Genomic DNA, 144,179 nt, shown 5'->3' with positions numbered 1-144,179 from the left:
TGTTGCTGATGCAGTACGTTGTGCAATTATTGTTGAAATTAATCCCACATTGAGAGTCTAAAGCCTAGCCAATCAATATATAAATCATGGGGCCGCTTCACTCATCACCAGTTGGTTTTGAGTTGGATGCCCATCTTTAATTATTATGACTACAATTTGGTCGTGGGTAAACATTTGATCATAGTAACACTTCTATCTGCCCACACGCTACTTGTTGGGGGAGTTTATATTGAAAGAAATTGTATACTTTGATGATTGATCCTTCTGTGGGGATCTCTTGTAAATGTCATAATGTGATCATTTGTCTTTACAAACAAATGTTCAGAGTTCAGGTTTGATGATATACAAGCTATTTGTATATTGTTGTGAGAAAGTTTCGCATCAGTTTAACATTCTTTATTCTTCCTCTATAAATGGTCCTGCTTTTCTGGTGAATGGAAAAAAGGGTTGGGCACTTAAAAGAACACATATTGTTGGTCCTCACACATAATGCCATTAGGTTGCATGAATTTTCTTGTAGTTCGGTGTGGAGATTACTTAAAAGAATACATATTGAAATTATTTAGGGTTTTTCATCTGGGTTATTGATTTATATAGCGCTAAATTTGATCATTTTTTTAATTCCCAGGAATCACCCGAGGGAAATAGGATGCTGGACTTTAGGAAATCACTTCCTGCATACTCAGAGAAAGATAGGCTACTCTCAGCTATTGCTTGAAATCAGGTTTTACTTTCGTGCTGATGTCCTTCCTAGAAGATTTCAGTCGAGTATGATGAGTATTGTTTGGTTGATAATTCCAAGTTGTGTACATGGCGTAGTCATGTGCATAAACGATTTAGATTGTTTTTCTAGTGGTGCTGGAGCATATGCTCTTAAAATATTAAAGGCTAGAGTACTCCATATTATCAAGGAGTACAGGTAATTAGACACAAAAGCCCCTCTTGAGTTAGGGATTTTCCCTTTTGTTGTGTTTTTTCGTTTCGTTTTCTGGAGATTCTTCCTTCATTTTGTACTGTGCTTACGAAAATAAATTGGGAAAGAACGAAATACATCAACAATAAACAACCACCTCATACTTTGACTTTTTTTTTCTCCTTGTAATGACTCATTGCGACATTAATGGATTAAGAGTTTGACTGGGATTTGTCACTTGAGCTGTAGCTTTTAAGAAAGTTACTTTCTGGCTTGAGCTCATTTATGGTTCCTTCTGTATGGTTCCAACTTATGATAAACTTGGATCCAGTTTATGTATGTATATAAGACAGTCTTTTTCATAGTAAGCTTCAGTTTGGAAAGCTGTGCCTGTAATATTGTTAAATCTTGTAAATGCAAATAGGATCCTGGAGCTATTTATAAAACAACATTTTGGCTTGCAAATGTAAAAACTATTTTGTTATAAATTTTTATTGCTATTATCTTTTGTGTTAATGTATTTGTAACAAAACCTTTTTGGTAATTTGCAAAGGTAAAATTTTGTCCATCTCACATCCCCCACAACTCCGGGAACATGTCACAATTTTTTTCGTGTGTTGGTATTGCATTAATAATAAAAAAAAGGAGTAAAGCTCAGATTTAACCTTTAAGTATTCTGCAAATTGGATAAGCATCGGCAGATTCTCTCATCTGTCTACTATTTGTCTTTTCACATATGCTCATGGAAGTGGAAGCTATTGATATTTCCAAATTCGGTTAGGTAAAAATTTGGACATATTTCCAACAGGCTGTTTTTGCACGCGTTATATCCGGTTTGTGAATTTTCTATTGGTGTTACCAATTGTTACTTTTTTTTATATGACAGGTCATTGTGATCTCTGGAGAAACTGGATGTGGCAAAACCACTCAGCTTCCTCAGTATGTATTAGAGTCTGAGATAGAATCTGGTCGTGGAGCGTTTTGTAGCATCATCTGTACACAGCCTCGACGAATATCTGCTATGGCTGTTGCAGAAAGAGTTTCTACAGAAAGAGGAGAGCCTCTTGGTGATTCTGTAAGCTCTTTCTCTCTCTATAACTTTTCTGATTTTTATAGTACTGCTTTTACTGTAAAAATTTCATTTGAGAATCTCTTTCTTCTTGCTTCCATACATCATTAGCTTCTGTGTTAGGTTGGTTACAAAGTTCGATTAGAGGGAATAAAAGGAAAAAATACCCATCTGCTTTTTTGTACCAGCGGTATTTTGCTAAGAAGGTTGTTGAGTGACCGCAATCTGAATGGGGTAACCCATGTTTTTGCTGATGAAATTCATGAAAGAGGGATGAATGAAGGTCTGTTCCTTATGATTTGATTTCATTTGGAAGTATTTCATTCCAGATATTCACATATTTTTGCCAATACTTTGGTTAAACTTTGTTGTGCAAATTTTTTATTGATTGTGCTGAAGGATCTTCTTCCACGCCGTCGTGATTTGAGATTGATTTTAATGAGTGCCACTCTGAATGCGGAGTTGTTTTCTAACTATTTCGGAGGAGCACCAACAATTCACATTCCAGTAAGCCAAATGTAGCTGGACTGATGTGATTATTTTTGATGGAAAGTGATATGTATTAGTATAATGTTTGTTTTGCGAATTTGCGACTTAAAAGTTACATCGTTTATTGTGTATTGTCACTGTCTGAATTTAAGTTTGTATATTTATTATTATTAGTAGTAGTAGTAGTATAGCTGTTATAGTGTTATTGTTATTCTTATTATTGCACTTCCTTTTTTCAGGGATTTACGTACCCCGTAAGATCACACTTTCTGGAAGATGTTCTGGAAATGACGGGATACAAATTGACTTCATTTAATCAGATTGATGATTATGGCCAAGAGAAGTTGTGGAAAACACAAAAGCAGCTCATGCCACAAAAGGAAAAATCAGATCACCACACTCGTTGAGGTAATTGGCTAATGCACTTACATAAATCTCGATTTGATCAGTATGCTTGTATGTAAAATGATCTTTTCATCTTTTGAGGTCATCCACACAAGACACTAGATCTTACTAAACTATTTCAAGCTTAATGATCAACAGTTGTTTATCATTGCTATCTGAAAGCATGTCATGAACTACAGTATAGGTGTAAAACAAAGAAGAATACTTCATTTAGGTCTAATCATAGCATCCCTGGTCAATGCATGCAAGCTACCATAGATCAGACCATATGTTAGTAGCTCCACTAAATGGTAAATCCTAATCATTAAATAGTCCCCGAAGCCCAAGATCTCAAGAAACAGAGCTACTGCTTACACAAAGATCATCAAGTGTAATATTTGTTCTCTTCAAGCGTAATATTTGATATGCTACTTGCATTTACAGTAGTTCAAAGAACATAGATAAAGCCTTGTTCATCTTGTTAATCTGCATCAGGATGCTCTCAGTAAGTCAAACTTTGAGAACTACAGCTCCCGGGCATGTGATTCTTTGTCATGTTGGACACCTGACAGCATAGGATTCAATCTAATTGAGGCGGTTTTATGCTATATATGTCGAAAAGAGCGACAAGGTGCTGTACTGGTCTTCATGACAGGTTGGGATGACATCAGTAGTTTGAGGGATCAAATTAAGGCCCATCCCCTCTTAGGAGACCCCAACAGGGTTCTGCTACTTACCTGCCATGGTTCAATGGCCACATCTGAACAGGTAACACCAACTCCTTTAATCAATTTTCCTTTACTAGTTAAACTTTATCTTAATATTTGTTATCACAAAATTGTATCTTTGTTTTGTGTGTGTGTGTGTGTGTGTGTCGCGTGTGTGCGTGTGATAGATACATAATTAGTTTTTAGCGAGTTGGGAATCAGCTTGCTTTTCTTTTTTGTCATTGTTTTCTTTTCTCTGTTTATTGCCTCAAGCCTGCAATTCGTCTTTGTATCAAAGTTCACATCTACGATCAGTCACATTGGTGTCTCTGCAACATTCTGGAGCTGAACTGGATTTGTTTGGATGCCACACAGGAATATGGAAATCCATAGGTCCAATCATCTGGAAGCAGATTGAGGACCAGCTATTAGCCTAACATTGATTACGTTGAGAGCAGATTGTAGACCGCCTTAAATTACTTTTTTAGACTTGATTAATTATAAGTCACTTCCTAATTGCTACCCTTTTTATGCCACTGCACTCATATTTCAACACTCAATATAAAAAAGCTCTAATGCACTGGGCTAACTACCTATTTCATATCCTCTGTCATCTTCTTCGTCCCTTATAGAGCTGCTTTTCTTTAATTAATTTACTCTGTGTTTACATACTCGCTACTACACTGGGGTAAGTGGTTAAATATTGATTACCAGTCAGTTGTGATTTTCATTGCTGACTGTATGGCTATATGTTAATTTAGTTTGGAATTCACATTAAAATCCAGTGTTCTTACTTGGAAATGGTTATTTATGCAGAAACTCATATTTGAGAGGGCACCTCCAAATATCCGTAAAATAGTTCTTGCTACAAATATGGAAGAGGCTAGCATTACAATCAATGATGTTGTTTTTGTAGTTGATTGTGGAAAAGCAAAAGAGACCACATATGACGCTCTGAACAGCACACTATGTTTGCTACCTTCATGGATATCACAAGCTTCTGCTCGACAAGTGAGATAATTTCATATTTAGACTTTACTTCCAATTGACCAATTCTAGGCTAGTACTAGTCTAATGCATGTCTTTTCGATAGAGGCATTGTTGGAATCAGCTTCCTCTTCTTTATATAGGTCACTTAAATGAATTAGGTCAGACATGGTTCCTCCTCCTCTTTATATAGGCAAGATGCCTGCGCTTCCTCTTCTCCCGCGTCAGGTCAGGTTCAAGTCTTCAGGTCATTTGCGAGCCATGATGACGAGTTATGGAGGTTTAATGAAGTGCGTGACTGAAGTTGCGGTCATGAAGTCAGCAGTAATGACGTACGTTATGAGTCGTTGTGGAACTGGGTGGCGAGAGTGTTGGAGAGGTCGCTTCTGGATGAGGTCATCACCCGATCTGAGTCACTTTGAAGCGAGCTTGTGGAACAAGTACCTGAGGTCGGCTGGTGGTGGCGTCGCTTTGAAAGCGAGTCGCGTAGATCGCCTGCCTTAGTTGAGTTACTATGAAGGAGCTCATAGGGCGAGTACCTAAGGTCGGTTGGTAGTTCTGTTTGTGCTGGACGTGTGTGGTATTCATTGGATGTGAATACTACTCCCTCACAATAATAAATAACGAATCTTTTTGCAGGGCATAAGAGTAGCATGATAAGTGAGGGAATAATATTCACATCCAATGAATATCAAGCATGTGTCCAGCATAAACATCTTCACCAACCGACCTACAATCCTTGTCCTCATAGCTCGCTTCATAGTGACTCAACTATTGCTTAGAAGTTCTCCTGTACTTATTGTGTTATTATAGAAAAACCAACTTTAGAAAATAGATATTAAAACGTGGAAGAGAACTTGAGCTGGTTTTATGGGACTGAAGAGTGATTGTTGGACATAAACAGTGGTTAAACACTGTATAATGCTAGCCCTGAATCAAAACCCGAGATTGCATGATAATATTTATCAACTTTGCTCTCAACACTAAAAAAATTCAAAAGATTCAAAACTTTCCAATAATTAAACCACTTAACTGACTTTAATTGCAGCTATCCCAGCAAAAAAAAACACAATCTATCACACCTTTAGTTTGGTTATAGATTAAGTTGCAGTCATGTAAGCCTTACGGATATGCAACTCATTGACTATATGTGGATGAGTGGATCTTAAGCAAAAATCTGATGGTAATTGGATATTATATTATTGAGAGATAGATAGATGCAATCTTTCTAGAGTCTGGATTTAGAGAACTTGTGTGGGCGCACCCAACCTCGTTGGATTCTCTTTGGGATTGAGATGTAAAAAGTTTATATAGTATTAACGCCGTCTCTTTACACGTTACCTAAACACAGCCTGTTAGATTTTTTTTTTGTAACTAAACATTTGTTGATCGATTATCTTTTTAATGAAGAAAATCCCAAAAAAGATGTAAAGGTTGATGAGAATGAAATTCTAAGAGTAGTGAAAGAAGATGACGTGGATGTAGAAGACATCACAATTAAGTATGCCGAAGATGACGAGATGGAGAAAATTTAGATGATTGTTTCACGGTCTTATTAGATTTTCTTCTACTCAACAATTCAATAATTTAGTACATAATTCATTTGGACCTATTAACGTTTGTTTACAATGTGCGAAATATGAATTATTCGACTGTTCTACAAATATATTGATGCAATTGTGCTTAAGCTGGATTTCAGTGTGGTCCTTGTCTTGCTCGTGTTCATTTGCCAAATTCTCTACAGTAACCTCCCATTGCTCATCCAATTTCAGTGAGCATATTCTTTCTAGATTTTTAGGGTCACAAAACCATGGTCGGCACTCCACACATACTGTGCCATAAACTTTGCACTTGGGAAAATACAGAGAGGAACTCTTGGCTCTACTTGATATAAACTGCAAAGATTTTCAACCTTGAACTTGTGTAACCTGTATATTGCTAGGTAGGTTGTAGCAATGTAGTTGATTCACGTCTTCGACCTAGAGATCAAATCCCTAAAAAGCTTGGATTCCTATTTTGTTGCGAAGAGGAGAAGCAACAAAATGGTGGTAATAGCAAGGAAGAAGTTTGGCGGGAAGCGAAGATGCGTGATGGGGTCTTATTTTTTTTTTGTCAAAGAAGAAGAAGAGTAATTTTTGGGATTTGGACAACTATGTTTGGGAAACATGAAAAGAAGACGATCTTAATCCACACGGTATACATATCAATCCCAAAGATAATCCAATGAGATTAGGTGGTCTTAATCCACACGGTATACATATCAATCCCAAAGATAATCCAACGAGATTGGGTGCACCACACAAGTTGCCTTGTGCGGTATACATATCAATCCCAAAGATAATCCAACGAGATTGGGTGCACCCACACAAGTTTTTTGCAATGCTCTTATTGGAATCTGATATTTGTATGCACCTTAAATTGTTATTGCATTTGCTTTCTTTTGGATAATACTGGTTGTTTTATTGTTGTTTTGCTGCTATTGCTATCATTTCTTAAACTCCATAAATGAGATTGGACAATACTGTAATATTTTGTATGTCAAATAATTTGTGCTTTCCCCTGCTCCTTTCGATATAACACATATGCTTATAATATTTGTGGTCTCCACAACAAACTTCTATTTGTCGTAATTTTTTTCTTGCTTGGCTATTTAATGGTGAGTTTGGCAACCTAAAGTCTATTGACTTCTACTTCAAACAGAAGTGAAAAAGATAATAGTTAGTTTGGTGGCATGCCAACTTAAAAGTTAAAAATTTAGAAAGTTATTTTGGCAAACAATTAGGTTACTTGTTCAAGCCTTGGTCATAGTCAAATAATCTCAATGGAACAATAGCCACAGAGTGACTTGGACAAATAAGACACCGATTCCTTCTCTAAGATCACAAAGTACCCCCACCATTTAACCAATTAACCTCACCAACTTGATGTTCTAAGAATTGTTTACCTTGTTTTATTGGAAATGACATGGTAAAGAAGTGAAGATGAATCACCGTTCTCCATTATTCAAATGGAAAAAGAGAGATGGATTCCGCTTTCAACGAATTTCCAGTTGCAGAGAATGATTTCTTCTTGGAACAAGTGTGTGTGTTTGGGGGGGGGGGGGATTGTTTGTTTGTTTCAATAGATAAATTAGAAGAGAAGAATAGGAAGTCTTTTCCAAGTAGGAATCTGGGATGAAGATAAGAATAGAAAGATATCAAGATTTGTGTGAGGAGAGGTTACTAAACAAGAAACTCTTGGTTAGTGGGAGAGAAGAAAAGAACCTGTTTTTCATTTTATCCTTCTCAAAGTTGTTTTTTAGGAAGCAAATAGCAATTATTTTTCACTTCCATTTTTCTGCTTTTATGTAGCACAAAAGCAATGTTACCCATACATGCTTTTTTTAATATATGATTTCAATTAGGAAAAAAATTACCTTTTTCAGTGCTGCCAAACTCCCCTTAGTAATGCTTGATAGTGAACAAATTGGTATACCGTAAGATATTAACTTTTGACGATCTCTTTCTGGTTAATTTTTAACATTTGTACCGTTTCCAGTGTATTCTTGTTTATTGATTAGTTTCCATGCAATTATGTTGATCCTTATGTAGGGGGGTGGAGACACAGGAAGCGTCTCGTTGTTTTAATTGTGGATCCTACAGTCATTCATTAAAGGACTGTCGAAAGCCTCGTGATAATGCTGCTGTTGACAACGCTCGTAAAGAGCACCAATCCAAACGTAACCGGACTGTTGGTTCTCGTAGCACACCTCGGTATTATCAAAGTTCTCATGGTGGAAAGTATGATGAGATAAGGCCGGGTGTCCTCAGTTCTGAAACGAGGCAACTCTTGGGTCTTGGGGTAATTCTCTTATGCTCTCATTTAAGTTTATGGTGTTCTTTAAGACTACAACTATATACCTCAATCAGATTGTTTGATGCAGTTGCGGTGTTATCGTCTGCACATTGGCATGCAGGGCCACAGAGTCATTTCAAATAATATTAATTATATTATGATAATTTATCACAGTTCGGATTACTATTAGATGCCCTCTGATGTCATAATGTCTATCATGTCCTTGTTTCGCATCTGCCTGTCGTAAGATCCTTAATTGTGAAATGACTCATCATTTGAGAAGTTTTACTTGATTGCCTATATTTTGCTATATAGATCGGACATGCTGCCATGTCTGTTATCCTGTTATATAAAAATTGATGGTGATTGTAGCGGATAAGATTGTGTATTTTTTGTCTTTGTGCTATACAACTTCCATTTCCTTAAAACAAAACCAATATGTCAGATACTCAGCCTCCCAGTCTTAGACTCTTCCGCTGTTATTCTAGCTTTACCCTATGGCATTGATGTCTTCTAGACCTGAGCTCTTTAATTTGCAACTTCCCATTGTTCAGTACAATAAACTCAACTGTTTGCGGATCCAGCCACATAATAAGTTTTCCTTATTTTGTAATTCTTCAGGAGCTTGACCCACCTCCATGGCTGCGCAGAATGCGTGAAATTGGATATCCACCAGGCTATCTTGGTAAGTGCATCTATCTCTGTAATTAGCTACTGTTCTCTCTTACTATATGGTAATTCATTACAGCTTTCTGCTTTCTGGAAAGCACTCCTAATAACTCTAATTTGTATCTGTTAGATCCAGAATATGAGGACCAGCCTTCTGGGATCACAATTTATGCTGATTCATACGTTGGGCATCTTCACCAGGCACTTTCAGTTTCGATGCATCTAGAAACCGAATACATCTCTTTCCCAACTGTTCATCAGATACAGGGAACTACAGTGATCCTAGACGTTCTCGAGAGTATAGAGATGATGGCCCTCCAGGCTGCAACCTTGGATTTGATACACCAAGGTACGGTGGTTATAGTCCAACTTATGCAAGTGATTCATACAGTCCGAGAGGTTATCCAATACCAAGGAGCACAGACAGAGGGAGGTGGAACCCTCTGGTCCATGACGATTCCCCTAGTTTTAGTCCTAACAGCCCTGTAACTCATGCATCACCAAATACTTTGCAGTCTCCTCAGAGTTTCAGCTCAGCCAATTCTGAGAGTCGGTCCGACGGTAGTCATCATAACTCGAGCTCTGATTTCTCGTCTAGGAGGAATGACAGGCAAGATCACCACCGTCACCGTAGAAAGTAAACAGCGTAAATACTTCTCTTGACGTTAACAGTTGGGCTAGTTGTTCACGCGATGAGTTTGCCCCTTGACCCGTGTATTGCTACCTGTACCATGTACTGTCAAATCTTTGCATCAAATTTTACTGGGAACTAAGTTGTAGTGTAACACTGTAACCTTTTCTATAAACATTACATCTGTTAAGAATTTGATTGGTGCCATTAGTTTTTTATATTAAGGAACAATGTAAAATTCTTATCAGTTGCCAAATGTTATGATGCTAGGTGCCATATCTGACATAGTTTTATGCTGTTAGCTGATCGTTTGTGGTTTATTTGTAAACACCTCAGACGTAAAACGTTATTGTTATTGTTCAATAAGTAGTACTTTGGATGGTGAAAAAGGATGCAACCCACGTCACCAACTGACTGTTATCCCTACTCTTATTGGTTCTCAGAACTTCAGAACTGTTAATATGGCAACGTAATATTCATCCAAATCTAAGTCCAAAATAAAGCAGGTTACAATTTTCAGCGGAAGTTCCTGAAGATTTTCAATATAATGAAAAGATTTATGTGAATGGACTGCTTGTATGTTGACAACACACACATTTGTGCTGCTTAACAAAGAGGCGCAACTAGATTAATAGCAGGACTTGACTCCTCATGAGTCACATGACCAATGGTCCTGGTTTCTGAATCATGCTGTCAAAATTATTCGAAGTGTTGTAACTTGTAAGTTTCAGCTTCAGGCTTCAGGTCTAGGCAACTGATGCTAGGTTGCTAGTTGATCTCTGAAACAACAAATATTTTATTCTTTACTGGGTCGGCGGTTACAACGCAACTTAAAAATTCAAACTCGGTTGATTATAAGCACATACCTATCCAACCACTGAGCAAAGTTGTACACATTAGCTACAACTATCAAAACCAGTATCAGAGTTACAATGCTAATATACTAAAGAGGAAACAAACTAGTTGTTGTTTTTTTTCTTTCTTTCTTTTTTATTTTCTGTTGTGTGTATATTAAAGTATTGATGAGGAACATAAAGGTGAGGGTGTTGGTGGCCTTTCTGTCAATGGTAGGTGTGAAACTGTGTCCAATAAACAGGGGAGGCACTCGGTTAACAACCTCAAACATCTAAGGCCCCCACTGTTATACAGATTCAAGTGCTAAAAATTCTAAGGTGTCTCTTTCTAAGTATCTTACATCGATCTTGACTCCACTTCCTACTGGTCTGTGGTTTGTTTATTTATATATGCTTTTCCTAATATAGTTAGGTGCGGTTGCTCACCATCCTACGTATTCTCCTACAGTCCCTAGTACTACATGCCTAATAAAAAGGGATTAGTAGCAAAGCACTTAGGAGATAATCAATTAAACTGAAGTAAGGAGGATTTGATCTCTGTGCTGTTTATGCCCATACTGCATCTATTTGATTAGCCTTCTCAAATGATGAATATTATGGCTAGTAGTCCTCATGACAATTCCTTTTCTTTCTCAAAGAGATACTTCCAATTGAAAAAGAAGAATGAAGATGATGACAATGAGGAGACGGCCCTGTATTCATATTCCTCCTCACATGTATGTGAGGACACTGATGATGTTAACTTGGCAATACAGGTAGTCCCACCATTAAAGAAGAAACTATACCTATCAACGAAGGCAGTTTCAAGGTTTCGATCAGTGTTTGGAAAGAACCGGCCTAGTCTCTCATCAGGTCATGGTATGCGAGTGGTCTGTACTCTTTTCGGATATAGACATGGTCACGTAAACTTTGCATTCCAAGAAGATCCGAATTCATACACGGCCTTCTTCATTGAGCTCCCGACACCAACCAGCAATTTGATTCGAGAAATGGCGTCAGGCTTGGTACGAATTGCATTGGAGTGTGATAAGGTTCAAAAGAAAGGAGTAAAGTTGTTGGAGGAGTCTCTTTGGAGGACTTACTGTAATGGCAAAAAATGTGGGATCTCCATAAGACAAGAATTTGGACCTGAGGAGTTGAAAGTGCTGAAAGCAATTGGACCTATATCAATGGGTGCTGGTGTATTACCTGGAAATGGAACCAAGGCTGACGGTGAGCTTATGTACATGAGAGCTAAATTTGAGAGAGTTATTGGGTCTAGGGACTCTGAGGCCTTCTATATGCTGAATCCTGATCTTCTATATGCTGAATCCTGATGGCACTGGTGGTCCTGAACTCAGCATTTATTTGTTTAGAGTGTAAGATTGCAATGGAAGGTCGTTTGACACTACTTTTTGTAGTTTTTTTCCTCACAAGTAGTAGTGTGATAGTATTTCTCTTGTCAAGTTTGGTAAATAGTTATGTGGTTTGGACCATGAAATGAAATGTAACCTTTAATCTGTTTTCTTTTGTTTTTAATCTCTCTCCCATGGCGCAAAGAATAAAACTGTAGGGGCGCGGCATTTTAGTAAATTTAAAGAGAATTGATCAGTGAACAGTGGATCTTTCCGATTATACCCTTGTACAGATTCGATTATTACATTCATTGTTCAAAAGATAAATGTGTAATAATATATGTGAGAGAGGGGTAAAACCATCTATTTGTACAGTGAAATTCAGACATTTCTCTCCTGATTAATCACAATGCCCTCTATTTTACAAACAATTGCGAGATTGCAACTAACTGAGAGTTGGATTTTTGTGCTGCCTGGCCCAAACTAGCTGACCGCACACGTGGCGTAGACACGTGCCAATTAACTAGTTTTAGTAAATACCCTAGCCAGAAAGCTCTCTCTTAAAAAACGTTAAGTTGGCTATGCGACAAGGGTGGAAATTTGGCCCTAACGATCCTAACCCGGCCTTGACCGACCCGACCCTAAGCCCTATAAAGCCCTCACAGAGTTTAGGGCTGGGCCGGCCTGGCCATAATGACTTCCAGGGCAGGGCTAGGGCTAAGGTTCTAAAACATAGGCCCGGCCCTAATTCAGCCCTCATTAGCCCGGCCCTAACCAAGCCCTAGTTATAGTTTAACACTTTCACTATAAATACATACACATACCATAATTGTTCAACTCTTTGTTAAATATTTTCAATTAAAATAACATTGTCCTTTGTAATTTATCACTAACACCCAAGGGTACTTCCAATAACTTGTCTTATATAACAAAAACTTGTCAACTTAGCAGTCATGAAGAACAATGAGCACTAGCCTAATAAAAAATAAGACTTTATTTCTTTGATCATCAAATCAAAGTCTATAACTTATTATTCTCAATTTCTTTTCCCACTTACTTCTTATAAATTATATTTTTATTCACATCCAAGCCAAGTCTAGAACTAAAGGTTTCCTTCCACACCATTAAAGCGAAATACAGAGCAGACATTTGTAACACAGAAACCAAAAAACAACCTTCGTCAGAAAAATATATGGCATTTGTAATCTCAAATCTTTCTCCATCACTTGTTCAAAAGCCAATCTTTTCATTTCCATATACAAAGCTTGAATCACTTTTAAATTAGAAGAAAAGTAATATTATATTCGTTTGAATCTATTATGGAAACAGTTTATGATATTGGAAACAATTTAACAACTTTCGTGGCCCTTAACCAAAGTTATTCTGTTTCTTCTTTATATCTATTACTTCTTCTTTTAAAATGATAATATAATTATTTGTCTATGTACTTTTCAATGTTAAATATAATTTTAGTGAGGTTTGAGTACAAGGAAGAACAAATTCCGAACTCTCAATGTACTTCAGTTCTTTAGATTGTGGATGCGCATTTTAAATGTTGGACTTTGAGTTTGTAGATGATCTTTGTACATTTTTGTAATATAAATGAGTTTTAAAACTGATGTAGTAAAAAGAAGAAAATATATAGGCCCGACCCTAAAGCCTTTAAAGAGGGCTTATGGTAGGGTCAAGCATTAAGATTTAGACTTGTGACCCAGCCCAACCCGATCCTATGCTGACTTTAGGGTCGGGCCGACCCGGCCCATTGCCCACCCCTACCATGCGTTCATTCATAACATTTCAATTGGGGTAGGGGTGCCAACGGGTGGGTTTTGGGTTGGGATTTAACGGTTTCGGTTTGGGTTTTACTATTTGCGGTTCTATAGGTTTCGGTTCTCAACGGTTTTAGTATGAGAATTATAGAACCCAATCCAAAACCATAAAAACCCACGGTTTTTTATCGGTTTCGGTTCTAATTCGGGTCTTTATTATTTATTATGATTATTAAACAATTTCAATCATTTAAACACTAAAACTTGTTTTTATTTTTATTTTTTTCTTTTCCTACATGATAATATTTTATGTATAATTAGTGATGTATCAACAATCATATTTATATCAATCTATGAACATATATCAATCATACACATTAAAACATTTACCATTCATGTGATAATTTCAAGCTTTGATATAGAAATTAGAATAATCAAATATCTAACCCTATTTTTTTTTTTCCTATGTGCATACACATATATTTGTTAACTTGATATATTTTATGTGCATACACATATACTTACTTGTACACGTGTATTAACTCACATTTTAAATCTAACATGCGAGCATAGTACAAAATATCGGGATATAGCAAAATATCGACCTCTGATTTATGGATATGTATCGTGGATATATCCCCCTGTGTGGGGATTTATTACATTTGGGCATCTGTAAATATCGTTGATATATCAAGATATATAGATAAATATCGACAAATATCCACAGACTATGTGTGGGTATTTCTGACTACAAATATCGTGGATATATCTCGATATATCGACAAATATCGATAAATATCCACAAATATCAACAAATATCGATAAATATCTATATTTTCTTTGAATGTGGTCATTATAAAGGTTGAATTTGATCAGTCCTTACAAGTGTGAATAATGGAGAAGATTGTGATGGGTCGAAGTTTTGGTGAGCTCGCTTTGGAATGACGAAATTTACCTACATATCAAGATTTTGTGATGAACTTGAATCAAGTCGGACATTGTTCCCCCTTTCCTCATCCAAGTCCCTATCTTGATGAGAATAAATGAGCTTTTAGACGATGTATTTATAAAAGCGACGATGATGCTCACGACTTTAACTAACACAACTACGTTGAAGCGTTCTTGCCGTTCGTGCATGTGCGAGTTGTCACCTGGATTACGGGCGAGGTGTTATGTTAATAACGATCTATCATGAGTCCCGGAGGTTATCACCTCGTTCTAGACAAGGTGTTATGTTATAACGATCTTCCATGAGTTTTTCGATTAGGTGTTGGACACATGCATAATATATATAAATATATTATTCCCTCACAATATCATACTTTTAATATAAATTACTCTCTAATACTCAAAATACACCTCGGAATTCCTACATATTACATTGACTTTTCATTCTTTAGCAATGAATCTTGAATTTTTTTCTACATATTACAATACTTGTTGCACTTGCACCTTGGCGTTCAATCATATAAGCGATCTATTAGATCTTCTGTTGTGATTGAATCCATGATGAGAGCGTGAAGGCACAGTAACCCCGATGTCCATAGATGCCTGCGCCTATAGAGTCTATCCAACACTCTAACGTCTTCAGGAGACGACCAACACAACTCCAATCCACTTCATCAGTTGTCAATATGACGTGTTCAATTACATCACTTGCCAAAACTAGCCCTTCAATTACACTATAACAATGATTCCTTCCGCATTATGAATCTTGAAGACGAGATCTTTACACACAAGAACAACTAGCCCTAGCATTTCCAGAGAGATAAGAGATAAGAGAACGAAGATAACAATAAAACAGTCACTGAATACCAAAGACACGTGACATCTTTAATTATTACAAAACTCAGGACGTGATATAGACCAACTAAGCAAAACCTAAACTACACGAGAGGCGAGAAAAATCCTACAAAAATTTCGGCAGAGTTTCCTCTGTATTTTCGACATTTCATAAATTTAAATCCTGTCATAACCTTCAAATCCAATAAAACTACACCCAACTACTAAAAGAAATACTGATTCGCAGAACCGGCTACTTAACCATCTCGACTAGTGCCAGTTAAGTCAAGTAACCAATCCTCGAATCAAAAAAATCCTACAAAAATTTCGGCAGAATTTCCTCTGTATTTTCAACATTTCATAAACTTAAATCCTGTCATAACTTGGAAATCCAATAAAACTACACCCACATACTAAAAGATATACTGATTCGTAGAACCGGCTACTTAACCATCTCGACTAGTGCCAGTTAAGTCAAGTAACCAACCCTCAAATCAAAAGAAAACAATTTATATACAAACAAATCCCAAAACCCTAATATAGGTCTTATACAATACAAACTAACATACATACATCTCTACGTTATCATAACAACCTCAACAATATACATCACGTCCTCCACACTACTTATACATCAAAACCCATCTTCCAAAACAAAAGAGCTCAAATATGATACAACTTCATCATAAAACAAATAAAATTGATCAAATACAATACCTTCTAGCTGCGATTAGGTCTCCCACTGCTGTTCTACATCTGCGTTCCAACACAGAACGCACCCCCATGCAAAAAAACATATTACGAGGGGGTAAGCATAAAGCTGATGTAAGTGATTTAGGGATAAGGCAGGTAGTTCCTCCCTCATAGGCATCGTAGTTCCTTATTCCCCTTAACAAAATAATCAAAGTATCATATACGCGATTATACAAAATAACTATATTTAACTTTTCTTTTACCTTCACCCAAGTTAGTTTTCATAGGGTAGACATCACCACATACACAAAAGAGTTAGTAGGGTCTACCCTCTTGCAAATCACAATTCAATCAAGCGAATATAACTAGCACTTAAGACATTAAGTAAATTTAACTATATCATCATATTTTATTTATAACATTGCGGACAAATATCCTTAGCCACGACCACGATAGTCACTTCTACACACTACTTTGTCGTGATACATATATCCAGGAACGACAATCTTTGGTGGATCGGAACATCGCCCGGCATTCCTGTGTACTTCCTCCTCCGGTGTATCTAGGGCCCGTTCTCCGATTCCACTTCAATAGAAGGTAGGTCGTTTCTAGGTCCTCATATTTGTCGGTAGCGTTGTATGCATCCCCGTGCTTCCTTGGCAATGGCCTTGCATTTCTTGGCATACTTTCGCCACAGCAACCGGCTCCTCCTTGACTTGGCGTTTGCACCGCCCAATGTCATCCTCTCCAACGCCTCATCATTACTCTTCTTTCTCCGACGTTCCTCCGCCTCCCTCTTCTCCATCTCTGGACAGCCGGGAGATTTGCCAACTCGTCCTTCACCTTCTCCCATTTCGCCACTCTCCAACTCGGCGATCACAGTGCTATCCGCTTCAACTTTTGATATCCCATCAATAGCTGCATAATAACACATAACATCTAAGTTCAGATCGCTCACCAAAAATAAATCAACACCTCCACGAACATCAAAGCTTACCAAGCATTGAGCGGATCCATCGCTCTTAGATTCGCCTTAAAGCTCTTGGTGTCCATCTCCCTCCCCGTCCCCATCCAAGATCAAACGCGTCCAGACCAGCGGCTTCGCGATCGGGGCCACCTTGAAGCTGCATCCGTTTTCTTCCGCAGAGCACTTGTCCCCGGACCGCTCATCAACGTAGACCAGTGGCGATCCGGTTCGTCACCGAGACTATGGTGTTACGCTTCTTTCCACCTCCCTTGGTAAAAGCGGACCTTCCCCTTTCCAAAGCGATTGTCCATTCCAAAACCCGTGCCTGCATCCACTCCCTCCAAGGCGGGCATCCTCAAGTTCAGTCCAAATTTGCGTTTCTCCCGCTTTTTCCCCGGTTCGCTCGGTGAAGTTTGCAAAGACAAGATGCGTTGCGCGACCTTGGCCAGCCTCTCCTCGGGAGGCACCCGCCTTCCACTTCACTGAACTTCCAGAACAAACTCCACCTCCTCCACTCAAGCGGAGACCCTCCCTCCTATTCCCCCGAGGAGCGGGCCGAAGTACCAGCCCTCCTCCTCTCGGCGGTTAAAAGCAGAAATCATAATCCTCGACAACTCCGCGTCCCCTCCAGTCGCCGGCGACCTCACAAATTCCACTTCACTTGCGGGGACGCTTTCCTGAACTAGATGCCCCGCATCACTACGTTCTTTCACCATCCTTTTCCTCTCCTCCCCGGTCACCGGTTAAGCCACCATCCTTTACAAAATCCGATATACAATACTTTACGTTAACGGATAGGGAAAAGAAAAGAAAAACATGCACGAGAATATTAAGCGGCAAATTATGTGCATCCGCCAAAAGTAGAGAAACAAAGCTTCTTTCCATAATTAAGTAATACTTAATGCTCTCTCAGAGTCTGTATGTTCAAGACTCAAGAGTAGAAAGCACGCTACACCATTGGTGACTTGGTGTCATGGTGTGTAATATACACCACTTGGAAAAAGAAGTAGTTCAAATTTCTGAGAATCATCTCTCTTTTGGAAATGATAGAAAAAGAAGCACTTTGGATAATGAGACCAGACATTATAACTAGAAGTCTAAAACACCATTGCAATTTTGTTTTTTTTTCTCCCGCATTAATCGTCTTCTTTCATTTAATCTGGAACAGTTAGCGTAACTAAATAATGAACAAATATACCGACATATATATGACAAAAAATAGGCTTGTTTGTGTTAACATTTATTGGACCACAACTTATTTTGACAATATAAAATATCAACTACTCCCACTGAATTAATATGTTCTTTATGAGTGTGGCGGTATGTCGCCCTATAAGTTCTCAAATTGGAACAAATACCCCTATACCTATTCATTCGGCAGGATTCGAGGTTTATGCTTCTCCCGGGCCACAGACCACGCTTGATAGAGTAAAACCTCTCTCGCCTCTAACTAAAGCCCGGAAAACTACTTTGCTTTTAAAGCCTTAAGCTAGAAAGTCCTCGCCATCTATATTCAAGGGAGCACCCTTCTTTATAGTAACGGGGAGACATTGCTCATTCCGTGCTTAATCACACACGTGGGTTTCTCTCTTGTTTTATCGTGGTGCTATTGTTTTTTAGAACATCACGTAATCAAGTGGTTATTTAAAATTCGTTGCAATGTTCAAATTTCATATATAAAAGGTCTTGGGACCATACTCACGGTAAAGCATTTCTTTTCTCCTTGAAAGTCGGGGTTATTTCACTCTTCCATTTCATCTCCTTCTGCCAACACCAGGTTCGCCATCAACGGGATAATCCTAGTTGACAAAACCTCAGTTTGACCCCTTGCAAAAGAGTAACCCTTTGAGCTGACATAAGTGCGAGGATTTGGCAACTGGTAATTCCTCAGGTAATCCGTCTTCCCCTTAGTTATCACGCAAACATCAACATTGCCACCACTAAAAAAATCATTAAAAATGCCTGCACATATTGCCTTGCAAACAAGCTTAATACCTTCATCTCTATAAAGGCCTTTTTTGTAGTTTGACTCAAACATGGCCATTGCAGCCAAAGAACCCGAGCCCATTGTCACATAAGGAAGTGTATCAGTCGACCCATGAGGATATATAGTATGCAAATGAGGTCCAGTAATATCAACTCCACCAAGTACCAAAGCAGCACAGACATGTCCTTGGTAACCGAAAAGGTGAGTCTTTAATAGTGTAAAAGCTGTAACAACCCTCGACTCACGACTAGTTGCCTGGCGGTGTAACTGCAACTGCGAGCTGACCATGTATGTAACTGCCTCGGTATCAGCAGCAGTCCCAGCTCCACAACAATATATATTAGGTGCCATATAATGAATCTTCTCACAATTCTTATCAGCAACTATAGGTCCCTCAGTAGCTCTTGTATCTGCTCCAAGTATAATTCCATCCTGGAAAACTAGGCCGACGATAGTCATATTCATGTAGTTGGTTACAATGCTCTCTCTGAGATAACTTTTGAGCCATATATCAATCACAACCCTGAGTTCGAGGTTCCAATTGTTGTAGTTCGATCACTGAACCAGTATTCTGCTGTAAATGGTATGCCCATTTCTCTATTTACGTGTTAGTAGTACTTTTATTTTATTATTTCTTTGTACTCGTGGTTTCAAGTATGAAGTCAAGCGAAAGTTTGTTTGGACCGAATCACTAACTAAACATTTCACTGGAGCGAACATTTCTAGCTGAGACCAATTACCAAAATAAGATAACCTTGAAAACTTGAAAACTATTACTAGTGAAAAGAGTTATGTAGCCTCACTTGACCCTAGTTTGCAATATCATGCTAGACACGTTAAAGTTCACAGAGAAGAATCAGAAGTTAAGTTACTAATCTATTAATAAAACAAACTTTTAAATGAGTGCTAAAACAAATAACAGTATTTAGAGTTGGAAAGTTATACATGAAGCAAATAATCATGGATGGGAGGGGACAAGAAAGCTTACCTTATTGAGCTCTGCAATTGAATTTTCACAAGCACTGCAAGAGACCGAGAGTGGAGAACAATGAGCTTATAGCCATCAAAATTTCGCGTGGGAGATAGAGTAGCTCGCGTGGGAGAGGGTAGGAGTAGTGATATTAGCTCTTTCTACTACTTAGAGATTTGAACTCTCTAAGTTTGATGGAAAAGCACTCAAAGTACCTTACTCACGATCTTCGTTGAGTAGAGTTAGAATAAGGATTCGAACTACCTAAAGTATAGAACAACTACAAATTGGATGTTACAATAAGGGAACTAAGGAGTAAGGTTATAATACTAGGTTTCTTCCTAACAAACATTAAAGCAAAACATTTAAGTTTGAAATCATTCACTTAAACAAAATACAAATTACTAAAAAGAAAGGTGGAGAGTTAATCCTCCTCATGTGAAACTATCATTAGTTGTTTATTTGAAAAAGGTTTTGATTCTTCCTAGACTCATAGACAAGTCCCTAATGGAAAAATAGAATTGATCCCTAGCATGCATGGCTCACTTAAGAGCTCATACATGCTAGCAAGTGAAACCAAACAATGACTTATCTCTAAGCTCATTGTTTGATTCCTAACTAGACACTACACCAACTATCATTTTGGGATAGGATGTAGTGTTAGTTGTTCATCCTAAAAACCTACCAAACTCACAACCAATGTTTTTCCCTCACATGAGTTGGATTAACTCCCCAAAAGGGAAGTTAGCTCATGATCCTAGGGGCAATGGATTAAAACTAGGAAAACAAGAGAGAAAGAAGAAGAAGAGAAGATCCACAACCAAACTCACTTCTAATTCTTTTTTAGAAGAAACAAGTGTTCATCCATTAAAACTATTACAAGCTTTCTCCACCTAAAAACTAAAACTAAAAACTAACTTCATTTTTTCTCACTAAGGAACTAAAATAATACAAGGTAAGGAAAAGAAGTCAAGGGAGTAAATGGAGTGTCCCCACCTTTGTCTAATTTCTTCTCCATTTGAGAGAAATCTCCTTTCCTCCCACGTGAAACATCAAACCACATTAATTCATTTTTATCCACCACATTAAAACAAAGTGACACCTTGCCTTTTTTTCACTATTAACACCTAATCTAATTTATTACATGCAAGGTGTCAACTTTGAACCAATAATTTGTTACTTTTGTCTTGACATGCTCCATGATTGATGACTCATCCAATCTTATGGCCCCGCATGGTGGGTCCTCGTGCAGTCCAGTGGCAGTTCGGTTTCTGGGCAATTTTACAACTTCCCGCCTATGCGTAGAGTTCATCGCCCTGATTGTCTGAGCAGCTCTCTTGTCGCATTTGGAGTCCTGGTTCAAGAGGTAGGAGCTTCGGAAGTTTGATGCTTCTGTGCGGATTAGGAAGAATTCCTATATATCGTCGTTCCTCGTGCTTTATCGCAGGTTTAACCAATATTTCCATGTTTACTGCAAATACCTGCAAAAGTATGAAAACATATTTATTTCATGATTATTAAACACATAGTTAACCAATTTTATATGTCTCAATGGGGTTTCATAATACACTTTTGGGTGCTTATCACACTACCCCCAAACAGTACTTTGCTTGTCCTCAAGCAAAGAAGAGACATTAAAACAGATAAGTGGCCAAAAATGTGTAGTCCTAGCTAATTCTCGTTTCGCAGAGTGCGGTTGCATTGACCATATGCAACAAGGCCTTGAACCACTAGGAATTCCCTAGTGGACGAGTTATAGCCTCGTGAGAGTTTTCCAGAGAAGATACTCACAAACTTCATTTATACTACAACGACTCAGTGACAAAAACTCATTTCCTAACTTAATCTCAGATATCCATACATCTCCTTAGCAAGGAACGAGGATTGATTTCTTTAAAACTCAAGTTAATATATATTCAATAATTAAAACATCTACATATGATCATGCATGCAGTGAACTTTTCATTGAAATGTACTAGCAGGGTTGTTTCTGGATCCTTTGGAGAGCGTACCTAAATGGGTTCTCACAGGTATGTGTCGAAACACAATTCCACTCAAAATTTTACCACTCGTGGTTTTGTTTACTCCAAAGATCACGGTGGGCACACGTTTCCTCACATCTCAATGACAAATCGGAGCCGATGTCGATCAATCACGCCTACTACTTATTATCACACCACCCTACTCCTAATTGAGCTAGAGGTCTTTATTAGGTATTGTGGGGCTTAGGTGATAGTGTACAAAAAAATGGAAATGGATAATCAAATTTTACGAGTATGAGAGAATAGGGTCTTCATGTATTTACACTAGAGAAACCCTTGTTTCCTTTCCTTCTTCTAACATGAGTTTTTCTAACCTTGTTCTTAAGCCTCCGGATATTGATGGTTTATATATATATATATATATATATATATATATATATATATATATATATATATATATATATATATATATGTATATGGCTTAAGAACATGATTCTATTTTTCTTTCCTGAAACAAGTAACTGACTTTTATTTGGGACAAGTCTTTCTCTTTATTCTTCCACATTTCATCCTATTTCTCATACTCATCGCTTAAGTAAGTTCTTTTGTTTGGTTTAATAGATGGGTAAGGAATTTTTTTGTGGTGAAAGTGAAAGGTTTAATGAAAGGTTCAGTGGAGTGACTAGCGGTAAATTTTGTAATAGGTAAGAATTTTTTAGCTATGTCGATCCAAAGAATGCCTAAATTCTCGCCTAGGGTTCGGGTAGTGGTCAAGTAAGTAGATGCGTGATTTCCTCTAATCGGAAAAACTACTCCTCTGTGTCATCACACACAAATCACTCATGTCAAGGCTTTCGGTTAGATTCTCACAGGATTGATAGTTTAAGTAACTAACCGTTGGTTCCAGAAACTTACTGCCATGTACAATCGATGATGCTCAGTGCATGAATGTTCATGAAAAGATGTATAAACTATTGCATACGTATTATCTTAAGTTTCTTAAAACAAATCCTAATTCGGATACTAATGTAAGATTTCTAGACATTTTTCATCATTGAAAGGGAAATAAGACTTTGTCACTAAGTACCATTATTAACAAGAAAATAAAACTATATACATGGTACAATATGCCTAATTTTTGCTACAGGGTTAAATCACCCCCAAACAGAATGATGCTTAGTCCTCGAAGGATCAATAAATAAATAGAGAAAGTACCTGAGAACCGTGAGCAAAATTAGGGCTAGATTGCTGGAACAGAAAGGTTGGAGAGCATAATATATTATTCAGACAGAATAAGAAAATGTTCAATAGCACACTAAACATAGCACACGAAATAATGAAAAACAATAACATACGAAACATTAAAAACAATAGCACACCATACATGAAAAACAATAGCACACCAACATGATGTTTAGCTAGATATATGTACAATGGCAAACTCAAGTTTACCATCCAGCTGGATGTGAAGGTCTGGCGTCCTCGTGAAGGAAATACATTTCCTTAGCATCGCGCCAATAGATAATAGTCTGCCAAATTTCTGCCCATTCTTTATCTCCGGATTCCCTCAAATTGGTCTTCATCTTTTCGTCCTTTGGGTAACATCGAACATGTCTCGTATCGAAATGACGCTTCCATTACGTGAAACCTCAATGAGCGAATGATTCTGTTTGCTGGGCACATGGAATCCACCTTAACCCAGTCATGAAAAGTAGCTGCAAACTGTGGGAAATGTGTCTTCATGATCCTGCAAGCGGTGACTGGTAAAAGTATATATTGATCCTAAAAAGTGCGAGCTCGTTTCAGGTTGGAGATAACACAACCTAAAATGTTAAATAATGCATGACCCCGAGAAGCTAGTGCAATCAATCACGACGCATAGCGACCCTCATTGGCGTGAGAAATGCCAATCTCCCATAATGTTAAGGAGTACAAATAACATCGCTGTCCCCATGTTCATGGTCATGCTTGCTAATGGAATGGTGATGTCGCGCCATGGTACATGGCCATTTCCTTCTCGTGTAATCGCAAGACCATCACCGTAAGTGTCACGAAACGCTTGCCACTGAAAGGAACGGTAAGAATTATGATAGATGTAATGCCATGATGCTGCAGGTTCGTGATATGGGAGATCCAAAGATAGAGCAAGTTGTTGTTCAGAAAAGATATGAGGTGTGTCACCAACTCTGATTGTGAACCCGTCTAAGTAGAAACCATGCGCATGGTTAAATGCTGGTGTGTCTTCCATATTAGCATAAAAGTATGCAGCCAAACTCGGTGAATAAGTTTGATTAGGTTGAAGAATTAGGGAAGACCACCCAATGTTTGTGATGTAGTCACGGAAGAGATGGCCATAGGCATTGGAATCCATCATAGATTGAAAGGATTGCTCAGGAATGAGTTTGGGAGGTACCATGGATGATGAAGATGCAATGCTTGATGAAGATACCATGGTGGATGAAGTAAAGAAATGGATAACGATACAAGCCTACTGGATGGATAAATCAGTACGTAAGAAAATAGACCCTCCTGTAAGCACATGTTAAAATTATATTAGTCAAAATGGCAATGATGACAATCTTACTAAACATTTCCTACAAAAGAAAACAAAAATATAAGACAAAATACATGGTACGATGGTAAATGTAATAATATATATTATTGTATACTTATTGACTTGGTAATATCATGGATTCTTATGTTGATCTTGGAGACGCATATTTTGCACCAGAATGTTTAGGTCTTCTATTTGTTGGCCGAGCTGCATCTGAATGTCCCCTTGACTTGCAGAGAGTGCAGTTTGATTCTCCATAAGGATAGCATGATTCTGCAAGGATTGAGAATGATTTCCCAAGATTTCCTCTTGTTCAACATCATGCATTGCTTGACTTTCTTGGAAATCCTTAAGAGTTGTAATGATGATATTTTGACGAGCGTGTAGTTTCCTCAAGCCATGATGAAGAAGTTGAATGCCTTCCATGGGATTAGAAATGTTCAGCATGGCATTTTCATCAAAGACATGTTCAGAATTTAAGCTTGGGTCGTTCTGTTCATCTAGCAGAGTATCAGGAGTCCAAAACCCAACGGAGTAGTCTGTTTGGAGTACATTTATATGTGCTCTTTGAAGGGGTGTCTCTTGAGAAATTACTGGATAACCCCAACGCATCATGATTTGCGTGACTAAAGTGGGTAGAGGTGCTGACCTTCTTGTTTTCTTGGTGATTACGTTCCAGATGTGGTGGATGATACAAAAATCATCTCTTTGAGTCTGCAAAATCCAAAGTAGGTGAAGTTGAGGTTTTGTGACTTCTGATTGGTGTGATGTACCTACCATATTGTGTCCCAACCAGTGGAGCACAACACGTTGATTCTGTTTCAAAGAGCGTTGAAGAACAGTGTGATGTGGATTTCCGACTTGGTTATGAGATACGGTAGCTCGTAGTAAAGATTTGACGGACTCAAATGATGACTCTGGAAAAAGGGACTCCTGGGTATTCATTGGGATTTGAAGTATGTCGGAGATCATTTCCCTAGTCAATTCCGATCGTCGTCCATAGGCATTGAAGTAGAATTTTCCATTTTTAGATCCGCTAAATTTGTAGAACATCAAAACCAAGTCTCGCGAATAACTAGCTGCTGAATGATAAAGAAGAGGCGTCCATCCGCGACGTATGATTTCGGTGTCAAAATAAGGAGAAAACCGGCCATCTTCGAAAGTTTGCAGGTAGTCTTTCTCAGCCATTATTTTTCTTGGTTGATCCATTGGTTGTATTACGGAGTGAAGGATAGTGAAAATAGGTTGAATAAGAATGGCTGGAAAAGAAGAGATTTATAGCCAATCTATGAGTCTGTACCAATCTGGATTCCAAGTGTATTTAATGACCCATGTGATTATGAGCAGCATCAATGTGGATCCATAGTAAGGCTTGTCGTGTCAGATTTTCAAAGATAATTAATGAGATGGTCAATGTTAGAAAATACGGAGGAAAGTTTCACAGGGTAGTTAGACTTACACGTAATTTCAGAATTGATGATCATAACTCAGAAATAGAATATGGATAGAATAATTGAGCTGCATGTGTGACAAGTGTTATGCGTACCTTGTAGCGTGCGCGATCTTCTCCGAACACCATGTATCAAATAATAATTTTGGAGAGTTTTGGATGGCCTTTCTTGTTATGGTTTGTTTATTTTTATTTCTTATTTTTATTATTTGTTATTTATTATTATTATTATTATTATTATTATTATTTTTTATTGTTTTTATATATATATATTTTTTTATATTTTTATTTATTTATTTTTTTTTAAGAAGAGAGAAGAAAATAAAATACACAAATATTAAATACTAGACTTCTCCATTTAATACGTAACTCGTACAAATGTGTGAGAATTATTTAACACACCATACTAATATTCAAAACGACAGACGGAGAGAGAGATGGTTACATAGATCTAGATGTTCTGAATCGTGTTATGCATGAGTAACAGCAGAACAATGATAAACACTGTTATCATGAATACTGTGAGAGCCCATTCGCGTTGCTCCTTTTCCCATCGCTCTATTTTATTCATTATGGTCAAGAATTTGAGGAGTTGTGAAGAAAAATTTGTGAATACTAAGAGAATGGGTTGAGTGAGAGTGGAAAAGGAGAGTTGTATTTATAAGTAGATTTCTGACCGTTGGGCATCTGACCGTTTGGCATCTGACCGTTGGGTTATGACCATTTGGCATCTGACCGTTGGGTTGTGACCATTTGGCTTAGAGATTAGGCCCAATGAATTAAGGAACAAACTAATATGTTAGAAAGTACCATATTTGCATAACATAAATAATTTCTCATTCAAACCGTCTGGGGATACAAAATTATGAGAAATAAACCGATATATAATTTAAGCACTAGAAAAATAAAAATGCAATTCATAAGGGAAATAAATGACATAGTCATTTCTAAACCAAGGGAAATAAACAACTCATCGAATCCTCCTGGGTTAGCGTAAGATGAACCGTGTTTCGCCTTCGCCACGAACTTCCTCGGCCGAAATGGGTTGGTCCGAATGTGGCCTATGGACTGTAGCAATTGATCTTGGAATTGTTGCTGATTTGCCATCATCATTCTCTGGAAACGGCCTTGGCGATTTCTCATTTCTTGCTGGAAATCATTCTGTGACGTAAGCATCTCTTCCTGGCGAAGAAACATCATGCGCATACTAGTATTCATGTGCCTCAAGGCGTCCATGGGAGTATTGATTCGGCGCATGGTATCTTCATTAAAACAGTCTGGTGGTGAAGGTGGGGGAGGAGGTACATTATCATGCTCAATGTCATCTCTAGCTACTGGGTCCCAGTGGTCCAAAACACAAGTTTCAAAAATTCCAAAATTCTCAAAAGACCTAGTGTCAATGAAAGGAGTAGCGGACTGGAATCCTAAATTAAGCATAAGCTGAGTAACAAGTACCGCAAGAGGAGCTGACCTGTTTGACGCGGTCGTAATAATATGGCCCAGGAAATGGACCATACAGAAAGTGTGCTTCCTCTCCTGGAGGATCCATAGAAGGTGCAAGAAAGTCTTGTTCACGTCAGACGTCTTTGAAGTTCCAATGACGTTGTGCGCCAGCCATTGAGTGACGGCTAGCTGGTTACGTCTGAGTGAATGCTGGTACACGCAGTTCGAGCCAGTGTTGTACTCTCCCTCGAGAAGCATGTCAAACATCAAATCTCTCGTGGTCGGATATTCTGACACTAACAGGGTCGGACTATCAGAATTTATCGGTATCTGTGCGGTGTTCGAAATCAACTCCAGCGTGAGTTCACGTTCCAACCCATCCGCCGTAATCCAAAATTCGTCACCCCGGAAACCTCCATTGTTATAAAATTTCAACACCAAATCTTCGGAGTATTGAGCTGGAATTCGATGCAATAGATATTCCCACTCTCTACTTGCAATTTCTTCATCGAAATATGGGTGAAACATCCCGGAATTGTAGAGATTTCCGAAATTTCTCTCAACTGTGATTCGCCTTCGTGCTGCCATAGCGCGGTGGTTTTGAAATTTTAAGGGTGCAAATAGCAAGAGGAGGTGGAGGAGGTGCTGCTGGAGGAAGGGGGTGGAGTTTGGTGGAGGTTGACCGCGGCGTCTTGTAGTCGATTTCATGGGGGGTCGCTACAGGTGTATGGGGGATCAAGATCCGGTTTTTTTGGGAGAAGAAAATAGAGGGGGGAACGCGTGGGTGCCTCGCGTGTGGGCTTTGTATCCGGATTTTTGAATTTTTGGTCGGGTCCAAATTTTGCCCCAAGCCCAAATGAATTCCAAAAATTCCCCTTACGTCCCGAAATGAACCGAATTTCAAACGTGGAAATTCGATTCGTTTCAACTCCGATTTGAACGGATGAGATATCAAAACGATCGGCATTAAAATTGCCATCCACTAGGATATGAGGAAATCATATTCAATCCATTTTTTTTTTAAATTTATTTATTTATTTATTTATTTATTTTATTTATATACACTTTTATATACAAATGTACAAGTCGAGAAGAACGTGTCAACAACACCGGCAGTCCAAACAAAACCACATATCACAACAGCTTAACTCAGGCAACTTTCATGTCGGCTCTTGGGCGAACCCAATCCAGCCAGACTATGGCTTAACCTTTATGTTTTGGGGGCCTAGGGTTCAGGACGGTACCATCCCTGACCAATGTGCAATGGTCTAATAATAATATTACCCTTAGTACATATGGTATAGCCTCAAACCGCCCCGAAACAGTCACATAGAAAACTGATCGGGGTTGGCCTGGGTGGAATCCATTGCCTGTACGAACTACGAAATGTCCGATGTGGTATATCACGACTCTCTTTGGGCACCATGCTGGGTGCTAAGGAAAATACAAAAGAAAAACAAACGAGTATATACATGTTGAGTCTTTTTACGTCAGATCCTCAAGACGAATGTGAGTCTTTTAACGTCGATCCTCAAGACGAATGTGAGTCTTTTAACGTCAGATCCTCAAGACGAATCCCAACCTGTGGGAATAACGGGGAGACGACGAAGTTTATCCCTTTGCTCCGGTGTCAGACAATAATATACCTTATACCGGCTCATCTCGGATAATAGATCAAGACCTGGACAGAAGCGTTGTTGACAATTCATACACCATCCCATCCTTCGCGCACGTCGCTTTCGAGCAAAAGTACTACGACCATTACCAATTCGAGATGGGTGAGATTTACACCAAATGATGAGTTGGAGTTCGCGAGGAAGAGAATAGAAAAGGGAAGAGAAAGAAGGATTTGAAATTTTTGGTACCCATTGTTTTCTAGGAGGCACGTTTGCTCGTTTATCAGAAGACATTTATACTCAATTCTGAAGTAGAGTTTTTGTGGACTAAGGTTCCAGCGCTTGCAACCACACACTCTAGGGATTTGTAGAAAAGAAAATAGAAGAGGGCCCGGCTACCCAAATGGCGTACTTTTCCTTTGTAAGTCACATGGAAAGAAGTACACCTGCGAATCTATTAGTCTGTATAGACTGGATCATTGAGAAGGGTCTCTTCAACATCTGGAGAGCGCAACTCATGATAATGTTTAAGGCGTTGGCCATTTACTTGAAATTCGCTATTATCATTTATATTTTTCACAGAGATAGCCCCATAAGGGGTGACAGCAGAGACAGTGAAAGGACCAGACCATCGAGTTTTTAATTTTCCTGGAAAAATGTGTAACCTTGAGTTATACATCAAAACTTTTTAACCTACTTTGAATTCTTTTCTCAATATGTGCTTGTCATGCACTCTTTCAATGTTGGCTTTATAGGATTTCGAGAGATCATAGGCATCACTCCGAATTTCCTCAAGCTCATTTAACTGTAATTTTCTCTTTTCGCCTGCCACATTAGTGTTATAATTGAGACTTTTGATGGCCCATAGAGCACGGTGCTCAAGTTCAACCGGCAGATGACACGGCTTTCCAAAAACGAGGCGATACGGAGACATCCCTATAGGTGTCTTAAAAGCTGTTCTGTATGCCCACAAGGCATCAGATAATCGTAGTGGCCAGTCTTTTCTAGATGGATTGACAGTTTTTTCCAAAATGGATTTGATTTCTCTATTAGAGACTTCGACTTGACCACTGGTTTGAGGATGATACGGAGTTGCCACTTTGTGCGTGACTCCATATTTCTTTACTAATGATTCAAAATTTTATTGCGAAATGTTTTCCCCCATCACTAATTATAGCTTTTGGAACACCAAATCGAGAGAAAATATTTTCTTTTACGAACAAAACGACCGTTTTATGATCATTAGCACGACATGCCAATGCCTCAATCCATTTTGATACATAGTCAACTGCTACAAGTATGTATAGGAAGCCATGAGAATTTGGAAATGAACCCATGAAGTCGATGCCCCATACATCAAAGATTTCCACAATTAAAATGGGATTTAAGGGCATCATATTGCGTTGAGTAATGCGACCTAATTGCTGGCAGCGATTGCATGCTTTGCAATGCTCATGTGCATCTCTAAACAGTGTTGGCCAATAAAATCCATATTGTAGAACCTTGGCCGCAGTTTTTTTACCACTAAAATGACCACCACAAGATTGTTCATGGCAGAAGGATAACACATCAGTTTGTTCCCAATCGGGAATGCAACGGCGGATTAGTTGGTCTGAACAATACTTGAAGAGGTAGGGATCGTCCCAGAAATAGAATTTCACAGTGGATAAAAACTTTTTTCGGTCATTACGAGACCAAGATGAAGGAACTTCTTCGGTAACTAAGTAATTGACTATGTCAGCGTACCAGGGGGATGAAAAAATAGAGTACAAGTGTTCATCAGGAAAGGAATCACAGATAGGTTCCGTATCATTATCAGCACCACTAACGAGTCGTGATAAATGGTCTGCAACCACATTTTCGCAACCTTTTTTATTTCTAATTTCGAGAGTAAACTCTTGCAAAAGGAGAATCCAACGGATCAACCTTTGTTTTGTGTCTTTTTTCGCTAATAGATAACGAAGTGCTGCGTGGTCAGTGTAGACAATAGTTGGGGAACCCACTAGGTAAGGACGAAACTTATCCAAAGCATATACAACGGCGAGAAACTCTTTCTCAGTGGTGGTATAGTTACGTTGAGCTTCATTAAGGGTTTTACTTGCATAGTAAATGACAACTGGCTTATCTTCTCGACGTTGCCCTAGTACAGCTCCAATAGCATAGTCGCTCGCATCACACATTAATTCAAAAGGTTTAGACCAATCGGGTGGTTGAATTATGGGAGCGGTAGTTAAAGCGGTTTTTAAAATCTCAAAGGCTTGTTTGCAATTGAAACTGAAGTCAAAAACGGCATCTTTAAGTAGGAGATTCGTTAAAGGTCGAGCAACCTTTGAGAAATCTTGAATAAATCGCCTATAGAAACCTGCATGTCCTAAGAATGCGCGAATGTCTCGAACTGTTTTTGGTATAGGAAGTGAAGCAATTTTTTCTATCTTGGCTTTGTCGACTTCGATTCCGTCCTTTGAAACTATATGTCCTAAAACTATTCCTTTTGTAACCATGAAGTGGCATTTTTCCCAATTAAGAACAAGGTTTTTCTCTTCACAACGTGTAAAGACCTTTTCAAGATGTGATAGACAGCTATCGAAAGAATCTCCATAAATTGAGAAGTCATCCATGAATACTTCCATAAAACGTTCAACCATATCAATTTGAAAATGTGAAGCATGCAAATATTGAAAGTACTGTGCATTGCAAAGGCCGAAAAGCGCATTCGCCTATATGCAAATGTACCAAATGGACAAATGAACGTGGTCTTTTCTTGATCGCCAGGGGTCTATGACTATCCTAAAATAACCTGAATAACCATCAAGAAAACAATAATAGGCATGACCAAATAAACGCTCGAAAGCATCCGATCGATGAATGGAAGAGGAAAGTGATCCTTACGAGTGACGGCATTAAGTTTACGATAGTCGATGCATATTCGCCATTTTATCGATACTGAAATGAAATGCATTCATCTTTATCATTTCGCACAACCGTAATGCCGATTTCTTTGGAACCACGCAGGTACGGGACTCACCCAAACACTATCGAGAGATAGGGTAAAATAATACCCGCGATCGAAAGTAGTATTTAACACTTCCTCCTCGCATTCACATCTTTCATGGTAGGGTTTAGTCGACGCTATGTCACGCGACGCCTTAGCATTTTCATCAAGGTGTATGCGATGGGTGCACACAGTAGGTTCAATGCATTTAATGTCATCTAGGGACCATCCAATAGCAGAACGATGTTGTTAAATGACATTAATTAAACGAGATTCCCCGATCGTCAATCAATTGTGAAGAAATGATAACCGGGTGGTGGCGACCATCCGGATCAAAGCCGCACGCATTCTTTTTAATTCGAAGGAAGAGGTTTTAATTCAGGGGTGGGCGGAGTGGGTATTAAAGTTTCTTGAGGAAAGTCATCATCCATGTAGTAAACAGCTTGATGGTCCTCCAAGTTACTTGACATCACAGTTGTAGGGTCAAATAATGGTACTGACTCTAATAACTCATTTACTTCTTGTGTATAATCATCGTCCTCAAACTCGGATTCGCTAAAGGAAAGAAATTGGTATACTTCATCTTCTGGAAAAGAGTTTGTTAAATACTCTCGCGGAATGCTATCAACCCTGTTCACCTCACCATCAATGTCAGGCTCTGGAATTTGTTTCATCAACTTGAACACATTTACTTCGACCGAAAGATTCCCGAAGGACATGGTCATGGAACCATCCCTACAGTTAATAAGAGCATTAGCAGTTGCTAGGAATGGACGTCCTAAGATGATAGGAATGGAATCACATGCAACTTCTGTATCCAAGATAACAAAGTCTACAGGATAGAAGAAGTCTTGGACTTTTACAAGGACGTTTTCCACAATTCCTTTTGGATACTTTATGGAACGATCGGCTAACTGTAGAGTCATATTGGTAGGTTTGAGCTCATGAAGACCTAGTTGTTTAAATAAGTAATATGGAAGTAAGTTCACACTAGCTCATAGGTCTAGTAGCAAGAAAGAGTCGTGATATTTTATCACCTAAGGTGCATGGAACCGTTGGTCTACCAGGGTCCTTGTATTTGACTATACCATTGTGTTCGGTGATGGATGGAAATTGTTCGGTGAGGAACGCTTGTTGAGGAACATTAGTTCTCCTTTTTGTGGTGCACATATCTTTCAGAAATTTTGCATGTTTTGGTAATAGTTTTAAGGCATCGAGAAAAGGTAAGTTGATTGTCAAATTTTGAAAAGTTTCTCGAATTTCAGCAAAATTCTCATCAGGTTTATTCTTTGCCAAGCGTGCAGGAAACGGAGCCTTAGGTTGAAATTTGGCAAAGGGGTCTACTTGCTTGTTTCCTACGTTCAGAGTTGCGGACTTTGTTGGAGTTGTGGACTCCTGCGTAGGTTCATTATTAGAAATAGATTCATTGGAACCTTCGGATTTTTTTGTTTGATCATCTGGCATACGTATTTGATTGTCTACAGTTTTTCCAGATCGTAAAGTAGTGATTGCATGCACCTCACCCTGGTTGTTTGTGCTTGTACCAGGTGCATTGGTGAGTTCAAAGGCTGTGTTTGCTGGTTTAGGGTTTGGAACTGCTTGTGCAGGAAACACGCCTTTCTGACTCTTTTCTTGCGCCAATTGTTGAAGTGATTGTTGGATAGACGTTAAAATTTGAGACTGTTGATTCATGTAAGCTAAGAAAGTCTCGGTTGTCCTATCCGTAGCGGGTGGCGCTTGTTGTGCAACAGGTAGTAGTTCACGATTATTGCTTAGAAGTTGTTGATTATAGTTGGGATCTGGATTAGCTGGAACAAGACTGCGGTTGTTTTGATAATTAGCATTGGAATTATTTTGAAATTGACCTTGTTGGTATTGTTGATTATTTCCTTGGCGATATGGAATAAAGTTGTTGTTAGGACGAACAGGTGGATTAGCAAAACCTGGAGGAGCCCCCATCTGCTGGTTATTTTGGCGCCAAGCGAAATTTGGATTTTGTCTCCAAGGTGCATTAGGAATGTTGAATGCACATGCCTCCTCCGATTGTTGAGAAGGGGAGGCATATAACAAGGGACAATATGCATCAGGATGGTCAGGACTGAGACAAAGGACACAAGTGGATGTGTTAACGTTCATGACTGGTTTTGGTAGTTGATCGTTTACTTGAACTGCAAGGGCATCTACTTTTTTAGTTAGGGATTCTATCAAATTTTTTAATTCGGGGTCGGGTTTAACCTCAAAAATAGATGTAGCCTTTGTAACAGTGTCCTTTGATGACCTAGACGACTCAGTGTTTCCCCAGTGTGTACCTTTTTTAGCTTGTTTTTCAAGAAAAGTATAGGCTTCAGTAGCTCCTTTGTCCATGAAGCAACCTCCGTTCATTATATCAAGAGTTTCCTTTTGATGATCAGAAAGACCATTGAAGAAGGAACGAACAAGGACAGCTTTATCTAGTTGGTGATGAGGGCATTCTAACAGAAGATCAGTGAAACGACTCCATGCTTCCGTAAAGGATTCGTGAGGATTTTGACGAAAGAATTGAATTTTCTGAAGCATTTCAGTTGTTTTCTTCTGAGTGTAAAATTGAAGCATGAAATAAGCTTGAACTAGTTTATTCCATGTTTCTATGGACTGTGGCTGTTGTCCTGCTAGCCAAATTGATGCTTTTTCCGCTAAAGTGAATGGAAACAGTCGAAGTAAGAGTTGTTCCTTAGAGACAGCTGGGTGGTGAAATGTTGTGGCTACTTGTTGAAGCCTACGAAGATGATTGTAAGGTTTTTCGTGATCCAACCCATGGTATATAGGTAACAGACTAAAAACATTAGGGGGATACGAAAATCACCGACAATGTCCTCAAGTTTGATGCAGGAAGAAGGTCCTTGCTTCCTGTAATGCAGTATAGAAGTCCGATAGGGGCTTCTCCGCTGGTGGAGGATCGTCGGCCATAACGACAGAAGTTAATGGCGACGAAGGATCTTGATGAAGGTAATTAATAGAAGAACAATTTTTAGGTGATAACTTACGCAATTGCTTATCGTATTTTCTTCGACGATAGGTATGTTCCAATTCTTTAGTGGAACCAGACCTTAATCTCATGCAAGCATAAAGTTAGATCTAGAAGAAATTAATTATTACTTGATTTTTATTATTATTTTTAAGCATTAGAGTTAAACAACGTAGGCCTAAACTGCTGCTAACTTAGCAGGGAAGCTAGGAATACGTGTGCATAAACCAACAGCCAGGTCACAAGAGAGATATGAGGGAGGCTTTCCGTGCGAGCACGGTTCTAATTAAGTAACCTCAATCTTTCAAGTTTCCTAGACACCGTTGGAATATGATTAAGATTTATGGAATTAAAATTTATGCAAGGGCTTAATTAATTAATTAATTAATTATTATTATTATTATTATTATTATTTTTTTTTTTTTTTTATTTTTATTTTTATTTTTATTTTTTTTTAGAGATTTATGCAAGGGTGAAAATACAAACAATGCATATACTATCTACTCATACAATACTAGATGCAGTAGCATGTGAAGATACTCTACTCATACGTATAGCAATACGAATAGGCAAAGATGTATCGTCGATAAATATTTCTATATCGCATGGCAAATATACATCAAGAATAATGATATGTACGCTAATTTGTAAATATATATTACGTAGATGTATATCGACAGTAACAGGCACATGTGAATCACTCATACGTATTTAAATACATAAGCATGTGAATATATTATACGTACGCAGTTAAATACTATAATGCTTAAAACTAAACATGCAACGTATTATACTAAGATACGACTCTTGTATCGTATAATAATTCAATTTCGACAATACTCAATGAGATTGCAGATGTCATATAGAGAGCAGCTTCACCCCGTAGGGTTTAGAAACAACTTACCCAACTCAGATTTTAACCCTTGTTGGAATGCTCTCCTTTTTCTTGACAAAATCGACTTATTAGACAATACTGTTTACTTGTACGTAGATAAATACTAAACATATAACAAAAAACATTTATACGTAGAAAGACATATACCCATGCAAAACAGTACCATTAATATGTAAATATACATTAATATGCAATTCATTTCCGTGTAATCGTATATAAACATTTACCGGTGTACGAATATGATTTATGCATAATTCTAAGCTAAAACATAAATAATAATCCATAAATTTTTCCTAATACTACATACATGGCATACATGCAGAAAAAACGAAAAAATAATAATACTTAATTTTTGGAACCTGTAGCTTCCCGCTATTTCGCCAAAGATATGAAACAGACGTTTCGATCCGTCGACGCGATTAATCCCAAAGGATTATCGAATTTTTCCGGTACTGGACCAAATATTTAGGCCCGGAAATGGATCAAGGTGGATCGGAGATCTTTGGTGGCTGAAAATGAGCAACAACAGAAGAAATTCACCCGAGGACGCGGGTCCAACTAGCGCACGCGACTCCACCCAGGCGCACGCGGGTCTTTTTTTTCAGAATGACTTCAAATTTTCACAGAAGTCTTATAATTTGCTGCAATGATGTTTCCCAGTCCTAACTTTTAGAACCTGGCAGTGGAACGAAATTTTTTTTAGCGAACAGGTTGTTTACGAGGCAAAAAATACGAAAAAAAACAAAAAAACGTAAAAACAAATGAAACGTAAAGGAAGAAAGAGAATGGGGGTTCCCCCTTGATGCAACTTCCGATCTTTAGCACAAGTTCTATGGCTTTAGAACAGCAGCGGCGCCATTTTGATATTACTCTTTCTACTACTTAGAGATTTGAACTCTCTAAGTTTGATGGAAAAGCACTCAAAGTACCTTACTCACGATCTTCGTTGAGTAGAGTTAGAATAAGGATTCGAACTACCTAAAGTATAGAACAACTACAAATTGGATGTTACAATAAGGGAACTAAGGAGTAAGGTTATAATACTAGGTTTCTTCCTAACAAACATTAAAGCAAAACATTTAAGTTTGAAATCATGCACTTAAACAAAATACAAATTACTAAAAAGAAGGTGGAGAGTTAATCCTCCTCATGTGAAACTATCATTAGTTGTTTATTTGAAAAAGGTTTTGATTCTTCCTAGACTCATAGACAAGTCCCTAATGGAAAAATAGAATTGATCCCTAAAGATGCATGGCTCACTTAAGAGCTCATACATGCTTGCAAGTGAAACCAAACAATGACTTATCTCTAAGCTCATTGTTTGATTCCTAACTGACACTACACCAACTATCATTTTGGGATAGGATGTAGTGTTAGTTGTTCATCCTAAAACCTACCAAACTCACAACCAATGTTTTTCCCTCACATGAGTTGGATTAACTCCCCAAAAGGGAAGTTAGCTCATGATCCTAGGGGCAATGGATTAAAACTAGGAAAACAAGAGAGAAAGAAGAAGAAGAGAAGATCCACAACCAAACTCACTTCTAATTCTTTTTTAGAAGAAACAAGTGTTCCTCCATTAAAACTATTACAAGCTTTCTCCACCTAAAAACTAAAACTAAAAACTAACTTCATTTTTTCTCACTAAGGAACTAAAATAATACAAGGTAAGGAAAAGAAGTCAAGGGAGTAAATGGAGTGTCCCCACCTTTATCTAATTTCTTCCCATTTGAGAAAATCTCCTTTCCTCCCACGTGAAACATCAAACCACATTAATTCATTTTATCCACCACATTAAAACAAAGTGACACCTTGCATTTTTTCACTATTAACACCTAATCTAATTTATTACATGCAAGGTGTCAACTTTGAACCAAATAATTTGTTACTTTTGTCTTGACATGCTCCATGATTGATGACTCATCCAATCTTATGGCCCCCGCATGGTGGGTCCTCGTGGCAATCCAAAGCATTCGGTTTTACGGCAATTTTACAACTTCCCGCCTATCGTAGAGTTCATCGTCCCCCGATTATGCGAGCGGCTCTTTGTCGCGATTTGAGTCCCGGTTCAAGAGGTAGGAGCTTCGAAGTTTGATGCTTTCGTGCGGATTAGGAAGAATTCCTATATATCGCCGTCCTCGTGCTTTATCGCGAGTTTTAACCAATATTTCCATGCTTATCGCAAATACCGCAAAAGTATGAAAACATATTTATTTCATGATTATTAAACACATAGTTAACCAATTTTATATATCTCAATGGGTTTCATAATACACTTTTAGGTGCTTATCAAGTAGTTTTTTTTTTTTTCATTTGCAATCACCGACCCTTTTCTTCTTTCTTCATCATTGTAATCACCCAATCTCTCCAAAAATATCGTATAAATCACACATATAGTGGAAATATTGCGAAATATCAACAAAAATCGTCGATATTTGCACTGGTTTTTATCCAAATTGGTATCGCGATATTTATTTACCCTTCTCTGAAATCTCGATATATATCGCGATATTTTGTACTATGCATGCGAGTACATGCGTCTTACAATTACATCTCATCACTAATTTTTAACATGAACACTACATATTGGTTTATAATAAGTGTGTACCACAATATATCAATCATGTATATTATATTTAAATATACACGTGCATAAATTAATAAATATAAAATATATTAGTTAATTCATAATATACACGTTGACATTATTATTAACATCTATCTATGATACACTTGTTTAACGTATAGTTATAAAATATACATTTAACAACACACATTCACTATTATGATATATATATTTAATAGACTTTTACACGTAAAAAATATATTTTATATTATAATGTATGAGTTTGATTATCTTAAATATAATATAATACTAAATTGTATATATTGAAATCATAATAATCGGTTCTGGTTTCGGTTCGGGTACCCACGGGTTTTTAACTATTTTGTTCTACGGTTTTGGTTCTTTATCGGTTCGGTTCTTAATGACCCATTTTAAATGGGTCTAACTTTTTAAGACCCAAAACCGAAACATTTAGTTTCGGTTCCGGATAATCGGGTACCCATTGGCACCCCTAAATTGGGGTAAAAGAACAAATTTGACTTAGTGGGACCACCAAAGACCCAAAGTCAAGCTTATAAATTCCCGCTTCTAAGTTCTTATTTCTCCATTCAAAACAAAAACAAACCGTTGCCACATCACCCACGGCGGAACCACCCGACACCACTCCGTAAGTTTTTTTTTTTTTTTTTTCTTTTTAAATAAAAATTGTTAGTTAGAAACAAATTTCCAGTTTGTTTTAGTTAATTCGTTCCAAAACTTAGGTCCATATTGTCATTTAAGTGGATTTTGTAACTTGAATCTAGTTACATGAAATTCTTTCACATGAATTTCTAGTAATTCAGTAAAACATAAACTCAAAAGACGTTCACTTTCCTACTTACAATGATTACTATGTATGTATCGGTAAATACAAGCAATTTAACTGTTTGTCGAAATAGGCCTTTCATTTTCTCAACTTGTTATTGTTGTTTTCTCGTTTACAGGATTGCATTAGTGAAAAGATGAGAGGAGGAAGAGTAGGCGGTGGTTAAAAAAGGTTGAAACAAGAACCTATAAAACAAGAAACTCCTAATCAATATATCATTTCTAGTAATCGAGATTCTGTCATGATTGACTAAGTATTACTTTTGTTAGTAAGGGTAACCTAGTAATTGTAATAACCAAACCTATTAGGATTAGGATGTGAACACGTGTAGGGCAAAGAGGGAAGTAAATCTCTTAGGTCATGTGTAATAAGGAGAGAAAAGGAGTGAAGGTGGCTAAGTAGAAAATAGTTTAGAACTGAGGCTCTGCTGTATTCTTTTGAATCAGAGAGATTGTTTGCTTATTATTCATTTCAACCTACTGTTCCATTTCATTTAATAGTCAGAACTCAGTAGTTTATTACAATTGGTATCAAGAGCGTTCGATTTTGGTGATTATGACGTTGCTAGAGGTAGAGAAATTAGCCAAAGGAACCCAAAACCAGCTGACTGAGATGCAAGGTTTAGTGAATCAAGTGAATGACAGGTTGATCAGAGAGACCCAATCAAGAGAAGTGACCGAGAAGAAGATGGATGCTAGATTTGAACTTGCGGACAGAAAGTTTGAAGCCAGATTCGAACAACTGTTTAAGTGGTTGGATGAAAAAGGAATTAGAAATACAACAGCAGCGGAGCTACCATCTAGTTCCACTATTGAAGCAGAGAACTCCACCTATCATTCACGTCAGCATTTTCAAGTCAACCAGAGGGATCCCGGTAAACTTCTCAAGACCCCAAAACTAGATTTCCCTCGTTTTGATGGCTCCAACCCGAGAGTTTGGGCCAGGAAATGTAGTTATTTTTTCCAGTTACACACGATGGACGACATTCAAAAAATTCAAATAGCGTCTTTGTACTTTGAGGGTAAGGCAGATTCATGGTTCCTTACCTACCAAGAAGGAAAGACACTACTAGATTGAGAGTCGTTAGTAGAAGTCATTTGTGCTAGATTTGAAACTGTCGGGCAGGAAAATTATGTAGGAAGTTTCAACAAACTCGTTCAACTGGGTACTGTGGATGAGTATTTTGAACAATTTGAAGAACTCCAAGCCCTTATGGTGACCAAGAATAAACAGTTGACGGAGGAATACTTTGTGCTTAGTTTTTTGAGTGGGTTGAAAGAAGAACTAAAAGCTTCCGTCCAAATGTTTAAACCAACTCACCTTAGCGATGCTTTATACCTTGCCCGAATGCAGAGAGATGACTATAGATGCCCAAGGAAAGAAAACCTCCAAACAAATACAGAAACCATTCCAAAACATGACAACTTCCTACTTCCACACCCCACCATTTCCAAATAAACAGACAACTCCTACAAACCCCACTCCAACTGCTCCACCTATTGCTAAGTTCACCAACAACCCCACCAATAACAACCAAAACCAAGCACCTACCAACTTACCCCCCATCAAAAGACTCACACCAGCTCAAATGAAATTCAGACGAGAGAAGGGACTCTGTTATAATTGTGATGAAACATACAAACCAGGTCACAAGTGTAAGACTCAATACTTGTATATGCTCGTAGGAACAGAAGATGACAGTGACCTAGAGGAAGCTACTAGTGAAAAGGAACAACTTACACAGCAGGTGGACACAGACATGGAAATCTCTCTACATGCCTTGACTGGGAATGTGGGCCAGAACACAATACGCATTCAGGGTATGATAAAAAAGAGGCCTATTACTATACTAATATATATCGCAAAGCATAATACGGCTTCCTAGATTCCGGTGGCTAGGCAAGCGGGTGTAAGACAGATCCCACAGCTCACATGTTAGTCACAGTTGCTAATGGGGAGAAGACTATTAGTAAAACTATATGCAACCATTTAAAATGGGACATGCAAGGTCACTCTTTTGAGGAGGACATACGGATATTACCTTTGGGTGGTTGTGATATGGTATTAGGTGGTGAGTGGCTCAAACAACGAGGTGATGTGATAATCAATCTTCAGAAACTTCAGTTAACCTTTAAAAGAGATGGTAAAAAGATAGTGCTCAAAGGGGGACCTGAAACGACTTCTCTTAAAATGATCACTGCAAAGGCATTGTCCAAATTTTTGCGGAAAAATACCCATGCACTGGTGGGACAAATTTTCTCTATTACAGCCATCGAAGTGGAGTCAAACATGCCAGTGGCAGTAACATCCCTAATCGAGGAATTTGAAGATGTTTTTCAAGAACCAACTAGTCTTCCACCTTCCAGAAGTTTAGACCACCACATTCCACTCAAGGCCAATGCAGAATATAACAACCCTCGTTTTCATTCCTTTTTTTTTTATTAAATATATAAAATTAAATAATAATAAAAAGAAAAGATAAAGATAGAGATAAAGATAGAATCATAAAAACGTGGGAAGTGGGATTAGTAGTTGCTGAAAGTAAGGGATGGGGGTTTCGGGTGTTTTGGTTTTACAAAACACTCGTTCTTGTTTTTTGGGGGGAGTTTTTTTTAAGAAAAAGAAAATTAAAAAAAAAAAAGGAAGGAGAAAACTTGAGAGAGAATGAATGAACACAGAGAGTTGGGAAGAAAAAGGGGTGTTGGCCGGTTTTGGCTGACAAGAAGGTTGTGGTGGATGTGGCTGCATGGATGTGGATGTGGCTGCATGGATGTTCAATATTGTCACTTCTGTTGGAAATGCATTGAGGCGTTCGAGTAAAGGACAATTCTTGAAATTCGTCTAATTCAAACTCTCTCTCTCCTAACATAGCTGCTTGAGAATTCGTCCACAGTTGATGAGGATTGCGTTAAATATTATTGGAGAAATGGATGATATGGGATTATATCAATATTCAAAAATGGTCTAGATAGAGGAACATCAAGTGTTATAGCTTGAATATGTTGGGTCAAAGTGTTGCTGCTGAATTCATAACTTATAACTTATAAAGCTAGTGATGCTGTATGATGTAGAAGCTGAAGAGACAACTGTGCAGTTGGGTGGGCGACTAGCAACAAACAGTTTCCTCACAGAATGAGATCATGAAAGAGCTATTCAAGCCTTCCTTGACACTTGGCACTTGCATTGGCACTTAGAATCAGTTCATATAAAGACTTGCTATTTGTAGGATTAAGACTGAGTCGTCTGTCATAGGTCTTTCACTCTTTCATTGGATTAGTGGGTCTTTTACTCTTTCAATGACGTTCGGAGGCTCATGGACTTGCTAGCTAGCACAATTGGCTGAGCTTCTGAAATTTGTGCTTATTTGCCAACTTTTTCTTCGGTGGAATTATGTGGGATTTTATCAGGTCAGTATTCTCAGCTTACTATTTCAGTCTGCGTTTTCTATAAAAATTTCAGAGGTTCAGTCCGTAATTCCTTCTCTACTATATATATATATATGCTCTGCATTATATAACACACATTGTCAAGCTACTGATAAGATGAATCTAAGATAAAGGGATATGTCTTGAAGACTTGACGTTGACTCAATGAGTTGATATTTAAGAGTTTTCAATATCAAAAGGACAAACTAATAACTACATGTGTATGTGATTTCAGCTTCTATGTATCATCTTTAAAGCCAAACTTTGGTGCTTATTAAAATTACAGAAAATACTGTTATGTTCTGAAGTCTTATTTTTATTGGCTATGTGATTTAAATTCTTGACTGGGGAAGACAAACTAATTAGGATAAGGCTTCCATTAACATGTACAAGGTTTGATCACAAATTTCATAAAGCTAGAGGAAGATTTAGAGTTTTTATAGAACACGAAAAGGTGAGTTTTATAAGTCTGCTTTCCAACCCAATCAACCTCGTTGCATTCCGAGGTTTGTGGATATGGTTACGGTGTTCGGAAGTTGGCACGTCAGAATTTTTCTGATTTCAGAAATCCGGTCTGTGCCTGGTTTGGAATCGAGTTTTCACATAGTTAAGTTCAGATTCAAACTCTTGCCAAAACATGAAAAAATAAGTTTTATGTGTCTGCTTTCCAACCCAATTGGCCTCGTCGCATTCCGAGGTCTGTGGTAATAGATATAAGGTCTGGAAGTTTGGTTGACAGAAACTAGTGCGTCAGAAATCAGTTCTGCACACTGTGTTCAAGTCCAGTTTTAAAATAGTTAGGGTGAGAGTTAGAATTTTTATAAAACATAATAAAATAAGATTTAGAAGTCTGCTTTCTATTCCAATTGGCCTCATTGCATTCCGAGGCCTGTGGAATTTATTATGGTGTCTGGAAGTTTGACTGACAGAAAATGGTGCGTCAGAAATCAGTTTCTTCGCACTGTGTTCGAGCCTAGTTTTGGCACATTTAGAATGAGATTGGGTTTTTTTGTAAAACATGAGAAAGTAAGTTCTGTACGTCAGCTTTGCAACACAAAAAGCTTCGATGCGTTTGGATACCTGTGGAAAGAGTTGTTCCATTCGGAAGATAGTCCGTCAGAATTCTAGTTTGCTGAAAAATTAGGATTTTTACCGTTTTCAACCTAAGTTTTCTTTTAGATGGGCTAAGGTTGGGACTTCGAGTTCTACATGAAAAAGTATATCTACATACCTTAGTTTTTAAATAATTAAGTTACATGTCATTTGGATAAATGTAGGAAAAACTATAAAGATTGACTATGTGGTCGATAAGAACTACGGCGCTTGATTCCAATCTTGATAGATTTGGATAATGAAAAGCAAACTTTGAGCAAAAGTGCAGCCACTACACTATATCTATAATATATATATTAGTTTGTGTGATAACTATGTAATCAGGTTAGAAATTACCGTTGTTTTGAGACTACATAAATATATATGTGTGAGATAGTCAGTTGTATATGAATATAGACTTTAGTATATGTCGACCGCTTTGGATATTAGTGTGTGTGGATTTGAATTTGGGCTAATGAACTATTTGTTTACGATATTGTATATACGAGTGTGGTTATGTAAATTGTATTTGTTTGATTATAAGTCCGCTTTTACATTCAATGATATTTAAGTTGCTTGATTTGCCTTCGACGCCAAAATGGCTCTCTGCATGTGTGGTCTATTTTTGACATGAGTAATGCTAGTATAATTATAAGTGATAATAATATTTTAATGTGTCGCCTACATCTTTAGAACTCTCCACGCCGTGATTTGGTAATGAAAAGAAATGTTTATGACTTGTGATGTCACGCGATAGATGGGTATTCATTGAATGTGCCATGAATGACCGGGTATTCATTGAATGTGCCATGAATGACCCAATCGCTTGACCGCCCTAGAGAGAACTAAGGTATTAAGGCCTTGGGTTGGGTCGTATTCCTCAATGTACGGGGAACGTAGGTTTGAGTATTCCTTGAATGTATGGAATTACCGGGGGCATTCATCAATGTGCCATGAATGGCCCGTTAGTGTTATGATGGGTATTCCTTGAATGTGGCGGAATGACCCAAGGTATTCATTGATGTGCCATGAATGACTGGATGTTTTGTTATGCCCCAAAGGAGGCTTTGTGATTATGTGTATGGAAAGCCCAGATGGTCGCGACTCACAAGTTACGAAGTTTACAAGATGAAAGTATGTTTCCGGAGGCGATATCCCCTTGGGACATATGTCTTGTAGTGGTACTCGGTGTGAGTGAGGCACACGGATATGTGTGGATTTGGCAAATGTGTGTAGTGCAAATCGCGGAGTAGGAACTAAAGGTTGGGGTCGTGTCTTTGAATAAATGAGTCAACGAGATAATTAATAAGCAAAGTAAAATATTGATTTTACGTGTGATGGAGTTATTGCATATGATGTATATGATTTCTTATGATAAATGTTTACGTGGTTTGTATGAGTTGATACTCACAAGGGATGAATGTACTCCTTGGTTGTGACTTTTCCTTGTTCTCATAAGTAAACGAGTGATACTAAAGTAAAAGTATATGAATTGTGTGATGTTATGGATATGAAGTGTGACGGTGAATAATATTAGTAAATGATTGAAATTTCTATGTGACTGTGAAATGACTATAACTTGATATGTTATTACGAAAATATTAATGACTTGTGATAGTCTGAGATCTATGGTTATGCACGCAGAAACTTTATGACGTAATGATGTCATATGAATGACTATCCTTGATATAGGTATTATGATAAGTGGTATTTCCCAAAGATACGGGACGAACCAGGTTATATTAATTAGACTTAAATGTCTTAAATGAGGTTTGGTCATGAATGGAATTTTGACTGGCTGAGATAAATCAATTTATTGTGATGTCTAACTCTGCTTTTCGGGGAGAGGGTAGGATCTATTAATCTTTTCTCGCAGGGACGAAATATCCTACCCTAAGACGACGTGTTGGCTTAAAGGTAAGGTATACCAAACTCATATTTAATTAGGTTATCATACGTGCAGCTAATAAAATGAAATGTAAAGTGGTATCAGATTGTGAGTTATTTTGGAAAGAAAGGGAATGACGAAAGTACTATTATATGAGATTCTTGGAATTTGTATGTTGGGGTGAAATCTTACTTGGGAAGAAACTACACCCGCTTTTTGAAAAACGGAACTATATTGTCTTCCAAGTTGAAATTGTTTGTAATGTTATATTATTCATTTGAAAGATTATTATATATATTTTGTTGTTAGTCTACTCATACCAAAGAAAATTCAATTCTTCTTACGTTTGTTTGCTTTGTTTTGCAACGTGTGTTCTTAAACACATAGATGGTGGAGCTGCTGGATAAGGACACGGATTTGGAGTTGCTTTTGGAGTCTTCGGTTTAAAATTTTTCCTCGCGGTACGGATTTGTTTTGAGATAAATGTAATAGAGTTGGTCGGGTTTCTTTTGTAGTTTAATAATGTGATTTAAGGATTGTCCCTTTAGTTTTCTTTTGATTTCAGTTTTGTATATATATCGTGTTTGATAACAGGGTTTAGGGTTTTGTTTCACCCCGGGTTTCCAGATAATTGAATATAATTGTTTTAAATATTGTCTGGAAATTTGGGGTGTGACACAGAACCTACCAACCAGAGACCCTATAAGCAACCCTACATTCAAAAGGCGGTCCTTGAGTCCTTAATGGCAGAAATGCTTCAAGCTGGATTAATTCAGTCTAGTCACTTTGCTTGCTTCACCAGTGTTATTAGTTAAGAAGAAGGATGGTACATGGTGTTTTTGTGTAGATTATAGAAAGCTTAATGACATGACAGTGAAGGACAAGTTTCCGATGCCTATCATAGATGAATTACTCGATGAGTTGCATGGAGCTCGGTTCTTCTCCAAGATTGATCTCCGCTCAGGTTATCATCAAATTTTGGTACATCCAAAGAGATGTGTACAAGATGTTTTTTCGCGACTCATCAAGGACATTATGAGTTTAAGGTAATGCCCTTTGGTCTTACTAATGCGCCAGCTACCTTCCAAGCCTTGATGAATGAGATATTCACACCTTTCCTTCGCAAGCATGTCTTGGTCTTCTTTGATGACATCTTGGTATACAGTACCACCTTCGAGGAACATTTAGTTCACTTAAGACAAGTTCTGACCCTATTGCGAGCACATACACTTTATGCAAAACCTTCCAAGTGTACCTTTGCTAAGTTTCAACCGAATACTTGGGTCATCTCATCACTTCCAATGGAGTAGCAACCGATCCCACTAAAGGTGGAGGCAATGATTAACCGCCCAAACCTACTACCATCAAGGGCTTGAGAGGATTTCTAGGACTCACCGGATACCTATAGAAGATATGTCCAAGGCTATGGCACCATCACCGACCTCTCACGGACATGTTAAAACTTAATAGTTTTAAATGGTCACAAGTCACTGAACTTGCTTTTATGAACTGAAAAAGGCTATGACAACAACACCGCCTCGCACTTCCCGATTTCAAGCAACCTTTCATTGTCGAGAGATGATGATGCTTGTGCACGAGGAGTCAGGGCGTTTTAATGCGAATGGTCGCCCTATTGCTTTTTTTCAGCAAAGCCTTAGGCCCCAAGGCATTGGGATTTTCTACTTATGAAAAAGAACTACTAGCAATTGTGATGGCAGTTACAAGATGGAGATCCTATCTAACGGGACATCATTTCATAATCCACACAGATCAACAAAGTATCAAGTTTTTCATGGAGCAGAGGATTACCACTTTACTCCAACAAAGATGGCTGACCAAATTGCTAGGTTTTGATTACGAAATCAAGTACAAAAAAGGAAAAGACAATACTGCAGCTGATGCTCTTTCTAGGGTTGTGGAGGAACAAGGAGACTGTCATCTCATTACCACTGTACATCCACAATGGATGGTTGAAGCTTCATTGAGCTATGCTCAGGATGCCGCTCTCCAACATGTTATTTCACAACTCATGATCTCACCTAATAGTATACCTCCTTATTCTTATGATGCAGGTGTACTTCGATACAAGGGCAAACTCCTCATTGGCAGCAGCACCAACTTGAGATCCAAGCTACTAGCAACAATTCATTCATCCTCTGTTGGTGGTCATTCAGGCATACAAGGCACATATCTCAGAGCCAAAACTTACTTCTACTGGCCAGGCCTCAAAAAAGATGTGTTACACTTTGTCACTACATGTGATGTATGCCAAAGGTGCAAGGGAGAGCACAACCTTCCTGCAGGGCTTCTTCAGCCTTTACCTCTTCCTACACAAGCATGGCAACACATTAGTATGGACTTTATTGAAGGCCTACCAAAATCTGAAGGAAGGAAGTTATTCTCGTAGTCGTGGACAGATTTACTAAGTATAGTCACTTCGAGGCTCTTAGTCATCCTTATACCGCATCCACAGTGGCCAAAGTCTTCATGGATCACATCTACAAATTGCATGGCCTTCCTCAAACCATAGTCTCGCATCGTGACAAGGTATTCATTAGCTCTTTCTGGCAAAGTTTGTTTAAATCACTAGGGACAGAGCTGCATCTCAGTACAGCCTATCACCCTCAAACTGATGGGCAAACAGAACGCACAAATGCATGCTTGGAAAACTACCTTAGATGCATGACTGGAAACACCCCTCAACACTGGGGGAAATGGCTCTCTCTTGCAGAATGGTGGTTCAACACTAATTTCCACACAAGCCTCAAAATGTCCCCATTTACAGCTCTCTATGGATACACCCCACCCCACCTTGCCATTCCCACTACAGTCAACACCTCTATTGCAGTAGTCAAGGACTACCTTAAACAGAGACAAAGTATAGTCGCAGTGATCAAAGAGAGTTTAACTAAAGCTCAAGAGCGTATGAAGTATTTTGCAGATCAGAAACGCATGGATAGATAATTCCAAGTGGGGGATTGGGTTTATTTGAAGCTACAACCTTACAGACAGACAACAGTTTCCATTCGGAAGAACCGTAAACTTTCGGTGAAATTCTATGGTCCGTTTCAAGTCTCTGCCAAAGTGGGGGCAGTAGCCTATAAGCTTCACCTTCCCCCAGCATCAAAAATCCACCCTGTGTTTCATGTTTCACAGCTCAAGAAGAAACTAGGCACCACCACAGTACCTATGCCTCAACTTCCACTGGTAGATCATCCAGGTCAGCTCTTGATGGAACCTGTTGCTGTCCTCTCTCGCAGAATAGTCCCTAGACACAACAAAGCTGTTGCTCAAGTGCTCATACAATGGTCACACACTCCACCAGAAGATACTACTTGGGAGGATTGGGCAAACATCAGCATGCATTTTCCTCAGTTTAATTCTTGAGGACAAGGATTTTTTTTTAGGGATCGGTATTGTCATGATTGACTAAGTATTACTTTTGTTAGTAAGGGTAACCTAGTAATTGTAATAACCAAACCTATTAGGATTAGGATGTGAACACGTGTAGGGCAAGGAGGGAAGTAAATCTCTTAGGTCATGTGTAATAAGGAGAGAAAAGGAGTGAAGGTGGCTAAGTAGAAAATAGTTAAGAACTGAGGCTCAGCTGTATTTTTTTTAATCAGAGAGATTGTTTGCTTATTATTCATTTCAACCTACTGTTCCATTTCATTTAATAGTCAGAACTCAGTAGTTTATTACAGATTCCTATGCTAGTTACGCTACCAATCGTCCGTCATCTTCACTTGGCTGTATGTCTAACGTTCCAATTACTGACCGGTCTTACCAATCTTCTGCCATTTGTACTATAAGAAATTATCTTTCGTTATATTCCAAACCTTATTTTAACAAACCACCTCCTCCTTCTGCTAAAGACATTACCGACACTATTCGCTTCCTTATGGCCCAATTTTATTGGCCTAGTAATACTGGTAAACTTGAGGAGGATTTACCTTCTTTGTTGAAATTCATGATGTGTCCTATTAACCTTAACAAGTCTGCTATTAAAGCACCTGGTACTCCTCATGCATGGCCTTCTCTTCTTGGTGTTATATATTGGCTTGTTCAAATCGTGCAATACAGTGATCATAAGTGGTGATGACGATTCTGTTGTGAAGTTGGATGCCGAAATTTGTTGAGAAGTTGGAAGCGAAAAATGATGCTGAGGCTGAAGTGGTTAGTGAAATGGAGAAGGAGGTTTTTAATTTGGATGAGAAGCTTCAAGCAATGAGATCTGATCCATCGGATAAAGAGAAACTTGAGAAGGAGAAGGCCATGCTGGAAGAGGATATAAGGAAAATTCATGTTCTTATCGATGGATTTAAGTGTAATATTATGGAATTAGAGAAGGGGCTGGAGAGAATGGAGAAGGAATTGGAAATGAAGAATTCAGAGAATCAGAGGATCTGTGAGGAGAATATGGAGTTGAAGAAGTTTCTGGAATCCTAAATGTTTAATTCGAGGGATGTGGAGAGGATTAGAAGGGATATCCAGGCATTGGAGAGACAAATTTCAGGGGCTGAAGCGGCAAGAAATGAGTGGGAAGAGAAGTCTTGGGATGTCGATGCATTTCTAGGGAAAAAAGTACAAGGAGTTTGAGAACCTCTCTGTTGAATGCAACCAGGCTATTAGAAGGTTACGAGGAGATAATACATCTGAGGCAGAAACTGCTGTCACACTTGAGAGAAGAGAATAATAAGATAACTCTCCAGTTAGCCGTTCTTATTTCAAAAATTGCTCGCGTTGATTATCCAAGAGAATGGCCAGAGCTCTTTTCAGTCTTAGCACAACAGCTTCAGTCAGCCGATGTTCTTACATCTCACAGGATTTTTATGGTTCTCTACCGAACTCTGAAGGAGCTGTCTTCAAAGCGTCTTACTCTAGATCAGAGGAATTTCGCTGAGATATCCTCCCACTTATTCCAGTTTAGTTGGCAACTATGGCAGAATGATTGGCAGGCAATACTGAGTGCTTTCTCTGCACTTACCCAGAGCTTTGCATCAAATGCTCCTGTTGAACATCAAGATGATCTCTATCTAACATGTGAGAGGTGGCTGTTTTGTTTGAAGGTAGTAAGGCAACTAATTATTTCAGGATTTCAGAGTGATGCCAAATCTATGCAGGAGGCCCGTCCGGTCAAGGAAGTCTGTCCAGTGCTCTTGAATGCCATCCAATTATTTCTTCCATACTATTCATCTTTTCTGGAGAGGCATCATAAATTTTGTGACTTCACAAAGAGGTTATGTACCAAGTTGATGAGGTTTTAGTTTCAGTACAGGGCAGGCATCCCTATTCTTTTGGAGATGAATGTGTTCTTCGACCTGTTATGGACTTCTCTTTGGCCCGTATCACAAATCCTGAGCAAGAAATAGAATCTTTTGAACAGTTCCAGATTCAATGCATGATCATGGTGAAAACAATTTTGGAGTGTAAAGAATATAAACCAAGCCTCATTGGTTGTGTGATCAATGAAAATGGTGTTTCAAGGGAGCAGATGAAGAAAGTTGCTGTTTGTGATGTACTTGCTTCTCTCTTGCCTGGTGACCGTGTAGTATTTTTGTGTAACATCTTAATAAAAAGGTATTTTGTTTTCACTGCAAGTGATTTGGAAGTGTTCTATTATTCTTAGTTTAATTTTGGAAGAAGAGAAGAATAAGAGAGAGGGTTTGAAGAGATGGATTTTTTTTTTGGAGAGTTGGGAGTGTTTTGTAGAATTGAAAAAAGAGCATGGAAAGAGGGTTTTATCTATTTTGGGTCACGAACAATTGAAATTGGCAAAAAAAAGCGTAGAATTTCTTTTTTTATGAAAAATCTGATGTGTCAGTCTCAGAGAAAAAAGTGGAGCTGACGTGGGTCACTGGGAGCATTTTCCACTACTCAGTATTAATGGTCTTTGATGATTAGGCCTGCTTTCTTATATTTGCATTATAGTCTCGTTTTCTTAGGCACCATTTGGTCTTGTCCAATCAAGAGTCTATTATATTAGGAGTGTTTCTACACCAACACACACTTTGAACCGAATTTGTGAACACAATGACGTGGCAAGCAGAGAGACCTTGATTTGCAGTACTTCTTTGAGAAATACACACGCACCCCCTGCCTGATGAGTGCCACGTCATTGTGTTCACAAGTTTCTGTTCATTTTGTGTGTTGCTAAAGAATTTTTGATTATATTAGTTAGTCTCTATATGACTGATTATGTGATACACAGTTTTCATTGTTTCAGGGCAAAAAAAATAAATAAATAAAAACCTGAACAATGTATCTCTTTAACATAAAAAACACAAAATGACACATGCATATATATACCTCCAGAGAAATTGTCAAATTGTAGGACATGAACCATTGAGCCAATGGTTGTGCACTCTCCCCCACGTGCTTGAGGCTGTTCTCGAAACTCACTAGCGTGACTTGCAAGATAGGCACCTGTAATGTCCTTTTGTTAGTTCTAACCAAGGTTAAAAAGTGGTCATAAACTTGTAATGGATACATCCCTTGCATGACCTTGATGGTCCTTACAGAATGGCCTCTACACTTTTTTGATGGTTAATTGTCTCCAAATATTGTCGTCAACTGTTGTTTAGGGCTCTTTTTTACATCACTTTATATATGGGCAACAATTTTAAATGTTATATTTTCTTATTTCAGTATTTTATTTTATGTTTCTCTCTTCTACTTAATGGTACTCTTATCATCTTACGAACTTGACAATGGTAAGTTATGGACCCAGTCGTTTCACCTTCACAGCAGCTGTTTTAAGACCTTGGTTAAGAGATTTTGTTTTCTTTATGAGTAATATCATTCTGTTCATGTTCCATTGACTTATCACCAGATTGTTGTTTGTGCTAACCGTGATCCTTAACTTACCATTGTTTGTCCTCATGACTAATTTCTCTAATTTTTTTCAGGTTAAAAATTGGGGATGACTTGCAATGTAAGCTGAATAGCAAAGGATCAAAACCTGCTGATATATTGGGCGTTGACGACATATCTTTGCTTAAAAATACACTAATTGCTTTTGCAGATGACTTGAACAAAAGCTCGATGGCAAAGTTGGAGGAATTCATTTCCCTTCAGCAACAATCACAGGATAAGGATAGTAAACTCAAGGAGAAAAGAAGCCATCTCACAAAATTTTTATCTCGGATTGATGCGGGAAGTATAAAAGAGCTTTATAAAGCATGTCATTTGCTTATTGTTATAAGTATTGTGTCGATTATATATAACCGGTATGATGTTGAATAATGTTGAGGCATGTGGCTGTAGGGGTTTAAGAACAAAGTTCGCATTCACCAAAAAAGAAAAGCTTTTTTATCTTAAGCTGGTTAGGTTGCCGAATCTTGACCTGCCAAATTTGGCTAGGCATTCAAGAATTTGAATTTAAGTTCTAATCAAATTTCTAGTACCACTCCTCTATTTAGCTTTTTTTAAGCAGTCTCAACTAAGATATAAATGATAGGTATCATAGTAAATAAAACCCTTATACCAGTCTTCTGTCAATGGTTAATCACCATTTCAGGTTGAATCTCAACTAAGTGTAGTGGAAAAGGAAATACAGGAGTACGCATCCATGTGTTCTGCAGAAGCTAAAAGAATTACTGAAGATCTTGAACAGGAGATGCATAAATTGGATAAGAGGGAACGAGAAGAAGATGAGTTTCTGAAGGTATATTTCGTTTCACATCATTTCTGTTTCGATTATAATTTATTAATATATGGGAAATAGGATGTATTTACTGATATTCCCATAAATATTTGGGCAGACTTCTAGCCGGGTTACAGGATTTGATTAAGAAAAATGATGAAGAAATCCAGAAGTGTGCTCATGAATTGCTCATGCTAGTTGATTCAGTCTCAAAGTACAAAGAGAGTATGGAATCTACATTGTTAAATATTAGAAGGGATGTCTCTGAAACTGCTGAAGCTATCACAAATGTTTACAAGGGCTCCTTGGCAGCTGAGTTAGTCAATGTGTAAGGTACACTTTTAAATTTCATCATACCTTCACTCGACATATTTATAAGTGCATGGTCAGGTATGGGCACCCTGTATAGTTTCTTGCTCATGATTTCACTCTTTTTCTCCAATTGTCTGTCCCTTGAAACTAGAAAAAGGTGTGCACTGTGCACAGCTACATTTCCGTTATGGGCAGTTGTTTTTTTTAGTGTGATTGAAGAGAGGGTGTGTGTGTGTGTGTGTGTTATTTGTTAATACTTAACAGTGATCAATTCGCTTCTATCATAATTTCAAAGTTCATAAGGTTTTACCATGTTTATTGTGACACAACATTCCCATTTTGCCATGTTTTTTCTTTGGCTGGAGCATAGGTTTTGGAGACTCCACTTGAACTTAGATTACTGGTTGTCTTACCTGGTAAAACTCAAGGCTTGGTGATTTTTTTGCAATTACAGGTAGAAGGAGGTTGGAACAAGAGAGCCATGCGGAGGCCTAAATGAAGTGTTTGCTGTGTGTTTGTTTGTAGGTTCTTGTGTGATTAGCAAGTAATATATGCACCTTCTCATTATGTATTCTAAGTTTGCTGTGTGACTGTCTGTAATATTATGGATCTCCATGGAGGATTTATGTTTTTCTTTTGGGCAACAATTTACTCTTTTATTTTTTTTGGCAACAACGTACTTGTTCTCTGATTTATCCCTGGGGAGAAAATAATTTAAAATTAAATTGCACGCATTACTCAAGGGTGATCTTGGACATACCCATAAAAACACTCCCTTACCCCATAACTAACATAACACTCCCCTCCCGTCCCAATCATTGCTAAAAAAAAAGTTTATCGAAAAAAAAACATAACACTCCCTTACCCTCTTTTACCCCATAACTAACATAAGTTTTTGTCATACCCGCCTAAATCTAATAATATCTCCCAAATAATTTGGGGTATTTCCAATAAGGACAAGGACAAGGGGCAAAAGAATAAAAGAAAAACAAAAAATAAAATAACGACCCATCTATTTGGTTTACAACTGAGTGTGATACTTAGAAAATGAAAAGGATTGCAACACGAAAATGCCTACAGACACGCGCCCCAATTCAAGATACATGACTCTCTAGGTGACATGATTACATGGACAAGTTAGCGAGGGTCTCCTATTTTCATATTAAGTTGTGTTGGATCCTGACCTTCTGTCCTTGTTTTCCCTGTGGACTGTGGTGTAGGGATGCATTGGTGGGAGTAACGCCTATATATGATTGGCAATTTCCTAAAGATATGCCGATATGATGTTTCCCTGTTGTCTGTTGCGAATCGTTGTACTTTGTATCGTGTTGACCTTTGCATCATTGTCTCTGGAAGTAGAGTTTCATGGTTTCTTTGAGCATATACGGAGTTGAAGGCATTTTGGAAGAAATATTTAAGGCAAGATCACGGTTCCTGAGTCCAACTTGGCAGTGAATCTAATTGGTGATGCTATGAGTTCGCATGTAGTTCCCTTCACTAAAAAAATCTATTGGCTTTGCACATTTGCAGCATGTCAACGTTCAATTTGTTCATGTTTTTAATGCGATTTAATCGACATACTTGATGATTGACAATATGAAATGCGCTGATTGGTTTGCAGTGCCAAAGCATAGAGTAAAATTGCACATTTGCACTGTCACTCATATACCCAATAAACCCCCATCTTCTTTAGAGTCGCATCTTGAGACTAGCACGTTCAGGAGGTCTTAATCTTACAACGCAGAAACATTCAAAGAATTTTTTGTTAAAACATCAAATTAATCATTTTTTGTTCTTACGTTTGCTATCCTCTACCATCTATTGAGTTTTGCTACCATACTGTGTTTAGGGGGTGTTTGCATGTTTATTGATGAAATAAAAGAATAAGAGATTATTGGAGAAGAAGAAAAAAACAAGACGCGGTCTTTTTCTTTGGGTTTCTTCTACAACTGAATCACGTAGAGTAAATGACTTGTTTTAGTTAATAAATATTTGGGTATACCTAATAAAAAAGAAGGGTAATTTAGGAAACTAAATGTGTCTAAAATTATTTTATTTATTTATTTTAAAGTTGGGGTATGAGAGTGTTTTGTTGGGTATGTCCAAAATCACCCTTACTCAAACATAATCATCACCGTTCCCTCTTCCTTATACAAAAGCAACTCGTTTAGATTGAAATTTTTGTCGGCACCATAAAACTATCGTAAGAATTCGTGCCTCACAATTTAGAGCATTTGCAATGCAAGTCAAAATAATCCCCCCCTTATTCACCTCCACGAAGGCACTTATTCCCCCTCATTTCACCAAAACGGTGAAAAGCAAGGTGAAGCTGTGCAATGCAAATGTGAAAAAAAAATCTCTGACGGGATGTTGAATTCCATCTGGAGGCATTTTGATTGAGACGGAATGTAACATCTTGTCCGGTATTTTGTCTGAAGTTAAAAAAACCGAAAAAAAAATAAAAAAAACACTCGAAACATTCCGTCCGGAAAAAAAATCGAAAAAAACACACCAGACGGAATCTAACATCCCGTCCGAAGTTAACAAGTCAGCTACTATCTCGGTAGAAGGTTTCACTTTGTTTTGAACTGGGGAATAAAGTCACGGGTTTTTCACCCCTGCATTGCACAGCCTTTTTGGTCCCAACCCCGGTGACTATAGTCACAAACCCCCCAAAACCCCCTGCATTGCAAATGCTCTTACAAGCAGAAATATATTTGTCCCAGGTTTGCCTCCTTTAGTTTTCAAACATACTCTACAAAAAAAGTTATGCCAATGATATCTCCACACTATATGATAGCCGGGTTATGAGGACACTATATGAAAGCCGGGTTATGAGGAACCACACTTCACAACCAAATAGGCTATTTCTAATCTCTCATGTTTTATAATTTAGAAACACCTCTCTCAATTATTCTAATCAGCTCCCTCCGTTTTAAGTAATTTATAAAAAAAGCTCACTCACCAAGTTAGAATTAGCTTTCATATTATTTAAAATAATTTAGAAAACCTCAATTACGTCACTTAAATAATCAACCCCTCCTAATGTTTTTATACTGTTTTTTAAAGATGTTAAAGCGACCGGTTTAAAGATTTGAAAAAAACCAATGCGTGGGTTCGCCATTTCGACAAAAATTAGCGGGAAATATGATTCGAGCTCTTAAAAATCGGCCACGTATGTTGTGTATTCTGTGCAGACAGTGTTTGTTCGTTTAGCAGGCCAGCGTCAATATAGCATCCGGCTATTTCTATTTATTATTTTTATAATATATGATTAATATTATTAATAAGAATAAATAAAATAAAATAAAAAGGATAATTATTAGAAAGAGATAGGGTAAAGAGGATAAACCCAATTCCCTATTTTTCAGGGGTTTTGAAAAAAAAAAAAAAAAAAGGGAAAACACGTAGAGTAGTAACAAAAGAGGAGAGGTGGACAGAGAGAAAAAAAAGGGGCTTCTTACTGGAGATACGGAGAGCGTATAACGGTTTTCTATGATTTGTTGGGTTTAAGGGTGTTTACGCGAAGTGGCTAGATGGTGGGGAATGGGGATCGGCTTCATAAGCGTTACTGGTTCTTCGTGGCATATTTTCCACGTACAAGCGATATAGTGATACACTGTCATAGATGTTACGGATCTTCTATTAATTTTGGCTCTCAAGGTGCAAGGCAATTATCTAGTGAATTGTGACAAAGGAATTTAACGTTGTTTCGTGATGTTATACCCCGTTGGCAAAATATTCACCTAATTCGATTTTCGATTTTAGTGATTGGTTCTAACCCGGCTAATGCATTGACTCATGTTTACTGAGTTAGAGGGTTAAAGCTTCCCTTTGCAAGTTGTATATAAATCACGAATCACTGTAGAGATTCTTTGGGTTTTAACTTTACCTTGTGAGCATTCATCATCTTTGACGGTCCAGATACTTAAATGATTAGCTAATCAAAGTATAGGTGTATGTGTGCCATCCACATCTGATTAGTTGTTTTGAATTTTGCTGAAAACGTAAGAAGAAAACTGAGTTCCAAACAACCAACCTGCTATTGAGGTCAACATCACATGCCTTAGGAAGGTGAACAGATTCGGACCATGATTTTACTTCTAAGTTTCAAGTTAACGAATTGTCACCACTGCTCATATGTTATACTTTATGTTGATGGTCTCTGAGTTTGCAAGTCATTGTTTCATTGAAACATACATGGAGTTTGGTACTCAATGGATTTTCGTCTCACTTATGGGTTTCCTGCTAACCGTGTGATTTGGGTCGGGTACAAATTTTGATTCTTCGAGGTTTCGGTTTCTTATTGTTGATCAGCTTGATGTTAATGCCCAAGATGTTCAGGTACGTTTTAAATTTATTATATTTAGTTGATTACTTTTTCTAAGTGCAAGATAGTGATTATTGAAATTTGTTAAAAGTATATATTGCTGCTGAATGTTGCCTTCGCTTTAGGTTGACTATGCTATGTAGTTCGTATATCAATTTGCCATATGCTCAGTACAACGAAACGTATTGGTGACAATTCTATGCGTCAGAAATTCTATTCGTCAGAAAACAGTTTTCTGCATAGGGTTTGATCACAAATTTCATAAATCTAGGGGGAGAGTTAGAGTTTTTGTAAAACATGAAAAAATGAGTTTTATGAGTCTTCTTTCTAACTCAATTGGCCTTGTCCAATTCCGAGTACTGTGGAGACAGCTATGATGTCTGGAAGTTTGGTTGACAGAAAACAGTGTGGCAGAATTCAGTTTCTGTGCAGTGTGCTCGAGTCCAGTTTTCATATAGTTAGAGTGAGAGTTAGTGTTTTTGTAAAACATGAAAAATGAGTTTTCTGAGTCTTCTTTCCAACTCAATTGGACTCGATGCATTCCGAGGTCTGTAGAGACAGCTATGATGTCGGGAAGTTTGGTTGACAGAAAACAGTGCGTCAGAAATCAGTTTTTACGCACTGTGTTCAAGTACAGTTTTAAAATAGTTAGGGTGAGAGTTAGAATTTTTATAAAACATAAAAGAGTAAGATCTAGAAGTCTGATTTCAATTCCAATTGGCCTCATCGCATTCGAAGGCCTGTGGAATTAATTATGACGTTTGGAAGTTTGACTAGCAGAAAATAATACATCAGAAATCAGTTTCTTCGCACTGTTTTCGAGCCTAGTTTTGGCACATTTAGAATGAGATTCGGTATTTTTGTAAAACATGAGAAAGTAAGTTCTATGCGTCAGCTTTGCAACACAAAAAGCTTCGATGCGTTTGGATACCTGTGGAAAGAGTTGTTCCATTCGGAAGATATCACGTCAGAAATCCAATTTGCTGAAATTAGGATTTTTACCATTTTCGACCTAAGTTTTCTTCTAGATGGGTTGAGGTTGGGACTTCGAGTTCTACATGAAAAAGTATATCTACATACCTTAGTTTTTAAATAATTAAGTTACATGTCATTTGGATAAATGTAGGAAAAACTATAGCATTGACTATGTGGCTGATAAGAACTACGAAGGCTTGATTCCAATCTTGAAAGATTTGGATACGTAGGCAGCTTTGAGCAAAAGTGCAGCCACTATACTATATTAAATATTATATATTAGTTATTGTGGTAACTATATGTGAACGTGATTGTGATTATTTAAAATGTATTCACGAAACATTTAACTAATGTGTTATTTCTGATTGAACCTTTTGATATCTATGATTTATATAATTGATAATGAGGTGAGTTGATTAGTTATTGTGTTTGAAAGCTTTAGTAATGAATTATTGTTTGAGACGATGTTTGTTTTGTAATAAAAATATTATAATAAAATGAGAACTCATGAGTGTTAAAAATCCGGTAAAAGTGTCCTGTGAAAGTTTAATGTGTCGCCACATCTTTAGAACTCTCCACCCGAGATTTGAAATGAGATATTATGACTTGTGATGTCATGTGATAGATGGGTATTCATTGAATGTGCCATGAATGACCCAATAGTTTGACTACCCTAGAGAGGAACTAAGGTATTCGCCTTCATGGGTTGGTCATATTCCTTGAATGTACGCAACGAATGTAGGTTTGGGTATTCCTTGAATGTGGCGGGAATGACTCAGGGCATTCATTGAATGTGCCATGAATGGCCCATTAGTGTTATGATGGGTATTCCTTGAATGTGGCGGGAATGACCCAAGGTATTCATTGAATGTGCCATGAATGACCTGATATTTTATTATGCCCAAAGGAGGCTTTGTGATTATGTGTATGGAAAGGCCAGAGATGGCTGTAACTCACAAGTTACGAGTTTACAAGATGAAAGTATGTTTCCTGGAGGCGATATCCCGCTTGGGACATATGTCTTGTAGTGGTACTCGGTGTGAGTGAGGCACACGGATATGTGTGATTTGGCAAATGTGTGTAGTGCAAATCGTGAAGTAGGAACTAAAGGTTGGGCTATGTCTTTTAATAAATGAGTCAACAAGATAATTAATAAGCAAAGTAAAATATTGATTTTTCGTGTGATGGAGTTATTGCATATGAGGTATATGATTTTTTTATAAGAAATGTTTACGTGGTTTGTATGAGTTGATATTCACAAGGGATGAATGTACTCCTTGGGTGTGATATTTTCCCATTCTAATAAGTAGACGAGTGATTTTTAAGTAAAAGGATATGAATTGTGTGATGTTATGGATGTGAGGTTTGACTATGAATAATATTAGTAAATGATTATAATTTCTATGTGACTGCGAAATAACTATAACTTGATATGTTATTACGAAAATATTAATGACTTGTGATAGTCTGAGATCTAGGGTTATGCACGCAGAAACTTTATGACGTAATGATGTCATATGAATGACTACCCTTGATGAAGGTATTATGATAAGTGGTATTCCCCGAATATGCGAGACGAACCAGGTTATATCAATTAAACTTAAATGTCTTAAATGAGGTTTGGTTATGAATGGAATTTTGACTGGCTGAGATAAATCAATTTATTGTGATGTCTAACTCTGTTTTGCATGAGGGTAGGATCTATTAATCTTTTCTGCAGGGACGTAAATATCCTACCCTAAGACGACGTGTTGGCTTAAAGGTAAGGTATACCAAACTCATATTTAATTAGGTTATCATATGTGCGCTTAATAAATGAAATGTAAGTGGTATTGTATTGTGAGTTATTTTGGAAAGTGGAATGACGATTACTATTATATGAGATTCTTGGAATTTGTATGTTGGGGGTGAAATCTTACTTGGGAAGAACTACACCGCTTTTGGAAAAACGGAACTATATTGTCTTCCAAGTTGAAATTGTTTGTAATGTTATTTTATTCATTTGAAAGATTATTATATATATTTTGTTGTTAGTTCTACTCATACCAAAGAAATTCAATTTGTCAACCCATGTTTGCTTTGTTTTGCAACGTGGGTGTGTTCTTAAGGAACATAGATGGTGGAGTGCAGTGGATGAAGACCGCGGACTTGGATTTGCTCTTGGAGTTTTCTCGTTTAAGTTTTTCGAAAGTGTATGGTTTTGAATTGAAACAAAGGTAATAGAGTTGGTTAGTAAAAATTTTATTTGTAAATGAAGCGTTGTTCTTTCAGTTTTAATTTGATCTCAGATTAAAAATATTGTTGTTGATAATATGTTAGTGGGTTTTGTTTCACCCTGGGTTTCCAGATGATTGAATATCAGTTTTAATTTTTCTGGAAATTTGGGGTGTGACAGTCAAGCACAAAATAGACGTTGTATCATCATATACTGTAGGGGAGTGATATTCTCTATCCAACACGCGCTTAGCATGGTGGAAATAACACGTCGACCTATGGACACAGGTCGCATCCACGAACCAGTAGAACGCTATAAGACAGATCGCAACCTCATGCGAACTACGCTAGGCAGTGACACAGACCCCCTATCCATAAGCAATCATGACTAAAGGTGTACCTGTACATATCTTGACTGTCAGTCACTGATCACGGCCGCAAGCTACTTGCCCAGACTGCCACTCATCATCATCACAGCAGACCTATGCAGATATTTCTCACGTGCTCCCTCGATCCACACCCCACGTTGGTAACATCCTTTACACGTGGAGGGCCAGGATACACTCTCAACCTCTATAAATACCTCTCCTATGAACTACGCCAGACCTGATTCTACTCTGCCCGAACTAACCCAGAGTCAGATACGTAGGCAGTTCGCTCTCAAGTCGAACTCGGTCTCATCCAACCATTCATTCCAGTCCTCCAGTGACTATTTGTAAGGGAACACCATAACACACCTTTACATATACCATTAGAGCAGTCTCTCTGTAATATACTCTTGTAAAACTTTGAGAATCTCATGATGAATAACTGCCTTGGAAAATTGATTCCATCTCTGTATGTGTGGGTGTGTGTTTTGTGTTAATTATATATTTTTCAATAACTTGTAAGGCTGAAACAAAAAGATTTTCAACAACGATGTACAAATATTACAGATGATTGAATGATGTTGTTCACTGACTATTTGAGTCCGTCACAAGCTTGGTTAGTTCTTGAGGTATGCCTCCCTTAAGATTATTGGAAAGGTCAATGGTGGAATCAGAAATGCGATTTTGAGTAAAGAGCAAATGAAAGTTACAGGAAAAGACTGAGATTCATTCTTACGTGACCACAAATTGCATTAAAATCCACTGTAGCCAATATTTTTTGTAAGTAGATGTGTTTACTTTAGAGTTTAGATCCTCTACACTATATCATGGAAAAAAAAAAGATCCTCTACACTACATAGGCTATTAAGCTGAACGCCCGAGCTACTGTGTATATGATGGTTATCAGAAGAATTGAACACCTTATATCTTAATATAGGTTTATAAGATGCGGAAAAAATTAGTTCATGGATGTGTGAAAGCATTGTCAAGCTCAGTAATGTCTCAACAATTATACCATAAATATGCTAAAGATTACCATGCACAATCCTTTCTAGTAAAAACATTTACAAATCAAAACATTGTACATAAGAAACATCGTTTCACCACATCTTGCCACAACAGAAAGTGCTTTTTGGATGGTCTTGATCTTTGATAATCTTCCATCGCCTCAAATGCATATGGTAAATCTTCAGGTTGATAGTCAACAGCCACTTCAGAATAGATCAGACTGACAGTATTGGCTCTTGGATGAAGTCGGATTGCGCCTGCTTGGATGAAGTCCGGTAGCACACAGGATGAGGTCAAAGGAATTCTATGGGATGGGACTGAACATGATTACTCCCTGGTGTTGCAACTTTTTACCAGGTGAATTGCCACCTTGGACTTGATGTTTGACTCCATAATCCGATCAAGGTAGAGGAACACTTGCCAGAAGCCCTTGAACAGTGACATTTAATACAATACAAACTACATTAATAACAAAAGATCCTCGATTAGATGAGACTAGAGTTTTGGTTATAGAAAGGAAAGGGAGAAGACAAACTGACCTTAACTAACTTCATCTGAATATTGGCCTGCCAAAGTTACGTCACACATTCCTCTGTCTCAACTCGGCAGGCATGGAAAGCCTGAGGATGCAAAGAACCTGTGGCACAAACTGACCGTTCAGGGGATGCAAATGTCCTGCTCGATGAGTGAGTACCTTGGACTTAAATCTTCGGTTTCATCTGAATGAGGTACGGAGACACTAGCCAAAGGCTCTCAAGCAAAGAATTATGAACTGCAGTCTTCATCAAGATGCTCTTCCTTGAGATATCTGTAATTTCTACCTAGTTCAGAAGGGACAATTGATAGAACCCCAGTTGGTTAGGACTTCAAATGCTGGTTCAAAGAAGAAAACATATGAGATGAACTGACCTGAACAAACTCCATCTACATTTGGCCTGCTGGAGTTGGATCAATCAAAGGTGCAACTGGCGCTCAGTTCATCAATCGTCGGACTTTCCAAATTGAAAAATAGCTCTTTTAAAAGCAGACCCCACTTTAACCTTACGACTTTGGCATTTACATGTGGCACAAAATGGCTCAGTAAATTCCCTCACATTAAGGACACTAACAAACATTATAAATCACTATCAGAATCAGGAAAGTGAAAGAAAAAAAAATAACACTATTGAGAATAGGAATAAAAGATGCATTCAAGCGTAAGGTTGTAAAGCTACCAAGTGTATTGTAGAATCTAAAACATATTATGGTAGTTCATGATATACATAAAAAGTTCAAAACAATGCTTGCACTTTTGCAACAAAAGAAAAACATAAGAAAATACTAGCGAATTACAAATTCCACTTGATCACAGATTAGCTAACTGATGTTCTCAATTTCTTGACCAGAAAATTATTTTTATAGGCCTGGTGTTCCAGTTAGTGTTTGATGGTTTACTAACGGGCCGCAGCCAATGAGCTCAAATATGAGGAGCTTGGGTTTGGTAACAGATTAACACTAGATTTTGAACCCGGGCATACGCCCGACATCTTTTAGGTATTTTACGTATATAAATCTCACTATTCGAACATTGTTTATGTACTGATACACTATTAAGATCAAATGTGTTTCATGCTCCAATAAGTACTCTATCAATTTATCACATGTGTCCTATGCAGTCCACATAAGACATCCATTTCCGGTTGTGGTTTTGGTCTAGCACTTTTTGATGGAAAATATTTAAGTTATATGGCTATTTCACGGAAGTCTCCTATGAGTATAAGGTACTAAACCCAGTGACCCACTACTAACATTACTAACAATTTGTTTCATCTGCACAATCTCTCTCTTCAAGTATCACTTTTATAATGTGTGATTCATGTAATGTCGGACTGAGTGGAACAATAACATGTTAAACAAAAATTAATGCAGAAAACATAGTGTCTAGACTATTTTTGAACATACAAAATAATTTCTTTAATTGACTCTTGTTTTGTATAAATTTAAGTAAACAAACAAACAAACTAATAATTGAAACAATGCAAATCTTCAATAATCATGAATTCTTCTTTGTCGTCGGTTATGCATTACTGGTGGTGAAGATAAATAAAAAAATTCTGAAGAGTTAAGGTCAACAATTTATGAGGATCCCAATAGACGTTTATGCATACTCTCCCATGTAAAGGTTTATATCAAAAAGTTCCCGGCTCATAAACATTGCTTCTAAAAAAAAATGTAACCAATGACTTCTGTGTTTGATGAACTATTCAGACTTACTTCAGGGTCAGGAGGACCAATTGTTTCCCTATTCCCATGGTTGACCTCCAAGTTGGCTGAAGTTATTGTTTGAAGTTAAGGCAGTTCTAGTGCCTTACTTGGAGTCCTTGTGCTTATTTGGAGAGTTAAGTTAGATAATTATTGCGGCAACAAAGGGGGATAATATTGAGATCTCTCAACGGGTTCAGGGGATCGGAAAAGCCAATTCTGTCCCAACTCTAAGCCATCATCTACGTCTAAGCTATAGCATATGAGAAATTTTTAATAACTGTTCGTTCTGTTGATAGTAGATTATGAAAGATTTCTTAGGGAGTCCGAAGATTCAAGTTAAAATTTTACTATTACACAACTATCTCTTAACAAAAACCCCATTCAAAGTGTTGATGTTCTTGAATACTTATCGACTATCTATAGACAATATACGGCTTGCAAATTCAAGGATCTTCTATAGCTTATTATCTTACCTTTGCAGGAGCAAGTTGCAATTTCTTACTATATATATACAATCTATAGCTCACACATTCAAGAATCTTATATAGCTTATTATCTCACCTATGCAAGAGCAAATTGTCGTTTCTTGAGAGTATAGATGGGAAGATCGAAGTAAAGAACTTGATCGTGTAAGGAATTATGAGATCCAAAACTGAAAGTATATATAGAAATTCCAATTGTATTATTTTGTTTGTCAATGAATCTAGAAAAGAGATTGGACTTGTACAGAAACAAAATTGGAAATCCCGAAATACACTCGACCCCTCGGCTATGTGTTCCAAAGAGAAATTGGACTTGTACAGAACCTATTTTATGGAAAGTGGAAATACCAAAAATACCATAATACACTCAAACTCTTCAGAGAAGCTATGTGTGTTGTGTTGTACAGAACCTATTTTCTTCAAAGTGGTGTTAGATATTGACTTGTTGTGGACTCTGTAAAGATTATGTATATTTACTGAATTTGCATATAGAGCAGACTTATATTGAAGACTCCCCACTTTTCGCTAGGCCCCGAGTCTCTAGAATGTCACCTGTTTGCTCTGGATGATATACCATTTGATTCTTTGGCATTTTCATCAATGTTGATTCCCTTGAATCTGGTATGTATGGTTCAGATGGCTATATTCTGGTAGTTTTAGATAGTACATATATTTAAGCTATATTATGATAGTTTCACACAGTACACATACTTGGTATCGATTGAATCTTCGATTTTATATTGTCTCTAAAAAAAAGCTCAACGTATTAAATATTTTATACCCCGTCAAGAAAATATATATAAGTCGAGACTCGAGAGAGAGATAAGCGGAGGCAGTATAGAAAGTTTTGCCAATTTGGAAGTCTTTAGGTTTCTCAATAAGTCAAGAGTTTTAATTGAGAGAGAAGTCTACGTGGCATTATAGGGTTTCTCAAGAAGTCTAGAGTTTTAATTGAGAGAGAAGTCTACGTGACATTGTAGGGGCTATTAGAAAAGGCTAACTCTCATATTAGAGTGCCACCTAGGATAGAGAAAATTCTTCATTAGAGGTCTCTACTTTAGTATATAGATAGTAGATAGCTGATTACAGGGGAGAGCAAAATAAACCATAGGACTAAAAGATCATATCACACGTATTCCACCTCAGATACCGATTAAAATTGCCAAAAAAAAATGTGAAATCTCAAATCTAAGTCAAGTAGCCATTTATGTGAAGAAACAATATGAAATTATCATTATTAACCAACAAATGAGATAAAACACATTCGAATATGTTGAAAATTAACTGTTATTGTTAGAACATACACCCAGGATTGATTCCTAACATATAAGTAACTTTGGTGACAAAATCAACAATAAAAGGCTAAACATTGGTGTTGATGGTTTAGAAAACATATTAAGTCAAGAGAACATTATGCGATCAATGAAAGTTTAGAAAATTATGTATAGAATGAGATAAGAAACTTACCCTAAACATTGGTGTTGATGGTTTCACAATTCAACATGATTCTCGACTCGAAGGTGGGGAATCTGGTTCCAGTCCTCACTTCTATATAGTTGTGGATGACATTAGATGACGCGCAGCGAAGTTGAGGCGGGAAGCTGTAGCAGCCACTCCGGTAACTTTCTCAAATTCTTGCAAAACCTAATGTTCACCAAGCAGAGCAACGGACTCCATATCTCTAGTCACAAAAAACTATTCACATAGTACAACAAAACCCCACTCACTGAAAAGGCATTCCTTTCTCTCTCCAACTTAAAGACAGCAACTATAAGGTTCATTTCTGGATGGAATGCAAGAACCCAAAACCGATCATGCTCCCTGCGGAAAGTCTGAATACCAATCCTCTTTGTGACATCCCACACACATACTTTTATCCTCGGAATTGGAGACAATAATATCGTGCTTTGCATGGAACATTACACAAGAGACGGTGTTTGTATGCCCTCGCAATGTCTCCACCTCCCAAGCTTTCATATCTGGAGAGAAAAAAAAAATGCAACTTGCTTATTTGTGAAGGATACCCCACACCCAACAATAATTACTTCCAAAACAAATCATATTTATGTTAATAATAACATCCAGAACAACAAACCAAAAAAAAAACAACATCAACACTAAATTAACAAACGAATATACCGTTCATTCTCCATAATTTAATTTGACGATCATCTGCGCCAGACACAATCAAAGGAAGGGTGGGATAAAACAAAGCCCAATTGACTCCACGGTCATGACCTTCCAATACATACTTGACCACAGCATCTACGCCCCCAAACATATCTGAGCTCATTTCACTAAGTCAAGACTGTCACCTGCTGGAGATACTGTCTTCTTCCTCAAGGCACATATGTCCCAGACACGGATAGTTTGATCCAAGGAAGCCGATACAACCAGATCTTCTTTAGGATGAAAAACTGCGCACATTACATAATGAACATGTCCAGTTAAGACAGCAATACAAGTGCGTGACTGCCAATTCCATATTCTGATAGTCTGATCATCCCTTGCACTACGAATCCAAGGTGACTCATGGTGGAATTGGACAGTTTGAATGTATTCGAGGTGTCCAAGAAGTGTAAACAGACAGCGATGCAATTTGTAATTCCAAACTTTGATTGAATAGTCATCTCCTACAAAAACCATGACAATCATAAAAGACCTTGATATATAAGCAATCTTATTAAGGAGACAAAAACTCGAGTGTTTGGCAATTCGTGACAATCATTACTTTTTTATTCTTTACTCAGTTATACAGAAAAGCTAATTTCACTTGTAGCCATAAAACTTAAAAACGACAAAGATAAAAAATAGTAAAATAATAACACGGTAATAATAGTAGCAATAAAGATAATTTGATACTGAAGAGAAAAACTTGAAAAAGGTTTTTTCAAGGTTTTTCCTGTGATTATACATCTCAGTATATATGATTGTTCAAATCCACGGGAAGTTGTCAATGTCAGATATGCTGATGCATCAATAAAATTAGAAACTAACAGACAACAATAATGATGAAAACAAGGCCGAACTTCTGACAGCGCCTCAACAATTACCATCATAGCTCGCAGACTCCATAGTTCTAAGGAAGTTAGGGAGGGAAGGTGAGACCAAATGTTTTTCATGGTTTAACATAATTGTAAGGGTACATCTTTAACTTGAAAGATTAACAAAAACCAATATTTATATAATGGAGATAGAATTTCCAAAATAAAGAAGGCTGGACATACAATTCAAGTTGTTTGTGTCTATTTCCAGAAAAAGAGAGACGTCACAAACAAGTTCTCCTATCCGAGGAGAAAAATACACAGAAATGAAAGTTACAATGCATGACCTAGGAGTTTCTTATGTATGTAATACACTTGATCGTAGTTTCATATACCTTATGTGTTGATGTACATAAACATTGTCGACATGTACATAAACATTGTCGACATAACAATCATCTAGTTCAAAACAATCTCGACCAACCTGAAAGCCATCATAGTGCTGGAGTTATGATCTAATACATTATTATTATTATATAAGAATCAGGAAAGTGGGGGAAAAAATAAATAAAAATCGAGAATAGGAATAAAAGACGCATTGAAGTGTGAGGCTGTAAAGCTACCAAGTGTACTGTAAGGATCTAATGCCTACAATGGTAATTCATGATATACAGCCAAACACTGCTTGCAGTTTTGCAACAAAAGAAAGAAAGAAGAAAATACTGGTGAACTACAAATTCCACCTGATTACGGATTAGCTAAATGGTACTCACAATTTCTTGGAAAGAAAATTATTTCAATAGGCCAGGTGTTCCAGATAGAGAGTGTAGATGGTTTACAGATGGGCCACTGCCAATAAGCTCAAATATGAAGAGCTTGGGTATTGGTAACAGAATAGCATATCTGATTGATTACTCATGGGTCATGGCACTGCAACTTGGTAAACAAATAAACCTACAAACTGAGTAATTAGGGACGTCATGCAATAGACCATCATAGAGATAGAACTACAGTGTCTTACACAATTTCAAATGAGATTTACCTTATACATGCACATCAATAAGAAAAAGCTCACGAGTATTTTGAGTGCACTTGGGCTTCATCAACTGGGCCCCAGTGCTAGCTTTCCACCTTTCACATATGAATATTGTCTGATTATTTATTTCCAACTAATTATCTTAAAAAAATATATATATATTTCCACCTCTGAGTTTTATACGTTAAATTGGCAAAACAAAGTTTACACTACATAAAAAAAAGGCTTCCAAATGGTTTTATACTTTGGCAAATTATCAGATAAGACGATAGAGCAAATCCACGAGATGGATGGAAATATTAATATGCCCACGAATGTGATATGAACATATAGAGAATCAGTGAAACTTAAATATAATGTGTGATGTAAAGAGAAAAGGTAAAAACACAACCAATAAGAGATTGTTGATGAGTTGTTACATCAGCACACGGACACAAAGTACACTACAATACTACATGCACGGATGCACCCTTGTCAATGTAACTAAGAGTATAGCTAGGGAGAATTCAAACAAAAAAACAGGGGAGAGCAAAACCATAGGACTAAAGGATCATATCACACGTATTCCACCTCAGATACAAATTAAAATTGCCAAAACAAAATGTGAAATCTACGTCAGGTAGCCATTTATGTGAAGAAACAATATGAAACTATCATTATTAACCAACAAAAGAGATAAAACACATTCAAACACATTCTACTCTTGTATGCCATCTCGGCCTCATCTTACTTTCTAAACTTTTCTCTATATATCAATGCAAATACTAGTATATTGAGCTAAAACTACATTCTCGTCCAACTGAGTCAATGGTATGCAACAGTAAGTCAATAACACTATTTCAAATATTTCACTCGCCACCAATAAAATGATGTCATGTCATACACATTTGAGTGTTTGACACTGCCAAATACACTTTAATATGGTTGTCTACGTACTTTGTGCGACAAGAAATGCATATTCCATTGCTTTACAATCAGTAAAGTTTTGATTTCTTTCACTAGCTCGAAATCAGCTACATCAATTGCAAACATACATTGATATACTGGACAGGATAGCACAGCTGATTACTCATGGCACTGCTACAGGGTAAACAAATAAACCCACAGACTGAGTAATTACTAATTAGGGACGGCATGCAATAGACCATCATAGTTGTCTTACACAATTTGAAATGATATTACGTACCTTATACACGCAAATGAATAAGAATAAGATCACAAGTATTTTGAGTGCACTTGTGCTTCTTGCTTTCCAAAATTCTTTAGTTCACTTCCTAAGAAAATAAGTCATACTTCATCAACTGAGTCCAGTGCTAGCTTTCCACATTTCACATATGAATATTGTCTGATTATTTCCAACTCTGAACAAATAATAGGTTTAACAAGTTAAATTGGTAATACAAAGTTTTTACTGCATGGAAAAGGCTTCCAAAGGGTTTTATACTTTGGCAAATTATCTTATATGAAATTAGAGCAAATCCGTGAGATGGATGAAAAATCAACATGACAAATGTGATAGGAACATATAGAGAATTAGTGAAACGTAGATATAATGTGTGGTGTAAAGAGGAAACATAAAAACACAACCAAATACTAGAACCTATGTAACATCGACACATGGACACGGAGTACAAGTACCCTTGACAATGTAACTAAGAGTAGAACTAGGTAGAATTCAAACAAAAAACAGGGGAGAGAAAAACCATAGGACTAAAGGATCATATCACACGTATTCCTCCTCAAATAAGAAGAGCTTGGGTTTTGGTAACAGAATATATAACATAGTTGATTACTCATGGCACTGCAACTGGATAAACAAAAAAACATACAGACTGAGTACTAATTAGGGACGCCATGCAATAGACCATCATAGAACTACCGACTACATACATAGTGACTTACATAATTTCAAATGATGATTTACCTTATACATGCACATCAATAAGAACAAGTTTTGAGTGATCTTGTGTTTCTTGCTTGCCAAAATTCTTTAGTTCGCATCCCAAGAAAATTAGTTATACTTCATCAACTGGTCCCAATGCTAGCTTTCCACCTTTCACATATGAATATTGTCTGATTATTTCCAACTCTGGACAAATAAAAGGTTTACCATGTTAAATTGGCAATAAAAAGTTTTCACATAGTGTCTTACATAATTTCAATTGGTGATTTACCTTATAGATGCACATCAATATGAATAAGCTCGCGAGTATTTTGAGTGGACTTGAGCTTCTTGCTCGCCAAAATTCTTTAGTTCACTTCCAAAGATAATTTGTCATATTTCATCAACTGGGACCCAGTGCTAGCTTTCCACCTTTCACATATGAATATTGTCTGATTATTTATTTCCAACTAATTATCTACAAAGACAAAATATTATTTCCACCTCTGGGTTTTATTTCCAACTAATTATCTACAGAGAAAAAAAATATTATTTCCAAGTAATTATCTACAACTAATTATCACATATGAACTACAACTAATTATCACATATGAATATTGTATGATTATTTATTTCCAACTAATTATCTACAAAGAAAAAATATTATTTCCACCTATGGGTTTTACACATTAAATTGGCAATACAAAGTTTTCACTACAAAGAAAAAACTTCCAAAGGGTTTTATACTTCGGCAAATTATCTCATATGAAATTAGAGCAAATCCGTGAGATGAATGGAAAATATCAACATGCTCACACGGACACAGAGTATAGGCACCCGTGTAAATGTAACAAGAGCAGAACTTGGGGGGAAAAAAAGGTGATGGGGGAGAGGGATACAGATTAAATTGCCAAAAAAAAATATGTGAAGAAACAATATGAAACTATGAATAAGTTGAAAATTAACTGTTATTGTTAGAACATGCATACTCCCAGGATTGATTCCTAACACATAAGTAACTTTGGTGACAAAATTAACAATAAAGTCAAGAGAACATTATGCGGTTAATGAAAGTTTAGAAAATTCTGTAGAGAATGAGATAAGTAACTTACCCTAACCATTGGTTTTGATGGTTTCATAATTCAACACGATTCTCGACTCGAATGTGGGGAATCCGGTTCCAGTCCTCGCATCTTCTATGTAGCTCTGGATGACATTTGATGACACGAAGCGAAGTTAGTGCTGGAAGCTCTAGCAGCCACTCTGGTAAATTTCTCAAATTATCGCACCCGCCAATTTCAAGAGTTTGAAGTCTACGGGCATGCTTTATTTCCTCTGGTAAAGAGGTCAACTGAGACAACCGAAGCAACTGTATATATTCAAGGGAAATGAGGTGCTGAAAATTAACCGACATGACTTCCAATTCTGGACAATCCCAAATTTCCAACTGCTGGAGGGCTGTTAGATGTTGCAGCGATGATTCAGATAGAGATTTTAGACTCCAGCAATCTTCAACCACCAATTCCTTGAGAGAAGTCAGGTTTCGTAATCCCTCTGTCAGAGATTCCAAACCTCCACATCTATAAATAAACAATTTCGTAATTGTCGAAAGGTTTTCAAGTTCCGTAGGAAGCCTTTTCAGTTTGTCGCAATCGTAGATATCCAATTCTTGCAGACGCGTAAGGTTTCGTAGAGGTGCTTCTGGAAGAGTTTCCACTTCATCAAATCCCGTAATCCGAAGGTAAGAAAGATTGTGTAGATTTTCCACCGATTCGAGCGAAGGATCATTGCCTTTCCCCACAGATAATTGTGTAATAGAAGATGACAGTGGCGTGGGTAATTTCAATTTGGGGCAATTATAAAGATCCAAATTTTGGAGGCAAGAAGGGAGTAGCAGACATTCTGAAGACCATCCTTCCACGTTAGGCATGTTATAAAGTTCGAGAGCAGTCAGTTTTGGGAGTGCGATAGAAGACCCTACCCAACCAGGCAACATCGCACCTGGGTACCCATAAATAAACAACTCTTTGATGTTCGAGTGAGGCTGGAGTGCTTCTAGTACCTCTTTGCTGTTGTTGCATTCAATTTCAATGCCAGAACAACCATCCGGCCACCGTAGGTGTAGCTTTAAAAGGCTCTTCTTACTCCTTAAGTTGGCTTTGTAAGCATCCCTGTGATCAAGCACATTCTGAATCCCATTTATGGTTAATTCTCCTTCAAGATGGTCTAGCTTTTCCAACTCCTGGATACCAGCAAAGCCACTAAGTTGACTTACCACAAACGTACTTAACTGCTTGAGGCAAGTCAATTCACCGATTCCCAATGGCATGTGAGTCAACACTGGATCCTCCATGTTAATGTTAATGTAATTGTCACTGCCAATCACTAGTTTTCTGAGATTCCTCATTTTGCTTAAGTTCTTCGGCAACATTTTAAGATTGCGACATTTCTGTAGGTTAAGGGTCTGTAAATTTGTTAGGCAGCAAATAGATTCAGGTAAAACCCTGATTCCAACTTGATAAAGATCAAGGCACCTCAACTGTTTCAAGTTTCCGATTGATGGTGGTAAAGTTGTTAATTTTAAGTTGTAGCTTAGCACTAGTATCTGCAAGTTTCTTAGGTTACAGACAGATTTGGGTAGTGATGCAATGTTCATGTTACTGAGGTTGAGATACCTCAAGTGTTTTAAACGGCCGAAAATAGGTGGTAGACTACTTAAGGTCCATAACTTGCTGAGATCTAACACTCTTAAGTACTCAAGTTGTGAAAGCCTTGATACAAAGAGCTCTAAAAGGGAACTGGTTGCACAGTGCTGGAAAAGGATTGTGCGGCAGAATGATTGGGATTTAAAAATTGTTTTCAGAGTTGCTTGCGATGGTGCGGAATCATATGTCACCGATACATGTCGTGCCTTATGAGGAACATCCCTTATCTCACCAATTTTCAGAGACAAACAATCATTGACCATAACTGAGCATGCAAGATCGTGCATGAGATCGTGCATCTTAAACGTAACTTTAACTTTTTGCAAAGTTACATCTTCATACGTGTCTTGCAGGAAGAAAGAGCGCCTCAGTAACTCGTTGAAAACTTCGCCACCGATGTCTTCCACCTCTATCCCTCCACTAGATTGAATAAAATCATTTGCCATCCATTGATGGATCAATTTTTCCTTCTCTATCGTATAATCTTTTGGATATATGGAGCAAAATGCAAAACACTGTCTCCAAATTGGAGGCAAATGGTTGTAACTCAATCTCAATGCAGGTAAGATGGTATTCTCCCCATGTTCTTGAAGAGTCCAAATTTCGCTGTCTCTTACACATCTCCAAAACTCATTATTTCTGGAGTGTAACAAGCTTCCTAGTGCCTTTACAGCAAGTGGTACACCTCCACACTTGCTTATAATCTCCTCACCCATTTTTCTCAAGTTTGGAGTGATCTCATCGTTCTCCATACCAAACGCATATTGCTTGAATAGAAGCCAACAATCATGCTTTGGTAGAAAACTGAGTTCATGTGTTGGATTAATGATGCATGTGGTAGAGTCTACAAATGTTTGGAAACGTATAGATTCTACCACTGTCGGGAGACGAGTTGTTACAATGACTGAACTTCCTTTATCTCCACATGTGAGAAGATGAATTATTTTATTCCACTTCTCCCGATCATGGTCCCATACATCATCCAGTACCAGCAAAAACTTATTGTTCTTTAATAATTTCCTGAGGTAGTCCTGCATAGGATCTAAGTCGGCAAGATAACAGGCTTCTGGAGAGAGAGAATCTATCATCATTTTTGTAACTCTTTTGAGACTGAAATCATCGGAGACACAAATCCAAATTTTTTTGTGGAAATAACCATAAACCCACTCATCATTATAGATCAATTGAGCAAGGGTAGTCTTCCCTAAACCACCAATTCCAAGTATGGGACAGATGGAAAGACAATTCTGACTGCGCGCATTGTCTTGCAGTATCTTGACGATACTTTCTCGGTCCTCAACTCTCCCATAGATTACCGGTTCAGTTAGAAAAGAGCTAGTTTCTCGGTCTTGAGCGGAATCTTCAACTCTAACTCCAGAACTCAAAAGAAAAATGCGTCTCTCAGCAGCAATTTCATCAAATTTTTGTATAAGCTCTTTAATGCTTTTTCCCAGTTTGTGACGAAACACAAGTTGTTTGAAATGAAAACAAGTTGAGAGGGAGTTACTTACTTGGTTACCGCAACTCGGCTCCCCAACCTCTGACTCAATGCGTTGAAATTCTAATGCGCAATCATCCATAATGTCTTCGGCTTCATAAGCAGCATCCTTGAGCTTTCTTAGCCAACCTCTAATCGACTTGTCTTTGATCTGTTTCGTCTCGGCGTCGTCAAGAACAGATAGAACAGTGGCCAAAGTGCTGGATAGTTTCTCCAAGTCCTTCTTCGCACCATATAGTGAACCAAACTCGGTTCTGATCAGAGAAGTTAAATTGGAAAAAAGTAGTTCAACAATGGGAGAAACAAGTACATCGGCCATATCGTAGTGAAGGAAGGGGTGATGATAAATTTATTGTTATAAGAATGAGAGAAAGATATCGCACAAACACTTGTATAAATAACTGGTTGGACACTTGCAGAAACAATGGAGAAAAAGTCTCCGTGTTGCTACGTGCGTCACAGAAATGGATGAAATTTTCCACACGGCCACACCATGAAATTATTGGAGAAATTGGTTTTACAAAATTATGTCCTTATGTCGGCTACTCGTTTTACATTTGAACTATTTTCTCTCTCAACAACTCTTGAAGCAATCAAAGAATAACCGCGCCTTCCTTATTTGAAAATAAATGACAGCTTTAGTGGAAGAAAAATATTTTAAACCAAAGACTTTGGTCAATGGAACAGTTGACTTCTTCATCTGGTAATTTACGCAGCAGCAGGCGCAAATTAGAAAAATTTCACACTCTCAAAATACTCTTCCATCTCACACTTCACCAAGACCAAGAATACTCTTTATCTCAAGCTTCTTTACAACCAGGTTTGTTCATTTTTCTAAAAAAAAACTTCATTTCTTTATTTTTGCTAATAAAATTTGCTGGCTAAGGAAACTTGATGGTTAAGAAACCAGCTTATTTCCTTCATGCCAGCTTAGGTGTCCCTTTTTCTAGTTTTAATTAGTGGACTAATAGATCATTAGAGCAGCTAATCATATCAGTCGTGGTCGACAAGTATGGAAAGGGGGAGCCTGGGTGGGTGGTCCTTGAAGATTCTGACAAATCGTTCTGGAGGACTATGTGGAGGGGGTTCAACTGATGGGCCAAATTGAAATAAAAGAAGTACAGGGTATCAATTGAATGTTTTGTGTTTTTTTTTTTTTTGGACCAAAGTGCAAAACTTTGACAATGGTACTTTTTGGTTATAAAATCGACTTGAAATTAAAGTTATTATTGTTTATTTTTTTGGATACTTTCTTCTGTAGTCCTGTTCTGTCCATCATCCCATGGATCATGATTTAGTTATCATCGTCTAAATGAAAACTACAATTATGAGGATCCTGTTATTGGTACGGCGGAACATGTTGGTGAATTTGTCAACTCAACCGATTCCGTCAGGCAGTTAGCTTTGTATGTCAATGATCCTTGTCTGGTTGAAGGTAAAATAATGGACAACCCTTTTTTTTTTTCCTTTGGCAAGCCTGTTTTAAATGAGATCAGTTTTACCGACTTTGCTAGTCGGCACCTGCGACAACTTTCTTTTTGTTCACTGACTTTGCCAGTTTTTTTGATTTAGTGACTCTACTTTTTACTTTTTGCAATGGAATGATTCTTTCAAAGTTGTGTGGCTCTAGGTATTGAGTCATGAGGGTTATTCATTCTCCTGTCACAAACAATTTTTTGCTTGTTCATGTCACAATTCGTTACTTGTGTACCACCACTCACATTTTCTCACCAATATTCTCTTCACCCCTAGAAATAGTAGTCAATACCTCCCAATCATATAGACTCCTCAAATCTGCCAAAGCTTCTGATACCATCCCATTTCCACACCCAAATCTGCCCGTCTTCCTCACCAAGCTTCTCTCCTTGATAAACAGTAGCCAACAAGTTGTTTGAGATGTGACAAGAACTTGTGCTGTACCTGTCATCAGCTTATGAAGGACAAACAAACGTCATTAGGATTTTTTGATGCTAGCGTATTGGTTGGTACTTGGTAATCTGTTTTTTGAGTTATGATCATCAAAGAGATTTGTCCTTAATAGATTGATGGAGCTATGTCTACGTAGGCTTATATCATACTCGGAAGCACTCAAAGCCCAAGTTTTTTAGTTTAAAAAATTGGTTTTCTTTCTTTTAATTTTATGTCGTTCATTGTGTATCATGTATCAAAATTTTCTTTTTAAATTGTTGTATACTTCTTAACATTTTTTTTAGTCGAGAAGAAGCAAAGAAGAAAATTTATAGGATTGTGTGTGAGAATCACTTTTTTGGTTTTGGTGCTGAAATTGAGGCAGAAATTTCAAATAAGCTTAAAGGTTGGTGTCTTCTTTATTCAGTACTATAGGTTATTGGATGGGTTCTTTCTGTCGCTGTTTACCAAATTTCTCTACAGGAATGCCCGGGGTTCTAGCCGTTCTTCCAGATTGCTTAATAAATAAGTGCCGACAAGGTAAATTTTTTGTGTTCTGCTGTAAGCGTATTTTGACAACCCAACCCTCTATATTGTCTTATTTCTGAAATTGAGTGGTTTTGCTCTAAAGTTTTGATGTAATTTTATTATTTTAACTATTTCATCAATCTTATATCTTTTATCGATAAAAAAAAGGGGATGGTTGCTTACTATGCAGACTTGACTTTTTTTTTCATTTTGTTTCTTCTCATGTAGTCCAGTCAATTGCTCGCTTCAGTCCAACGAACCGGAACTACCACCTTAATGATGTATTCAGTTATTATCATCTGTCTGAACGTAATTTGGAGACGATATCAGATAATTGCTGTGTTGTTATAAGGAAGCCCAACGGTAAATTTGGTACTGAAGAACAAACAGTTGATTTTTGTACTCAAATGCTAACTAAAGTTCTCGGAAGGTAAAACAAGTTTCTCAAAAATTTCGACTTTTCGTTTGTTTTATCAATTTTTTTATGCTGTTTTGGTGTATTTAATTCTTACTGTTTCTTTGATTTAGGGCCTGCTTGATAACCCATTTTCCCGCTGGCAAATCGACATTTTCCCACTTAAACCAATATTTACCGCTGCTTGATGCCATATAAGGGTCTGGCAAATGTAAAACCAGTTTGCCGGCAAAACCCTCATTGACCCTATTTTCCCCCACCGCAAGCGGGAAAAAAATCCGTGTCGGGATGGATATATTTTGCCGAGGAAATCGACCAAAATTTTTCTCGCTTCAACCCTACTTGCTGGCAAAATCATTAATCGCTATCTCTTCCTCGTCCCAATGAAAGTGGTGAAAGCACGGAAGAAGTCCGACAAGAAAGTAAGCAAAGGGAAGAAGAAGAAAAAGTCAAGATGGTGGTGATCGAGTCACAGAAATGAAAAGGAAAACCAAGACATATAGAGAGGTATGGATCTGCTCAAGTTTTATTTCGAATCGAATCGGTTGCTTCTTTTATTTTCTGGAATAAAATTCTCTCAAAATGATTGGGAAGGTGGGGGTACTTGATAATACCGCTTTCGATGTGAGTATTTATTAGGCTTATGACACTTGCGAGGAAAATCTTAAGCAAGTCCAGAAAAGAGTTTTAGAATCATGGTATTCTAAAAGCTCAAGTAGTCGCTCTTGAGCTTGTAGGCTAGTAGCTATCTTTAAAGTTCGCTATAAACCTAAATGGCCATTATAAGAATCCCACATTAATTGTTATTGTAAATTGCGTTATGGGGATGCTTTGTTTCCATGTGTTCAGTTTAAACCAAAATAATTCCTCCGTGAACAAAAAAATTCCATGTTTCCATGCTGCCCCTGTGAACAAATTTTTTAATGGTGTGAATAATTCCTCTGGCAAATTAAATGGAGTCCTTGTAAAGGCAGTTTGTCTCAATTTCCTAATTATGAGTAGCTTAAAAATGCATGTATTTCTGAAGCTTTTATCTCACATGTGCCACTTTTAATCTATATATACAAGCAGAGGAACAGAAAATCGAAATGATTCTGCTGTGGATTCTTTGGAGGCTGGACAAGAAAATTTTGAAAAGCCCAAGAAGAAGAAAAAGAAAGAAAGAACTAAAGAGGGGAAAAGTGGCGGAGATAGGGACGATAGCATAAATGACGACCAGAAAGAAGATGATGCTCAAACCAAGGAAGGAAATACTGATCTCATCAAGAGGGTGCCTGTCTATCATGAAGCAGATGACAAAGCATCCAACAACAAGTGAGAATCTTATTTAGCATCTTATGCACTTTAGTTTTCCTCATCTTTATCTGTTTCAAATGTTCCTTTCAAGAGAAAAAGGAGAGAGTTTCGGAATTTTAAGAGATTAATTGACCATAATATAGTCTGGTTTTGTTGCTTTGGAAGCCTTCTTATACTATTAAAAGAATAAAAATACTGTCACCTTGACTTGAATTCGATAACCGGGGGGCGCCATATTGCTACTTCTGTCACCTTTACCCTTTCTTTCTTTGTTTGTTAGAATGTTAGTGGTCTCTCGTTTCGATTGGTCTCTATTGAACAAGTCATAACCGAAAGTAATATATATCACCATGTGGCTTTTTTTCTTTGTCTTCACAGAATTTGAAATCTCATGGCAATGGAGTTTCGATGAAGATACTACTACTGAAAAAAGAATAAGAAGAATAAGACACCGTGAGAGTGACAAAAGTGCAACCGCAGAAGGCTAATAAAGGGTCCAGAGTGGAAATTGAGGACAAGAAAGCGAAACCAAGGCAACGCAAGCAAGGAATTACCCCAACGGCCTTGTTGTTGAGGAGATAAAAATGGGCAAACCAGATGGAAAAAAAAGCATCTCCCTCGAAAGACGGTAACTACTTCCATACTTAATGGGTTTAGTATTATGTTTTAGGCTTTTAGCCGCTACATGTTGTTATGGTTATGAAGAAATTGGTTAATAAACATTTAAGTGATGTTGTCATTTGTTGGTTTCAGTGCATATGTTCATTATATTGGGAAGTTGAAGAAAAATGACAAAATTTTCAATTCTAACGTTAGGGGAGAGTACCTTTCAAGTTCCGTCTAGGTAATTGATTCACTTTTTGGTTAGCTAGTGCGTTTCTTAATGTTATCCTATATATATATATATATATATATATATATATATATATATATATATATATATATATATATATATATATATATATATATATATATTCTGTTGGTCTTTGAGTGATTCTAAAATCTGATTTTCTTTTTGCAGGTGTGGGACAAGTTATTAAGGGGTGGGATGTTGGTGTTAATGGTACTAATTCTTGTTGACTATTTAAACAAACTTGTTATGCGGATTGGTGACAAGAGCAGTGACAATTCCACCATCAATGGGGTATGTATTTATCCGACCTTTTAGTTTTTCTTCTTGTTATATTTGTTCATATAGCTCGACACTAAATATCCCACGCTATCCTCTCCGCGTGATGCGGATTTGAATCGTAGGGATCACCTCCTCCGCAATACCACCAAATGCGTGGCTTTTGTTTGATGTTGAGTTGGTGAATGTTTGTTAGTGTTTACCGGAGTGCGTTATACTATATCTTGTTTATACAAGTATAAATGTTATTTTTGGCACGATTATCTGAATCGGTGAACAAGTAGTTTCGTGGCACGAGAATATTCAGCATTCACATGGGAATTTTTTCTCTCCAAACTGGGAACATAGTTGAGTTTTAGGTGTATAAACTTTGTCAAGATCCACCCATTTATTGAAAAAAAATTAAACACAATTGTTTAGTGCACAAACTCACAGATCTAGATAGGCCTTGCAATCGACTAAGTTGCCATAATTAATAGATCTACTTCATGCTTATGCTAAATGCCTTGCACCAAAACAGAATTTGTTCTGAAAACATCCAAGTCGGCTTCCGAATGAAACCAAAGAACTGGAGTGTTATATTTTATTTTCCGTGGACTATAGTGTATTGCAATTTTTTAGCAAACATAATAGTGTAGTAGTCCCAGTACTTTCGACTCCCAGAGGGCGATTACATGGACAAGGCAAAACACAGGTGGACACGGCCATTACCAATCCAAATGTCGAACGAAGTCATATAAGAGAAGAGGGTGAAATATCAAATTTTGCAGAAAATGAGGATGAGCCCATCAGCCCATGCACAGCTAGTTCAAACCACTCGACGAATTGCCAAAGTAATGCAAAAGAGTTCTCGCAGATTCAACAACCAAATACCAAATGAGAAGTCACATATATTGAAATCCAAGTATTTGATTTGTGCCCGAGGTATCAATGAATGAGAAGGTTAGAGTTTAATGAGATAATTACTAGACTAGACTCTTTCCTTCACATCAAACCCTAACAAGGTATCGTCCCTTCACATCAAACTCTAATAAGGTATCGAGAATTGACCTTTTCCCAAGATCCTCTTAACACAACAGAAAATAAAAGACCCGACATGAACTGCTTTGAGTTCTCAATAAGAGAATTACAAGAAGACACTATATCCATCACTCGACTTTATGTTGCCATCCCCGCATCTTCTCCATTGTTCCTCGCCAGCTTTGCATAAGATATCTACTATCTCCCAAAATAAGTGTCCGATTAGGGTCGATACTTCTTCAAATAGATACATGCCGCCGGCTCCTTTACGCCTCTAACGATTTAGCCTACGAACTTTCTCAAATATTCTTAATCAGCCTAAAGGAAATTCTAAATTTCTAAAATGATGCTAATATATAGACAAATGGAATTTCCAGAGCATCAATAGACACCCATTACATTGAGCAAAGTGACCAAATGGTTTACAAATGTTTTACATTCATAAATACACAACCGTTTTACATTCATAAAACCACAACAATTTCAACAATGGAAATACTTAATAGCATAGCAACAATACAATGCAAATAAATTCACATCACTTTCGATAGTAACGCTTCAAGCGGTCTCCTTGAACTCTTCTCTAGCGCCTCGCATAGTAGTCTCCCCCGAAGTCATCTTTCTTTTTTTCTCTTGTAGCATCACACACCAAGAGTACACTACAGCCAACAAATACACACTAGCAGCCCAACCACCAGCACCACCAAAGAAGCGGCAACACTACACCACACATCTGCAGCCCACACTTCACACAATGCGAAAGATCACACACCAAAGACAAAGACAGCCTTACACTTCGCATCGCCAGCCAGACACACTTCACAATAATGTAAGCACACCACAAAGACACACATAAGCACACCTTAACCCCGACAATTACACAAAGAACAGCCCACACACTAGCAGCACACACAACATCACACACTAGCAACACGCTGCAGCCTACACTTCACACACCACCAAGAGTCGAACCATCTCCACACACCTCAGCAAAGACACATTTGCACCACCAACACGACACACACCTACACGATACACCACACACATCCTAGCAACCCCATCCACCACCACACACCACCACTAACGGATTGCATGAAGAATCTCATTCTAAAATATCTAAAACACGATGAAATTCACAAAATAACAAGTAATTTCAACAACTACTTAAGCTCCATCGCCATGAATACTCCAATCAAGGGAATGAATACTCTAATCGAAAGGGGGGAGGGGTAGTATCAACCACACTAGAAGGTTCACCAAGTCCACCAACGCTTCAATACTCTCAACTTGTGTATCACCAAGTACACTCGCAGCTTAGTGGAGTGTCGGCAACAACCGCCCAAAGCTTTCACAAACATTCAGAGTATGATATGAGTAGTCATTCCCAAAAATTACACAAGCTTCAAAGAAAATAGGGAAACATCCTCCCTCTTAGGTGCCTCATCACAAGGGATGTGCCTATAACAATAAACAATTTCTAACAAGCACGCTATGGTTATAAACATAGTAATAATTTGTTACAAGATAGTCAAGTAAATTACCCCCGAAATACGATCCCATGCTTGACGATCGGCGTCAATACACTGATGTGAGAGCAAGTAATAAACCCAACCGTAAGATACTCATTGTCCAAAGGCTTTTAATCAATCTATTAATTAACTTGAATGAATGAGTGTGAACTGTGAAGTGGGTTTTATAATCGATGATTAAATGTACCATAAAGGAAGGAAGAACTAACGTAGCGACCCGCATTTCATTTCATTGCATCAAACTTTAGTAAAAGGGTCAATATACTTCAAAGGTACACCTTAATCACTAAACTTTGGAGTATTACACCTAAGAACAATATCCTATAGTATCCGATAAGGAAATTTGATAAATTTTAGTTCTTCATTTAATACTCACATTGTGTTATGAACAAGCATTACCCCACCAACTATTCCTCGCAAACCAAAGCCATGAATGAGTTATAACACAAGAACCCCGCAACCATACCTGGATAAAAACAAAAATTAAAACCTATCATATGAGATAAACAACTCTTAATAATCAACCAAACAGAAATTATTCTAACCATTTCAATAATTTAACTAATAAATCGTCAATCATTTCATCCGAACTCCAAGTAATCATTCTAAATCGAGGAAAAACAATCAAAATGTCACAATGAAACACTACATTACATATTCATACAAACTTATAACATGTAAAGCAAAGTAAAGTTACAGCTTAATTCAATCAATATACCTTTTGCTAGACAAAGCCATCTCAATAGGTAGTTCTTCACTATCATCAGTTGATCTAAGATCAGTTCGAACTCGATATTGACATCGTTTGAATGCATTTTAGTCTGCATCGCATAAATGTAAAGCAGTTTTCCCAAACTCATTCACTTGAACACTGGATCAATTTTTCCAACCATTATAGCTTCAAAGACACTCAACCGAATCAATATGACACGCAAGAAAACTACTTATCTTTCTCAAAGCAAATCTTCCATCATTCACTTCATTACCACGTCATTAGAAATTACTTGAAACCAAGTTTTTAGACTGATTAACAAACTTATCTTTCTCATCTTTAACAATCATCTCAATTAAACGCTTCTCAGCTTTAATCGCATCAAGATCGTTATCGGTTGAAGAAAAATGAGATCTTTACTTTCGAAACTGACATGAATTTCGGATATAAACTTCTTCTGCAGTGATTTGATTCAAACATCATCGTTCTTGGCGTAAATTTGTTCAAAAACACAAATCAAAGACAAAAATCGAAGTAAAAGCACATTTCAAAGTGATTAATACGAGAGAAAGTGAAGTTGATTACCGCTTCCATGTTTGAAATCGATGTTTGACAGAGAGAGAGAGAGAAGCAAATGATCAAAACTAGGGTTGAAACATTTGCCGAATTTGCCAATGGCAAAAATTGTGTTATCAAGCACTGCCAAACCTGGCAAATGAGATTTGCCAACATTTGACTGGTGATGAAACAAGCAGCGGCAAAACTCTATTTTCCTGCTAGGTAGTTTGCCGGCAAAATTTAAAGTGGGAAAATGTTTTCCCATTATATATTTGCCCCTCAAGTGGGAATATTTATCAAGCACGCCCTTAGTTCTTTTTCTATAGTTATTTCTACTTCTTGTAGTTTTACTAAGTGCATCATAGTGTTTTACTGGATATTTGCTTTAAGGTCGAGGTATTTTCTTGTATATGAGCACTTTGGTTTGACCTTATGCCAATATCCAAATCCTTGATGTAGTTTTCGACTCAGTAAGTCACATTAGGGATGTAATTGTTATGGACTGTTGGATTTAGCTTATTGAAGATTTGTAGTTTCTTGAGATGGTTATTTCAACACTCAAGTTAGCTATTTCCTTTTAAATTAGTTCTTGTTATTTATTGTTACTGATTGTTGCGGTTCTAGTTACATGGACGCTACTGATTTAGATAAGTTTGTACTGTTGCCAACTATGATACCCTGGATTGAATTTAATCCCAATTCCCACATCGGGTAGTAAGTCGTCTTGGATCCTAGATATATTATAATGCTCCAAACATACTAGCGTTGTGGTCTTTTGAGAAAACCACACACATTTGATGGGCATGCTATAGACTTGGCTTTTGGGTGGCTAAGAGGGACAGTATTAACTGTTGGTATGTGGTGAGTCGTTACAAAGTGCTACTATTAATGTGGTGGGGCAGTGATACCCTGGATTGGGTTTAATCCCACATTGGAATATTGGATACATAGTCATCTTGGATCCAGAATATATTGTAGTGCTTCAAACTTACTAGTGTCACCTTTGGAAAAAAACCCACACCCATGATGGACAGACTTTGGACTTGTGCAGTTGTGCCTTTGGGTGCGCTGCATAAGTGGAGCCAATATCGACTGTTGGTAGTTGTTGGGTCGTTCACCATCGTTGACAAGGACAGGGATGTGTGGTACATTTATAATAACAGGGGGTGAGTACATTGACTTGAAATTTCTGATTTGTTGATCTATTGTCAAGATATTTTCTGACATCGGTTTATATAGAAAGAAGGTGACAATTTGGGGAGAGACCACAAGAAGATCAGACTTGGTACGGTGTTACCCTCATGTCTAAGAACCTAGAATAAAAAGACCAAGACATTTAAAATAGTGGGGAATGAGAACGAGATTTTGCCATCCCAGATAAATACTTCCATTGTGTAAACACAGGGATCGGTGCTAACCTAGTTGGAATCTAAGTTACATTGGCGCGGATAGGTGTGTCCATTAGACACAGATATGAAGTGTCTGACACGGCGAAATATAAAAAATGGGGCTACACCTCATACCATATGTCTGATATGTGTCCGACACGAACACGTGGCTACGTATCTAACACGGAATATTTTTGAAATATGGCGTGTCCATGTTACATAGGTTGGAATGTGTTAGTACCAGCCTATCAGGTATTACACGACAATTAGAGGAACACTATACAGATTACCTAGAGGGCCCTAATTGGAACGAAAGACTTTGTGTGTGTGTCTCTTTGTGTCTGTCTGTGTCTGCGTTTGTCTGTCTTTGAGTAGATAGAAATGCCTTGCTAAGGCATTATCATTTCACAACTGTTTGAGATATTGTCCACACTGTGAATTTAAAGCCTTTCATCATAATAGTTTTGGATACTCCAATTTCAAGATTGAATCACAGCGTTCTACTGTGTTAAGCTGATGCAGGAGCATCAAAATGGACCCACTAATCAGCAGGCCTTGCCACTAGTTTATTTTGGTGTTCTTTATTTTGTTTTATTAATGTGAAAGTCTATTAGTATGTGCATGTGCCTAGTCTTTTGAAGAAGTCATATGACTAGCTCATGACTTTTGAAACAATAGAGGGCTGAGATTTAAAGGTTATTAAACTTATTACAATATGATGGATCAAGAATTCTGATAATAAGAACTTTAGGTATTCCTGCCATTCATATCAGTTCATGTTAGAATCCTTATTATTATTATTATTATTATTACTATGATTATTTTCTGTTTTTTGAATTTCTTGACAAATTTTTAGTGAAGATGATGCAAAAAAGAGAATTTACATTGTTTGGGGTAATGCTCCATTTGGTTTTTGTGCTGAAATTTCTGTGGAGATGTTAACTAAGCTCAACGGTTAGTGCATTATCAGTTTGAAAATGAGTCTTTAATTACTTTGTGAGAGGGAGTCTTGCTGAAGCTACTTGTGTAATTTTTCTGCAAATCTGCCGAATGTTATAGCGCTGCTTCCTGATTGTACGTTTCATGATAAGAACAAGGATTGTGGTGGTAAGTCTTTTTATGTCATGGATTACTTTGTTAAAAATTGTTGAATGTGTATATTAGGGAGGGAAAGAGCCACTCCCTTGTTTACACTCCCATGTACATTCCCGTGTAAACAGTGTACCTACAATTTAAGTGAAGTACTGATTTTTGGTGGAGATGATGTCCCCCGCCATGAAGATCATCCTCAGAGATAAGTCACCTTATTTGAATGTCTAACCTTGTCAAAAGAGTTGACAGAACTGTGTGCGTTAGATGAAATACCAGAGTCCATCAGAAGATACAGTTGTTGCACTATTCTCGCTAGTAACTTGAGCTCAAATGTTTTCAAGTTTTGTAACATAATTTCTTGCTCTTGATTCTATACATTTTTTAGCTGAGAATATCGAGATCTTATGATCTTCGACATTTTTCTTTTTGTTGATATACTCTAGCTGCATCTTATAAGGTGGAGATATTATTAGTCTTGTTTTAACTCATTCTTTATTCCTTTTTTCATGCAGTCCTTGTTATTTCCCTTTCATTCCCTTTGAGACCCGATTGGGGTCATTTTTATGAGACTTGGGATGAACATTATGCAGATCCTGAGAATTCTGGGGAACGTATTTGGTGAATCTCAAGTTCCAGCTGACTTTACGAAATGGGTGGAAACTGAAGAGTTTGGTAAAAGTGATAACCCATTTGCTCTACTGTTCAGATACACCACACTTTGCATATCGCAATGGGGTCATCCCGTTTACGATTACCACCTACACCACACTTTTGCTCTACTGAAGCGGATCCTTATGCTGATGTGATGTGTCAGCAAGGTGCGCATACCATCCCTAGTTGAGCGTGTGACGAACCTATCTCGATAGTCATCGTTGGTTGTTTGTACCTAGTGCTGGTGCTTATATAAGATAATCAGAAATAAGCAAGTATTTGCGAAAAGAATGAGTCCATGATGCCATTTTTGAATCTACTACCATTGTCCTGGAACTTTCATTATATGCTCTTTTTGAATCTATGAATGACTTGTAACATTCATTATGGGTATTGTTAGAAAAAGAAGGTAACATTGAATATCAAATTCTGCAAACCGCACCTATGTTGTTTTAAAAGACACTTTATGGAATAATTGACATTCTTCTATCTGTGTAAATGCCCAGTGCACACAGCTGATCGTACATTAAGCTGCGTACTCAAATTTACTTGGGATTATTCTTGAGATCCTGTATCTTGAGGTGAGAGAGTGTGCAAATATACATGAATGGATGGGGTTTGAGCTATAATGTAGGAAGGATGCACAGCAAATTTCGATACCGTGGCAAACAAAAACTTCTTCCCCTTCCGATCCGCAATATCTCAATGTATCGTACCAAACTACCAATTAGTAATGTATCGCAATTAGTAAAAAACTAGGCCACATCCCCCCACCACTCTTCCACAACGAAACTGTGATTTTCTTCGTCTCTTTCTTCTTCGTTCGAATCAAGGTAAGAAATTTAAATGGTTTTCATTGATTATGTGATTTTTTGCTTAACTGTTTTCGTTGGTCTTGTTTGTTTGGTTTGCTTATTAGTTTTTGCTTAACTGTGATTGTTTGGTTTCGTTGCCTTGTTTGTTTGTTTGGTTTGCCATCAGTTGGACCTAGTTCATAGAATGTTTCTCCTATTAATCCTTCTAACATCACCATTTATTTCTCTCAAAACTTCTTCTCTCCTCTAAAACTATGTTTCTTTACAAATGAATAAGAGTGTGTGTGTGTGTTGTGTTTATTTCTTTATATATAAAGAGTTAGAGAAACATATATTGAGATATTTGGTAAAAGAAAGAAAATGGAGGTGGTCTGGAGTGAGTTGATTGGAGGGGAGTGTGTGTTACTGTGTTAGAGTGATTGGGTGGTGGTATGGTGTGAAGTTTTATGGCGGGAATACAGCACAGCTTTAATGTTGTACTATTTTTTTTTCTCTTTCTCGTTGCTGCACAAATCAAATTAGCCATACTTCAATTTCTGGAAAAGAAAACGTTAAGTTTTTCTGTACGTAGTGCTTTTATTTTGTCCTGTCCTTTAAAGCTTGTCACTAGAGTTCAAATTAAATCACTCACATTACCTAATTGCCCTGTTTAAGTTTGATTCTTTTGGCTAGTACAGTGAATTAGAGAACTCATCATCAGCATTGTTATCATCATTGGTCGAAAAGTTTTTGAAAATAATTGTAATGTCGGTAACATAGTGATGGTTTTAATCAATGTCCAAGTATTGAAGAACAATTATGAACTTTGTATATTTTGCCAAGAGCATATATGACACACCTGCAAGATGTCAATTTCTCTCTCAGAAATTTAAACATTTGGGTGATACAAGTGCGTGCCACTGCATGGTTGCTTATTAGTTTCTAAGTTGATTTTTCGCTTGCCCTACCTATTTCCCATGGCATTTCTCAAATTTCTCAGGGTGGCTTCTCTATGTATGCATCTTATCTCCTGAATGTTCTTTATTTAAAGGGATGGTTTCAGCTGAAGACGATTTGAAATTAGAAAGGAAACTTGCCAAGAAGTTGAAGGTAAAGAACGGGAAGTTACGTGGTTTGGACGACGAGATGAATATGTTGTTTGGTGAAGTTCCGTCTATACTTGGTTCTGCGGGGGATGAGGAAGTTATGGATGATGAAGAAAGTGAGGATAGAGATGAAGAGATGTATTTGAAGAAAAAACGTAAGAAGAGAAAAGTGGATGTTCAGTTAGAGGAAATGGAAAATGAATCAGATGAAGATGAAGAAGCAGAAGCAGAAGCAGAAGCAGAAGAAGATCAGACAGATGAAGATGAAGATGAAGATGAAGATGAAGTTGTGGAGGCTGATGATGAGGTGGAAAAGGAAGAGCCTTGTGAGATGCTGCCGGAATTGACTGAATATGTGAAGTACATTGCTCGTCACTTGAGAGCTCGTGCGAGAAATGAAGCAAAAGAGCACACTCAAATTCGTAGACGTGTTCGAGGTAACATATTGAGCTTAATGTGTTGAACTTTTGTATAACTAGCAATATAGTTCTGGTATCTGTATTGACTTTGCAATTTATCCAGGTCTTCTCAGTAGACTTTCTGAGACAAATGTTGAATCAATCACAGAGGAGATGTCTAGCATCTACAGAGTAAGTATTAACATCTATATGTGTTTCAATCTGCATCCTACTCCCTTAACTTTCAGAAATTGCAAACATGCAATCCGTCTGGTTTATGAACGGTGACTGCTATTTTTGAAGTTGTGTTCCACATGTGCTGAAACTGATTACACGCTTCACTTGTGCCAAACGACATTTCCCAGGAGTCAGATTAAACTCCAGCAGATGTCATCTGACTGATAATATTGTTTTTTGAGGTTTTATCAATTAATTAACCTATTTAAGTAATTGAATTTGGATTGAGGCCTCATATGAATTAGCTGACTTCTTATTCTTGAGATCTGTTTAAGTTGAGGTTGTTATATGCCTATATCTGCTTGTTCATATGGATTAGATCAGTAATCCCATATGCAGTTAATTTTCAGTTATTTTACTGTTTATCTATTTTGCAGTCAATAGGTCGCATCACTGGTGCTCAGATAATCCGTGAGGAGGTTTTAGCATCTTGTTCAGGAGGACCACGTGGAAATGAACAGTTAAGAGCAGTATTTTACTATTTTTGTTATTGTTTTTTCTTTTGTTTGTTTTCTCCTACATCATCTTTCAATCAAGGTCTCATTGAACAAATTTGCAAACAATTGGAAAATTAAAGTTGGATGGCTAGGAAACTGATCAAAAGGAAAAAGGACTGTCCCAACTAAAAATTGATTATTGATAGGACTGAAATATGACATTATTCCTATGGAAATTGCCCCTAGCAATCCTACTCAATGACCACATCTTTATAAACTAAACCTTTGCAATCCTTTGCCCAAACACATCCGAGTCACTTAAGGAGTCTCCTTGGCGCTATAGTCTATGGAGACAAAAAATTTATATCTTGGTTCTTTTGGGTCTTTTGCTTTTGTATTAAATATCTATTGATTGGTTATTTTCTTCTTTTGCCCTTTCTTTGCAGGTATGCTGCTGGGTTTGCAGCTTTTGTTGCAGGCATGGCCTGTTTGGTTGGGATTGACTTTAGTGCAAAACTGATTGCATCTCTAGCTAAATCTTTTGAGGTATGTCTAATTTAATAAGTTAAATATATGTTACTGGAACTGTGTAGCTGGTCAAATGAATCCTACCATGTTCTAGATATGAGGATAATTTTATGCTCAAATGCGAGTTTCAGCTCCTGTATATTTTATTCTCTACAACAATCTTTTTTCTACTTGCAGGATGAGTTTATGAAAGAAGACAACCTGTCCTTGCGAAATCTTACCCTTTTGCTATCTTATCTGTACACATTTGGTGTTTGCTCTAGGTTGGTGACCTCCATTGCTGAAAAAAAATGTTTTAAAGTAGCATAATAATTTTGTATGGTGCACACTAGCTTCATACGAGATTGCTAGAAAACTCAGAATTGTTATTGTCTAAGTTCTCCACCATCTCCAATAATCAACTTTGTGCTGGTAATTTTCAGTGATTTGATATACGACTTTCTAAGCATTTTGAGCAAGCGATTGTTGGAGATAGATGTTTCCACTATATTGACAATTTTACAATGCAAGTATTTTTTTCTTTTCTCTCTTTTTGGAAGTTTACCATGTGAACATAACAATAAGTTACGGATGTAACCCACGCCAATATGATCTTGACTTTATAAATCATCCCATCTGAGTTTCCACGATTGACCTTTTGAAATGCGATCCTTTCCAAAGAAGCACAAGGTGACCGCCCCAGAACTAAGCCCCAATTCTTCCCCCTGCCACCCTTAATGAAAGACCCTCCACGTGTTTCCTATTCATATGCGAGCAACAGCACGAGGGGCTTATATCCTCCAGTATCTCGAGAAATAACTCACTGATAAACGTTCCCCTGGAGACTCACAGCCTCCCCCTTGTACAAATTAAATGCTACGATTCCATTCAATAAGTTTGTAGATTTGTTCAGGGCGCCACAAAGCCAATTTCAATCAAGACATAGAGTTTACTTTCCAATCAAGACATAGAGTTTACTTTTCTGGCTCTAAGTCATTAGTCATCCCATTCTAAGTTTTCCACTTCTGTTAATTCACTTAACTTTTTACCTTTTCTTAGTTCATCATCAACGTCGAAGATGTTGCTCATGTGGTTTTGTTGCTTTTCCAAATATTTTTTCATTTCTGAATCAATTGTTCTGAAAAAAAAATACAAAAAAACTGCTATTATGTAATGGTGGTAGCATGTATGGTATGAAGGCTAAGAACTGAGCTTATTTTGTCTAATATACTTATATTTACATACATATATTGCTTTTACTTGAATAGGTTGTGGGATGAAATTAAGGGGGGACGACCCCTCTGCCATGAAAGATTTTATTTTTAGCGTCCAGAACAGAGTAAACGATCTGAAGTCCCCTTCTGCAAGCATGCCAGATGACCAGCCAAAGATTGACAATAAAAGAGTATGCACATGTATTCTTATAAATCCTAGATACCTGTTTAGCACACCTTTTGGTGGTCACTTATTTGGCAGTCCTTGATTCTCGGCAGATGGAATTCATGCTAGAAACTATATTTGATATCAAGAACAACAAGAAAAGGGCTAAAGACGATCCTGCTCATTACACTCGAATGAAAAAATGGCTACAGAAGGTCTTCTCTCATTGATTGTTTGCATTTATCTCTGCATAGCTTTTTATGATTACCTGCTTGTTTTTAAAGTCAAAACTTCAATGCAATGAATGATATCGTTAAGAACGTTTTGGTTAAAATTGTGCCAATATGCTTTATTATATTTCAGTAACAAACCTAACTAAATAGTTAGAATTAAAGGTAGAAAATCCAGGCCAATATATGCAAAATCTGGAGCATAGAAGACTAGAAGTATCTCAAAGATAGGGTATCAGTATGAGTTTTGATCTTTGGCTTGGTTAGCATCTTCACACTACTTTAGTTCAAGGGAGCCGTTGGCTCTTATCGGATGGTAGCACATGATAAGCTACCTATGAAGTGTCAGCTTAGTTGGGATGTCTTAGGCTCGTATTGTGAAAACTCGGATTGACCATCCACCTTGAATAACCTACAAAATAAATGAAGAAAAATAAAGGTGTGTGTGTGGTGGGGGAAGAGCCTTGAATTTACACATAAACACAATATTATTACCTCATTTTGACAATGTAGTAATGTTTCCTTCTATTACCTTATTCTTCTCATAAATCATCATTGCAGTTGAGAGTCAAAGATGTAATACTCCAGGGCCTCAAATGGAGCAAGCTGCTTGATTCTAACAAGAAAGGTCAGTGGTGGCTGTCTGGCGATATTGCCTCCACGACGGATAATGCTGAAGAAGTTGCCATGACAATAGACAGAAAACCACCAGAAGCCAAGAAATTTCTGCAGCTTGCCACTGCACAGAGGATGAACACAGATGCCAGGAAAGCAATCTTCTGTGTCTTAATGGGTGGGGAGGACTATTTAGATGCTTTTGAGAAGCTTTTGAAGTTGGATTTATCCGGGAAGCAGGTCAGTATTCTGTGCCGTTTTAGTCTTCTCGTGATCTTGACTAGCGCATCAGTTACTTCTTGTTTAAATGAAATTATGATCTCATCTCCATATGCAGGATAGAGAAATCATGCGAGTGCTTTTACACTGCTGCTTACAGGAGAAAGTTTTCAACAAGTATTATAATGTTTTGGCCTCCAAATTTTGTAGTCATGACAAGAACCACAAATTCACATTACAGGTATCTGATTTCTCTTTATTTCTTTATTTGATGACTATTGAATTAGTAGGAAGTGTTTGTGGAAGGACAAATAACAGATAATATGGTTTCCATAATACTTCGTATTAACACCTGAATGTTTCACTGATTCATTGGTGAAAATATTATGACGGGCCGAGGGATAATCTTTTGTGAATATTTGGTCACAAAGTTCACCTCGTTCTCTCTGTGACTCTGTATGTGTGTGTTGTGAGGATATGTTACTTGTAAATGTAATCCGACAGAAATTGCACTTAACCACATTTAATTTTAAAAAAAGAAGGCTAAACTAGAGCTCTTTGGTAATGAATCGATCGGTATGTAGACCATGTATGGTGTTCTTCTGTAAAATAGGCCGTTCTAGTCCTTGTTTATGCCCCAGAATCAGTTTTGAGCTTCTTTGAACCTTACGTGTTCATTGTTTTTCACTTTGATCTATTTTTCCAGTATTTCCTGTGGATTATTATAAAGAACAATTTAGAGCTTCTTTGAACCTTACATGTTTCATTGTTTCCCACTGTGTTCTAATTTTTCAGTATTGCCTGTGGGACTATTACAAAGAACTCGACTCAATGGAGCTAATCCAGTCAAAGAACCTTGTGACATTCACTGCAGAAATGCTTGTCTTTCTCCCTTTCTCTTGCAGTCTTGAAGGCTGTTGACTTGACTGACCTTAAGCAGCTGACTCCAAAAAGAGTTGTGCACTTTCGGATGCTTTTCGAGGCCATCTTAAAAAACCCAGAAGCTACTGTTTGGAATATTTTCACACGTGTCGGTGTTACCCCTGAGCTTGAACCACTACGGAAGGGTCTTCAGTTCTTCATGAAGCAATATGTTGTGAATGCCGGGCATGCCAATAAAAACATCTCCAACAAGTTCAAGATTTCTAGAAAGGCCTTGAGTAACATGGAAGGAATTCGGATGAGAACTTTCACTAAACTTTGAAATGGAAATTGATATATTTGTAACCTCTCCCACTCATTATGGTTACAGTTGCAAGGTGCTCTTCAAGTTTTGTTATTTTTGTACTTTTAAGTTACATGTTTCAAATTACATTATTTTAAAACTATTATGATATGTAAACAGCCAATGAATACGATACTCTCTGGGTAAATTCGAGATATTAGATTAATCTAGGTTAGCTCTCTGGGTTAATCATGGGATTTTCCCCATGGAATTTCAAGCTATTTTGTGAATTCCTAATCTGTACGTTTATCTTTCTACCCTGCCCTCCAATTAGATGTCCTTTCAAGGTTGGCCGATTGACGTATCTAATTGAATATATGAGAACTGGGCGGGCTTGTGCAACTCTAAACCTGATGAAATGCGAACCTATTGATGGAGTCTAGAAGGAATTATCATGACGAAGGCGTATTTGAGAGAGAACAACAACAACAAACCTCTGTACGGTTTTCGCAATATCACGCAAGGACAAGATTACAAGTTACTCTAGGCAAATAAAGTCCTTGGGCTTAACAGAATGTACTAGTTTGCAGCGTTCATGATTCCTAAAAGTGCCGTGAAGGAGATTAACAGAATTTGCAGGAATTTTCTTTGGGGAGGCCTGACTGTGACCAATCCCATGCACTCATCAGCTGGGATGCAAGTTGCTCTTCATACTATGAAGGAGGTCTGGGCTTGAGAGAACTGGAGAAAGTCAATGAAGCTGCTATCATGAGGCAAATATGGAAGTTGTTGACAAAGAAAGATACAGTATGGGCAGAGTGGGTGCACAAGAACTTGATAAAAAAATGCATCTTTTGGCAACTGAAAGTACCAAATGATTGTTCTGTGGAACCGGAGGAACCTACTAAACACAAGGAAAGAAGCTTCAGACATTGTCATGCATCAAATTGGCAATGGTGAGAGAACAAGTTTCTGGCTCGATCTATGGCATCCTGCAGGCATATTGAAGCGTTACTTAATTTCCTCAAGCACTCATACATGACTCCACTTGCAGAATGACCTCTACAGTGAGTTAAATGATCCAGAATGGTGCGTGGAGTATCCCCCATCGTGTTAGGAGACATCTACCAGATATCGTCATGCATATGGAGGAAATAGTGGATATTGTGGGAGGAGAAGATAAAATGGTGTGGATTGTTTCCTTGAGAGGAGACTATAGCTTGAAGGACACATATGAGAACATAAGGAGCCCTAGGCAAAGAATAAACTGGCATCAGTTAGTGTGGTTCACCAACAGAATACCTAGACATGCTTTCATTACTTGGTTAGCATTAAAGGGTGGGCTGAAAATTACGAGCAAACTAAAGGAGCAGAAGGTAGTTGCTACAGACCTTTGTGTGTTATGCTGGCGACACAAGGAGACAGAGGATCATCTGTTTTTTTAATGTTCTTTTGCACAATACATATGGGCCAAACTTTTAAGGTATACAGGATATGATAGAGTGAGACATAGCAATTGGCAACTGGAAATAGCATGGTTACTCAAAATCAGTGCAAGAATAGGAGGGAAGCAAGACGCTATCAGATTATTGCTGAATGGGTTTGTCTATCGGGTGTGGATGGAAAGAAATTCAAGAATCTTTCCGAACAAACACAATAGTGCAGACCACATCATCCAGAGAGTGCTACAAGATGTAAAGATAAAGCTACACTCACTGAACTTGATGATGGAACAAGGAGCAGAACTGCAAGATTTCATGACAAGATGGAATGTTAATGTAAAGGTGAGCACAAGGGAAATTAAGTTATGCAAATGGGAAACAACAAAAAGAGGAGTTTTCATTTTGAACACTGACGGCACACTTCAATGAGATGCAGGAGGATAGGTTGTTGCTATAAGAGATGACAGGGGGTTGGTAATTGCAGCTGCAAATGGCAGTCTTACCATCACAGCATTGGTATGATTGAATTGCAGGTGGAGGAACAAGGCATGAAACTGGCAAGGAAGTACAATATAACAAGGTTGGCAGCACAAACAGATTCGAGCAATGTAGTATCTTTTCTCCAGAGCAGAGGTCAGCACCCATGGGTAGCAAATAAGATGATGCAGAGCATTGAAGATATGAAGACACAAATGGAGTTTTTCTCTATAAGTCATATATTCAAAGAAGCTAATAGATTAGCCGATGCGTTAGCGTCACATATTGTTGGGGTTTATACCAATACCAATCGGTTCCCCACTACACAGATAACTCGTATATGGAAACAATTCAACTCCGGACAAAATCTAAATATCAACTACAGCCTATACTAACATGCCAAACTCGCTAAACAACTATCAACAACAAATAATAATGTAAAGTAGTAAAGGTAAACCACAAAACAAAGATTTACCGTGGTTCGGCCAATGGTGCCTACTTCCACAAGAGCTAGTTCTTTATAAAGTGGGAAGGAAGATTACAATCCCTCCTTTCAATCTCTCACCTTACTAGATCACTCTTATCTCTTTACAGGGTTGTATCTCTGTAAAGGTTATATCTCAATCTTGATAGCTTTCAAAATTGGGTTTCTCTCTCTTTGTTTTAGTTTGGATTCCAATCCTTATGACTTAAGTTTTCCAAAACCTTGATTTTGTTTTTATATGAAAAAACAAATTTCACGCATCGTAGAATGCGACCCACGAAAATCGGACCACGAGCCGCAAAAAAGCCCCAAACACTGTTATGCCTCCAAGGCACGAGCGCAGGTGCGCCTCCTCTGAGCGTAGGTTGCACCCAAAACACTGGAATGTCTCCATCGCCGCGAAAGCAGTCGCCTCCTCGAAGCGCAGTCGCTACCAAAACACTGGAATGATTTCACGACGACGGTCGCCTCTTACGGCAGCAGTGCCTCGACATATCCTCGCAAAATCAGCTCTCGCTTTCTCTCATGTCATGAGGGATAACTCCAACAATCTCCTCCTCCCTAACGGTGAGGGGGATACCTCCATGCAATTTCCAAATCAACAGAGGAGTCTCGCTACCATTTCGCGGTAGCGTAGCAAATATCAAACTTACCTTTCGGTAAAGACTTTGAAAGGTCATCATATCCCACCCGTTCTTGTCGGTATGGATCTTCTCGATACACAAATGCTTGTCTTCGAAGTACTTCTCTAATCCAATGATAACACACGCGTGTATGCTTGGATCTAGAATGAAAACTCGATTCTTGCTTAAGTGGATGGCGCCTCGACCGTCATTAACATAGAACTACAAACCGTTTCGCTTTAGCCCTAGTTCGTCGAAGAACCTCTTCATCCATAGCATCTCTTTGCAACACTCAGTGGCTACAATATACTCGGCTTCTGTAGTGGAGAGGGCAACACACTTTTGCAACTTAGATTGTCAAGAAACTGCTCCCCCTGCAAAAGTAACCAGATAACCGGAGGTGGACTTCATCGAGTCAACATCACCTGCCATGTTTGCATCAGTGTAGCCTTCAAATAAGGGCTTACTTTCACCAAAGCACAAACATGATTTGAAAGTGCCATTGAGATATCTCAATATCCACTCAATATCCACTTAACACCTTCCCAATGCTCTTGCCCCAGATTTGACAGAAATCGGCTTACAACACTAACGGCGAAAGTAATATCCAGTCTAGTACACACCATGTCATATGTCAAACTGCCCACTGCGGATGCATAAGGAATCTTTTCCATCTGACTCTGCTCATGCTCACCCTTTGGACACATCTCTTTGGTCATGCGGAACTGGCCACCAAGCGGACAACCGATCGGGTTTCGCTTTGATCCATGTTGAATCTCTTCAACACCTTCTCAATGTAGCTTTCTTGAAAAGCCACAACTTCCCACTCTTTTCTCACGAAATGATCCGCGATCCTAAGTATCCGCTTTGCTTGACCCAAATCATTCATCTCAAAGGACTTACTCAAGTCTTTCTTCACTTGATATCTTGTTGATGTTTGGGCCAACTATCAACATATCATCCACATACGAAATAGCACTATGAAATCCCCATCCGAAATCTCCAACAAACGACAATGATCGAAAAGCAGACTTCTTGTATCCTTGCTTCTCGCCATAAAAGAGTCAAACTTTATGTACCAATCGTCTCCGGTGCTTGTTTCAACCCATACAAGCTCTTTATCGGCTTGCATACTAGGTGCTCCTTGCCTTTGACCTCAAACCCTCCGGGTTGGTCCATGTAGACATCTTCTTCAAGGTCTCTATGAAGAAAAGTTGTCTTAACATCTAGCCGCTCAACCTCTAGGTTCATACTTGCGGTCATACCCAATACCACCCGGATAGAAGTCATCTTCACTACAGGAGAGAAAATTTCATCAAAGTCAATCCCTTTCCTTTGACCGAATCCCTTCACAACAAAGCGAGCCTTGTGCCTTGGGTGAGGATTGTTCTCCTCATGCTTGACTTTGTATATCCACTTATTCTTGAGAATTTTTCGTCCTTGCGATTTCTCAACTAACTCATAAGTGTGATTCTTATGCAAAGAATCCATCTCGTCATGCATGGCCTTCAACCACTTTTCTTTGTCTGTACCTTCAAGTGCCTCTTGATAGTACATAGGTTCTCCACCATCCGATAGTAGAACATATACGATTATGGTGAATACCCGGTTGAAGCTTGTCTCTCTTCATCCGTCCTCCTCCTTGCCCCATCTGGCCGGTGCCTTAGGAGGATGCACTTCTTCTTACTCAAAAAGGTTTCATGCATCTCATCCGTGATCTTCTATACCAATAGGTTCTATCCCATCATGAGCAATAGGATTCTCATCATGAGCTTCAAACTCATGGTTCTCTACATTCTCAATGCCTTTTGCACGTTCCACAGTAGGAACTTCTGGTTCTGAATCAACAAGATCATTTGTGAAAGCCTGTAGCTTTTCACCCTCCTCAAAGTCTGCTATGGTTTGGTCTTCCAAGAACACAACATCTCGACTTCGGATTACCTTCTTGTTAATCGGATCATAGAGTTTGTAACCAAACTTTTCATCTCCATAACCTAGAAAAATGCACTGTTTGGCTTTGTCATCAAGCTAGCTTGGATCTCTCATCCTTCGGAATATGCACAAATGCCCTGCACCCAAATACCCTCAAGTATCCATAATCAACATCTCTGCCTGACCATACTCTCTCTGGATAGTCACTATTCAGAGGCTTTTCCGGCGATAGGTTGATCACATGCACGGCTGTACACATTGCTTCTACCCAGTAGATTTTAGGTAGCTTAGAGTGAGATAGCATGCATCTCATCTTCTCTACAATGGTACGGTTCATTATCTCTGCAATTCCATTATGTTGCGGTGTCTTGAGAACGGTCTGCTCATGACGAATCCCATGACTTTGGCAATACTCTTCAAACGGCCCTATGTACTCACCCCCATTATCTGAGCGAACACACTTCAACAACTTTCCAGTCTCTCTTTCCACCATGCTTTGAAATTTCTCAAACACGCCAAGCACTTCATCCTTGGTTTTCAGACTATAGGCCTATATCTTTCTTGACGCATCATCAATAAAGGTCAAGAAGTACAAAGCTCCCTGGTGGGACTTTACTCTCATAGGACCACATAAATCAGTGTGAACAAGTTCAATGACATTGTCCTTCTTGTGAGACGGGAATCATTGGAAAGACACCCTGTGTTGTTTTCCTACCAAACAGTGAGTATATGTATTTAAATGTGTACCTTTGATATAACACCCCGTCTTTTATTTTGCTTTTTCTATAATAATATTAATAGTAATAATAATAATAATAATGTAAACAGATAAAACAGAAATAGGATATCCAGTAGTTCGGGTAAAAGCCCGTAAGTAAGTAGATAGGATAAAAGCCCGTAAGTAAGTAGATAGGTTTAAAACCCTTGTTTTACGGGGGAGGTTTTAAAAACTAAAAAATAGGGGTTTCTCACGTAGAGTTTGAGGGAAAAACAAAACGAGAGTTTTAGAAAAAAAAAAAAAAGGGAGAGTTTTACTGAGAGGAAAAAAAAAGGGGTTTTGAACGAGAAAGATTATCGTTTCGCGTGACAGTAGACGTCGGGCTCTCGGGAAGCTGTTCGGTTTATAACAGTGAGTAGATACTTTATGTTTTTTTTATATATAAATTTCTCGTTATTTGTTAGAAAAAAATGGGCTGTGTTCATACTGTGTTTTGTTACGGTTTTGTTATTCTGCCGTTATTCTATCTTTCTCTCCTCTTGTTTAGCTATGGAATTTGATTATATGTTACCATAGTGAATTGGTAAATAACTGGACTCTAAATTGACTCGGCCGAAACTCGGACATAGCATCAATGGCGTCGCCATCAGCAGCACCAAACCGTGTTTTGTTTTTTTTGAAGTGTGGTTTTATTGCTTTGTGGTAATGATAAATTGTTAACTGTGAATGATGATTGAATTGGTGTTTGGGTTGATTGGGTGAGGGGAAGCCTTGGAAACAGCCATAATGGCGTTCGACCAATATCACAAACAGTTCCGTTTTTTTTTAGTTGTGTGAATGTTTTGTTGGTTGGAATTGAACATGGAGGATGTGGGAAGGTGTTGAGGGTTGTGTGTTGAGTGGAGATGGCTCAGTGGTGCCGAGCGATACCTGTGGAAGCTCTGAGAGAGCTTTAATGGCGTCGGTCGAATTTTCTTCAGTATAACAGAATCATGCTTTGATGGTATAGGTAGGTGGGGGTTTTAGTGAGGATCAAAACTGCTGGGTTTTTTTCTGTCATGGTGGCCGGTGGTGGCTGTTGTGGTGGTCGGTGGTGGAGGAAGTTTTGTTTGAGGAAGGAGATGAACAGTAGCCAAAAACGATTTTGGGCTTGGGCCAAAATCGTGGGCTAATACCTTTTTACTTTTGGACTTTTAGTTTTTGGTTTTTTTTAAAATTTGACTTTTAAGATTAGACTATGGGCCTTAGGATTTGGGCTTTTGGGTTTTTTGGAGTTTAGGTCTAGTTGACCAGAGTTGACTTTGACTATTCACCAGAGTTGACTTTGACTTTGACCAGAGTTGACTTTGACCAGTTGACCCGAAAATTTGATTTTTTCCTAAATTTATGATTTGGTCTATTAGGATAAGTCTAGGACAATTAGCATGTTTGACTTAGGCTAGGACCTTTATAAATATACTTGTGTACGTGTATTTACTGCTTTGTGTTTTTTTTTTTCAGTCTTTTGCGATACACAACGTTATGACACTTATACATTCATGAAATTAATAACGCGTAAACCAAAAATAATTGAATCAAGATTTTCCTACGCTCTCTCAAATAAATTATGCAATAAAGTTCAATAATCGTAAAACAAAATTTACCGCGACCCTTTTAGAACTCTCCACCTCAAGTTTTAGAATTTAGTTTATGACCATGAAGTCATATGTTAGGTGGGCATTTATTGAATGTGCCATAAATGGCCCGTTAATAAGTATATAAGGGTATTCATTGAATGTGCCATGAATGACCCGGTATTCATTGAATGTGTCATGAATGACCGATTGTGGATCGCTCTAAAGAGGAACTAAGGTATTCGCCATGGGTTAGTTGTATTCCTTGAATGTATGCGGGAATGTAGGATTGGGTATTCCTTGAATGTGGCAGGAATGACCTGGGCATTCATTGAATGTGCCATGAATGGCCCGCTAGTGATATGATAGGTATTCCTTGAATGTGGCGGAATGACCTAAGGTATTCATTGAATGTGCCATGAATGACTTCGAGTTTTGTGCCCAAAGAGGTCCGTGAAATATGTGTATGAAAGCCCGGAGATGGCTATGATATTGTGGTATTCGGTGGGAGAGAGGCACACAGGAATGTGTGATTTGGCAAATGTGTGGAGTGCAAATCGTGGAGTAGGTACTAAAGGGTGGGTGTATAAGAAAAGTAATTGATTAATTGATAAGAGAAATTGATTTGATTATGTGAGTGTGTTGGGCTTACTTTTGAATGCATATAGGATATCTACATATGTTATATATATAAGTTCTAACTTTCTTTTGCAGGAGGGTATGACTTAATAATATTTTGTGCAGGGACGCGGTCCTACCCTTATTCAGCGGCGGATATCGGTAAGTGTAATTCATTTATTTAGATATTAAAACGAGTTATTAGAATGAGTTAATAAGATGGAAGTTAATAAAATGGAAGTTTTGGTTGGGAAGAAACTATGCCGTTTGAGATGACTGAACTACCTGTCTTCCAAGCCGAGAATGATTAGGTGATGATAGATTTAAAGTGTTAGTGGGATAAGTAAGGATTTGAAATGTTTATATGTGGTTAGTCTACTCATACCAGCAAATTCCATTTTGCTGACCCATGTTTGCTTTGTTTTGGCAACGTGGGTGTGTTCTTGGGAACATAGGTGGAAGGCGGGGAACCGCGGGCGCAGATTGTGATTCGCGGCACCGGAGCAAATCGTTAGTTTTCTTTTAGGTTTGATTTCTTTGTTGGAAGAATGTAATAACGTAGTTTACCTTTTTCATGGCATGAGAACATGGTAGTGATGAATTTTATTTGGAGAGTTGTTTGATGTTTTATTTGGAAGGATGTTACCTTAATAAAGACATTGCAGATAATTATTGGGATTATTTTATTTTAAGTGGTTTCTTTTATGACATGGCTATTAGGGTTTGTATGTGTAGTATTCTCCGTCATAGTCTGGGTTTTTAAACAAGTGAACCTAGTGATGTTTGAGATAATTATATTTCAAATATTCACTTTGTTATTGTTTAGAAATTCGGGCTGTGACATTTGATGTCTGGCAAGGCCTTTTGCTTAGCAAGAACTTCCATCCCTTTTATGCCCATGTGACACGCCTCTCTTGTGCCAGATTCGGATGAAGCTTCTTCACAGATTCGCTTCGCTTTTACACAAACTAGCCTCGTGTTTTGTAAAGAGAGCAAGTTTTCTTTCCTCGCTACTAATGGAACCTCTACTCGGTTCCATACCCCATTACCAAACGAGTTTACAAAGCCATCGCCATCTAATTTCCCAAAAATTAAATTAGCTTAGTCGAATGTCGGGGACATGTCTTACATCCTTGAGTGTCAAGGTGTAGCCGACATTGGTTTCTATATGAACATCTCCAATGCCTATAATCTTCGAGACTCCACTGTTACCCATCTTCACCTCACCAAAATCACCAGATTTGTAGGTAGTGAAGAAACTCTTTGTGGGGTGTGACGTGGTAAGAAGAACCTCAGATCTACCACCCACTCAGACTCGCATGAAGTGCTCAAGCATAACTCGTCACCTTCGACATTAATTCCTACTTCACCATGTGAAGCGATATCCGCAATGGCGTCTCTACTACCGGTGGTGCTTTCTTTTCAACTCTAACTTGTCTTCATGTGCGGTACTAGTCTTCTCATCCCTCTTCAATTCTATGCATGCATATTTGAAGTGGCAATGGATACCGCAATAATTGCACGACAAGTCTTTCTTAGGAGGTTCCGCTTTCGGCTCCCTAGATTTTTTTTGTCACCATCTCTAAAGTGAGATGGTTTTTGCCTTTCTCTTCTTGCTTTTCAGAACAAGGATCTCTCGAAAGATAGGAGCTATTAAATGCGGCGCCCTTTCTTGTCTTCTTGTTGAGGTCTTCTAAAATCTTCCACAGACTAAAAGCTGTGGTCTCTTGGGATACAAGGCGAATTACATTGTTGTCAATCCGTTGTCTAATGCACCCAATCGTTTTTTCATCAAGCGTCTTCCAATCGGCATCGGATACTGTATCCGGTTTTACTCCCCCATTCTCAATGGATTGTGTCAGGTCCTCGCAATAGAGCAAGTCTTCCATCCTAGCTTTCCAAATGGTGTAGTTCTTCCTATTCAGACTCGTCATGCGAGTGTTCACGGAATTGTCCATTTCTTCAAGTTATTTAAACTCAAATCTTCTCTCAGGAGTTTTGTCAAACACCTTCCAACCAAGATTTGGATAACACCCTAGGCTATTCTAACCAAGGCTCTGATACCACTGTTGGGGTTTATACCAATACCAATCGGTTCCCCCACTACACAGATAACTCGTATATGGAAACAATTCAACTCCGAACAAAATCTAAATATCAACTACAACCTATACTAACATGCCCAACTCGTTAAACAATTATCAACAACAAATAATAATGTAAAACAGTAATGGCAAACCACAAAACAAAGATTTACCGTAGTTCGGCCAATGGTGCCTACTTCCACAAGAGCTAGTTCTTTATAAAGTGGGAAGGAATATTATAATCTCTCCTTTCAGTCTCTCACCTTACTAGATCACTCTTATCTCTTTACAGGGTTGTATCTCTGTAAATGTTATCTTTCAATCTTGATAGCTTTCAAGATTGGGTTTCTTTCTCTTTGTTTTAGTCTGAATTTCAATCCTTCTGACTTAGGTTTTCCAAAACCTTGATTTTGTTTTTATATGAAAAAACAAATTTCACGGTTATATCGTAATGAATGAGGCCCACGAAAAATCGGACCCACCGAAGTCGCCTCAAACACTGTTATGCCTCCAAGGCACGAGCGCTGTGCGCTTCCTCCGAGCGCGTCGCCCAAAACACCGAATGCCTCCACGAAGAAGCGGCGCCTCCCTCCTCGAGCTTTCAGTCGTCGCCCAAAACACTGGAATGATTTCACAACACGAAGCGCGTCGCCTCCTCGAAGCGGAAAAGCGCCCGACATATCCTCGCGAATCGGCTCGCTTTCTCCTCATGTGAGGGATAACTCCAACACGTATCCCAAATGTAAACTTGGTTGAACTAATGCCTAGTTCTTTCTCAGAGGAACTTAGGAGTATTGTAACTGAGGATGCATAAGGAAAAGAGTATGTGAGAGTAACAAGTTGTGCTTTTAATTCAATAAAAAAGAGGTAGGGGATCTCTACAAAAACCTCGCTTACCTACCCAAAAAAATGTCCTTATGCAGGTCGCAATAATTAGCAAAATCCCTACACAATAACAGAATCATGGAGAAATCTACAAAAGCATCAGAAGGCCTTTATTCGAGATATCGTGAAACCTTTAGTTATGATCAAGCCACAAAATCTACTTATATCGAACTGTATCCCCTTTCCGTCAATTTTCCAAAGACGTTGTAAGGTGTCAAAACTGCACCACCTCGTATCTGTATGTGGATTAATGGTTCCATATCAATCTAGTAGATTCTAATCAAGAAAACATAAATAAATAATCTCTCAGGCGTATTACTTAATATCTTTTAGAGTTAGGGGTATAAAGAAAATAAGGGTTTATAGTTTTGAGTTTCGCAGTAAGTTAACAATTTAGTCCAGTAAGTAAGACTGAATACAAACTGAACTCTGGGCAGTAGTACGAACAAATGCGCCAAGTGAAGGCACAAACAAAAGTTTGTTTGCACATACAGAGACATTAGTTAACTTGTTACTTTGGATAATCCAATCTCACAGCCACCCATTCGTCATCACTGAACGGCAACGGCAACACAGTGATATCCTTTCGAAACTTCAAGTCTGTTTTGCGAGGATAAACCAGAATCCTGTTGCACAGTAACTTGAGATCTGTCTTCTGTTTTGTGACATAGAGATCAGGCTCCAGAACAGTGGTAGGAGATGAGGAACCATCCTTTGGTGAAGCTACCAATTGAAGTGGGACTTGCAGATGATCATAGGTAATGTCAGGGGAGAAAGATACATTGTTGTTTGGTGACTTTTCCTGGTTTTAGTAGATGAGCTGATGAATGATCAGCACCATCTCTTTCACTCGGTTGGTGAGTTCAGATGAAACAGCTTCCTGCCCTGCATCTGCCAAAAATTAATGTCACGAATACGTTTTGGAAGTTTAACTCGTCTACAAATAAATTTATGCCTAGCATGGATGAAAGATCTGTATTATACACATAAAAAGTCATGCTAATATTTCATGTTTAAGGGAGATTAGTTTCGTGTTCTGGCACTTGTACAATTAAATTACACCTATGGCTTCAAGGAAAGCTGTGTAGAGAACTCGTTATGTAAAACAGTAAAATAACAACTAAACAACAAAGATCAGTTCCTTGTTCTGCAAGTTATAAGTTATAACATACCATCTATGGTATCATCATTTTAGACTGAACAATTTGTGGGTACCAAAAAATCCATTGATAGTCCAAAACCACCAAACACCATGACCACGTCGATCAATAAATTCATCAATAATCGAACCTCATTTGAAATATACTATAAGCCTTTTGCTTCTTCTTATATTATCTTAAAACCAAACTGTAGACCCTTGCAGATAGGCACCTACTGCTATCACATTAACAGGTTATGCCTGATCCAAGTGGTTGACCCACCAAACTGAAACCAACATGTGCAGTATTTGAAGCAATCAAGAAGAGCATGTAGAATAACTAATAAAAGTGTGTGTGTGTGTGTGAGCGCGTGCACATACAGCCATACACTCAACGAGTTGCAAAGGGTGATTAGAGTCTGAGATTGGAGAATAACTTTGGGGCCGTTTGGCAACCATTTTAAGTAGAAATAATTATGTTTCTAAAATCAATTCTAACACAAATAGTTTTTAGATAAATATTTATGGAAGAAATAATACCAAACAACCAAATACAAATCAATTATTGATTTAATGACCAAACCAAAAATGGAAAGAGAAATTACCAAAAAGAATCAAAATATGGCAACTCATTTCAAAAGGAAGGCTCCATAATTTTTGTTTCTCATTCTTTAAGCTACTTTTTTTTTGTTTATGTTTTAATGTATTATCTCATTTTGAGAATGGTATAATGGTTTCTAAAAAATTTTACCAAACAAATTTTTTTATATCCAAAATCAATTATGAACTCATAATATATTATTTGTCATATAATGGATTATCATAATGGTTGCCAAACGGCCCCAAAGATTTATATTGAAAAAAAAAACAATTATTGGAGTTGAATAAGATACCTTGGAGATTCAGCTTCTGTTGCAAGTCGACAGTGAGACTAGCGGAGTTTGAGCTGGAATAAATGCATTCAAGAGCGTCTTCTGCATCATCATCACTCTGGGATAGAGATACATGCCTTCTACTCATTTGACCTGAATTAGAGAAGTTATAATTAAAACAACAACAAAAAGAGAAATTAAAAATTAAAAACATTAAAAAAAAAACAACAACAACAACAATGAAGGATGGGTCATGCTTGTCAATGGACTTTTACAGAGACGATCCCAGGCCTAAAACAATAAAACGAATTTTCAATAAGATGCATTTGGAATCCCACTACATAAGAACCAGATCCTGTTACAGCAAATAGTCAAGGGGATCTGGCATTATTCTTGTCAGAGGATTTCAGTCCCATTTTACTTGTGAATACGTTCATGTACCTTTCATATTTTCATTTTAATCTTCATCATGCATTAATTAATTTTAACACCCTATAACAAGCATTGAAGAAATCCAAAACTGCAATATATGCTATCTTAGAGACAAAGAAACAATCTATATATCAATGGCCAACAGAGTTACAAGAAACTACTTACACCATGAAAAACAAAATTTAGGCTCGCAAGTTGAAATATTTCTTTCAGTGGAAGGTACACGGCACAAATAGAATAAGGGTGAAGAACTTACGCTCTTTCAAAGAAAAATAAGCAACCTTCGCTGCACCTATCTCTGCTTGCTTCTTTGTCTTTGCTGCTACCCCATGAAAAATATCACCTTCTACCTCAACAGTGGAAGTAAATGTTGCCACATGAGATTCACCAAATCTGGTTGTCGTATAAACTGGAAGGGAGAAACCTTCTTTTCTAGTCAATTCCTGTAATAGGTTCTTGTAGAGACCACTATCATCCTGAAAGAAGGATGGACATGAATAACTGATTAGATGTAGAAGAGCTAAAAAGCACCATAAGTACAGCTAACAAGTACGAACTATGAAGGCCATGAGTGACATAAAACTTGCCTCTTGGATGCCATCATCCTTTGATAACGAGGACAAAGCGATTTTCGCAGCAGCATGTTCTGCTTCCCTTACTGTGCGACAAAACGTGGGGCACTCAAAGGTTTGACCATCAACTGTGACCATAGCTTTAAAGCGGAGAGCATGGGGTGAGCCCTCACGTACACACGAATAAACAGGCACGCTGAGGCCCCTTTTCTGAGCGTAGTTTTGCAGCTGGCTCTTGTACAAGTATTGCACATCCATGGGCAAGATTCACAGGTAAGACAAATGACTTCCTCAAAATAATATAGAATGGAAGTTGAGATACAAGCAGTGTTCTAAAAAATGCTAGGCGGTAGTCAGGCGGTGGGAGAGCGCCTAGCGCCTAGGCCTTCTAGGCTGTGTCTAGACAGGCTAGGCGCTAGACGGTTTTTCTTCCTAATATATATAGCCTATACTACAAGAAATGAAGAAAATCATTTACCATAACTCAAAAAATAAACACAAACAAAGATACTTATTACAAAAATGCATAATAGTTGAAGAATATCGACTTCATATAAAAACATACTCTTTGTTATCATATAATTTACATTAGACTTTAGTCTTTTAAACTCATTCAAATCTTAAGCCTATACGGGCTTTTAATTTTTGACATTTAATCATTCAAAAAAAGAAAAAAAAAAATGACTGGACTGCCTAGACCCGCCTAATCAGTCCACCTAGACCCGCCTAGTCGGTCCACCGATTTTTTAGACGACTTGGGCCTAGGCGAGTCGGTTGGGCACCGGGCCGCCGCCTAGACCGATTTTTAGAACAGTGGATACAAGTTAACATACTTATTCGAAAACTAACAGACAAGAACAATAGGATAACCATGATATTTAACTAGTATACTGCTAAGCAGTGGGGGTGAGCGGAGTGGGAGAGGAAGATGGAGGAGTGGAGATGGAGAAGGAGGAGTGGAGATTTAGAGTGTCTGGAGAGGGAGAGGAAAAGGGATAGTGAGAGAGACGAAGAGAAAAAACATAAGGGAAGAGATGAGGACAGACAGACAGAAACCAACCAAGTTGGTTTTTGTCTGCATAACCCCCCCTTCTCCCAAAATGTTCGCTCCGCTCACGGACTAATTACAGTGAGAACAATCCAACACCACCAAAAGAGAGTAATTTAGCAAGCCATGTCTAATCTCATATGGAACAGTCTGTTCTGAACAATAAAGCTTTTTGCTAGGAAGATTTTCAAAGATAGAGGGACTCTACTGATCAGATGGGAACTGAAAAAAGCAGAAGAATTCAACAAAAATGTCATAATTGTTTCCACACCATCAATCTCAAAGATCATATATCCTCACGATACCCACCGTTTTGACTTTTAAGACAGAAAACCTCCACTGCTTTTGGATGATCACCTCGGAAACAAGTCAAATTATAATCCTTTACCAAACGAAATCTCCTAAATTTACAACTAGGAAACATATGTATATTTCTTGGAAATTTCTTGAACTCCCGTTGGTCGATCTGTCTAGCTCACAAGATATCTAGAAGTTTCAATTCAGTTGTACATATTATAGAGGTTGCTACTTGCACAGGAAGAAGAAACAATAGAGACTCTACTGATCATATGGGAACTGAAAGAAGCAAAAGAATTCAACAAAAATGTCATAATTGTTTCCACACCATCAATCTCAAAGGTCGTATTTCCTTACGAAACCCATTGTTTTGACTTTTAAGACAGAAAACCTCCACTGCTTTTGGACGATCACTCGGAAACAAGTCAAATCATAATCCTTTACCAAACGAAATCTCCTAAGTTTACAACTAGGAAACATATGTATATATCTTGGAAATTTCTTGAACTCCCGTTGGTCGATCTGTGTAGCTCATAAGAATATAAGATATCTGGAAGTTTCAATTCAGTTGTACATATTATAGAGGTTGCGACTTGCCCAAGAAGAAGAAGAAGAAACAATTGTGAAAACTTAGGTGTGAGTTTATCGACTGCAAAGGTTTCTAAAACCCAATATATTTCTTAACATTTTCTATCAACAAACAGAGCCCAAATGCCCCCCACAAAGTGACAAAATTCACGCCAACTTATGGACTGCTATTTAAGTACATGAGCTTGGCATCCACCAATTCAGTATGCCAATTATGCATGATCATGTAATTGGTAGGCCTTCATTAGTTTGAGTTCTCCATAGCGGTGTCCCATGTTCTAAACGTTCGATTATTAAGAGAAGAATGTAACAAAAATAAACTCCACGTGTCACTATTTGTCACTACAAATAGGATGTTTGACAAATATGTCTCACTTGCAGTTAGGGTGATATGTTTCTCGAGTTTTAGCCAAAATATCACAATGCAAGTTGTTTCAGTCTAGTGGAAGAAAAATGATTATTTTTTTTCCTTTTTCAGTGTCTTACATGACACCAGGAGAGATGATACAAAGGAGTAAAAGTAAAGGAGAGAGAATGTGCTATTATGGAGCATCTCCTGACCCATTGAGAGTGTTGTATTCATTGGTTAAAAGTTTATGAGCTTTTCAACCATATGCCCCTAAAACTTAAATGATTCTGTTAGTTACTCTTTTTATTTTGTTATAATCAAGGATCAAAATATTAATATCATCTAAAACATGAGGCGAAACAACATTTACAGTATCAGCATTAATCTTGATGAGATATAGTTATAATATCAGCATCGGGTAGGTGAAGCTATTTTCAAAAACAGTAAAATCAATGCAAAAAATGAAAAATTGCTACCTGTTGAGGAAGAAACTGAACTAGGTGAAGAAACAGGCCTCTGAAAACACTCAACTGAAGCCTTAGGTGACGTGACCTGTTCCAAAACTTTCCTCCCAGATCCTTGACACAATTCAAACACAAATCAACAAAAAACAAACAACTCTTGAAACAAAACACTAACTAAAAAAATCACCTTTCAAAGAAGAAGAAGAGGAAACAGGTCTTTGAAAAGGCAAAGTAAAATGTTGAAAAGCAAATTTAGCAGCTTCATTTTGAGCTTCTTGAATCAAAAGAAACGCCGTTAACAATTACTGTTGCTTTAAATTTAGGATTATGATCTGCTCCTTGTCTACTTGAGGAAATAATTTTGAATGACATAGTGTTGTTCAAGTTTCGTCTTAAACATCGCTCTCTAAAATTGAAAAATCAAAGTGAAAGAAAAGAATAATGTTTTGGAGGAAAGACAAGTGGAGACGAGCGTATAATCGTCCACTGGAAGACAGATCTCACACCAATCTCTAGACACGTGGCTGTTGAATAATAAATAAGTAGAAACAATACTAAAAAGGAAAAAAAACGTTTCTTTTTTTATCATCTTTCTCAATGTATTCTCTTCTTCACCATAGTTCATCATTTTGTTCATGTTCCATTTCCAAAAATGAAAAACTCAATTCATAATCTGCATCAGGATGCTCTCAATAAGTCAAACTTTGAGAACTACAGCTCCCGGGCACGTGATTCTTTGTCATGTTGGACACCTGAAAGCATAGGATTCAATCTAATTGAGGCGTTTTTATGCCATATATGTCGAAAAGAGCGACAAGGTGCTGTACTGGTCTTCATTACAGGTTGGGATGACATAAGTAGTTTGAGGGATCAAATTAAGGCCCATCCCCTCTTAGGGGACCCCAACAGGTAACACCAACTCCTTTAATCAATTTTCCTTTACTAGTTAAACTTTATCTTAATATTTGTTATCACAAAATTGTATCTTTGTTTTGTGTGTGTGTGCGTGTGATAGATACATAATTAGTTTTTAGCGAGTTGGGAATCAGCTTGCTTTTCTTTTTTGTCATTGTTTTCTTTTCTCTGTTTATTGCCTCAAGCCTGCAATTCTTCTTTGTATCAAAGTTCACATCTACGATCAGTCACATTGGTGTCTCTGCAACATTCTGGAGCTGAACTGGATTTGGTTGGATGCCACACAGGAATATGGAAATCCATTGGTCCAATCATCTGGAAGCAGATTGAGGACCAGCTATTAGCCTAACATTGATTACGTTGAGAGCAGATTGTAGACCGCCTTAAATTACTTTTTTAGACTTGATTAATTATAAGTCACTTCCTGATTGCTACCCTTTTTATGCCACTGCACTCATATTTCAACACTCAATATAAAAAAGCTCTAATGCACTGGGCTAACTACCTATTTCATATCCTCTATCATCTTCTTCGTCCCTTATAGAGCTGCTTTTCTTTAATTAATTTACTCTGTGTTTACATACTCGCTACTACACTGGCGTAATTGGTTAAATTTTGATTACCAGTCAGTTGTGATTTTCATTGCTGACTGTATGGCTATATGTTAATTTAGTTTGGAATTCACATTAAAATCCAGTGTTCTTACTTTGAAATGGTTATTTATGCAGAAACTCATATTTGAGAGGGCACCTCCAAATATCCGTAAAATAGTTCTTGCTACAATCAATGATGTTGTTTTTGTAGTTGATTGTGGAAAAGCAAAAGAGCCACATATGACGCTCTGAACAGCACACTATGTTTGCTACCTTCATGGATATCACAAGCTTCTGCTCGACAAGTGAGATAATTTCATATTTAGACTTTACTTCCAATTGACCAATTCTAGGCTAGTACTAGTCTAATGCATGTCTTTTCGATAGAGGCATTGTTGGAATCAGCTTCCTCTTCTTTATATAGGTCACTTAAATGAATTAGGTCAGACGTAGTTCCTCCTCCTCTTTATATAGGCAAGATGCCCGCACTTCTTCTTCTACCGCGTCAGGTCAGGTTTAGGTATTCAGGTTATTTGCGAGCCATGATGGCGAGTTATGGAGGTTTAATGAGGTGCGTGACTGAAGCTGCGGTCATCAAGTTAGCGGTAATGACGACGTTACGCAGCGTTGTGGAACGGGTGGCGGAGTGTTGGAGAGGTCACTTCGGATGAGGTCGTCACCGGTCCCGAAGTCACTTTGAAGCGAGCTCGTGGAACAAGTACCAGGTCGGGCCGGGTGGTGACGCCACTTTGGAAGCGAAGTCGCATAGATCGCCACGAGTTGAGTCACTATGAAGCGAGCTCGTAGGGCGAATACCTGAAGTCGGTTGGTAGTTCTGTTTGTGCTGGACATGTGCGTAGTATTCATTGAATGTGAATACTACTCCCTCGCAATAATAAATAACGAATCTTTTTGCATGGCATTAAAAGCAGCATGATAAGTGTGAGGGAATAATATTCACATCCAATGAATATCAAGCACGTGTCCAGCATAAACATCTTCACCAACCGACATACGATCCTCGTCTTCATAGCTCGCTTCAGAGCGACTCAACTATTGCTTAGAAGTTCTCCTGTACTCATTGTGTTATTATAGAAAAACCAACTTTAGAAAATAGATATTAAAACGTGGAAGAGAACTTGAGCTGGTTTTATGGGACTGAAGAGTGATTGTTGGACATAAACAATGGTTAAACACTGTATAATGCTAGCCCTGAATCAAAACCCGAGATCGCATGATAATATTTATCAACTTTGCTCTCAACAGTAAGAAATTTCAAAAGATTCAAAACTTTCCAATAATTAAACCACTTAACTGACATTAATTGCAGCTATTCCAGCAAATAAAAACACAATCGATCACACCTTTAGTTTGGATTCCTATTTTGTTGCGAAGAGGAGAAGCAACAAAATGGTGGTAATAGCAAGGAAGAAGTTTGGCGGGAAGCGAAGATGCGTGATTGCGTGATGGGGTCTTATTTTTTTTTTGTCAAAGAAGAAGAGTAATTTTTGGGATTTGGACAACTATGTTTGGGAAACATGAAAAGAAGACGGTCTTAATCCACACGGTATACATATCAATCCCAAAGATAATCCAACCAGATTGGGTGGTCTTAATCCACACGGTATACATATCAATCCCAAAGATAATCCAACGAGATTGGGTGCACCAACACAAGTTTTTTGCAATGCTCTTATTGGAATCCGATATTTGTATGCACCTTAAATTGTTCTTGCATTCGCTTTCTTTTGGATAATACTGGTTGTTTTATTGTTGTTTTGCTGCTATTGCTATCATTTCTTAAACTCCATAAATGAGATTGGACAATACTGTAATATTTTGTATGTCAAATAATTTGTGCTTTCCCCTGCTCCTTTCGATATAACACATGCTTATAATATTTGTGGTCTCCACAACAAACTTCTGTTTGTCGTAATTTTTTTCTTGCTTGGCTATTTAATGGTGAGTTTGGCAACCTAAAGTCTATTGACTTCTACTTCAAACAGAAGTGAAAAAGATAATAGTTAGTTTGGTGGCATGCCAACTTAAAAGTTAAAAATTTAGAAAGTTATTTTGGCAAACAATTAGGTTACTTGTTCAAGCCTTGGTCATAGTCAAATAATCTCAATGGAACAATAGCCACAGAGTGACTTGAACAAATAAGACACCGATTCCTTCTCTAAGATCACAAAGTACCCCCACCATTTAACCAATTAACCTCACCAACTTGATGTTCTAAGAATTGTTTACCTTATTTTATTGGAAATGACATGGTAAAGAAGTGAAGATGAATCACCGTTCTCCATTGTTCAAATGGGAAAAGAGAGATGGATTCCGCTTTCAACAAATTTCCAGTTGCAGAGAATGATTTCTTTGATTTCTTCTTGGAACAAGTGTGTGTGTTGGGGGGGGGGGGGTTGTTTCTTCCAATAGATAAATTAGAAGAGAAGAATAGGAAGTCTTTTCCAAGTAGGAATCTGGGATGAAGATAAGAATAGAAAGATATCAAGATTTGTGTGAGAAGAGGTTACTAAACAAGAAACTCTTGGTTAGTGGGAGAGAAGAAAAGAACCTGTTTTTCATTTTATCCTTCTCAAAGTCGTTTTTTAGGAAGCAAATAGCAATTATTTTTCACTTCCATTTTTCTGCTTTTATGTAGCACAAAAGCAATGTTACCCATACATGATTTTTTTAATATATGATTTCAATTAGGAAAAAAATTACCTTTTTCAGTGCTGCCAAACTCCCCTTAGTAATGCTTGATAGTGAACAAATTGGTATACCGTAAGATATTAACTTTTGACGGTCTCTTTCTGGTTAATTTTTAACATTTGTACCGTTTCCAGTGTATTCTTGTTTATTGATTAGTTTCCATGCAATTATGTTGATCCTTATGTAGGGGGCTGGATACACAGGAAGCGTCTCGTTGTTTTAATTGTGGATCCTACAGTCATTCATTAAAGGACTGTCGAAAGCCTTGTGATAATGCTGCTGTTGACAACGCTCGTAAAGAGCACCAATCCAAACGTAACCAGACTGTTGGTTCTCGTAGCACACCCTCGGTATTATCAAAGTTCTCATGGTGGAAAGTATGATGAGATAAGGCCGGGTGTCCTCAGTTCTGAAACAAGGCAACTCTTGGGTCTTGGGGTAATTAATTCTCTTATGCTCTCATTTAAGTTTATGGTGTTCTTTAAGACTACAACCATATACCTCAATCAGATTGTTTGATGCAGTTCTGCGGTGTTATCGTCTGCACATTGGCATGCAGGGCCACAGAGTCATTTCAAATAATGTTAATTATATTATGATAATTTATCACAGTTCGGATTACTATTAGATGCCCTCTGATGTCATAATGTCTATCATGTCCTTGTTTAGATCTGCCTGTCGTAAGATCCTTAATTGTGAAATGACTCATCATTTGAGAAGTTTTACTTGATTGCCTATATTTTGCTATATAGATCGGACATGCTGCCATGTCTGTTGTCTTGTTATATAAAAATTGATGGTGATTGTAGCGGATAAGATTGTGTATTTTTTGTCTTTGTGCTATACAACTTCCATTTCCTTAAAACAAAACCAATATGTCAGATACTCAGCCTCCCAGTCTTAGACTCTTCCGCTGTTATTCTAGCTTTACCCTATGGCATTGATGTCTTCTAGACCTGAGCTCTTTAGTTTGCAACTTCCCATTGTTCAGTACAATAAACTCAATTGTTTGTGGATCCAGCCATGTAATAAGTTTTCCTTATTTTGTAATTCTTCAGGAGCTTGACCCACCTCCATGGCTACGCAGTATGCATGAAATTGGATATCCACCAGGCTATCTTGGTAAGTGCATCTATCTCTGTAATTAGCTACTGTTCTCTCTTACTATATGGTAATTCATTACAGCTTTCTGCTTCCTGGAAAGCACTCCTAATAACTCTAATTTGTATCTGTTAGATCCAGAATATGAGGACCAGCCTTCTGGGATCACAATTTATGCTGAGAAACTTTGGACGGAGAAGATGGAGAAATCCTAGGTGCGAGCAACAATCCTGAGCCAAAGAAGAAGATGAGCGTTGAATTCCCAGGAATAAATGCACCAATTCCAGAGAACGCGAATGAAATACGTTGGGTATCTTCACCAGGCACTTTCAGTTTCGATGCATCTAGAAACTGAATACATCTCTTTCCCAACCGTTCATCAGATACAGGGAACTACAGTGATCCTAGACGTTCTCGAGAGTATAGAGATGATGGCCCTCCAGGCTGCAACCTTGGATTTGATACACCAAGGTACGGTGGTTATAGTCCAACTTATGCAAGTGATTCATACAGTCCGAGAGGTTATCCAATACCAAGGAGCACAGACAGAGGGAGGTGGAACCCTCTGGTCCATGACGATTCGCCTAGTTATAGTCCTAAAAGCCTTGTAACTCATGCATCACCAAATACTTTGCAGTCTCCTCAGAGTTTCAGCTCGGCCAATTCTGAGAGTCGGTCCGACAGTAGTCATCATAACTCGAGCTCTGATTTCTCGTCTAGGAGGAATGACAGGCAAGATCACCACCGTCACCGTAGAAAGTAAACAGCGTAAATACTTCTCTTGACGTTAACAGTTGGGCTAGTTGTTCACGCGATGAGTTTGCCCCTTGACCCCTGTGTATTGCTACCTGTACCATATACTGTCAAATCTTTGCATCAAATTTTACTGGGAACTAAGTTGTAGTGTAACCTTTTCTATAAACATTACATCTGTTAAGAGTTTGATTGGTGCCATTAGTTTTTTATATTAAGGAACAATGTAAAATTCTTATCAGTTGCCAAATGTTATGATGCTAGGTGCCATATCTGACATAGTTTTATGCTGTTAGCTGATCTTTTGTGGTTTATTTGTAAACACCTCAGACGTAAAACGTTATTGTTATTGTTCAATAAGTAGTACTTTGGATGGTGAAAAAGGATGCAACCCACGTCACCACTTTCAGCCAGTGGAACCTCTGTATTTTGAAGAGCCGGCCGAATGTATGGAAACTTATTTGCAAGACATATGTAGAGGGGTAACTTATAGAAGTGTGGAAAGTAAGGGTGGAATTTGAGCCGAGGGCTCGGAGCTCGGCTTGGGCTTGGCTCGTTTAAGCTTGGCTCGAGCTCGCTCGTTTACTATATGAGCCGAGCTCGAGCTCAAATAAAAGCTCGTGTAACAAATGAGCTTGATGAAGCTCGGCTCGTTTAGTTTAAATAGTATATTTATAGTGTAAAATAACCGAGGGCTCAGAGCTCGGCTTGGGCTTGGCTCGTTTAAGCTCGGCTCGAGCTCGCGCCGTTTATTATATGAGTTTGCTCGAGCTCAATTTAAAGCTCGTGTAATTAGCGAGCCGAGCTTGAGCATGGTAAAGCTCGGCTTGTTTAGCTCGAATTCCACCCTTAGTGGAAAGGCCTCAATTTTTGGAAGACTTAAACATAAATGACTATTATCGCTACTCTTATTGGTTCTCAGAAGACGGAAGTTCAGAACTGTTAATATAGCAACGTAATATTCATCGTAAGTCCAAAATAATATTCATCCAAATCTAAGTCCAAAATAAAGCAGATTACAATTTTCAGCGGAAGTTCCTGAAGATTTTCAAAATAATGAAAAGATATATGTGACTGGACTGCTTGTATGTTGACAACACACACACATTTGTGCTGCTTAACAAAGAGGCGCAACTAGATTAATAGCAGGACTTGACTCCTCATTAGTCACATGACCAATGGTCCTGGTTTCTGAATCATGCTGTCAAAATTATTCGAAGTGTTGTAACTTGTAAGTTTCAGCTTCAGCCTTCAGGTCTAGGCAACTGATAATAGGTTGCTAGTTGATCTCTGAAACAATAAATATTTTATTCTTTACTGGGTCGGCAGTTACAACGCAACTTAAAAATTCAAACTCGGTTGACTCTAAGCACATACCTATCCAACCACTGAGCAAAGTTGTACACATTAGCTACAACTATCAAAACCAGTATCAGAGTTACAATGCTAATATACTAAAGAGGAAACAAACTAGTTGTTTTTTTTTTTTTTTTTTTGTTGTGTGTATATTAAAGTATTGATGAGGAATATAAAGGTGAGGGTGTTGGTGGCCTTTCTGTCAATGGTAGGTGTGACTTCACCTGCTTTTAACTGTGTCCAATTAACAGGGGAGGCACTCGGTTAACAACCTCAAGCATCTAAACCCCCACTGTTATGAGACTTGGGATGAACATTATGCAGATCCTGAGAATTCTGGGGAACGTATTTGGTGAATCTCAAGTTCCAGCTGACTTTACGAAATGTGTGAAAACTGAAGAGTTTGGTAAAAGTGATAACCCATTTGCTCTACTGTTCAGATACACCACACTTTGCATATCGCAATGGGGTCATCCCGTTTACGATTACCACCTACACTGAAGAAGCGGATCCGATTCCAGTCCTCACTGAAGAAGCGAATCCGATTCCAGTCCTCGCATCTTCTATGTAGATCTGGATGACATTGGAGGACGCAAAGCAAAGTTAGTGTAGGAAGCTCTAGCAGCCACTCTGGCAACTTTCTCAAATTCTTGCCAAAGTTAAGTCACACATTCCTCTGTCTCAACATGTCAAGCATGGAAGAGCCTGAGGTTGCAAAGAACGGATCCGACTTCGAAGTTCAAGAAGGGGCATATACTCACCGTTCAGGTGCTGCAAATTTCCTACTCGACGAGTGACTACCTTGGACTTAAATCTTTGGTTTCATCTGAATGAGGTACAGAGATACTAGCCAGAGGCTCTCGAGCAAAGAGTTATGAACTGCAGTTTTCATGGAGATGCTCTTCCTTGAGATATCTGTCAGTTCTACCTATTTCACAAGGGAAAAATGATCAAACCCAGTTAGTTAGGGCTTCACATTCTGGTTCTAAGAAGAAAATGTATGAGATGAACTGACCTGAACAAACTCCAATTTGAAGAAAAAAAAGTTCTTTTAAAATCAGACCCCACTTTAAACTGGCTTTGGCATTTACATATAACACGATATGGCTCAATAAATTCCCCCACATTAAGGACACTAACAAACGTTATAAATCATCTATTTGAAATTCAATCTAGAAGATGACATCAGCCATTTACCATTCACCCTATGTACTCAGACATCTCCTAATCACCACGTTCTGACAGCGCCTCAACAATTAGCATCATAGCTCGTAGACTCCATAGTTCTAAGGAAGTTAGGGAGGGAAGGTGAGAACAAATGTTTTTCATGGTTTAACATAATTGTAAGGGTACATCTTTTAACTTGAAAGATTAACAAAAACAAATATTTATATAATGGAGATAAAATTTCCAAAATAAAGAAGGCTGGACATACAATTCAAGTTGTTTGTGTCTATTTCCAGAAAAAGAGAGACGTCACAAACAAGTTCTCCTATCCGAGGAGAAAAATACACAGAATGAAAGTTACAATGCATGACCTAGGATTTTCTTATGTATGTAATACACTTGATCGTAGTTTCATATACCTTATGTGTTGATGTACATAAACATTGTCGACATGGCACTTGAGCTGGCGTTGTTCAAAACAATCTCGACCAACCTGAAAGCCATCATAGTGCTGGAGTTATGATCTAATACATTATTATTATTATATAAGAATCAGGAAAGTGGGGGAAAAAATAAATAAAAATCGAGAATAGGAATAAAAGACGCATTGAAGTGTGAGGCTGTAAAGCTACCAAGTGTACTGTAAAGATCTAATGCCTACGATGGTACTTCATGAAATACAGACAAACATTGCTTGCAGTTTTGCAACAAAAAAAGGAAAGAAGAAAATACTGGTGAACTACAAATTCCACCTGATTACGGATTAGCTAAATGGTACTCTCAATTTCTTGGAAAGAAAATTATTTCAATAGGCCAGGTGTTCCAGATACAAAGTTTTCACTACACAGAAAAAGCTTCCAAAAGGTTTTATACTTCAGCAAATTATCTCATATGAAATTAGAGCAAATCCGTGAGATGAATGGAAAATATCAACATGCTCGCAAATGTGATAGGAACATATAGAGAATCAGTGAAACGTAGATATAAAGTGTGGTGTAAAAAGAAAAAGTAAAAACACAACCAAGTATCAGAACCTATGTAACATCAACACTCACACACGGACACAGAGTATAGGCACCCGTGTAAATGTAGAGCAGAACTTGGAAAAAAAAAAAAAAAGGCAGTGAGGGAGGGGGAGCAAAACCATAGCACTAAAGCCTCAGATACAGATTAAATTGCCAAAAAAAAAAATATGTGAAGAAAGAATATGAAACTATCAATATGTTGAAAATTAACTGTTATTGTTAGAACATACTCCCAGGATTGATTCCTAACATATAATTAACTTTGGTGACAAAATTAACAATAAAGTCAAGAGAACATTATGCAGTTAATCAAAGTTTAGAAAATTTTGTAGAGAATGAGATAAGAAACATACCCTAAACATTGGTGTTGATGGTTTCACAATTCAACACGATTCTCGACTCGAAGGAGGGGAATCCGGCTCCAGTCCTCGCATCTTCTATGTAGCTCTGGATGACATTTGACGACGCGAAGCAAAGTTAGTGCAGGAAGCTCTAGCAGCCACTCTGGCAACTTTCTCAAATTCTTGCAATCCCTAATATCAAGAGTTTGAAGTCTACGGGCATGTTGTATTTCCTCTGGCAAAGATGTCAACTGAGGCAATAAACGCAACTCTAAATCTCGAAGGGAAATGAGGTGGTGAAAATCAACCGACATGATTTCCAATTTTGGACAAGCCCAAATTCTCAACATCTGGAGGGCTGTTAGATGTTGCAGCGATGATTCAGATAGAGATTTTAGACTCCCACATGTAGTAATCCGCAATTCCTTGAGAGAAGTCAGGTTTCGTAAGCCCTCGGTCAAAGATTCCAAACCTCTACATCTCCAAATAATCAATCCCGAAAGGTTTTCAAGTTCCGTAGGAAGCCTTTTCAGTTTGTCGCAATTGGAGATCTCCAATACTTGCAGACGCGTAAGGTTTCGTAGAGGTGCCTCTGGAAGAGTTTCCACTTCATCAAATTCCGTAATACGAAGGTGAGAAAGATTGGGGAGTTTTTCCACCGACTTGAGCGAAGTATCGTTGCCTTTCCCCACAGATAATCTTGTAATAGAAGATGGCAGCGGCGTGGGTAATTTCAATTTGGGGCAATTATAAAGATGCAACCTTTGGAGGCAAGAAGGGAATAGCAGACATTCTGAAGACCATCCTTCCACGTTAGGCATGTTATAAAGTCCGAGTTGAGTCAGTTTTGGAAGTGCGGTAGAAGACCCTACCCAACCAGGCAACATCACACCTGGGTACTCATAAATAAACAAACGTTCGACATTCGAGTGAGGCTGGATTGCTTCTAACACCTCTTTGCTGTTGTGGCATTCAATTTCAACGTCAGACACACCATCTAGCTCCCACCGTAGGTGTAGATTTGAAAGGCTCTCCTTACTCCTTAAGTTGGCTTTGTAAGCATCCCTTGGATCAAACACATTCTGGATCCCCTGTATGCTTAATTCTCCTTGAAGATGGTCTAGCTTTTCCAACTCCTGGATACCAGCAGAGTCACTAAGTTGACTTACCACAAACGTACTTAACTGCTTGAGGCAAGTCAATTCACCAATTCCCATTGGCATGTGAGTCAACATTGGATCGTTAATGTTAATGCCAATGTAAAGCTCACTGCCAATCACTAGTTTTCTGAGCTTCCTCATTTTGCTCAAATTCTTCGGCAACATTTTAAGATTGCGACATTTCTGTAGGTTAAGGGACTGTAAATTTGTTAGGCAGCAAATAGATTCAGGTAAAACCATGATTCCAACTTGATAAAGATCAAGGCACCTCAACTGTTTCAAGTTTCCGATTGATGGTGGTAAAGTTGTTAATTTTAAGTTGTAGCTTAGCACTAGTATCTGCAAGTTTCTTAGGTTACAGACGGATTTGGGTAATGATGCAATGTTCATGTTACTGAGGTTGAGATACCTCAAGTGTTTTAAACGACCGAAAATAGATGGTAAACTACTTAAGGTCCATAACTTGCTGAGATCCAGCACTCTTAAGTACTCAAGTTGTGAAAGCCTTGATACAAAGAGCTCTAAAAGGGAACTGGTTGCACAGTGCTGGAAAAGGATTGTGCGGCAGAATGATTGGGATTTAAAAATTGTGTTCAGAGTTGCTTGCGATGGTGCCGAATCATATGTCACCGATACATGTCGTGTCTTCTGAGGGACATCTCTTATCTCACCAATTTTCACAGACAAACAATCATTGGCCATAACTGAGCATGCAAGATCATGCATGAGATCGTGCATCTTAAACGTAACTTTTTGTAGAGTTACATCTTCACACATATCTTGGAAGAAAGAGCACCTCAGTAACTCGTTAAAAACTTCACCACCGATGTCTTCCACCTCTATCCCTCCACTTGATTGGATAAAACCATTTGCCATCCATTGATGGATCAATTTTGCTTTCTCCATCGTATAATCTTTTGGATATATGGAGCAATAGGCAAAACACTGCCTCAAGATTGGAGGCAAATGGTTATAACTCAATCTCAACGCAGGTAAGATGGTATTCTCTCCACGTTCTTGAAGAGTCCAAAGTTCGCTGTCTCTTACACATCTCCAAAATTCATCATTTCTGGAGTGCAACAGGCTTCCTAGTGCTTTTACAGCCAGAGGTACGCCTCCACACTTGCTTATAATCTCCTCACCCATTTTTCTCAAGTTTGGAGTGATCTCATCGTTCTCCATACCGAATGCATATTGCTTGAATAGAAGCCAACAATCATGCTTTGGTAGAAAACTGAGTTCATGTGTTGGATTAATGATGCATGTGGTAGAGTCTACAAATGTTTGGAAGCATATAGATTCTACCACTGTCGGGAGACGAGTTGTTACAATGACTGAACTTCCTTTATCTCCACATGTGAGAAGATGAATTATTTTATTCCACTTCTCCCGATCATGGTCCCATACATCATCCAATACCAGCAAAAACTTATTGTTCTTTAATAATTTCCTGAGGTAGTCCTGCATAGGATCTAAGTCGGCAAGATAACATGCTTGTGGAGAGAGAGAATCTATCATCATTTTTGTAACTCTTTTGAGACTGAAATCATCAGAGACACAAATCCAAATTTTTTTGTGGAAATAACCATAAACCCACTCATCATTATAGATCAATTGAGCAAGGGTAGTTTTCCCTAAACCACCAATTCCAAGTATGGGACAGATGGAAAGACAATTCTGACTCCGCGCATTGTCTTGCAGTATCCTCACGATACTTTCTCGGTCCTCAACTCTCCCATAAATTTTTGGCACAGTTAGAAAAGAGCTAGTCTCTCGGTCTTGAACAAAATCTTCAACTCCAGAACTCAAAAGAAAAAAGTGTCTCTCAGCAGCAATTTCATCAAAATTTTCTTTAAACTCTTTAATTCTTTCTCGTATATTGTCACGAATGGAAAAAGTTGTGATGGAGTTACTTACTAGATTCTCGCCAACCTCTGACTCCGGGCAATGAAATTCCTCATCTATGATATCTTCAGCTTCGTAAGCAGCAATCTCTGACTCCGGGCAATAAAATTCCAATGCGCAATCATCTATGATATCTTCAGCTTCGTAAGCAGCATCCTTAACCATTCTTAGCCAACTCCTAATCGACTTGTCTTTGATTTGTTTCTTCTCGGCGTCATCAAGGACAAGTCGAATTATAGAAAAAGTTTTGGAGACCTTCTTCAAGTCATTCTTCAGATCATTGGGTAGACGAGAGTCCGTGCCGATCAGAGAAGTTAATTTGGGAAGGATGAAATCAACAATGGGGGAGACAACTACTTCAGCCATATCGTAGTGAAGGGGTGATGATAAATTTTTTGTTATAAGAATGAGAGAAATATATCGCACAAACACTTGTATAAATAACTGGTTGGACACTTGCACAAAAAATTTGTGGGTCGCAGATAGGGGTGCAAACCGATAGGTTCGGATGCGGATATGGCTGTATCTGAAGCCGAATCCGAATCCGAAAATTTATACCCATATCCAAATCCGACGGATATTAAAAAAATTATCCGAATCCGATTTCAGATATCCGAAACAGATATCGGATAATATCCGATCCAAAAATTAAAATTAATTAAAATTTTATTTGTTTTGAATAATTCATTTTACCACTATAAAAACTAGTATAAATATTATATTTGTCATTTATTATTATTATTGTGTTATTATAGTTTTATATTATTAGTTTATGATTTTATATAATATTTTGTACAATAAAAAAATGAATAAATTAATTATATATAATAACTATTAATTTTTTAAATCGGATCGGATATTATCGGATCGCGATATATGCCAAGATCCTAATCCAGATCCAAACCAGTTCGGACATAAAAAAAAATATCCGAATCCGAATCCGAATCCAAAATTTTCGGATAATATCCGATTTTTCGAATACGAATTCGAATATTTGGATATCCACTTGCACCCCTAGTTACAGAAATGGATGAAGTTCGTGGTCAATGGAGACTTCGAGAAATTGCTGTTACAAAACTATGCCCTTATGTCACAAAATACTTTATAATAAATATGAGAGAAAGATATCACAAAATACTTTATAAATAAGTAGTTGGACACTTGCGTCTGATTGAAATAGACTTTGAACGTGTACAGAAACAATGGGGTTGGACACTTGCATATGTCTCACTACACATCCAAGTCGTTCTGGTTCTGGTTCTGGTCCTGATATGATGATACTTTTGATAATACTACCAAATTAGCCGGCCTGCTACATTAATAATAGTGAGCTCCCCCCCTAACGCATATACTGATACAATTTGACTGAATAAATAACTGGTTGGACACTTGCACAAAAAAATTGTTCAGAAACAAGGGAGAAAAAGTCTCCGTGTTGAAAATTTTGCTGCTTCGTCACTGTTAAACTCAGCAAAGATAAGAAATGGATGAAGTCACAGAAATGGAGACTTCTGAGTCTTTAACATGCGTCACGCTTCCGTCGAAAGTTCATAGAAATGGATGAAGTTGGTGGTCAATGGAGACTTCTGAGTCTTTAACAGACCCACACGGCCACACCATGAAATTATTGGAGAAATTGCTTTTACAAAATTATGTCCTTATGTCGGCTACTCGTTTTACATTTGGACAATTCTCTCTCTCTTTTTTTTTTTTTTTTCGATAAACCAATACAATTCTCTCTCTCAACAACTCTCAAGGCTGTGAAGCAATCAAAGAATAACCGCGCCTTATTTGAAAATATATGACAGCTTGACAGATTTTAGCGGAAGAAAAATATTTTAAACCGAAGAATTGGTGGCATGCTAGACAGACTTTGGTCAATGGAACAGTTGACTTTTTCATCTACTAATTTACGTAGCAGCAGGCGCAAATTAGAAAATTTTCACTCTCAAAACACTCTTCCATCTCACACTTCACCCCAGAAATGCGCGAAAAATAAAAATGTCAAACAGTGTTGTTGTTGACCAAGACCAAGAATGGTTGGTTACTCTTTATCTCAAGCTTCTTTATACAACCAAATTTGTTCATTTTTCTAAAAAAAACTTCATTTCTTTATTTAATTTGAATTATTCAAAAAAAAAATTGGAAGCTCTCTGGAGCCCACAGACGAGAGAGCAAATTCTCTAGAAAATTTACATTATTTGGTACGCATCGCCTCTCGGCTTTGGACTTAAAATTGATAAGCTTAGAGGTATGTGTATTCTTATTTCAAAAATGGGTAATTAACTATTTGACAAGATAGACTCTTACTAAAGCTATATAATCATTTCTCTGCAGGGCATTCATATGTTCTGAAAGTCTTTCGGTTTCTGTAATTTATTTGTGTGCTGGTGGTCCTTGAAGATTATGACAAATCATTCTGGGGGACTATGTGGAGGGGTATAGCAGGGTTCAACTGATGGACCAAATTGAAATAAAAGAGGTTTAGGGTATCAATTGAATGTTTCTTTTTATTTTTTATTTTATTTTTGGTTTATGGACGAAAGTGCAAAACTTTGACAATTGTATTTTTTTGTTATAAAATCAACTTGAAATTAAAGTTACTACTATAATGCATTGCAGTGGGGGCGTGAGCGTAATATATCATTTATTTGGCTATCTTTTTTTATACATATTATATTTATTTATTTCCACGACTTGATTAATTTTTTGATAATTCGACAGATAAATTAAGAAAAAGAAACTATATCATTGTCTAGTTTATTCAAGTGTAACAATATTGATTCAATCTTTTTGCTACGGTTATTTTATTGCGTATTTGAACCAACAGTCGTGTATTAACATGTGTAACGCTTTAGCACGTACACAAAATTATCTACTAATAATTACGTGTGCGGTAAATGTGAAGAAGTAGACCATTATCCCAACAATGAAAAAAACTAGTATTTGTGGGAATTTTTCCTGTTAAGTAGTCATGCATTACGATGGGCACCCCAATGGAGCCCTTTTATGTTTGGAGCTAAGTCACATAATATCCTATTAATATACATTTAATTTTAAAGCAATATTGCATTCTCCAAATTGATAAGAACGGAATTTTTGGCAAAATCTTCTCTATATTTTCAACATTAAATCACAAAACATGTCATTCCAAAGAAACATATTTTTGTCTTTCGTTATTTGAATAACCAAAAATACATATATACAACACCATCAGAAAACTAAAGTAACACCCTGAAGGTTTTAAAACACTATACATATAACAAGTTACACAGTTATTTACTTTAGAAGCAAATATTACATTCTCCACGTAAAAAAATCATAACACATATTTTACGAATGAAAATTTCGACAGTCTCTTTTGTATTTTCAATATTAAATCATAAAAAACCTGTCATGTCTAGAAATCATTAAACTTGTCATATGTAAAAACATGCATTTGAAGAACCATAAGAACCAAAATAACAACATCGAATCAAAGTAACACATCCCAAAAGTTCTAAAATAATATACATATAACAAATTGCATAGTTATTTACTTTACAAACTGCTCAACTCAACTCAAAAGACACAGAGAGGGGGGTTAGCAAAAGTCCAAACAACTATAATATAAAAGGCAGTAGCTGAAGTGACAAAATCCATCTGCAGCAACCATAAAAAAATGTCCTCCTATACATTACTTGTGGAAGAACCTATATAAATCCAAACAACAAAATTAAGCATGATAACGACATTAGATATTCATTTATGAGAAATATAAAACATCTTGATGAAGTGAATTTGCAAACAATATTAATAGAAATAAAGTTAGAAAGATGAATACTACATACCGAGATTAAAATAATAAATTAACATTTCAATAATCAGATTTTCCAAGAATATCAAATGGTTGAAGCAGACAAGTGCAACAAACGATTCTCCTCTTGCAATTGGCCTCTAAGACCAACACATTTTCCAATCTTTTGAAGTCTCTCCAAAGAGAACATATGGCTAAATGCTAGATCACACAACTTTCTTGTACGAGACAAAGCAACAAAAGTCAAACCAAGGCTTTCCCTTTCACCAATATCAACCACAGCCCGATCAAGATTGAGCCCCTAACTTTTGTGAATTGTTATAGCCCAACATAGTACAAGAGGAACTTGAATGCGTTGGCACGAAGCACCACCTATCTTCCAATGAGATGTTTGTGGAGTAATTGGTATTGTATTAGAATCTGGACGGAATCTAGCACCACGATAGTGGTCAAAGCCTACCATAACAGTAAGAGGTATATCTTTCAGTGATTTGCAACCATCTCCGTAAACAATATCCACAACAGTGCCCATTACATCATTAACCAGTCCATTTGTTGTGGCAAGGTTTGAACGAAGCATAACACGTGCACCAAGGGATAGACACAGAACTTTCTCCAAACCTTTTGCATCATCTGACGAAACCTTGGTAGCGGTATCACAATTATTTTTTGAGACAATTCGAGCAATTGGTTTTCCAAGCTCAATTAGTCGGGTGAGATTGTAATCATGTGCAGGCTGTTTTGTCGGAAATAGACGCAAAACATCTTTGAAGGTGTTAATCTCTTCCATATTGAGGGAGGAAATATCTCGAGTTAGAAATAATTGTCAATCACTAACGGTGGAAGTTCCATTACTGAGTCTAAACAGTGCTTCTCGGAATGATACTTGCTCATCTCCTGCTTGTCGAAATATATGTGATAACCGAACACATTTCTCGAAAGTAGAATACACAATTCCACCATGTTGTTTTTTAATAGACCCGCCTTGCATTGTCACATACAGGAGGTAATTGACGCATATCACCAACGAGGATAATAGATACGTTACCAAATGGCTCGTTCTTTGCAAAAATATCTCGACAACGCCGGTCAATATTTGCAAGCATACTTCTTCCGACCATGTTGTACTCATCGATAATGATAAGTTTGGTGTCTTTAAAGTCTTCCTACATACGTCGACATTGATCACCTTCAATCTTTTTGGAAGTTTCTTTAATACCTTTCTATTCTATAGTGATAGCGAGTTCATGATGGATGGTTGCACCTCCAATATTAAAAGTGGCAACTCCAGTAGGAGCCATGACACGTACTACTTTGTTGTTCTGAAAAATGCAGTAACTGAATACACAATTGCATTTATGAGAGTGGACTTTCCCGTGCCTGCTCCCCCACAAACAATTAAACGAATAAATGCTCCATCTTGTATTGCTCTAACAACCATATCATGAGCAACTCTTTGTTCATGAGATAAGTCATTATCTGGTACAACGGGTTGGGGGTTCATTATTCAGTTCATTGCCACAACGCAGAGTATGCACAAATTTTCGATCAATTTCAATATTTGGATATCGGTGTAAACCTTCAGCCCAATCGTGTGAAATGTCAAAGTCTCTCCTTCCTAATTCCACATTTTCCCCAGGGACAAATGTGGGCCCCATTGCTGCTGTCATCATCCACTCATCCCGAAGTAAGTCTTCAATACCAAGCTCTACCTCAATGTCACGCCCCGAGACCCATCACACATCTCGAGGACATGGAGATGAATCTCGAGGCAGTCACTATCCTAATTCTATTGAAATTTCGGCAGAGTTTCATTTGTTTAATCGACGTTTCTTATACAAAAACCTGTCATAAAACTTGGACATCGCATAATTCATCCTTCCAACAACCATATATATACAGACCAACTTTCTAAACAACAGTGATATATCTATATATCCACAAAATGTTTAAGTGTAACTGCTACTCAATTACATCGAGTATTACATCAAAATGAACTAGCTCTCTATATATACAACAAAAGAATGAACTAGCCTCTCTCTATACAACCCAAAATGAACTTGACTCTGTCCCTCGTCAAGCATAGGGGAAACCACCCAAATCCCCATAACCATCATCACTAGGGTTAGGGAATGTCTCCTCCGCAACTGGATCGGCTGAAATGTTAATGTAGGATGAGCAAAACAACTATGCCCAGTAGAAACGCACATAACCAATAAATAGTCTACTTATAGAAAATATTTAAAACATGCAGGGTTTCCATACTAATATCCAAATATCATGACTATATAATACATCACTAACTAGTAGAAATCATTTTGACATGCTTCGTTAATATTCAAAATCTAGTTTTCACAATCATCATACAACTATTGTGGCCGCTGCATCCTATTAGAATGGTGAGGGTACGACTGATACTCAGCCCCAGTCACAGGCATATCTCGGTTTACTACTTTCCAATGTGAACCATGCACTGTTGTTTTCCAGATTTTACCGGCAGGGAGCTGAAATGCCGTTGTTGTGTTCGTACACACAAAATCCCCAAAGCTTTTAGGGCTCAGGTGGGCCTCGCGACCACGACCCCCATACGGGCCGTCACCTAACTTACGGTGGTCAACCGTTCGACGACTGCAGACTGCTTAGGATCCTGACACACATCCAGGAGTGGACTAAACTCTCACTCCTCGCGTCTAAACCTCATCGAGGTAACATGTAACCTCACACAAGCTAAGCACCATACAACGTGACATGTACAAGCATGGTTATCTAGAAAAGTAGAGAAGGAATTCCTGGACTACATCCTGTGATGCATCCCTTTAAAGATAGCCCACCACCTCGAAAGGTGTACACCACAGTTGGAATTCTAGAGCGAACTGTCGTCTCCGGAAATGCGACAACAGTTCCTTCTTTATAGGAATTCACAATTCCTTTTCTAAATCTCTTCGTGATAAGCATAGTAATAATATATATATATATACTCGTATTACCGGTCATTTCCAAATACTATAGATACATATTTAGTTTTTCTTTTAAAACTGTTGGTTTTGTATGTGTGAGCCTGGATTTCCAACAATCGAGTAATGCAACCTATGACTCCCAAACGGGCCAGTTAAATGACAACCGATGATTCCCAAATGGCGAATCATCGTAAATAACAACGAACCATCCGTGGAACAATCCAGAACCTCACACATAGTTACAAACAACCGGGTAATCCTTACCCACATTACAAAATCCATCTCTCTGTCTCCTTACTGAGACAAGAGACGAGAACCCTTCCCAAAACCAGTTTTGCTCTTTTAACAAAGAAAATAAATCCCCGCTACCCAGATTTCGCAAAACCATTTCACACGAAAGCTATTCATATATTTAGTTTATATCAAGTAAATACAATGCAAAACATGAATATCACATATACATGCATGGTTGATACACAAACTATCTTTCCCAATTTAAAACAATCAAATCATGCATGAAAATAAGCATGCTATATATTGGTATGTAAGTTCTTACCTTAGCAAGCTCCGTTCTCCTCAAGCCCACTTAACCGAATCAAGCCCGCTTAACCGAATCCACTCTTATTTAGCTCCTATAACATCATATACATATACGTCGGTTATTATAATTGATCAACTAACGAGAAATTCTTATCTAACGCAAGCCGAGAAAAATCTCGACACTACGAATTTGGTTTCAGGAAATTTTTCCTCTAACTACAGTTAACAGAGCTACAGGCCATTTCTAGCACTGTACCTCACGTCAACACCAATCATATCACTTCCAACTTCCTATTAAGGTTTTTCCCCCAACTCCAACTACAACAATTTCCGCCCCCTTCGATTCATATTAAATATAGCAATAATTACAGGTGTGTTCCTTCCCAACCATTCGTTAATCAACCTAATCCTAAACAAATATATAACTAACATGAACTACTCTAAAATAGAGTGAATATATAATAATTCATACCGAGTCAGTAAGAATAGCTCCTTAGCTATCTGCTCCACCAATTTCGCTAAGCTGTATCTCCTCCAACAGCTACTGCCTAATTTAAAACCCCCAATTCAATTAGTTTTCATCAATATATCCAATTCCATCTAAATCGAGTTTAAACTATTTGTTTGAGGCAAAATTAACTCACCTTTCACTTTGATTTCGCTTGGTACGCTGGAATTTCAAGGAGATTTCGAATCCTCACCTTTGGTTTTACAGTTTCTAAGGATTAGGTGTGCAAATTGAGGTTTTAATCACTGAATTTTGGGGAGAATTGAGTGTTCTCTCTCCTAGGTTCTAAGTGTTGGGCGAAATGGAGAGAATTGGGTGCGATTTTGGTTGGTTTTTGGTTTGGTGCGATAAGTTTTATTTTTTGTCTTTACTTGTTTAGTTAGTTAAGGCCCAAGCCCAAATGTCTAAATTAGGCCTAAAGCCATACTTAAACTCCTAACCACTAACAAATTTGACTTAGCGACGTAATTATTATTTTTTTTTTCCGGCCCATCCAGCTTAATTTTATCTCCTACATTCTATCCCACCGCATGTTATAACGATAACCTACTCATACCTATAAGCTGTTAACTCGTGCCAGCTTCGAACGCAGAAAAGCCGCTAACCGACATTTTTGTCAAATTTTCGTATGTGAGTTGCTTACCTAACGTGGCTTATGAGTCGGAGTTAAGTTTCATTAATTTATGTACGTTTGAAATGTAAACCCGACCGACCAATTACATAAATGTCCCTAGGTTTGCTATGTAATTTACGAAAATTCCCTTAACGAGAATTTGAGTATTTACACTCAATACCATCTTCAAACTCTTCATCTATCGGTTCTGGAAGAATAATCCCATGAGCGGCTTTAAAACCCAAGTCATAGTATCTTTCAGACCACAATGCAAATTCTCCCTTAGCTTCTTCGAGAGTTCGATAATGGTGATGAATTAAGACTTGTTGACGACAAAATGATTCCCATTTTTCAGTGTCTGGTAGGATATCACTGTCTAGCTCTAGAACCAAACACACAACTGCGACCACTCGAGATGTGTGCCAAACCTTTTGCTTAAAGTAATGACTCTTTGCCATATAGAGGAGAGAAGTATTTTCATAGCAAGAAGGTCATTGCATATATCTTCCTACAAAGGTTGGATCTGTTCCAACAATTTCATCATCGTTGTCCACTATTCTACGGCGTACAATTGATACTAGCATGCTCTTCTCGGTTACATTTAAGAGTACAAATTTTTTGGATGATCGTGTCAATGGGTACCCCATTAGCAAGTGACATACTTCTTGGGAAGAAATATCTCTTTCAGAGACACTTTTCATAAGTAGGCGCTTGAAAGCAGATCTTGCATTTTGACAAGGTCGACAAAAATCTTCAACAATTTCTTGGAAAGTATCTCTGAAACTTTTTGAGGCTAGTTCAGCTTTTGCGGCATATTTAGCAATGTAATTTACAACTGATTGCACTGAAAGGACAGGTGACCAATCAATGTTTGCACGCCAGGTCTGCAAAATCTTTCGATTGTGGGAACACACAAGTTCATCATTCCGGCGCCCTAGAAAACGATACATGTTACTGTTGGGAGGCTCTTCTACAATCTTCGACTGACCAATTACATCAAATGGGTATCTAAAGCGACATACCATTTGTTTTGTTGCTTTGTGTAAGCGCAAACAATGACTTCCACATATAGAGTATCGCATGACCCAATTGACCAATGAAACGTAGTCATCTTCGTTTGTATCAAGTTGTAAGTCGAGTGGCAAAGTGCGTGCACAAGGATGTTGTTGCATATTTCTAGACATGCTTGGGTCTGGATTCAAAGTGCAAATAAGTCTATCAAAATATTCAATGACATTAGCTCTATCTATAGCACTTGTACCAATCTTAGTAACATCTAGAGCATCCGATAGCCAAAGAAATCCATGAACATGACCACTACCACGATTTTGCTACTCAAACCGGTACCAATGATCAACCACAGAGAACTCATCTCGTAAATAATCCCGGAAGAAGAATTCCACCCTTGCCTGAAAGAACCAAGCGACAACATTTGGGTTATCATTAATTAACTTTGCGCGTCCCCTTCTTTTATCGAAAGGAGGCATCCTTTCAAGATCATTAGAAGGATCTAAAATATGGAACAGTTCTAGCCATTGCATGTCAGCAGCGCTGAGTGTGAAGAAAATGGTTGGTGCACCTAACTATTTAACCATGGCAGTTAGTTCTTTCAATCTTGTATACCAATAAGATCGGGTACCACATATGTTGTTAGCAAAGTAAGAGACACGATTAGCTAGTTGCTTGTCGTCGGACGAAACCATATTTCGAATTTCCTCAATTGACAACTCAGCATCCCTGGGATTTTTTCTAACAAAAATATCACCTAAAGAAAGTGTCTGCCACCTTGAAAGAGAGTTCCAAGCAAAATAGCGAAATCTCGAATCTCTAGCAAAACGCCCATCATGATATCTCATCAGATATTGGAAGTACAACAATGGATTGACTTTTCGCTAGCGAGCTTGTCATAGATCAGCATCACCGTAAGGAAACAAAGTTGGAAATGCCATAGCAACATATCCAAGGGTTGAGAACTCATCAATGATGTTAGTTGTAAAAGGCATATGAGCATTAGTTTGATCTACATTTGGTACTTTGAATGCCCTCTGGAGACGTGCTTGTTGATTGGGTTGTGCTGCAATAGAAATGGTTCCAACAACATGAAACTCGTCAATGTGCAAATCATGGTTTTGCAATTCAGGTGGTCCCTCATCTTCATCTGCTTCCCCCGGTATGGCAAAAACTCCATTTTCGGTATCTTCCACAGGGTGGCACATCTGTGGTATGTCTTCAGGTTGTCCACCTACAGGTAGTCCTTCTATAGTTCCATTGTCAATAATTATATCATTATAGTATCGATGATAAGTTTTCAACCAAACTAATGTTGTGCGAACAAATTCCCGCCGAACACGGAATTCCTTGCTTGCATGTGGTCCCCCTCTATTAACGATAAGAATTGCAGACAAATTAGCGGGCTTGAATAGCAGAACAGTGGCAATCAGATTGACATCTTGGGCAAAATTTATGACATTACCACTGTACTTGTATTGTTGACCCCTAACACGATACATAGACATCATGGGGTGCACCCTGGCAATGAGAATTCTTTCTAGATCAGACAAACGAGACAGTTCCAAAGGCACAATGCCCGCGGATCCATTGAATTGTTAACATTGAACATGCTAGCGTCAGGGTTCGCCTGGTTATCCAACTTGCAAGAGGTACAAATACCTGCAGCATTCTTTGTTATTATAGGTGAGGTCCTCACTTAATACAAACATATTCCAACAAAATATACAAAGAAAAGCAAATACCTGCATAAATCTTTAGATCGGGAAATTTTCTTTTGCATAGAGGACAACTTGCCCATGAAATATCATTGCATGATCTCCAAAAGACTTGTGCGTTGGAGAGTGATATGCAGTCGTCCATAGTAGGTGGTAGATTAGGGCTTTCACAGATATTGTCTTCACCCACCATAACTTGAACACCAGGAAGGCTTTGATGAACAACGCTCTGCGAAATAACTCTATGACGAGCAATAACCCACGTTTGATTCGCAATTGCTTGACGCCGCTCTTCGCCCAACAACTCTTCTACGGAACGCATTGAGGGCGTTTTGAACAGCCCTTTCAACAGGGTTTTGCCTTTCAAATGCTATTCTTCTACGAGCTCTACGTAGAGCTTGTCTGGAATGTCGCACTTCAATTCATCCATTTGCAATCCACGAGCCAAAGCTCTACGAGCAGTGTCTAGGCCACGATGAGTTTCTCTCTGCTCAGAGGTTTGGCCAATGCGTGCTTCTTTTCTTCTAGAAGTATCAACTGACTGTGTCGATGCACGTTGCTCACTTGTTTGTTTTGCACGAGCTCTTTTTTTTTGGCAGTATTTTTAGCCCGATTTTGCTCCACCGTTTGCCTTCGGAGGGAGATGTCATTGTATGTACCACCATATTAGTACCCTTACTAATGGATTCCATTGGGGTCTTTACATTAAGTCTAAAAAACCAATCCTTGTTTACCTGGACGGCTCACAGTTCCTGTTAGCCACTTGGACGGCTCACAGTTCTAGTTAGCCACTTAGACGGCTCACATGTTAAGTTAGACATCCGACGTTCTTCCACGTGTCCAAATAATCACCGAGCCGGTCACATGTTCAGTTAACCAGTCCTATCTAGTGAGAGTCATTGTGCTCTCAGAACTCTTATTTTCTATTTCTATAAATAAGACTCTTCACTTAACAAAGAACGACGTTTTGGAGACTTGATTCTAGAAACATATTCTGGATACGTAGGCAACCATTTAACGCACAGTCTCACTCTTTATACAACATCTTCCCTTGCAGATTCAATAGTGTTTGGGTAAATTCGTACCCAAACATAATTGGCACTGTCTGCGATTCTTATTAATGTTCCCTCCTCCACGTATCTCTCTCCATCTTTGTCAATGGCAATATAACAAGATCTCTAGCGAACAAGCAGGCAAGAGCACAACCATCCGAAGGAAACAATCAACAAAATGTTGAAGTTTGTGTCGATCAAGTTGCATCAAATCAACTGGCTCCACCTTTGCTACTTCAAGTACCATGACAACCTAGATCTAAATTTCCAAGGTCCAAGGCTCTAGTATATTCTCCTCATAATGGTACAAATTCGCCAGATGCAGATGCAGGTGTAAATCCATTTGCAGATCCATAAAATATGGAGACAAGTGATGAAGACTGATCCCGAGGCGCCACCACAAGCTCGGCGGAAAAGGAGCATAACGCGGACTTGCAGAAGCAAATAAACGAAGAGAAGCAAGTACAAACAGACAACAACAATACTGCTTCATCCACTCCATCAAGAATCCCAAGATCTAGAGAAAACCACAGTGTATTCCATCATTTGCAAGACAATAACGAAAAATTCTGAACCACTGATGTTGTCCCCCGATTCACCAAATCAATCCAGGCCAAGAAATATTTCAACAAATCTATTAAGGCGATTGATGTCTCCTGAGGAACAAACAAAAAGTTGTTGTTCTCTACACCACAGTTATGCTGACGGTCAGTATCTATCCACAATCGGTAATCTGGTCGTGATACACAAGTTCCATAAATTTGTGCAAAGCCGCCAAGTTATAGATGCTATGTCAATTGAACGAAACATGGATGCTTGTTTTACTTTCTTTCGGGGTCTGGTAAGGCGTGGATGAGAGTTTCATGCTGGATGAATCTATTTGAGGAAGTAAGCAATCTGAAGGATTGATCCAGTACTCCCATCTTCCTAGTATGGTATGGTGCTTATGATCTTGCACTAAATTCATTAATCTAAAGAAAGGATCCCAGATACGTACATGGATTAATACTGAATCAATCTTGGGTGTTTTCCAATCACTAGACTTCAGGTCTAATTCTAGATGCATGTTTCAAAGCATCGTTTTTGGCTAGATTTATTTTATATATTTCTTTTTTTGTTGGTCTTCTAACATTTTGCAGAGATCAACTCTTTTAAGGATCTCATTCTCACAGTCCTGCAAGCTCAAAAGAATCTCATGTAAGCAACAAATAGAAACAAAAAAGAGCAATGGAATGCCTCTACATTATTGGGCTAGCTTATAAGCGCATATCTCGATTGTGCTATTCTACTTCGTGAAAGAGAAACCAGGGAATGTCCTAGGCCTAATAAGGTGATCTCAGCCACAATACTCACTTATGTTGTCAAAGCACTGGGAGTCTGACCAAAAACACCTACCACCCACTTCTATGTGTTGATAGAGGGCTCCGGGCTCACGACTTGCCCACTCCTCCAAGTCCAGCTACATGGCAACCTATCGGAATTTGCTTGGTTGCCACAGACACTGCGGTAAGTGCAGTATTGTTTGGTGATGGTGAAGATGGTTGTTTAATCTTTTTCATCGGCAAAACTATAACGGGGGCGGAAACTAGATATTCAAGAATTGAGAAAATTGCTCTCACTTTGGTTCACTCTGCAAGACGCCTTAAGTTGTACTTTCAAGGACGACTGGTCAAGGTATACACTGAGTATCCTCTTCGCAAAGTGCTCCGGAATGCACAAGAATCAAATAGACTGGCAGATTGGGACAATTATTTGAGTGTATATAGCATTACTTTTGATCCGCGTACTTCATAAAAAGGTCATGTTTTTGCATCTTTAATGTCGGACTTTCCAATCAATGATATGGTCACAGAAATCAATCATGACGAAGACTCATCCACTGAAAAGGCAACAGTTGGGGGCGGCGAGGTCCCACAACATTTATTACCTTGTCATCAGACGCATGGATAGTCTACACAGACGGATCATATAACCAGTTTGGATCCTGGTTCGGGTGTCTTTTTATTTCTCCTGATGATTCAGCGATTAAGCACTCATTTCGTTTCGGTTTCAAAGCATCTAACAATGTAGCGAAATATGAAGCAATCAGTGAAGCCATGCGTACTGCTTTAGGATTAAAAGTTTGGAAGCTTCAAATTTTTACCGACTCTCTATTAGTGGGAAGTTAGTTTGGAGGCTCTTTTGAAGCATGGGATGATAAGATGGCAGCATATCTAGATTTGATCCATAGGTTTGCTCGTCAATTTGATGTCATTTCAATCATTCAGAGACCTCGAAATGACATTCGACACGCTGACGCCTTGGCATACCTCTCTGCATCTATCACTATTGATGGCCCAAGACAAAGTCATCGTCGATTTCCAGCAAGATCCAAGTATTGATTTGTCAGTTGAGCAACTCACGGACATTTACATCAACACGTGTTGTTTTTTCATTGCTTTTTCAGAGTCATCACCTTTAATTGTTCATGTTGTGACCACAAGAAAAAGAAAATATGATAATGATAAATTGTTGCTTAACTAGCTAAATTCTGATTCCTCTCAAGATATAGACATGTTTAACTAAGGTAATGAAACAGAGTTAACTTCAGGAGTTGTTCAAGGTGACTAAGATCTCAACGATTCAAGAAAGGGGACCTACGCTTTTGATCGCCTATGCTGACAGCACCAACCGAGGACTGGCGAACTCCATACATTGCCTTCTTGAACAATGACATATTTCCTTCAGACCCCAAACTCACTAAGACTGTCAAGCGTGATGCCTGGAAATTTTTAACGATAACATCGTCCAATGGTGATCCACAGTTGTATAAAAAGAGAAATATTTAATCCCCCATGCTTAGATGCCTCACCAAAGCAGAAGCCTTACTCGTATTGAAAGAAATTCATGCAGGCATTTGTGGTAATCACGTCGGTAGTCAGAATTTGGCTCATAAGGCAATGACCCAGGGATATTGGTGGCCTCGTATGCAACTAGATGCCAATCAAATTTCTCGAACATATATACCTTGTCAAAAACACTACAACATAGGTGCTCTACCAGCCACCGAATTGCATCCAATTTTTTCTCCATGGTCATTTGCAATGGAGTTTTGACATTATTGGCCCCTTCCCTATGTCGTTCAAGAAAGCACATTAAACGGTGAAGAATCGAGAACTGGCCTATGGATCAACTAGTAGGCGTCCTCAAAACTGGCCTATAGTAAAGCCTCGAAGCTACCACTTTGACAAAAATGCATATATGGGGGAGGCTACAATTAAAGTAGTTGTACAATCTGACATAAAACGTTAGCGAATCCCAACAAACCTACACTAACCAGCAAATTAAAGACGCGGTCAAAAGGTTATTTTTGGAAGAAACTGAAGAAATATCAAGAAATCAGAATAAAGTTCAAGTTTATATACAACTCAAGACTGGGGGCAAGCACTTGTCGAGTACTTACGATTTGGAATTAACACCAATTAACAATAGCTGTGTCATTTATGCTTATGGCTGATAACATAACGAGTCTTACTACTGGTAAGTATATCATTCTGAAGACAACTGCAAAAACCTACAATGACTCAGTACTATGTACAGTTATTTCTATGATACTAGCAGAAAAAGTGCATTGACTTCAATAGTCTTCTAACTCATATCATAATTGGGGGCAACGGAGACATGTTAAGAGCTAAATTTGTTCAAACACTAGAGTATTTTTGAAAGTTGCATTATATTGGCGTTCATGCGATGATTTTCAGGAACTAACTCTTTATAAACGAAAAATAGTTAATCAAAGTCGCAGAGTTTGCGTTTGCGATACCAAACTCTGTGCAATCAAAGTCCTAGTTTGGGTTTGTGATACCAACTCTAGGCAATCAAAGTCGTAGAGTTTGCGTTTGCGATACCAAACTTTGTACAATCAAAGTCCTGGTTTGGGTTTACGATACCAACTCTTGACAATCAAAGTCACAGAGTTTGCGTTTGCGATACCAAACTCTGTGCAATTAAAGTCCTGGTTTGGGTTTGCGGTACCAACTCTAGGCAATCAAAGTCACAGAGTTTTTCGCTTGCGATACCAAACTCGCGGCAATTAAAGTCCCCGGTTTGGGTTTTGCGGTACCAACTCTAGGCAATCAAAGTCCCGTGAGTTTGCGCTTATGCGATACCAAACTCGCGGCAATTAAAGTCCTGGTTTGGGTTTGCGATACCAACTCTATGCAATCAAAGTCGCAAAGTTTGCATTTGCGATACCAAACTCTGTGCAATCAAAGTCCTGGTTTGCGTTTGCGATACCAAACTCTTATTTCAGTAACTTTTTTCTTTACCAAATCGAATAAATTCCATCTGGCAAAGAGGGGGCGATGTATGTACCACCATATTAGTACCCTTACTAATGGATTCCATTGGGGTCTTTACATTAAGTCTAAAAGACCGATCCTTGGTTACCTGGACAGTTCACATTTCCAGTTAGCCATTTGGATGGCTCACAGTCCACTTAGCCACTTGGATGGCTGATAAGAGCCCAAAACTGTAGTTTTAACCCTGTAACAGTCATACTTTTAGACCAATTATGTGAGTAATAATTAAGAGTTAACACTAATTACGTGTTTTTATGCATTTCAGGCTTCAAAGTCCATTATGTGCAGAAATGTGCCAATTTACCGAGATAAAGGAGCAAAGGTCGGTTACTAAGGAGTTCCGTGATTAAAGGCCAAGATTCAAGAAGACAAAGCCTTTCTAAAGCCCCGGTCAAAAGCTGAAAAGTCGACGCGTCGAACAAAGACACAAGTCGCCAGAACTTTCGGGGTCAGATCTTTGGACTCGGACCTCCGAATGGGGCCTACCTTATGTCAAAACGACCGCTCTGAAAGAGCTTTCCAATGGTCTAAGCCTTGATCCAATCAGAGGAGCAAAAGTAGACGAAAAGTCTGTTGAAGCCAACTGCAGCTGAAGAGGCCTTTTTGATCGAAGAATTGGGTTTGGGCCTGATTCTCGGCCCAAAACATGGCTCCAAGCCCATGCACGATTTTGGATCTGAAAGTATAAAACCAAAGCTTAACTCTTTGTTAATGGTAGCTAGTTAGACCTAAAAATATATAGAATTCTAGATCTAGTTTTCAAGAGAGTAATTAAGTTTAAGTTCCATTTTCAATTCTTGTTTTAGATTAAGTCTTTGAATCATTGTTCTTAATTGATTAGATAAATAAAATAGTTATTTTGTCAATTTCGATTTTTGTCATTTCAATTTATAGATCTAGTTCTAATTCTTGTTGATTATCATTTCGTAGTTTAAGTAGATTGAAACATTGTTAGTTAAATTAGTTAAGTTAGAATTTTAATATGATGAGTAGTTATAATTCAATGGGAAATGATGGGTTTTTGACTCAAGGCTAAAACCTCCATTAGAGGGGTTGATGAAGCTTTGATGAAAACTTAGTGGTATAGTGTAGAAGTGTTGTAGAATCTATTCCACTCTAGAAGGTCGTGATTCGCCATGAGAATGGGTGGACGACCTCACATGCTAGTTAGTATTTGGTAGAAATGCCATGAACACTAGGGACTAGAACTCGAATTTCTTGCCGTAAGAACGTAAGAATCGAGATACAAGAATCTATGCTAGGTTATTAAGTTGGATTCGAGGTGGATTCAATTCCCCTCTAATCCTTTATCTAGATTCAAAAACAATCATATTTCCATCACATTCGTAGTTAAATTCAACATAATCAATTTCATATTGTATCGTAGTATAACACCCTTCGTAAAGCTCTCATTAGACTTAAGACCGATTAGTTAACTAGAAAATATTCCATGCTAGAGAACTAGGAGTGGAACGAATTTGTTACTCCACTCTATTTCGATAGAATTGAGAGTAGAAACTTTGATAAATATAGAATCGTAAATAGTTTTAGTTTACTTACGTTTTGAGTTCATCGTTCATTTTGTAGGTAGATTATTCATTTTTATCTATTATCAAATGGCGCCGCTGCCATCTTAGTTGCACTTTAGCATTGTTTTCATAGTATAATTAGTCATTTTTAAGTCCCATTAAACCCACCCACCCTTGTTTGATTCATATTGTGGTTGTCCGTTTCAGCATTGAAAAGTTTCGCGAAAAATTACACGGAGCACGACCGCCCATACCGAGCGACCAGCTTAGTTATCGAACACGAGCGACCGACCCCATACCGAAGCCACCCGCCGCTTAAGTTATCGAAAACGGAGCGCCGATCACTGGAAAGCGAAGCCCGCCATCTAAGCTAAATTTTTCCGGATTTCTACGTTTGTTTCAACTTCGATTTTTAAGTTTTTCGGTGTTCTAACTTGTTATTTACACCAACACGCCAGAAACAAGACGCTATTCATAAGCCCGGGCAAGGACGTAATCGTATTCCTTTCTTCCACACCTCGCATCTCCGCTTAGAGGTTTCTACTAGTATATCGTAATTGTTTGGAGTGTTGCATGTTTAGTTAAGTTCGACTTAGTCTTGCATGAGATTAAGGTCCGGTCGAAGAAAACAACTAACGTAATTACACGGCAACGCCAACAAACAAGTCTATCTAGTTTCCCACCCACTACACCTCTAGCTACTATTTCACACACACCACCGATATTATGGGTGAAGAAAGAGAGACTCCTCTCTCGACTTTCATAAAGCCTTGAAATGAGCCCTAAATCTTGCATCGTTCTAGCGGACCCAATTGGGGATTTCCGCATCCCCCAAATATATTTAATTTGTTACCCATTTTCATGGTTTAGACCATGAAAAACCTTATCAAACGCATTACGCGTAGGATTGAACAAGTCCTTATAACATTCCACCATCCTACGGTTGGTGAACAAATTAAATTGAGGGAATTCCCTTTCACCTTAGGCGATAAGGCGCGCCTTGGTTAACCGCCCAAAGCCCTAATTAATTGGACTCGTGGGCCAAACTTGTTCAACTGTTTATGTAACATTTTACCCACCCCTAAAGACGGATGAAATGCTTTCCAAGATTCACTTTTTCGGCGGAATCCTCATGAATCATTTTCGTGAGGCTGGAATCGCTTTTACCGATCTCCTTATAGAGTGTCCACACCATCACCTAGCAAAGACACGTTAGTTCGTGCCTTTTTCAAAGGACTTCTACACCACCATAAAGAAATCCTGACATAATGAATGGGGGTAGTTTCCTAAGTAAAGGAGCCTCGAGGCATATAAATTTTTGGAAGATCGGACTAAAGCGTAATAATAATCAGGGTAGTGACGATTACTCCCGCTCCGCTAGTTCTTCTTCAACAAATCAAGGTTACCAAGATGTTTGAGGTTAAATCAGATCCCGAGCTTAAAACTCTAATGAATCCTCACAAAAAGGTAGAGGCCATTTCTCGTACAACAAAAGCCTATCCCCGCCATGAATGTAAATTCAAATCCATGTAGTTTATGTTGGAGTCCCGAAAGCATCCCGACTCCCACTATCCTATAGCCTATGAACATTCTTGTTCCATTAATAGTGAACCTAACGAGACAAAATCCCAACTTCGGTTGGAGAA

The 144,179-nt window shown here is 38.0% G+C and overlaps 6 protein-coding genes, 2 long non-coding RNA genes and 5 pseudogenes across 34 annotated transcripts in view; 7 read left to right on the top strand and 6 right to left on the bottom strand.

Moving 5' to 3' along the window:
* LOC147479900 (DExH-box ATP-dependent RNA helicase DExH3-like) overlaps positions 1 to 5,994 on the top strand; it is a 7,770-nt pseudogene extending 1,776 nt beyond the window's left edge. The window contains exons 5-13 of the transcript XR_015205414.1: positions 629 to 724; positions 1,800 to 1,988; positions 2,106 to 2,265; positions 2,359 to 2,489; positions 2,711 to 2,879; positions 3,351 to 3,623; positions 4,379 to 4,573; positions 4,656 to 5,209; positions 5,767 to 5,994. The product of XR_015205414.1 is annotated as a DExH-box ATP-dependent RNA helicase DExH3-like (transcript). The remainder of the gene's footprint in view (positions 1 to 628; positions 725 to 1,799; positions 1,989 to 2,105; positions 2,266 to 2,358; positions 2,490 to 2,710; positions 2,880 to 3,350; positions 3,624 to 4,378; positions 4,574 to 4,655; positions 5,210 to 5,766) is intronic.
* A 1,643-nt stretch (positions 5,995 to 7,637) lies between these two features.
* LOC147479899 (uncharacterized) lies at positions 7,638 to 9,963 on the top strand (annotated as a pseudogene). Its single transcript, XR_015204274.1, has 4 exons — positions 7,638 to 8,024; positions 8,140 to 8,389; positions 9,005 to 9,068; positions 9,183 to 9,963. The product of XR_015204274.1 is annotated as an uncharacterized LOC147479899 (transcript).
* Positions 9,964 to 10,974: 1,011 nt separating this feature from the next.
* LOC147479898 (protein MIZU-KUSSEI 1-like) lies at positions 10,975 to 11,992 on the top strand (annotated as a pseudogene).
* Positions 11,993 to 18,790: 6,798 nt separating this feature from the next.
* LOC147479897 (proteasome subunit beta type-7-B pseudogene) lies at positions 18,791 to 19,635 on the bottom strand (annotated as a pseudogene).
* Positions 19,636 to 47,598: 27,963 nt separating this feature from the next.
* On the top strand, positions 47,599 to 54,415 carry LOC147479896 (uncharacterized). The gene is made up of 4 exons (XR_015206981.1): positions 47,599 to 50,446; positions 52,720 to 53,477; positions 53,575 to 53,789; positions 54,223 to 54,415. It is a non-coding gene; the product is annotated as an uncharacterized LOC147479896 (long non-coding RNA).
* A 2,729-nt stretch (positions 54,416 to 57,144) lies between these two features.
* On the top strand, positions 57,145 to 61,369 carry LOC147479895 (uncharacterized). Its single transcript, XR_015206982.1, has 2 exons — positions 57,145 to 58,112; positions 61,190 to 61,369. It is a non-coding gene; the product is annotated as an uncharacterized LOC147479895 (long non-coding RNA).
* Positions 61,370 to 62,653: 1,284 nt separating this feature from the next.
* LOC147479894 (disease resistance protein RGA2-like) lies at positions 62,654 to 76,307 on the bottom strand. 19 transcript variants are annotated; one of them, XM_086581485.1, is made up of 11 exons: positions 72,404 to 76,307; positions 71,584 to 71,769; positions 71,334 to 71,498; positions 70,596 to 70,770; positions 69,416 to 69,504; positions 68,769 to 68,857; positions 67,529 to 68,022; positions 66,857 to 67,368; positions 63,573 to 63,767; positions 63,203 to 63,484; positions 62,654 to 63,122 (listed from the first exon to the last, which is right to left on the bottom strand). In XM_086581485.1, the coding sequence occupies exon 1, from the start codon at positions 75,811 to 75,813 to the stop codon at positions 72,427 to 72,429; it is 3,387 nt and encodes a 1,128-aa protein (XP_086437611.1). In that variant the 5' UTR covers positions 75,814 to 76,307; the 3' UTR covers positions 62,654 to 63,122; positions 63,203 to 63,484; positions 63,573 to 63,767; positions 66,857 to 67,368; positions 67,529 to 68,022; positions 68,769 to 68,857; positions 69,416 to 69,504; positions 70,596 to 70,770; positions 71,334 to 71,498; positions 71,584 to 71,769; positions 72,404 to 72,426. The 19 variants fall into 19 exon arrangements, with proteins under 19 accessions (XP_086437611.1, XP_086437608.1, XP_086437626.1 ...); XM_086581482.1 differs by having other exon boundaries at positions 71,584 to 71,723; positions 72,404 to 76,306; XM_086581500.1 differs by having other exon boundaries at positions 62,654 to 63,092; positions 71,584 to 71,723; positions 72,404 to 76,306.
* A 764-nt stretch (positions 76,308 to 77,071) lies between these two features.
* LOC147479893 (uncharacterized) lies at positions 77,072 to 95,069 on the top strand. Its single transcript, XM_086581503.1, is given in 15 exon segments — positions 77,072 to 77,808; positions 78,159 to 78,360; positions 87,582 to 87,887; positions 89,566 to 90,057; positions 90,143 to 90,210; positions 90,633 to 90,715; positions 91,139 to 91,238; positions 91,398 to 91,483; positions 91,643 to 91,725; positions 92,468 to 92,604; positions 92,693 to 92,794; positions 93,371 to 93,664; positions 93,762 to 93,884; positions 94,439 to 94,527; positions 94,529 to 95,069. Coding segments are annotated over 13 exon segments (2,064 nt in total). The 5' UTR covers positions 77,072 to 77,808; positions 78,159 to 78,360; positions 87,582 to 87,799; the 3' UTR covers positions 94,848 to 95,069.
* A 207-nt stretch (positions 95,070 to 95,276) lies between these two features.
* LOC147479892 (double-stranded RNA-binding protein 3-like) lies at positions 95,277 to 111,763 on the bottom strand. Of its 5 annotated transcripts, XM_086581508.1 has the most exons (6): positions 111,632 to 111,763; positions 111,457 to 111,558; positions 108,714 to 108,932; positions 108,383 to 108,602; positions 107,716 to 107,847; positions 106,029 to 106,575 (listed from the first exon to the last, which is right to left on the bottom strand). In XM_086581508.1, exons 3-6 carry the CDS (start codon positions 108,834 to 108,836, stop codon positions 106,493 to 106,495), a joined length of 558 nt encoding a protein of 185 aa, XP_086437634.1. In that variant the 5' UTR covers positions 108,837 to 108,932; positions 111,457 to 111,558; positions 111,632 to 111,763; the 3' UTR covers positions 106,029 to 106,492. The 5 variants fall into 5 exon arrangements, with proteins under 5 accessions (XP_086437633.1, XP_086437632.1, XP_086437634.1 ...); XM_086581507.1 differs by lacking the exons at positions 106,029 to 106,575; positions 111,457 to 111,558; positions 111,632 to 111,763 and adding exons at positions 95,277 to 95,549; positions 95,714 to 95,800 and having other exon boundaries at positions 108,714 to 111,412; XM_086581506.1 differs by lacking the exons at positions 106,029 to 106,575; positions 111,457 to 111,558; positions 111,632 to 111,763 and adding an exon at positions 95,277 to 95,800 and having other exon boundaries at positions 108,714 to 111,412.
* A 186-nt stretch (positions 111,764 to 111,949) lies between these two features.
* Positions 111,950 to 117,820, top strand: LOC147479891 (uncharacterized; annotated as a pseudogene). The gene is made up of 4 exons (XR_015206980.1): positions 111,950 to 112,353; positions 115,852 to 116,102; positions 116,723 to 116,786; positions 116,901 to 117,820. The product of XR_015206980.1 is annotated as an uncharacterized LOC147479891 (transcript).
* Positions 117,821 to 118,809: 989 nt separating this feature from the next.
* LOC147479890 (disease resistance protein RGA2-like) lies at positions 118,810 to 124,895 on the bottom strand. Of its 2 annotated transcripts, none has more exons than XM_086581480.1 (3): positions 121,420 to 124,895; positions 120,461 to 120,534; positions 118,810 to 119,802 (listed from the first exon to the last, which is right to left on the bottom strand). In XM_086581480.1, the coding sequence occupies exon 1, from the start codon at positions 124,836 to 124,838 to the stop codon at positions 121,443 to 121,445; it is 3,396 nt and encodes a 1,131-aa protein (XP_086437606.1). In that variant the 5' UTR covers positions 124,839 to 124,895; the 3' UTR covers positions 118,810 to 119,802; positions 120,461 to 120,534; positions 121,420 to 121,442. The 2 variants fall into 2 exon arrangements, with proteins under 2 accessions (XP_086437606.1, XP_086437607.1); XM_086581481.1 differs by lacking the exon at positions 118,810 to 119,802 and adding an exon at positions 119,915 to 120,160.
* A 3,674-nt stretch (positions 124,896 to 128,569) lies between these two features.
* Positions 128,570 to 129,058, bottom strand: LOC147479889 (uncharacterized). Its single transcript, XM_086578516.1, has one exon. The coding sequence runs from the start codon at positions 129,056 to 129,058 to the stop codon at positions 128,570 to 128,572; it is 489 nt and encodes a 162-aa protein (XP_086434642.1).
* Positions 129,059 to 133,377: 4,319 nt separating this feature from the next.
* On the bottom strand, positions 133,378 to 134,742 carry LOC147479888 (uncharacterized). Its single transcript, XM_086578515.1, has 3 exons — positions 134,510 to 134,742; positions 134,296 to 134,437; positions 133,378 to 134,217 (listed from the first exon to the last, which is right to left on the bottom strand). The coding sequence occupies exons 1-3, from the start codon at positions 134,740 to 134,742 to the stop codon at positions 133,378 to 133,380; spliced, it is 1,215 nt and encodes a 404-aa protein (XP_086434641.1).
* Between the last annotated feature and the right edge of the window lie 9,437 nt (positions 134,743 to 144,179).

The sequence above is a fragment of the Coptis chinensis genome, chromosome 8 (genome assembly GCF_015680905.1).
Source record: "Coptis chinensis isolate HL-2020 chromosome 8, ASM1568090v1, whole genome shotgun sequence".
Lineage (NCBI taxonomy): Eukaryota > Viridiplantae > Streptophyta > Magnoliopsida > Ranunculales > Ranunculaceae > Coptis > Coptis chinensis.
The sequence above is the reverse complement of the archived record's forward strand: the minus strand, read 5'-3'. Positions and strand labels throughout refer to the sequence as shown.

What these genes read in the sequence shown, in the direction of transcription:
- LOC147479890 (XM_086581480.1), bottom strand. Translation starts at nt 124,838, where the DNA reads ATGGCTGAAGTAGTTGTCTCCCCCATTGTTGATTTCATCCTTCCCAAA.
- LOC147479889 (XM_086578516.1), bottom strand. Translation starts at nt 129,058, where the DNA reads ATGGAAGAGATTAACACCTTCAAAGATGTTTTGCGTCTATTTCCGACA.
- LOC147479888 (XM_086578515.1), bottom strand. Translation starts at nt 134,742, where the DNA reads ATGAGATATCATGATGGGCGTTTTGCTAGAGATTCGAGATTTCGCTAT. An exon ending in TGTGGTACCCGATCTTATTG is followed by an intron (nt 134,438 to 134,509) that starts GTATACAAGATT and finishes CTTCACACTCAG; the next exon opens with CGCTGCTGACATGCAATGGC. An exon ending in TTGTCGCTTGGTTCTTTCAG is followed by an intron (nt 134,218 to 134,295) that starts GCAAGGGTGGAA and finishes CGGTTTGAGTAG; the next exon opens with CAAAATCGTGGTAGTGGTCA.
- LOC147479894 (XM_086581485.1), bottom strand. Translation starts at nt 75,813, where the DNA reads ATGGCCGATGTACTTGTTTCTCCCATTGTTGAACTACTTTTTTCCAAT.
- LOC147479892 (XM_086581504.1), bottom strand. Translation starts at nt 108,956, where the DNA reads ATGGATGTGCAATACTTGTACAAGAGCCAGCTGCAAAACTACGCTCAG. An exon ending in AGGATGATGGCATCCAAGAG is followed by an intron (nt 108,603 to 108,713) that starts GCAAGTTTTATG and finishes TCCTTCTTTCAG; the next exon opens with GATGATAGTGGTCTCTACAA. An exon ending in TTATTTTTCTTTGAAAGAGC is followed by an intron (nt 107,848 to 108,382) that starts GTAAGTTCTTCA and finishes TCTCTAATTCAG; the next exon opens with GTCAAATGAGTAGAAGGCAT.